This window comes from Gymnodraco acuticeps, unplaced genomic scaffold (assembly GCF_902827175.1).
Source record: "Gymnodraco acuticeps unplaced genomic scaffold, fGymAcu1.1, whole genome shotgun sequence".
NCBI lineage: Eukaryota > Metazoa > Chordata > Actinopteri > Perciformes > Bathydraconidae > Gymnodraco > Gymnodraco acuticeps.
This window is the reverse complement of record NW_022991169.1, coordinates 1-110540: the sequence shown is the minus strand read 5'-3', so window position 1 is coordinate 110540 and position 110540 is coordinate 1. Positions and strand designations below refer to the sequence as shown.

General features: G+C 41.0%; 3 protein-coding genes, 1 long non-coding RNA gene and 1 pseudogene across 6 annotated transcripts; all 5 read right to left on the bottom strand.

Moving 5' to 3' along the window:
* Positions 1-33190: 33190 nt before the first annotated feature.
* LOC117560703 (solute carrier family 22 member 5-like) lies at positions 33191-44984 on the bottom strand. The gene is made up of 11 exons (XM_034237644.1): positions 44762-44984; positions 43867-44049; positions 37592-37695; positions 37262-37416; positions 36974-37145; positions 36689-36821; positions 36360-36454; positions 35398-35612; positions 34490-34672; positions 34170-34305; positions 33191-33802 (listed from the first exon to the last, which is right to left on the bottom strand). The coding sequence occupies exons 1-11, from the start codon at positions 44966-44968 to the stop codon at positions 33733-33735; spliced, it is 1653 nt and encodes a 550-aa protein (XP_034093535.1). The 5' UTR covers positions 44969-44984; the 3' UTR covers positions 33191-33732.
* A 528-nt stretch (positions 44985-45512) lies between these two features.
* On the bottom strand, positions 45513-51948 carry LOC117560704 (solute carrier family 22 member 5-like). The gene is made up of 11 exons (XM_034237645.1): positions 51652-51948; positions 50832-51014; positions 49861-49964; positions 49334-49488; positions 49051-49222; positions 48668-48794; positions 48001-48101; positions 47479-47693; positions 46876-47058; positions 46596-46728; positions 45513-46218 (listed from the first exon to the last, which is right to left on the bottom strand). Exons 1-11 carry the CDS (start codon positions 51856-51858, stop codon positions 46155-46157), a joined length of 1644 nt encoding a protein of 547 aa, XP_034093536.1. The 5' UTR covers positions 51859-51948; the 3' UTR covers positions 45513-46154.
* A 12930-nt stretch (positions 51949-64878) lies between these two features.
* LOC117560706 lies at positions 64879-67588 on the bottom strand. 3 transcript variants are annotated; one of them, XR_004571224.1, is made up of 6 exons: positions 67548-67588; positions 67314-67447; positions 65992-66414; positions 65549-65690; positions 65356-65448; positions 64879-65149 (listed from the first exon to the last, which is right to left on the bottom strand). It is a non-coding gene; the product is annotated as an uncharacterized LOC117560706 (long non-coding RNA). The 3 variants fall into 3 exon arrangements; XR_004571225.1 differs by having other exon boundaries at positions 67308-67447; positions 67548-67574; XR_004571223.1 differs by lacking the exon at positions 67548-67588 and having other exon boundaries at positions 67314-67512.
* Positions 67589-76861: 9273 nt separating this feature from the next.
* Positions 76862-97269, bottom strand: LOC117560705 (cilia- and flagella-associated protein 58-like). Its single transcript, XM_034237647.1, is given in 19 exon segments — positions 76862-77258; positions 77406-77530; positions 78115-78234; positions 80823-80927; positions 81107-81215; positions 82635-82858; positions 82949-83089; positions 87503-87649; positions 88189-88350; positions 88448-88639; positions 88829-88911; positions 89180-89273; positions 89275-89340; positions 89560-89697; positions 94727-94921; positions 95212-95362; positions 95460-95608; positions 96192-96458; positions 97201-97269. Coding segments are annotated over 19 exon segments (2586 nt in total). The 5' UTR covers positions 97207-97269; the 3' UTR covers positions 76862-77146.
* A 7590-nt stretch (positions 97270-104859) lies between these two features.
* LOC117560708 lies at positions 104860-110529 on the bottom strand (annotated as a pseudogene).
* Between the last annotated feature and the right edge of the window lie 11 nt (positions 110530-110540).

Sequence of the window (110540 nt, the reverse complement as noted above, 5' to 3'; positions counted from 1 at the left end):
GTCACTGTGCCCCCCCAACGCAGGGTGGGCAAGCATTGCCACTTTGCCGTTTTTTGTTTGTTTGTTAATCATATAAGTGAAAACGTTTCCACTAAAGGTTTTTTGTGTGAAATACATCAGAAATAAAGAATACAAATATAAAACACGGCCTGAGGTGTGCTCACTGCTGCTCTCTGATTGGTGTGTTGCTTGACCAATGACCCCTGACCTTTGTTTTGTTATCATTACGTGGCTGTGTGTTTAGATGAAAGCCTGTTACACTGATTATACAGTAAAGCCATCGAAAATAATATGATATACAGTAGAAGTAGCCTACTTCTGGGTCTCTGTGTTTAATTCAGGCTCGGCTCTGTGTGTGTGTGTGGCACGATCGCATTTTGTGAGTGCACGAGCGGTAACGTTGAATGTTGTTTTTAGCATCTGGTTAGCTAGCTATGCTAACGGATATAAAGAGCTGTTTCTACACCAAGGTGGAGGAGAGTCCTCTCCTGTCAGACTGAGAGGATCGTATAACCTCAGCTCAGTGAGGTAAGGACTCTCTCAGTGTTTAGATTGTTCACTTTAGTGTAAGTTATCTCAGTGGGTCTCAAACGGTTTGGTCACCATTTATGTAAACAAGTATTTGCGAGGAACACATTTATATGATCATTATAGTTATTAAGAATAAGAGAATAAATGAAAAACGGGTATGAAATACTATAGGACAGTAACACAAGAATACAGTTTAAAGGGGAGTGATTAGTGAAATATCCATAAAGAAAAAGTAAATCTGTTTACAGTTCTGTTTCATATGGATGCTGAGAGATGTAGACTATCCATAGATCTCTTCATTTTGCTCTCAAAGTGCACCAGATTGATGCATTTAACTTCAATATTTAAAAAATAATCTTCCCGGGGGAGCATGCCCCCAGACCCTCCTAGAGGAGGTTAGGTCCACCCCCACCTATAACATGTCCCCACCTAAATACATTTGCACACTTTTATATGGTGGCCTATGTCCATATGTTTCTGTTTTGGTGGTCATGCCACAACCGTGCATGCATGCACAAGTCATAGGTGCGCTATAAAATAGCACTCACCCTGAAATGTGTGTGAAAGACAACAGACTTTACAGCATGTTTTTTGAAATTGAAGTTGCGTTGGTGTTTGTGTGTTGGTTGTTGACGGCAGTGTGTGCCCCCCCTTGGTAAATGATTGCCCCCCCATTCGATTTGTTCTAGAGCTGACCCTGCTTTCAACTACTGTTACCATTAGTAGAGTCCGCTGTGGAGGGTTTAGCTGAGGAGCTGCGTACAGTATGTGGCCTGATGATTTCAGTTTATTAACAGCAGACTGTGCGTAGTGAAAATGTTTAGATTTGTGTATTTTCAAAATAAATGGGTTCCTTCCTGAAAATTACATTGGTAATCCTTAGGGGTTGCACAATTCCGGGAATTTTCAAAGATGGAAACTTTCCATGCGAATTTATGGCATTCATAGCACACTGCTTACTGCATGGCAATTGAGACCACACCCCCTACAGGCACGGTGCATTCCTCCATCATGTGCATGTGCACAGATGAGTAATATTTAACTCAACATTCCTGTTTTCGTTCTTCAATGAAACAAATAATTGTTCAATAAAATAATTAACATTGTTCTACTTAAAAAACATTTAAAAAATTTAAATTAAAAGATCTATTGAAATGTCATGTTTTTTGTATAATTTTGCATCGAATATTTCCAAAATTCCCCAGCTTAACTTCCCATGGAAACTTTCCGGAAATTTACCGGAAATGTCCCGCCCCTTTGCAACCCTAGTAATCCTCCAGTGTCTCCTCTCCTGTCCCATCGGGGGTCCTGCCGTCACCAGCTCCTGTCAAAAGAAATGTCAGCCCATCTTGTTTTATAAATATGCACTCGATTCGGTTAGTAGATTCCACTTTTAAAAAAATACTTTTTTAACATAGAACATTTAGTTTTTTACCTTAAAGTGGACCTATCATGCTATATTTGAATAATATATTGTAGGGCCATGCCTATATAAAACATGTCTGTGAAGTTTTTTTTTCAAAATACCAAACAGATCATGCATTTTAGCCATGCCTCATTTAGTTCTATTTGCTCTATTCCAGCCCTGTTTTTGCAAGGGCTGATTCTGTGACTACAGCGCCACTTATGGCACATTTCCACTGCAGCGGGGTGGCCCCGTTTAAGCGTCCCTAAGCGTCCTCGCTCAGGCCTCGGGCTGCCTCGCTGGCCGTCCGAGGCCGTGGCGCATTTCCATTACAGTTTAGGACCTGGGGTAGCAACACAGTGTAGGCGGGGCGATCGGCTTTGTTGTTCTGTTGAGCTCCCGCTGGATTTGATCATCCCCAATGAGATGTAGGAACGTCGTCACCTCCTCGGTCGACCACGGTGTGCTTTTCTTTGACGTTGCCATTTTTGTAGCTCCTCTGTTTGCAAAAATGCTGTGTATAAAAATGCTGCAAGCTTGCTTCTAGATATATATGCGACGCTAGGGATGAACTCGCGCGCGATCTTGTGACGATTATCTCTGACCAATCAGCAGTCGAGAGTGTTGACGTCACTAGTTCAGCCCTGGCCCTGGCCTGATAGAACCACGATTTTATGGGGCCGTAAAAAGAGGGAAAAAGTACCCGCTAGCCGGTGCTACGCTATATGGAAAGGCCACCAAAAACTGGCCTGGCCGCTAGAGGACGATTAAGGACGCTTAAACGGGGCTACCCGCTGCAGTGGAAATGCGCCATTACAGGCCTGGCATATGTACTACAGCGTCTCCAGCGCTTTCGAGCGGTCTCGTGTGAACGGACACGTTCGTGGCCCAACCCCCCATTCCCCTGATAGGTGGAGAGTTGCCCATATAGGCGGAGCTCCTCGTTTCTGACGTCAGAGATATTTCAAATCTGTATCAGTCTGTATCAGATCCGTTGCAGCCCCGTTTTTAGAGATTTGGGTATGGAGGAAAAGAGAGAGGGTTGTGTTTTCTGACACTTGGTGAGTTCCCTGACACACCGGGGACACATATTCATGTATAAAAGACGTACAAAGGTGCATTTTGCATGATAGGTCCCCTTTAACTTATTTTAATTAGTTTACAACTCATTTTAATAAGTCGATCAAACTGAAAAAGAACAAAACAAATGTTACTTACAAATGTAATGATTTTGAAAAAAAAAATCTGCGTTCACTCAACTATAGGGATATATTAAGTTAGAGTAACTCATATCTATTGAGTTTCAACGGTATAGTTTCAAACTGAACACACGCCTGGACTCTGCTAGACCGCATGTGGAGTTGGAGCAATCTCCATTCATCCTGAGAGTGGAACACTTGGTAGCAGTGGAACAACAGGATTTTAACCTAATAATCTATCAAGTTACCTGGTGTAGCCATTTTTGTTCAGCTTAATTTACAACAGATGCTTACTACATCATCATGTTATACAGTGTAACACAAGCTGTAAGGTAGTCATGAGCTACTTGTTTGAAGCTACTGTAGCATGCATAGTATATTTCACAGTTGCAGTTAAAGTTCATTATTTGTAATACAGTATGTATATATTTATTTATATATATTCTTGTTAGAATTAACGTTACATTTGATAAAAACTGATTTAAAATAAATATGAACAGCGACTGACAATGCTCGGCATGTTCAGTTTTTGCAAACAAGCCTTTGTTTTTCTTTCTCAACATTAAAATGTTCTCCTTTTTAAGGATGATTCGGTGGAAAGAATAAAAGAGGTTGATATCCGGTGTTTGGTGGTGTGCCTTCGTGAAAAGGAGGATCTCTTCAAGGAAAAGACCACAAAAGACGATAAATCATACTGTAACTTGTGTTAACCTGAAACATAATGCAATGTTTTCAAATCTTATTGCACCAAAAACACTGAAATGTATTTTCTAATCTACGTATTCCAGGATGGTGAAGTGGAAGTTAGCAATGAGGTGCTGAAGATTATCTTGACCAGGGGTGCGATGCAAGAATAGTGATTGAAGGAACAGAAGTCACGGACTGATACGGAAGTTGCAGTACCGCCGTTAGGTCACAACGAATGTTGGGCACAATGAATGTTGGGAACAGAGTCCGGCGCACTTCCTGGGGGCTTGTGGCAACCATGCTCGGGGTCTTCTTCACTGCTTTTGGTGTATTTTGTGGCGGAAGTACAGCGCCACTTACAGGCCCGGCATATGTACTACAGTGTCAGTGCTTTCGAGCGGTCTCGTGTGAACGTAAGACTTTTTTGAAATCGTATTCGGTTCGTTTGCGTTTCGTTTGCGTTCCCGTGTAAATGGGGTTTAAAAGAGATGTTAAAAATGTTGGAAGCAGGTTCATGCCTTTATTTTAATTTTTGTATTTACTTATATTTCATATTTGAGAACATCTGTTATAAAAAGTTCATTGTGTAAAGAACATTTTAAAATAAACTGTTAAAAAGTGGAACTTAAATGTGTATATTATTTTTGACTCAAATAAATGAGTTTCTAATACTCAAACAAATTAAGGTAACAATTTGTATGGACATTTGAGAGTAGTATGGACTTAAATAAATAAATTACAATAGCTCAAATGTCTCTATCCTGGACTTGCACTTTTTGTCCCTTTTTTTATTTTCTATTTTTTATTCTACAATACAAACATTCATAAATGTAATGATAAATACTTTGTTCTTGTAAATTACAAAAAGTACAGGAATATTCAATATCAAGTCTAAATCTTTGCAGTGTCTTTTTGCAGAGTATATTGTGTGTGCACCATTTAAAAAAGAAACCTCCTTAACTTGAGCAAAAAGGTGTTTCCAATTCACCAAATGTGTAGGAAGTTGAACCGGTTACACATGTCACGTGACTTCTTCTATAGTTTTACCTAGACTGTACATATAGGTAAAAGCTATCATATACAGTTGCAAGAAAAAGTATGTGAACCCTTTGGAATTACCTGGATTTCTGCACAAATTGGTCATAAAATGTGTTCTGATCTTCATCTAAGTCACAACAATAGACAAACACAGTCTGCTTAAACTAATACCACACAAACAATTATATGTTTTCATGTTTTTATTGAACACACCATGTAAACATTCACAGTGCAGGGTGGTGTGAACCCCTAGGCTAAAGACTTCTTCAAGAGCTAATTGGAGTCAGGAGTCAGCCAACCTGGAGTCCAATCAATGAGACGAGATTGGAGGTGTTGGTTAAAGCTGCCCTGCCCTATAAAAAATACACACCAGTTTTGAATTTGCTATTCTTAAGAAGCATTGCCAGATGTGAACCATGCCTCGCACAAAAGAGCTCTCAGAAGACCTACGATTAAGAATTGTTGACTTGCATAAAGCTGGAAAGGGTTACAAAAGTATCTCTGAAAGCCTTGATGTTCATCATTCCTAGGGAGAGTAGCAACAGTGCTGAACTTTCTCCATTTATAGACAACTTGTCTTACCGGTAAAACAAGTTAGTTAAATGGAGAAAGTTCAGCACTGTTGCTACTCTCCCTAGGAGTGGCCGTCCTGTAAAGATGACTGCAAGAGCACAGCGCAGAATGCTCAATGAGGTGAAGAAGAATCCTAGAGTGTCAGCTAGAGACTTAAAGAAATCTCTGGCACATGCTAACATCTCTGTTGACGAATCTACGATACGTAAAACACTGAACAAGAATGGAGTTCATGGGAGGACACCACGGAGGAAGCCACTGCTGTCCAGAAAAAACATTGCTGCACGTTTAAAGTTTGCAAAAGAGCACCTGGATGTTCCACAGCACTACTGGCAACATATTCTGTGGACAGATGAAACCAAAGTTGAGTTGTTTGGAAGGAACACACAACGCTATGTGTGGAGAATCCAAAGGGTTCACATACTTTTTCTCTCAACTGTAGGTAATAGGAAGAAGAATTCAGAAGTTTTACTTTTAAATATTATGTAAAAGTAGTTCAAAAATACAAAAGTATTGACATCAAAATATAATTGAGGTACCAAATGTAAAAGTATCTGTTATGAGTAATGGCCCATTTCAGAATTGTATATTTTCAATTAACGGATTGTGATTATTTATTTTCATTTAATCGTTTATTTGAATAGGGACAATGCACATTAATGAACACTGTAGACAAATAATGCTTCAAGTGTAAATATGCCGGATTTTAGCTTTGAGCTAATTTCCATTTCTATTGAGAGTGGGACAATCCCGTATCTCAGTTGGGAGGCTATTCCACAATGAGCTGCCTTTAATGGAGAGGACATTTTGTCCAAAAGTGGTCCGTCTACGGTGGACCTCACAGTCTCCTCTGGTTTCTGACCTAGTGCAGCGTCCAGTGTCTTTTTTGTGGATGAATTCCCCTTAGGGAATGTAAACATTTATAAAAAAAACACATACTTGTAAAAGACTTAAAATTGTCAAAGCTCAAGAAATTATGTTTCTCAAGGATGGTACAGTGTTGGTATGAATGTGGCTTTCTGTCAAACACCTTGATAGCTCTCTTGTACAGCTGTTCTATTGGTTTCAGGTTTGTGGCACAAGCAAACGACCCGTTTGTAAAACAGTATTCAATATTGGATAGAATCATACAGTGGAGGTGTGACTTTGCAGCATTGACAGTTAAGAAAGCTCTAAATGTTGCAAGTTGAATTTAATGGTATTGGATACTTTCTTGATATGTTTCTTAAAAGTGAAGTTCCAGTCCATTATGACTCCAAGATACTTGAAGTGGGAGACTAGTTCTATTTCTGCTCCGTTTAAAAACACATTGGGTCCTTCAATTTTGACTGGTCGTTTACTGAACATCATGCATACTGGTTTTTTTGCATTTAACTCTAAGTAAATGTTGTTCAGCCAGTGTTGAACCTTGTCCAAAGCATTTGAGAGACAGGATGAGATCATTTCAGTGTTTTTCCCATGTATAAAGATGACCGCATCATCGGCATACATTTGCACATTCAACTCAGGACATACATTAGGCAAGTCATTAATGTACAGAGAAAACAGTAATGGTCCAAGAATGGAACCTTGTGGAACCCCAACAGGGTTCACAAGGTAGGGGGATTTGGCTCCGTTGACCAAAACACTCTGTTTTCGGTTTGATAAATAAGACTTAACCCACTGCATTGAATCTGCCGAAAAATTGAAATAAGTCAGCTTTGTAAGGAGCACTTGGTGGTCAACAGTGTCAAAAGCCTTACTGAGATCAAGGAAGACAGCTCGTGTCCAACATACATTTAACCGATGCTAGTGTGTTTGTCAGCTAATGTTAAGTGCTTTACAGTATATAAAGCTGCTTGATATTAAAGATTGACCTAGGGTCCCGGAAGTGAAAATTACAGTCACAGTCAGTTACACAACAGCTTTAGACCCACCCCCACACACACACAAGATTATTCCTGCCACTGATCTTGAATTGATCTCAGAAAACAACAACTTGCCATGAGTGTGTGTTTCAGTGTCGAGCAGGCCTTACGGCCCGTACACACAGCAGCTTTTGGCGATTTGTCCACTGCTTCCAGCGCGTCTCTGCCCATTGACTTTGAATGGGGATGACGTCACTTTCCCTCGCTTGTCGCCGAACTGCATTGTGGGGGGGCGAGGCGAAGATTTCCAGGATTTCCAGGATGTTCAGGATTCCAAAGTTGAACAATGTTCAACTTTTGAGGCTGAGCTGGAAGCGACAGCCAATCAGATCCGTTTATGCAAATCTGACAGTTCAAGCGCTAGCCAATCAAACCGCGTGCAAGCTGGGAGAACCAGACCCGCAGTTCATTTCTATATTCCACAAAAATGGAGGAGAACTTAGTTATTGCGGTAGAAAATCACCCAGTTCTTTATGACCAGTCCCTATTTACTTACCGGGATACAAACCGGAGGAACCAGGCATGGAGGGAGGTGGCAGAGACAGTGGGTGAAACTGGTAGGTTTTCGCTTGTTTGGGGATTTTATATCCAGTTTACTTCGTTGCTAGTTTACTTCGTTGCTGGCAAGCATATCATTAGCCAGCATGGAATGTAGCATAAAATAGCACCATAGACATTCATCTCATAAATGTTCAAAATGTTAAAAGAAATAGTGGAGAAGAACCGGGGTTTTTTGCTTTGTATGTCGGGGGCGGGAGATTCATGTGATTGGTTGTTGGTCACGAAATCCCCAAGCTTTCAGACACGCCCAGCTCCAAGATTTTCAAGATTTTTGAAAAGCTGCTGTGTGGACGTACCTTTAGAGCAGATTTGAAAACTGCATACCTTCCTATATGTGCTAATCAAAGTTAATTCAGAGTTTTTGTTTTGCATCGATTATCTATTGTTGTTGGTTATGCTCCTTTAGGGTGGGAGCAATGGTTAAAAAAATGTTGAAAAATGTCTATTTTGTTTCAGTTAAATTGTTATTGTACAGTATTAGAATTGCACTTGTTGTTGTTGGATACATACGTACTAATTTAAGCTATAATGAAATAATAATATTCCTCTACTCTAGTAAATAAAATCATTATAACAAGTGTGTTGTTCAAATGCAGTCTTATAGCAATGTGAAAAGGGGAAAACTACGTGGTTACTAACGTGTGTGGTTAATTAAAGGTTGTTTCTTCATGCAAAATAGATTTTGGATTGAAAATTCAATTAAGCTGCTTTATTTTAACAGGTTTAGTAGAGGCGGGGCATTTTGAACCCTTAGGACAAGGGTACAGGATGTTAAGACCGCACAAGGATTAAACTAAATATAAAAGTCTAGCAACTGAGAAGAAGAGTGCATTTTGTGTTTTACACACGGGATACATCAGATGTTAAATGCTGCAGAACACAGAGCTGCACTGTGAGTTTTACCTGTGTTCATTTTTAGAAAAGTGTGCAACGACCACACTGCTGTATCATGTTCATGTGACTATAATGTGATTTACATCCTTTTTTTAGCCCTGTGTGGCCCTCAATGTCAGTGCTCCCCACACACTGCCCTTTATTTTATAAGAATATAAAACATTTCCTTTAGTGAAGGTAAATAAAGAGTGTTAGAGATGTAGGCTGTTTCGTTATTTGAAACATTCTCCTTGTCCTCTGCTATTATAGAAGACACCTTTCTCTATAACACAAATACACTGTTGGTGCCCAGACTAGTCAAACACACTCAGCTAAACACCGCCATCTAGCGGGCAAGATAAATCATTACATCTTCAGAAAGAGGGACATATTCTCCCGGAGTTTAATCATACTTGCCAACCCTCCCGATTTTCGCGGGAGACTCCCGATTTCACTGCCCTCTCCCGGTTTCCTCCCGGGGTCATATTTCTCCTGCATTTCTCCCAATTTCTGACAAAATCAGATTTACTCAGGACTGTTTCCACTCGGACTTTAATACAGCTACACCATTGTTTGGTTTCCATGGTAGCGCGTCTCTTTAGCAGCGCGCGCAACTGAAAGTCTGAGAGGGTCAGTGGCGTTTTCTCCCGGAGGCCAAGGGAAGCCAGGCTTCCTCTGTTTTTTCGGATTGTAGTTATAATTTAAATAAATAAATAAAAACACTTTGTTTTGTTTCGATAATTCTCCTTTACTGTGTGTTGCTGCCGGCCCGTCTCTCCCCCATTCTCATTGAGTATTTTACAAAGAGTGAAACAAACAGCGCCCCTCTAGATGTTATGGTGAAACAGTAGATTGCACTCACTGTTGCGAGAGGAGGCCAGCCGAATCTGGCTTCCTTTGGTGAAAAAAAATGGAGGGATTGACCAATCAGATGAGGCCCACGTGATGCCCCTGCCAACCTGTGATTGGTCAGGGCCATGCCAAGGGAAGCCAGCCGCCTCTAGCTTCCCTTCAGGGGCGGCTGGCGGCTGGCGATTTGATTGGACACTGCCATCCAATCAAATCACATCAACATCAGTTTTAATACTGTAACTGTCATCACCGCCGTTAGAAATTATCAAGCAAATGAAGCATTATGGAGGGTGGAGATTTGGCGTACTTAATCAAACATAACTTTACTAAACTTCCGCTACAGCAGCAACTAAAAATTAAATCAGATGACAGGCCAATGCCCGCACTCGAGCTGTGTGTACACAGAGGGAAAAGGGAGATAATCGGACGTTCAATGAGGACAATTATGTCCGCACGGAGTGGCTAACTGGAAGCGCTAAACTTCAGCGTCTATTTGGCTGGCCATGTCTTCTTTTTGACAAGGATTCGTGCTCCCTGAACAATACTTGGGCAACTTCAGGATTCATCGACCTTGCCAACCTGCCACGGGCAATTGAGAGGCACGGTAAATCCAAAAATCACAGATTGTGTGATTGTTTGCATACATTAATAAGTAAAATGCTTAAATTAATAAGAAGAGAGTTTCAGCTGGAGAGTGCGTGCGGACCTGTCGGTTAGATAACAGGCGTGTGCAAGTCCTGCATCTGTGTGATACAAATGTGTGTAAAATGATACCGGGCGCTGTAATCACTCATCTGGTTACGTTATTGACCGCCCCCCGACCCAAAAAATGGGCTTCCCCTACATTTTCCCCCACGCCACGCTACTGGAGAGGGTGGGGAAAATAGTCACAGAAAACAGAACAATAATTGACAACTCTGCTCACTCCTGTCCTTCACATATGCTCCATAAAGGATGGTGCTACAGGCCGCAAGGCAGTGCCCTTACAACTACAATAAGCATGTTAATGTTAATCCAGCTCCGGCGATCCACTAGCACCCCTCCCCCCCCTCCCCCGTGGTGGTTTTGAAATGCTCCCGATTTCTGAGGTCTCAAGGTTGGCAAGTATGAGTTTAATGCATTTTGAATGGCAGCAGTTTTTAACTCTATTCCAGTAAATACTCATTTATTTATTGTTTGAAAAGCAGAACCATTAAAGTCTTTAAAACTACCACTATTGTGGATTAACATTTTAGTCCAGAACAATTTCTAATCGAATTATGAGGTGAGATTATTGACTACTGTTTCTAAAATCAAGAATGAACTTTGAACCCACACTTTTAAACTAACACAGACGAAGTGTTCTAAATATAGAAATAATGAGAATTAAAAAGAAGTTAGAATATCCTTACTCCTCAGTCCTCTCTGTGCAGGTGTTATTGGAACTATTCTACTTTCTGCTGAGGAAATTCCTCCTCACTGATCCTATTTTGACCTGGCCCTGGACGTCAACCCCGCCTAGCCAGCCACAATGACGATGCGTGCATTATACGTGCACGGTTATGGCTGGTTTAAAATGTAATGTTTTTTTGTAAACATTTTGTAATGTAAATGGAATGGTTTTTTTTCTCCATCCTCTGCTTTTACTGGATACATCCAATGCTTAATAGGGTTGGAATTCAGTCTTTGACTATACCGTGAAATAAGAGAATGGGTCATAGGGAGATGATAAGAACACACCTTCATAGCAGCATATACTGCAACCGTGAGCAGTGCCCAGATTTGTCTAACAGTTAGATCGTCATACAAATCCTTGTATTGGTTGTCTCGTGCTGAAAATGCATGTTATACAAAATGCTGTAATTAAAAGATTTGAAATAACAAGTCCATATTTTCTTCCATTTATTTAAAAAATGGTCTGTTTCAGAGATGGAACTTGTTTTTCTTGTCTAATCACTCTTTATTTTGCTGACATCTGGTGGTGATTACAGGGACATCATGTAAATAATGATTTGTATAGTGTAAGTAAAGTATTTTTGCAATGACTTTTTATGAAAGAATACAAGTGACGGATAAATAGTTTACGTTTTAGAAATGTTTATTTGTTTCTTGAATGCTGAGAAAAATCTGATGTAATCCTACTTTTTCTAAAACATTTTAAGGCAGCGTGCAAATATACTCATTGCTTTCATAATGACCAAAAACAATGCTCAACATTATCAATTGAGTCAGAAAACTGCAGTTATTTTTGCTTTCTAGATATCCAAGTTTGAAGTGTTGGCTACAAGTTTAGACATAAAGCCACAAAACATCCAGAGTATGCATAATATCATCTCCAGACAATACACTAAAGTAAAACATCTCTGATTAGCACATCCCAGGATATTTGATGAACCAGGCAATGTGACAGTGTTTATCAAGAGGCGCTTTCACACAGGAGTACTTTTCCCCGTACTTTTCGATTTTTGCGTTCACGCCAAAAAGAGAACTTAGTTCATGAGAACTTTTTCCCTCTTTTCAGTCCCTGCTAGAGAGCAGGTACTTTCCTGGGGAGAAACAAGTTCCAATTTCTGATTGGCTGGGCGAATTGCAAACCACGCCCCGTAAAACTCTGAAAGGTTTTGTGAAGCCGCCATTGTATTGGCTGGCATTACATTATTAGCATTAGCATTAGCCCAGGGCACTGGCACCAACGGAGAGAGACTAATTTATGGCAACACAAAAAAACATGGGAGCGGTGGAGATGAGGAGGTGTCGGCGTTCTGGCGATTTACTCGGAAGGCTTCAGTAGAAGCTGCTGGGAGTCCCAGCAGCTTCTACTGAAGCCAGTCCCCAACTCCGGGGACTTCCGGCCAGGGACTTCGGGTGGCAGTATACGCCGTGAAGTTGTTTGCGGCCTGCCAGTAAACCCAAAGCAGAAGAAGAAGAAGTGACGTCAGCGGCTTCATTTGCGTAATCTTCCCTGAGGCACTTATTCCGGTGTCAGTACCAGATATGTTCGGGCTACCAGATATGTTCGGGTGTATTTCCGTCGCATCCGTCATCCGTCATATTCGTCATATTTTACGGCAACTCAAGATGACGCTACAATGGGGATAAATCCCCGTCACAAATCTGGGTAGCCCCGGTTCAGCCCCATCAGGTGTCATTTGGAATATACAGTGGTCAAAAAGTTACATACTGTGTAGGCTAATGCAACAGCTATCAATGTGTCTTTTAAACTCCCTGAACAAATAAAAGAAAAAAAGAAGAAAAAAAGTACCATCTATGTTGTTTCCACATTGCCTACCTCTCAAAAGTTAATGAAAATTATAGTCGGAACCAGGCACAGCGCCAGGATTTTTTTTCTCCTGGTGCTAAGGTGGGGCTAGACCATGGGCTAGACCAGGCCTATTCAAATGGCGGCCTGCGGTCCATATGCGGCCCAGAACCAACTCCCGAGTGGCCCAGCCTCCCGTGGCCAAATTCCTACACTAGTACAGACCTTGAACGCAACACTCCGCATTGCATAGAAATCACCAAACCACAACGCAACACGTTTTTTGAAAGTGCATCTAGTGGTGCTAGTAACGGTGGTCCTATGATAGCAACTCTAAAACATGTCTCTCTCAACTCTGAAGCGTAAACAGAGACAAAACGGTCATTGATCTTGTGGAGCAGATGCGCTCAAGTCAAAAATGTCACTTCTCCCATTGAGAAAGTCAGCGATGACAAATCACAAATGAGGTGATAGTAAGCACCTAGTTTACTATAGTCAGGGCTGCACATAACTCGTGCGCAGGTGCGCATGCGCACCTCCGCTAAAAAAAGAGCACCGGGTCATTTGAAAAAAGGCGCATTTGCGCACCAACATTGAGAGAGAGAGGGAGAGGGAGAGGGGAAAGGGGGGTCGAGAGAAGGGAGGAGAGAGAAGAGAGAAATATATTTGCGAGTTGCATATGAACTCAGGGCCGGCCCGTAGCACTGGCGTAATAGATGTGCGCCTAGGGCGCCAGATCTGTGGAGGCGCTGCGCTGGCAGTTTTGGGAGGGGAAAACAATTTTTTGACCGTTGGTGCTCATCCTAATTTTCGGCCTTGATGTAACGATATTCACAATTAAGTAAATGTACACCCTTTTCACCCCGGTTACACGTTTCATTTGCCCTGTACGATGGGCGATGTAAGTGATGAAAATGGGGGATGTTGGCTTATCTGGCAACCGCAGCTCACAGCCAAAATGCGAGTGAGGGAGGGAGTGAGGGAGGGTGCACCGGTACCGGCGCTGTTATTAGAATCTGGTGCTAGCTGCTCTAACGGATATAAGAAGAAGATGTTTCTAGAATAATGTGGAGAGAGAGTCCTCCCAGTCAGACTGAGAGGCTGATAATACAGCTCAGTGAGGTAAAGTAATCTTGAGTGTTTAGATAGTTAACTTTAGTCTAAGTTCAAACGATTTGGTCACAATTTATGTAAACACATATTTCCAAGGCACTCCTTTATAATTATTGGGATAAACAGGTTTGAAATCATTCCAATGTATACTATAGGACAGTAACCAAAAATATCCTTTAAAACTGGAGAGATACATTTTTTTTTTTTTAAGGTAAAATAAGATATGAATGAACAACACAAATAAAATAAGTTACATTCATTTGTTATTGGCTATGGTAGGTTATTGGTTATTTGATTACATCATTACATCCACTTTTCTAAGATGACAACAGAGACTTTCAACCCAAACCCAGCTGTTGACTTGTGGATGCAAGCATCTAATCGCAGACTCAACCAGAGATAAATTAGTAGGCCTACATCATCAGCTACCATGTCTGACAGAGAGGAAGACAGTGAGGAGAACAGTCAGGAGGGTAGTGATGACAGCTTGTAGGATTACTGGTCGTGCTAATGTTGTCTTGTGTTCACCTCTGCATGTGTGTTCTGTGTTCACCTCTGCATGTGTGTTCAGTGCCGTGTGTCTGGCAAATAAAGACCCCCTCAAAAGTTACGGTTTATTTCATTTTAAGGATGAGCACCAAGCAACATCTCCAGGTGCTCCTTTGAGAACCAGGACAAAAAAGTTATGTGCACCCCTGACTATAGTAGACGTGTAGTGTAGTATTCATTCATATGTTAGTTACCCTTATCCCTTGTTATGGGTTTGTGCACTGAAAGGTTTGACAGTTCTTTTTGTATTCATTTAAATGCACTTTGTAATGTGTCTGGTCAAATGTGATCAAAACGTATGATTTTTTTGTTATTACTTGAAAAGTGAAAAAATAGTAGGCCTATTGCTAGAGTACTACCTCTTTTTGTTACATTGGAGCTCTTTAACTGTTTGTTAATGCACTTTTTGATGTGCATGTATGTATCCAATTTTATTTTGTATGTGAGGACATTTATTAAGACTTCTATTATTGTATTCAGTTAAATGCACTTTGTGATGTGCCTGGTTCAAAAAAACATAACCTGAATATTTGACTTCTAAAGCAAACAAATGTAATGCTACAACTGTGCACTTTTTTTTTCTAATGCACTTTGAGATGCCTCAGATTCTGTTAAATTAATGCAAATTTGTTGTGTTTTTATGCACTTTTTGACGTACCTTTGTTAGATGAACAATGAATACAATTGGCATGTTTTTCATCGCAGTAATATGTGTTGGTTTAAAATGTGTCATTACCCGCTTTTTACAGGCCGCTGAATGTCTGGCCCAGCTGAATTTTGTAGTTATAAAATCTGGCCCAACTGAATGTGTAATTGAATAGCCCTGGGCTAGACCAATAAGTGGGGGTACTAAGAAAATAGTCGAGTTTCAGGACTTCGGTTTCTATATAAGGAAGTTCTTGTTGTTTTCCATAGAATCCGATCTAGTGTAACATAGTAGTACCTATTATGTATAGTCTATATCTATAGTATAGTGCAGGGGTTCCCAAACTTTGCCATGCCAAGGACCCCCATATTGCATTATCCTCTGGCGGGGACCCCCCTGTTGCCATTTTTTTTTTAAATGATGAGTACATTATGATGGAAAATATGACAAATTAATCATACAGCTTAATACATTTTCTTAATATATATTTGTATTAATAATTAATAATCAGTTATTCTTCTAAACATTTTTTGTATTTATCTTTTGTTTGTCATTCATTACATTCATTGTGTCTTCTGTTATAAACATTCTTAACACAATATTAAACAGTAATATCAACAGTAAACATATTTTTAAAGCATTTTTAAAGTGATTTCTGTCTTAATAATATTATATATAATATTCAACAGTAATATTAACAATAACCATATTTATATTCATATATATAAACAACAGTCCTTGTCATTTCACTATGTGTGTGTCTCTTTGTGTATACCTGTTCCCTGAGGGGTGGGCTTGGTGGCTCCTACACAGTTTATCAATCCTAGGTTTTAGGTTTGTCATTGTCCACTGTCCAACCTGATCTCACCAGAATGCGTGACTCCACCACGACTCCTTAACACTGCATTGCGTGGTGGACTCACAAACTTTGTTACATTTACGTGTCTGCACCAGGCAAACAACCCCAATGTAAAGTGAATGAGGCTCTTTTGTCGTGGTGCACACACGCATTTCTACAACGTCCTGCAGTGAGCTTTTATTCTATAAAACGTTTTTAAAATCTACTTTATAGCTTGTAGTAACTCACGGGAGCCAGATACATTTTTCTAGATAGATAGCAGGAAGATGAGTTAAGGGATAGAGGAGAAAAGGTTATGGTATAATTACAGAGCCAATTTATACATGGAGGAAATCAATGTTAGTCTGTTAACCAAAGTGCAGCCATCTAATAATGTACTATCTGTTATTAAAGATCAGAGGAAAATAACAGAATGAGAGGGGTAAATCCGGAATACAAATAAAGAAGCAAAGAGATTGTAGAGCAGTGAGAAGGAAAAAAGCTTGGTGTGTCAATTCATTACTTTGCCAGTTTTTTTCGTTGTTGTGAGAGAAAAAAAATCGCCCCCTCGGATTTTTTAACAGCCCCCTCAGTCATTTCATCCTGGAGCCGGGCCTGGAGATCAGTATCACTTTGTGTTGCAAGCCAAATTCATGTAGGGGTTCTACTTGAGCCCAATTTAAATACCATAAAGAGAGTATTGAACCCAGCTCAAGCTGAAAGTAAAATGTATTTCATTCATGTACAAGTGTTTTGATTTATTTTAAATTCTCCAGTCGAGCTTCCTTCGAGTTCAGTCTAAGCAACAAATTGTTTCTCATAACAAGCGCGTCACATTCTCACTGCTGTCCCAAATGTTTTAACCTTGGGCAGACAAGTTGTTCACACACACACACACACACACACACACACACACACACACACACACACACACACACACACACACAAACGCACGCACGCACGCACGCACACACACACACACACACACACACACACACACACACACACACACACACACACACACACACACACACACACACACACTTTGGATAAGTATTCACCTTATCAACATTGTAAATTGTTGTCTTCTTTAAAGTTATTAATAATTTAAGATTATCTTTTAAATTAAATGGGGGACATAAGATAAAATGAATAAAGTAACTTTGACTTGATAATTGTGTTCACAACATTAGACCTTGTCCTCTAATCTCTACTAGAATAAGATACGTGTGCATGTTTGGGTGTTGTAACGCTCCCGTAATGTACCTAATCTTGTTGTCCTTTTCATTACGGAGCTGGGAAGATGGTGTATTGATTAGATTCTGATATGTGGTGCAAGTCCAATTTTGACCGACTTTAGTTCTAATGTTAATGTTAATTTGACTTCAACCCATAAGTAATTATTTAAATCAACTCTAAATGTCACCTGATGATGGATTAGTGTTCCACATTTTTTCCACTAATTTGTTTTACAATTAGGCCAAAGGTAAAGAGAGACATTGATGACCTTGTGTCCCTTTTGTTGGTACGTGGTTCCATTTTGTCTATGGCCTTGGACGGCTTCACTAAAAGTCACCCAGTTATACCCTGCTACAGTCCGGCTGAGTGCAGTCACAGAGATGCTATGGCTGCTCTACATGACATGAATGGTCTGATCCGAGAATGGACACCATTTCCTGCTCCCAGAGAGAATGACACTTCTCAAACTGAACATTACAGCCGTTGATACTGTCTCACGTGGGTCTGCTCCCCCCACTGAGCCATGAACTGAGAGCTTGACCTCTGCTTTGAACACTTGGAAGCCTCCCTGTCACACCAGCACCAACCCTTGGGTCAGTCAGATGAGACTAACGGCTTCACTTACGGCCCGTCCACACTACAGCGTCGACAGCGTCGACAGCTTCAATCTGCCCATTCACTTTGAATGGGGTGACGTCACGTTGCCTCGCCTTTTCGCCGAACTGAATTGTGGGTATCATAGCGGTCCGTCTCTGCCGTCTCCGCCGTCAGAAGTTGATGCCGGAAACGCCGGAGTAGCCAGCACCAGCCAATCAAATCCCGTTTCGGAAAATCTCACAGCTCAAGCCGTAGCCAATCAAACCGCGTCTAAGCTGGGAGAGATATCCCGCCGTTCATTTCTATATTTCAAAAAAAGATGGAGGAGAAACTAATTATCGCTGTAGCAAATCACCCGGTTTTGTATGACCAGACCCTCTTCACCTACCGGGATACAAACCGGAGGAACCAGGCATGGAGGGAGGTGGCAGAGACAGTGGGTGAAAGTGGTAGGTTTTCGCCTGTTTGGGGAGTTTATATATATATATTGCTCCCATAAAATCCCCGGGGGTTTTTGCTTTGTATGTCGGGGGCGGGAGATTCATGTGATTGGTTGTTGGTCGCGTTGCTTGAATAAAATCCCCAAGCTTCAGACACGCCCAGCTCCAAGCTTTTTTTGAAGCTGTAGTGTGGACGCTCCGTTAGGGCATTTGGGTCAGAAATATGACTCTCGTTACCACAGAGTGGGTTTTTTTTTTAAGGATATTCATACTGCTATGCAGAGGATGCCTGTAAGTTGGCAAGCTGTTAAAAGCCCCTACTATTTTTAGTATAGGCCTAATGTCAGGGGCCTCTTACTGTCTAGTTCTACATGTATTCACATTATATGGACGATGTTTCCACCTGGTAAAACTAGAGGTTGCACGAAACTCAGGCTACAATACGACCATTCTATTCTGCTCTAACGATTCAATTGATAGATTCTACATCAAAACAATTAGCTTTTATTGTTTCCAATGATAACGTTGCCTTAAGTGGAGGAATGCAAACCTGTTTTCAGATGTAAGGTTTTGATTTTGTTTGACATTTCTCAGTAATGACACCCTCAGACATCCACTATCATTCATGCTATGCCTTCAGTAATAACTCAGATGTTAAGGGGATGAAGCTTTTCCTCCAAAATCAGATATCTTTGTTCTTCAACAAATGTATACATTTCCTGCATAATAGGTTTCTCACAATTGTTTTTTGAAAGCTGCACACAGTTGATACTGAGTCTTCTCGATTCATAGATTATAAACTATACCATGTGTTACAACCCGGCTCCTGGGCTGCAACATAAAACTGGGAGGCGAGATGAGGGGTATGAATATAAGAATAGTTTATTCATAATAAACAAGCAAGTAATGGAACCAGCAACAGGTCCCCAAGGCTGGCACGGAGAGAGTGCCCCAACGGAGTGAGAGAGCGACGTATCCGGCTTGGCTCCTCTTGAATGCTTCCGGCAGGTTTAGCTCATCAGGCAGATGCAGCTGGAACCTGCAATCACACACAAAACACACACGAACAGACGGCACCCCACGTGGTGTGTAGGGGTCGTCACACTCCCCCCCATAAAGAAAGGAGTTCCACTAAGAACACCGTCAACTACCCAACAGGACCCTCTTCTCACCAAAACAATACAGCTACATTAGCCTTCAAAACTCCAGACTGACGTCTATACTCCTTTTTGTACCAGCCAACAAACCTTCCCCTGCCCACTCAGCAACTCCAGCGCCTGAAGAAGCGATTTAAGAGGGACAGAGTAGATCTAAAAGACCAGACAGCACTGTAATGTCAGGCAAACCCAAACAAACTAGGAGCTCTCCTTCTATGCTTTGGTGTGGACAGGAAACAATTGTGGTCAGTCCCTTGAGTCAACACATGGAAAGCCCCGGAATGTTTTTCTAGAAACGGCAAACTAGCCCTTGGCAACAAAACCAGGAGCTGACCCCCAGGACTAAACGAGCAGTGCCGAATTGGCTTACCTTTCATTTGACACGTGTGACATGATTTAATATGCCGAGACACATCTCTCTTTAACCTGTTTAGCCCTGAGCCTGTTTTTCAGGTCTCAGGCTCAAAACATGACATTACTAGAACAAATGACCATAACTACACTTCTATAAGGGTTAAATTAATAATATGTTTTCTCAAAGTAATGATAAACCTGTGAGTTGGATATAGAAAAGTCAGAATCAATATAGATGTTTTTTATTTTAAAGAAAATTCAGATTGAACATGGTAAAAAACTGTAAATTATAGTGTCCGTCCAAAACATATTTTGTACTTATAGTGAAAACTAACCTTGAATGATGGGATGGTAGACTAAAAGCTTTAGGAATCCAAAGTACAACATATAATAAGTACCCTGTATCAAGATTGATGCAAAACAAGTGAAATCTGACCTTTTTAGAGAGATTTAGCAAAAGAAACCCACTTCTGGGGCCATTTGGGTGGATTTTCCATATCTCTGGCCCCCCTTTGTCGATTTTGCTGATTGACATCTCTTTTTGACAGTTAGAGCCAATAGAATCGAAGGGGGATTTTCCCACACACACAGTAAAACAAAAAGGTAGGGACTTCACTCTCACAGTTTTGCACTAGAGTGAAGCTGTCTCTAGCTCTGACATCTGTAAATGGAAAAGCAGGTTTATTGCTTATGGATTATCAGAAATCATTTTAAAGGGACACAGACACATTGGATTAACCTATGGATTAACTTCAGCAGCGTTTTTATTGTTTTAACCTGTTAAGCCCTGAGCCTGTATTTCAGGTCTCAGGCTCGAAAATGACATTCCCAGAACAAATGACCATATCTTCCCTTCTAAAAGGGTTACATTAATAATATTGTATCTCAAAGTAATGATAAACCTGTGAGTTGGATGTAGAAAAGTCAGAATCAATATAGATGTTTTTTTATTTTAAAGAAATTCAGATTGAACATAGTAAAAAACTGTAAATTATAGTGTCCGTCCAAAAATTATTTTTTACTTACAGTGAAAACTACCCTTGGACAGGGGCGGACTGGGACTAAAATTCAGCCCTGGAAACTGACCCATCCGGCCACATGAAATGTCAAATGTTAGAAATACGCTGTTTATTATTTTAAGTTTTACGTCCGATTCGCTCCTTTTTTCCTTTCTGTACACAGCTCCAGTTTGGGCATTGGCCTGTCATCAGATTTCATTTTTAGTTGCTGCTGTAGCGGAAGTTTAGCACAATTATTTTTGATGAAATACTCCAAATCTCCACCCTCCATAGTTGCGTGCTACTTTTTGAGGGTGGTGATGACAGTTACAGTACGAACTGAAGTTGATGCAATTTGATTGGATTGTGAGGCATGACGTGAGCCTCATCTGATTGGTCAATCCCTCAATTTGTTTTCACCAAGGGAAGCCAATTTCGGCTGGCCTCCTCTCGCAACAGAGAGTGCAATCTACTGTTTCACCATAACATCTAGAGGGGCGCTGTTTCACTCTTTGTAAAATACTCAATGAGAATGGGGGAGAGATGGGCCGGCAGAATAATTACCGAAACTAAACAAAGTGTTTTTATTTATTTATTAAAATTAGAACTATAATCCAAAAAAACAGGGGAAGCCTGGCTTCCCTTGGCCTCCAGGAGAAAACACCACTGAGTTCAAGGGATAATTCTCACCCACCTCTTGCTCTTGCCCTGCACTTGTATACGTGCCAGTTGAGCTGGTTCTTCCACCAGCTCAACTCTGTCCCTCATCATGAACGGCTGTATATCTGAACTCGCACCCTCATCATTCTCTTCAATCAATCAATGTTTATTTATATAGCCCAATATCACAAATGTTACATTTGTCTCAGTGGACTTCACAATTTGTACAAAAATATCAGTATGACAATACGACACCCTCTGTCCTTAGACCCTCACATCGTACAAGGAAAAACTTCAGTAGAAAACCCACAGTTTTAAAGGGGAAAATGGGAGAAACCTCAGGGAGAGCAACAGAGGAGGGATCCCTCTCCCAGGACGGCAATAGATGCCGTGTGTAAATTGAAAAGATAATACATTTGCAACATAGGTAGTCCAAATGTTTGGAAATGCTTGTGTGTATAATAGGAAGATGAATCCACAAGGATATCCATCCAGGACCTATGATCCAGGACCACAGCCACGACTCAAGATCCAGGGCTCGCGATGCAGGACACAGGACCGCAGGATCATCCATGACTCCGGATCCCAGCGTATATAGACACCAAAAAGAAAGAAATGTGGGGAAGCTGGGTTAATCGGAACATGAGAGTACACAGGTATAGACAGAGAGAAGGAAGAAGTAAGATGTCCCCCGACAAACTAAGCCTATATCAGCAAAACTAGGGGCTGAATCTAATCAGCCCTAACTATAAGCTTTATCAAAAAGGAAGGTCTTAAGCGCACTCTTAAAAACGGATAGGGTGTCTGCCGCCCGAACACAAACTGGAAGCTGATTCCACAAATGTGGAGCTTGATAAGAAAAGGCTCTGGCTCCCATTGTACTTTTAGAGACTCTAGGAACCACCAACAACCCTGCATCTCTTCATCATCTTGCACTTGTTCTAAGCTGCTGCTGATAGTGCTTGTAGCAGCGCTGCTGCCAAAAAGGTCTGTCAATTTGCAACATTTATATGCTTCACCTGCGAGTGACTTCACCTTTTGTTCTCTTGCCTTCTCGGCCCCACCTTTTTCTTTTCGTTTTCTTTGATTTGTATCCATGTTTTTTCATTCTCCCTGTCTGCCGCGGCGTTTAATCCCTTCTCTTCGTGTGGCCGGTCTTTTTTCTTCTTCGCGTGTGATTATTTGACAGATAAGAACCACACAACTGCATTAGCGGCCGCTGTCGCCCTCTGTCGGCCGTCAGCGCAACTTAAATTATGACGTTAAACTATGTATTTTAAAAAGGGCCGGCCGGCCGTCAACGGCCCTTGACGACCGGCCGTCAACGGCCCTTGATGACCGGCCGTTCTGTGGTTCTCCAGATTCTCCAGATGGCCAGTCCGCCCCTGCCCTTGGATGATGGTAAGGTAGACTAAAAGCTTTAGGAATCCAAAGTACAACATATAATAAGTACCCTGTATCAAGATTGATGCAAAACAAGTGACATTTGACCTTTTCAGAGAGGTTTAGCAAAATAAACTCCACCTCTGAGGTGATTTGGGTGGAAATCGGGGTTTTACCGTTTCGCTGGAACCCATTGGTCGATTTTGGTGATTGACATCTCTTTCTGACCATTAGAGCCAATAGAATCAAAGGGGAATCTCCCCACAGACTCACATGGTAAAACAAAAAGGTGGGGGCTTCGCGTACCCAGTTTTGCTCCAGAGTGAAGCTGTCTTTAGCTCTGACTTCTCAAAACCGAAAAGCAGATTTATTGCTCATGGATGATCAGAAATCATTTCAAAGGGACACAGACACATTAGATTAACCTATGGATTAACTTCAGCATCGTTTTTATCTTTGTAATGCCATTGAAGACCACTTTTGACCAGACTACCACACAGGTGAGCCATGTTGCCGTTTTTAGCTACCTAGCTCAATATGTTTTGATGTCTGTTCTTGTTATTATCTCAGAGAGTTCGTATAATTGAGTGATAATGAGGGTACCCCTCGATTCTGTGTCTCCTCACGATGTGAAACGATGGGTTGAGATGTGCAGCAAAGATAAATAATAAAGTTTTGTGAGTGAATTTCGGTGCAGTCATCTGTTAGCATTTTTCGCTCGTTGCTAATTCAGAGGCTCAGCGTTAGCATTGTGGGTTTTTTAAAAAAAAAAAATTTTAAATGGTCAGTTAGATGAGTTTCTTCCGTTACATGGATATAAAACATTCATAGTTTATTAAATGAACTTGCCCTCAGACACTGTTTCCTGCAAGATGTTGCAGGAGGCCCCCGGAACCGGGGTCTCTCTGGCTTAACAGGTTAAATGACTAACACAAACCTTCAATTTATGCATTCACACTTGTGAAAAGGCCAGTTTGTAAAAGGTCCAAGTGTTTGTTTTGTTTAAGGTCAAAAAGCAACAGCATGATGGGATGCACTAGTAGAGAGAACCAAATATGTAAAGCACTTTTTTTTTAATTTATGATTTGCTGCATATGAGGAATAAAACAAAAATCCTCTGTCGTACCATATTGAAGTATCATTATTTTGCATCGTGTTGAATCGCATCATATCGCCCCGTATCGCATAATGTTGAATCAAATCGTATCGAACTGTATCGCAACAGGGGTGAATCGTATCGCATCGCCTGGTGTTTCAAAGGTATCGTTAATGTATCGTATCGTTGGCAACGTATCGAGATGCACATCGCATCGGCCTCAGTGATGGATATGCACATCCCTACTTTACACACCAGACACTCGGTGTCATAAAGGGAGGAGACTGACGGACATGTTCTTCCAGCTCTTGTACAAAGATGAACTTTGAATTGAATGACCAAGGCCCAAGAGTTCAAAGCTTTTAATCTCAATCAGATCCGATCAGATTTTGAAATCCCATTTTTTGTGATCCAGGATCAGACAAGTCGGCCAAATTTTGTCCCTGGAGTTCAAAGCAATTCAGGATAGGATCAGTCTGATCCAGATTACGATTTTTCAAGATGACTAGATCCTGAATATCAGTGCTTTAATCCTACAGATCGCCATCTAGTGGATATGAAAAATAATACAAGGAAGACAAGAGACCACATTGCAGAGACATCTATAATGTTTAACTATATTTTTAAATACATAAAGGACATCAAATCATAATGAAATTGTAATTAAAAAAAATACTCCCACTAGGCTAACAACAATAAAGCATTAATTCAAAGGCAGCTGGATCATCCAGGCGTGCTTTGAGGAGCTGAATTCTCAGTGAGGTTTCAGTTTGCTGAAGCCGGCACAGCTGTATTTGTTCTTCGGCCAGACGGATCTGCATCTCTGCCCTCTCCGTTTCACGGCTCAGCAGAGTCTCGTAGGCATCATCCCTCTGCTCTGGTTTTCTGGTGCGCTTGCATTTTCTCTTTAGAGGTGGCTTTTGCAGTGTGTCATCAGGCCTGGCTGAAGGTCCAGCTTCTGGATCCACATGGGTCAGGAGGACCTCATCTTCAATGGTGTGTGTCACATCATGGGCATTGACGACCTGAAATGAAAGTTTATCAATATACTTTATACCCCTTAATAAGATGATCACAAGCATGCAACCTGGAAAATTGTAGTACTAGGATGCTATGTAAGACATATAGCCATTATAGTACTATGAAAATAACAATTATACAAGATAATAATTGTAGTTCTATAGGAACAAGGATAACATCACACATACTTGCGACTCACCATCCAGTACAACGTTTGGTATTCCATGTAAAGATTGTGACTGCTGACCACCAATGATATCAAGTACCGTATTGTCCCCTTTTATGTGGTTTGTTACCCGTCTGTGGGTTTTTAGCCTGGCTGTGGTCTTTGATAGCTTGCTGCTTCAAATTCTTCCACCTCAACCTCACTTGGTCCACCGTCCTCTTGTGTCCAGATCCTGTGGCATTCACATTGTCTGTAACTTCCATCCATATTCCGCTCTTTACTTTAGTCGCTCCACCCTCTCTGTTAAAGCTACCAACTATGGAGTCATAATTGTTCCTTACACCCAGCAGCAGTGCATGGGTCTCAGCAGATGTAAAATTAGGCCCCTTTTTGTCCATCTTTCCAACTCAATGGTTTGGTCAGGTCAGCAATTAGTTTTATCTGGCCTTGCTATTAATTACATAATTAACCACAGGCCTTAACCAATCTGGACATTCATTCCAGGTGTGTATTTGCAATTAGTTGTTATTCAGAGACTGATGTAGGCCTACTGACTGAAACAACAGTCAGAACACAGTCATGGCAGGGATTGTTCACATCTTCCATGCTGGAAGGAGAGGTTACCGCCAAAGGGTCCACACCGAGCGCCCCAAACCTCTCCAACAGTACACAACAGAAGAACTGTACAATCGTTTTCGATTTGGACTTGATGACATCAACTACATTGCTGATCTGGTCAGGCCACAACTGCAGTGCAGAACCTTGCGGAGTCATGCTCTGACTGTAGAGGAACAGGTCCTCATTGCCCTGCGCTTTTACGCATGTGGAACATTCTATGAGGTCATAGCTGACAGCATGGTTGTCCACAGGACAACAGTGGGTGAAGTGGTGACAGCTGTGTCTGATGCACTGGCTCGCCTGCTGGATCACTTTGTGACTTTTCCCACTGATGGCCAGATTGCCAAAGTGAAGCAGAAGTTTTTTCTTCTGGGAGACATGCCCACCACCATTGGGGTGATCGACTGCACCCATGTACATATTCAAGCACCTCGTCAGAGGGAGTGGGAATATGTCAACAGGAAAGGGAGGCATCAATGTGCAACTTGTGGGAGATGCTGACCTTGCCATCTGTGTTGTGAGATGGCCTGGCTCAGTCCACGATGCACATATCTTCACAGAGAGCCGGTTGTTCACTGAATTCCAAACCAACAGGCCGGATGGAGTTATATTAGCCGACAGTGCCTACCCACTCCTACCATGGGTGATGACACCTTTTCCCACGGCCAACACTCCTTCACAGATGCGCTACAACAATGCCCATGGAAGAACAAGGTGTGCCATTGAGCGCTTGAATGGAGTACTGAAGAGGTGTTTTGCATGCCTCAACTATCTGAGAGTGGAACCCCAAGGAGCATGCCAAATAACACTGGCTTGTATTGTGCTACACAATATCGCTGTCCATCGCAGAGTCCCCCTCTCTGACATCGATGATCCTCCAGAGCCCCTCGCACCTGCTGATGATCTAGGCCCACCTATGGATTTCCCTCTAAATGAGAGACTGAGTGGTGGTGCAAGGCGAGATGCTATTGTCTGCAATTACTTTTGAAAGGTGATGACAGATGATGGACTTTTTTTTGTTGAAGATATTTTTAATTGAATCTAAATTACATTTGTGATTGACAATCTTTGCTGTGATACTTTTATGAGCATAAACATTTATGTCATCAACATTTGGTTGAAAACAAAATAGGCCACCACAAACGTGAGCAAAAATGGAAAAATATAATGTATTTCCCATGAAGGCTAAAAATGGTGTATTATTTCAGTTAACAAACTTTGCCATCTAATTTAAATTGAAACATAAAAAATAAATGGTACAGTACATGTTGCTCTGGTAATCCACTGGAAATCCACCCCTCTGGTGGGATCAGGATAATCCAGTTTTTTGGGATCAAATTGATCCCAATCCTGTGTTGTCGGTTTGAACTACCCATTTAGAAGATTTGATCCAGATTAAAGCTTGGATTGGATTTCCTGATCTGATATCAAAGTGATCCTAATCCTGTTTTTTTGGTTTTGAACTCCCCAAAAGATAAATCTGATCAGATAGGGATTAAACGTTTTGAACTCTTGGGCCCAGGGCCCAGGAGTTCAAAACTTTTAATCTCAATCAGATCCGATCAGATTTTGAAATCCCATTTTTTGTGATCCAGGATCAGACAAGTCGGCCACATTTTGTCCCTGGAGTTCAAAGCAAATCAGTATAGGATCAGCCTGATCCAGATTACGACTTTTCAAGATGACTAGATCCTGAATATCAGTGCTTTAATCCTACCGAGCGCCATAGTGGACATGAAAAATAATACAAGGAAGACAAGAGACCACATTGCAGACATCTATAATGTCTAATTAACCCGGGACGGGTGGCGCAGTGGTCTGTGCATCCGATCATCAGATCAAGGAGGAGTGCTGGGGAACTCCAGTTCGAAACCCGCTCCTGCCGCCACTGCGTCAGGCCGTTGTGTCCTTGGGCAAGACACTTCACCCGGATTTGCTCCTGTGGGTAATGTCCACAGTACATGTATAATACCAATGTGTACTTGTAAAAGCGCCTCGATGACCTCGAGGCGTGAAGATGGACGGTGTGGCTTAGTGCGCTGTTCAATGATCATCAGATCAAGGGGTGAAACCCGCCGCTGCTGTAAAGCCGGTGTGTCACACTTCACACAAGACACTTCACCTGAACTTGCTCCTGTGGGTATTGTCCACAGTATCTGACATGTGTAATGTGTGTATATTAGGGATGCACCGAATATTCGGCCACCGAAAATGGTTAAAAAGGCCCTTTCGGCTTTCGGCCGAAAGGGTTTTAGCACCGAAAAAATATCACCGAATGTCAGAACAGGCTTACGTTGGTAATCTAACGTGTTGTTGTGATGAGGTAATAAAGACGCGGCGGCTGGCTCACAGGGGGGGGAACATTGACCTTTGTCATCGAGATTGCCCTGAGCCTTTAACAAATCGTATTAAATAATCTGATGACAGACTGTAAACAGAATAGCTGACATTTTAACAAACTAAATAACTCAGTTTCCTCTAATCATTAACCCATGTTTGTATCATGTAGTTAACTCCGTGTGTTGCTGCTAGCATACATAACACCTGACGTGGAAACGTTACTCGTGATGGAGCTACAGAGCTGCTAGAAAGACGGTCGAACCCGGTACATTCCTCCGTCTGCATGCGGTGCACTTTTGCTAAATGTTTAGACAAATTGCTCGTGCTTACATGCTAAACTCTTATTGCACTTATGGTAACAAGTATTCTCCACATCGAGACGGGTAAAGTTTAACCACACCTCGGAGCGCGTTCTCTCCGCCATCTCCGCAGTGTGCTCCGCTGCATGTAGCAGCTGCGTGTGTGTAAACTGCCCCGCCCCCTCGCACACAGACGGGGAGAGAGATCTCGTCTGATCGAAAATACATCATAGACGCATTTGTTGTCTTTGCATATTAGAAACGAGTTGGCGACACTAAGACTGCGATATAATGTTTTTTAGCAATAATACATGACATATATAAATGTACTGTATGCATTCAAAAGTGCTGAATAAATGTTTTATGGACCCATAGGCCTAATAGTGATTATTATTTAAGTTAAGTTTTGCCATAATCATGTCTATTTCCATAATCAGGTAGCTGAACAACATTGGTAAAAAATGTATACATTATATATATATATTTCTATTAATCATTTTCGGCCTTTCGGCATTCGGTTTTCGGCCAACTGTTTCCTATTTTCGGTATCGGTTTCGGCCAAGAATTTCCCATTCGGTGCACCCCTAGTGTATATGTAAAGCGCTTTGAGTCATTGAAAAAGCGCTATAATAAATGTAAGGAATTATTAATTATAATTTTTTATTTGAAAGGTGATGACAGATGATGGACTTTTTTTTTGTTGAAGATATTTTTACTTTAATCTAAATTACATTTGTGATTGACAATCTTTGCTGTGATACTTTTAAGAGCATAAACATTTATGTCATCAACATTTGGTTGAAAACAAAATAGGCCACCACAAAGGTGAGCAAAAAATGGAAAAAATACAATGTATTTCCCATGAAGGCTAAAAATTGTGTATTATTTCAGTTAACAAACTTTGCCATCTAATTTAAATTGAAACATATTTTAAAAATAAATGGTACAGTACATGTTGCTCTGGTAATCCACTGGAAACCCACCCCTCTGGTGGGATCAGGATAATCCAGTTTTTTGGGATCAAACTGATCCCAATCCTGTGTTGTCGGTCTGAACTACCCGTTTTGAAGATTTGATCCAGATTAAAGCTTGGATTGAATTTCCTGATCTGATCGGATATCAAAGTGATCCTAATCCTGTTTTTTGGTTTTGAACTCCCCAAAATCCAAATCTGATCTGATCAATAATAATAATAATAATTTCAATTTATATAGCGCCTTTCACGAAACCCAAGGACGCTTTACAATGGGAAGTAACAAAACAAAAAGTAATAATAAAGAGACATAGGCTGAAGAAAACAAAAACAGGAACAGGTTGCTGAGTACTGTATATTAGTTGAGGCCAAAGGCCTGAGTAAACAGATGGTGTTTGAGGTGTTTTTTGAAGGTGTCCAGAGTGTCTGCATTCCTGATTGCACAGGGGAGAGAATTCCAGAGGGTGGGGGCTGCGACACTGAAGGCTCTGTTGCCAAATGTTTTCAGCTTGGAGCGCTGGATGGAGAGCAGCCCTTTGTCAGAGGACCGCAGGTGACGAGAGGGGGTGTAGGGCTGAAGGAGGTCAGAGATGTATGGAGGGGCTAGGGAGTGGAGAGATTTGTAAGTTAGCAGGAGGAGTTTGTACTGGATGCGTGACTTGACCGGGAGCCAGTGAAGGTGGATGAGGGTAGGGGTGATGTGTTGCCAGGGCTTAGTGTGGGTGAGGAGCCTGGCTGCAGAGTTCTGGACATACTGGAGCCTGTCCAGGGCTTTGCTGGTGACCCCGAACAGAACTCCATTGCAGTAGTCCAGACAAGAAGAGATGAAGGTATGAATTAATGTTTCTCAGATAGGGATTAAACGTTTTGAACTCCTGGGCCCAATGGTTTAACATGCTTAAATATACTCCTAAATTATTATTTCATATGTGACATATGTAAGAAAAGGGAGGGAAGAGTCAATTATATTGAGTAATTGATTTTATATTGGGTAATTTATTTCTCAAACCTGTTTTATGGAAAAGAAAATGTATTTCTGTTAAACTAATATTTTATCAAAAGGTAAATGGTGAATTAATATAACATTTAGAATCATTGAGAAGGGGTGATATCCACAGGGACTAGCTCACCTTACAATAACATTTCTCTGCTTTGGACTGATGAGTATATGATTCTTGCATGTTAAATGACTAACACAAACCTTACATTTATGCATGTGCATGTGTCAGGAAGGCTCCCAAATAATTCTGAGGGGCCTATCCTATTTTTGTAATTAAATGATAATGTGCTAATCCATTACTTTGAGTTGTCTTCACTCAGGAAAACATCCCTATCAAGTGTTAACCCAATAACTAGGACAGCTCTGAAGGCCAAGGGTCAGAGAGAAAGGGTCACACTCTCCGGCTGCAGAGAGCACCCCCAGCCACGTGCAAGGAAGCACGAGGTCGTTCGAGATGAGAGGATTCTAATCTTCAACTTTCTGCTAAGATGGGGTTCTTCTCTTCACCTTTCTGCTCGGTGGGCTCTAGCAGACAACCCTGCAGGACGAGCGAGGGCTTCAGAGGCTTCTATAAACTCTAAAAAGTGATGCCACCATCATCATATCCTCTCAAGAGTCAAGTAGATGATGAGGATAAGGAGGGGTTGGTTTTGGTGGCTATATTAAAGAATGATATGAGATGTTTTGTTGCAGTTTTTGTTGCCATTATCTTGTCTGAACATCCAGTATCAGGAAGTTCTGTGGTTGTTTGGGTACAATACCTTGTTGTTCTTTTCAGCTACGTGTTACCCCATAAGCTACCCACCTTTCTCTTTTTTGCATCTGTTGAATAGTTTGAGGTTGTCCAAAACTCTCTGCCAGGAAAATAACAGAAAAGGCAGAAACAACAGCCAGAGTCCCCAGTGTGATATAAGGCAGGTACTCAAAATATTCACCTGTACAAGGAGAAGGGGAAAATAAAAGTGTGTACAGAGCACCCAAACAACAAATAGGTGCTGATTATCCACAGAAATGTGTCTATGTGCTTACACAAATTCAGGTTAAACTAGATAGTACCTGATCTCACTGCAGCTTTCGACACCGTCGATCACGGCATCCTCCTCCATCGTCTGCACTCCACCATCGGACTCTCTGACTCTCCCCTTGACTGGTTCAGATCATACCTCACCGGGAGAACGTAGTACGTCTCCTTGGGTGAGGCAGAGTCGGGTAGCCACAACGTCACCTGTGGTGTCCCTCAAGGATCAGTTCTCGGCCCCACCCTCTTCACACTCTACATGCTCCCCCTTGGCTCTATCATCAGCCGACATGGAGTATCATTCCATTGCTATGCTGATGACACCCAACTGTACCTCAGGATCAACCCTACCTCCTCTGCAGCCCTGCCTTCACCCACACTCACTGCCTGCCTGGAGGAGATACAGCCGTGGATGAAGCAGAACGTCCTGAAACTCAACAGCTCCAAGACCGAAGCCATTATAGTTGGCACCCCACACCAGGTTCGGTCATCCACTATCACCACCATCACCTTCTCCGGCCAGGACATTACCCTCTCCTCAATAGTCACCAACCTGGGTGTTAAAATGGACGCCCATCTGACCTTTGAGGCCCACATTAAACAGCTGTGCAAGAACTCCTTTTATCACCTCAGGAACATCGCCAAACTCCGCCCCACACTCACTCTGTCTGACGCCGAAAAGCTGGTCCATGCCTTTGTCTCCTCCAGGCTGGACTACTGCAATGCACTCCTCATCGGGATCCCTAACAAAAGCTCAGAAGCTCCAATACATTCAGAACAGCGCTGCTAGGATCCTGATGAGGGTGCACAAATATGATCACATCACCCCCATCCTTAAAGCACTACACTGGCTACCCGTGGAACTGAGGATCGAATTCAAGGTCTCGTCCTCACCCACCAGTGTGTCCATGGAACTGCCCCTCCCTACCTCAAGGAACTCCTCACCCCCCATACCTCCTTGCGGACCACCTGCTCCAGCAACTCCAACTTCCTCAAACCCCCCAGGACTAAGCTCCGTACTATGGGAGACCGGGCCTTCTGCTCGGCTGCTCCCAGTCTGTAGAATGCTCTCCCCGACCAAATGAGAGCACCACAGACCGTGGAGGCTTTTAAAAAAGGCCTCAAAACCCATCTCTTCAAAAGAGCCTTTGCCGAGACCTTTTTATCACCCTTTTATTTTATTTATTTTTTTATTGCTTTTTATTAATTCTACTGTGTTGTGTAATGTTTATTTATACTGTTCATGCTCACTACTTGTAGCACTTCGGGATTTGAAATCAAATATGAAGTGCTTTATAAATGGAACCCATTATTATTATATTGAAGACGAGTTGACTCACTCAGCTGTAACAAAAAAGGAACAAGGCAGCTTCCTATTCTGGAAACAGTAATGCAAACGCCTTCCGCTGTATTCCTGAGCACTGTTGGGTAAAGCTCTGCAGTGTAGGCGTACATCAGGGTTACCATCATTTATTTATTGTTTTGTTTTTTTACCTGTGCTAGTTAACTTATCTGTTTTACTGATACTTATTTGGTTGTTGAGTCATTGGTTTTTATTTGACGTGTTTTAGCCTCTTATATTTAATGTTGCCCACTTATTTATTTTCTTGCCTTCCATGCACCATCCCTTTGCTGTTGTAACAACATATTTCCTGCTGAGGAACAAACAATGTTCAATACCCAGACATAGCTGTCAGGGAAACAATCATAACTATAAACAAGATACCCTTATAGTACTTGTAATGAAAAGATCGCAATGTAGATCAAGTCAAGAAGTTCTCCCAGCAACATTGTTATTATTTTTTTAGTTTTTTATTGCATTTACAGGTTATATATTCCAAAGGTTAAACAAAGATATTGATAACAGATCCAATAGCTTTTTGACAAAGCAGTATGGTGTCACAACAAACATGCCAACTGTGCAACATTTGTCTAGTGAAAATGTTGTGCTTTTCAATGTTGTTCAAAAAGACAATAGTGCAGTGTTTTAATATTAAAGCTCTGTTTTGATATTTGTAATTTTACTTAGCTTTCAACGAGCGCAGCACAATTGACTTTGTTCCAAAATGATTAAGGCCATATTTGTAACATAGTGCTCCTTAATGCTAATTATCATTGACCAGCCATATGAAGTATTATGATACTTGACCTTATACATCATGATAAAAGGCTTCATAGCCTTCTATGATTTTGTGATAAAGCAATCTGAATATTTGTGAGCGCTTGTAAATGTGATAAAAGCCTTCAAACTTTTAAAACGATGTTCGTAAGGCATTATCGACATACAGTAAGTGTAAACAACAGTGTTATCAGAACCGTATACAGCAGTATAATATTTATGAATAACTCATTCATGTTTGACAATCAGAGTCTACTTTCCAAATGCACCACAGGTTTCAAATGTTCTTTTCTTGTGATGCATGGGCACTTCATGCTGTAGTGATGAAAGAAAACACAAATAAAACAATAATTAGATTTTCAAAAGGAAAAAATAAATAAAAATAGACTGATGACACCATCATAACATCCTCTCAGATTGACATGGATAATGACAATGAGAGACGCTGCGTTTTGGTGGTTATAGTAAAGGTATCATGAGATCTTTTGTTGAAGTTTTCTTTGTTATAATTCATTGCTATAAGTGAATACATATATTCAAACACTGCTTTCTTGGTATGAATGTGTCAACAAGGACAGTTTAAGTATTGAGAGTGTTTTGCACGTTTCTTTAAATCTAATACTCAGTGTAATTTCTGTGTTTTATAATGTTGATGAAGAAATAGTTAATGCTAGATACCCACCGTTCTCTCTTTTGCATTTGCTGAATAGTTTGAGGTAGAGGTTTTCCAAAACTTTCCGGCAGGAAAAGAGCTGCAAAGGCAGAAACAACAGCCAGAGTCCCCAGTATGATATAAGGCAGGTACTCAAAAGATTCCCCTGAATAAGGAGAAGGCAAAATCAGGAAGAGGAAGATCCGGGGTCCTATACATGTGCACTATAAACATGTACAGGATGTGAAATCAGAGCATCCAAACTATTAAAATGCCAGCTTATCTTCACAAATTCAATATGTTAAGATAGGATCAAACAAATATCTACTATTGAAGATGAGTTGACTCACTCAGCTGTAACAAAAAAGGAACAAGGCAGCTTCCTATTCTGGAAACAGTAATGCAAACGCCTTCCGCTGTGTTCCTGAGCACTGTTGGGTAAAGCTCTGCAGTGTAGGCGTACATCAGGGATGTACCGTTGGTGATAACAAGTTTACCCAGCATCTCCAGAGCGACAGCCAGCTCTGATAAAGCTGAAACGCAAGAAATGAATTAACAACAGTGTTTTTTTATCAAATGTTCTCCTTTGCTTGAGTGACTCCAAAGCTTTATTCAAGTCCTCCTCTTTCTCTTAGCAATTATTCCACTTACAAAGCCTTCTTAAAAAGGAACTCTCTCTCTCACTCTATATATATATCAAATTAACACCAAACCAAAATGTGCACATGTGCTCGTAATATCAAGAATTATGGTTTTCAATTGTAAGTGATGGCACGAGAAGTAAGTGGGAGGGAAGTGACCCCTAAGTCCCTTTCTTAATTCGGCAGCATTTCTGGTTTGATCCCAAGAAAATCTCTCAATGAGGAAAAAGAAGGACAGCCGGGTCCAGATGTATGTCTCCCCTCTCATCATGTAATGTAAAATCGACAAGCTAACAGCGTTAGCCTGGAGTCAGATGGAATATTTGGAGTGCAGTTTACTTTGATAATGAGAACATGGCTGTACCAGGATATATCTAATGACAACATTTCCATCGAGCTTCACCACGTCTTCACCATGAGCCTGAGTGATCAGAGGGTCTCTGTGCTTAAGACGCCGCGTCCCAGTGGCTACTCTCATTGCACATTTTTACTCTTACTTCCTATGTTTGTATAAATAGTTATTGACTTTAGTCCAATATGGTGCACATGTAATAAAACATAATTTCCCCCCGGAATAAATGAAGCATTCATTTCGATTGATTGATTGAACTGCTTACTTTCAGGCACCAGTTGAATGAGAAACAGTGACACTCCACCAAGGAGTAAGATAAAGATGACAGAGAGTCGACGTGGGAAGTATTTCAGTGCCAGCCAGCAGGAAATGTAGGCTGGTACCTCTGCAGCTGCTGAGAGGAAGCAGCTGATGTAGGGGTTAGCATGAAGCCGGGATGTGTTCAGGGACAGGCCATAGTACCCAATACTCAACGAGAACCTGGACATACACAGACCAAAGAGATGTTTGTTATTAGTTTATGAATATATTGAAAATGTATGATCCAATATGGTTATAGAGAGCTTTGTCAAATGGGGCAACTTCAATCATTAAAGCTCAATATGATCAAAACCAATGAGCAGGTTGTGGAAAAAGAAAAACCATTGTAGGAAGTTGTAGCCATGACAGTAGACATTGCTACAAATATAGATGTTGCAGCTAATGGTACGAGTTTATGTTGTGATTTTTTAGTCTACCAACCACTAAAAAGGACTTAACCCCACATAGCATCATTCTTCCATTTGCACACACAATAAAACACAAACACTAATGGCAAGAGCTGAAATGCCAGATGCCAACCTACTCATCAGGACCGTTTAAGGGCCAAGTGCTTTGGAGGAGCCGAGGAGTTGTACCTGCATTCCAACTGTGGGTATGAATTTAGATCTCATTATCTTTCTTAATCAGACATAAATCTGTAAGAATCATCTGCTAAACTACTTTAATAGGTATGCCGGTGTGATCTAAAATTCAATATGATGGCTGGGGAGTTGTAATAAAGAACACTACTCATCACAGTAATGTGATAACTTCTTCTGCTAATGCATTACCTATTGAGTACATTCTGCTGTCTTTCCCCAACTGCTTCTCTTTACCAAGGAGCTTCACTTGGACGTTTGGGACCAACTACTAGGAGTTACAAGTTCAGCAAAAAGGACATGAACCCTGTTCAGAGTGGATACTCACCACACCAGGCAGAGAATGACAGTCGTGCTTCTGACGCTTTGTGTCTTCACCAGGCTGATAACATTGAGGTGTTCCTGAGGGTGCATGTCATCATCCTGCAAGATAATACACAAATATAATAATGTCAGTTTTACCAGCAGCTAGTTATGTTTTAGCTAGTCTGTAACCTACCACTTTGGTGAAGAAGTAAAAATGTTGAACTGTAGGAAAAATAGCTATGAAATTTGAAAAAGGACTGCTCTTTACAGAATAAATAGTACTATTAAAGTTGGCCTTAAGCATATCAATTGCCTCCTGTGTCTTCACAATCCTATTCAAGTCAGACTCACATTTGCAATGTAATCTTTAAAGATGACCGTTGGAGCCTCAACTCTGTTTGTCTTAGCCGCCTTTCTCACTATGGCCTCGGCCTCCTCCACTCTTCCCTGAGAGAGCAGCCAGCGAGGAGACTCCGGGATGAACCTTCCTCAGCATTAAAGACAGAAATAAATGTTAACCAGTGGGTTTAACATATAAAACAAAAAAGAAGATGAATGCAAGTTAGAATATTTTAGGGAAATAGCCAAATTGTTGTTACCCTCTCCTGACATTTTGCTGTTATAAGTACAACTTACCACCAGAGAGGGATGTAGAGCACGCCAGGTAGAGAGATAGCTAACAAGAGAGATTTCCAGTCCCTTAAAAAAAAAGCTATGAGAGGCAGAATCATGTAGCCAATGGCAAAGCCCAGACACACACCCATAGATGAGAATATGACCCGAACATCGCCAGTCAAGATCTCAGTGCCTGTAGATAAAGAGAAATGTATGATAGAAGCAAGATGTACACGGCAAATATATGCATATCATTCAGAATCAGACATGTCTTTAAATAGTACTTTTCTTTGTTACAAGAGCATTTACCCAAAACAAAACCAGATACATAGTTGGATATCTGTCCCAAACCATTGAAGAAAATGAGGATGGTGAAAACCGTCCAAGAAGGTGAAAAAGCTTGACAGAAGGAAAAAGTTGTCTGAACTGCCATGGTGGCGAAGAAAACAGGCTTTCTTCCAAACCTAGAGTGAGAAATCCAGGAAATACAGATGATAGAATACAAATTATACAAAATAACATACTAAATATAAACAAGAAATGTTTCATCAACTGTATGCATTATGTGCCAACATAAAACTTTACAATAAGTGACGTAATACTGAGGAAAACGCCTGTTGGATTTGTAGATTTCTGTACCTGTCTGAGAGCTGTCCTGAGATGAAGGATCCAACAAGATATCCCAGGAAGCAAGCTGTGGAGGTGAACGGTTGCTTCCACTGATCACTGCACACCAGGTCAAACTGGAATATCCATACATGAAAAATGTATCAATGAATACAATGACCAAAGGAATCCATATCAAAAACAACCTGATGAATATAAGTACAATATTCAGTAGCTGACTAGGATGCTATACTTAACAGCTCCGTGATAGAATGGTTATCTGTTTGAATGTATAACCATTTTGTCAAAAGCTGCAAATGGTAGTATGTGAATGTGCATGGTGTGGGGGAAACTGCTGTGTAGCAATGCAGGAGGAGTCACCGACTCAAAAGGAGACACGGGGAGAGCTGGAGCTTTGATGTCAAACACTGATGGGTTTATTTAGGAGCTTCGGCCGGAGAATTCACAAAACAAGTCCAAGAGCCAGAGGTTCTGACTTCACGGTAGAGTTGCCACGTCAATTCTGAAGAACTCACCAGAACTACTCCAGACCCATGTGTTTAGCTAGTTCAGAGAGAATAATCAACATAGAATCATATCACCTCTATCAGCTGACGTTAACAGGCAGGAACACGGAGACAGAACCCTGAGAGCACAGCAGCCAAGGTTATAGGTGAGTGTGCTCAGTCAGGACAGTATGAACTGATAAACTGGGTCAAAGTTATGGGCCTTGGAAAATATTTCCCCAACAGTTATTTCCCCAACACATGGTATTTGTAGAATTGTATCCTTTTATCAAAGGAATTCTCTATCATAGCATAGGAAATGAAGAAAAACAACAGCTCAAACATCCTTTAAACAGGGTTAACTGGGAAAATGTTATTCTTATCACCCATTAATCAGTTTAAACTAGGGATGCACAATAATTATCGGTCCGATATTAGGAATTATGACGTCATCCCGATAAACCCGATACCAGTATTAATAGCCCCGATAATATACAATATATTTCTTGGGTAAAAAAAAAGAAAAAAATACTGCGGTGTGGGTGGATTGGGATGAGGGGCGCTTGTTTTTCACTCGGCTCCTCCCGTTTTGCCAGTACAGTGGTTTAGGAAGAGGGGAGTTCTTCACAAATCCAGCGCTCCCTAACTCATGCCTGGCTGTGAAGCCAGGACAGTAAACAAACATGTCGTCGGTGGTATGGGCGTTGGAGCTATGTGCAACTCAAGGCATATGCTCGAACCGGAGCTGCCTGGACGCTGCAATCATGTTGCGCACTATCCGTGCTGAGTGTGCTGACTTCTCGTACAATGTCCCACTGTCTGGCTTCCTGCATAAAGTCAAGTGCTCGGCGCAGTTGTGGCGAAATGTCGCTCCTCTGTTTTCATTTAAACAGCTCCTTATATCCGTTAGCGCAGCTAGCTAGCACCAGATGCTAACAACAACAATGCACGTAAGGTCTCTCTCTCGCTCGCTCGGGCCACACATACACACACCCTCCCGGTCCTCCAGATGGCCAGTCGGTGCCTGCCGGTGAGCGTGGAAGTGTGGTCTACCACAAGCGGGCGACAGGAGCGGGGCTGTCAGCATCAGCTTGTAGATGGTATTTTAAACTCGATGCGCTCTGAAACTACGGGGCGGCCGAGGAAAAATATACACATGCGTTAATCGCGTTAAAATAATTAGTGGCGTAAACATTTTTTTGTTATCGGTATCGGTCTTGAGAAGCAGGACGTTATCGGTATCGGTATCGGTTTCAAAAAACCAATATCAGTAGTTATACTCATGCCACTTTCGTCTCATTAGTATGCATAGAAAAGTGACAGGTCACACCTCTAAGCCCCACCCCCTCCAGCGGAAGTCCCGGTTTTCAAAATAAAATATAAAAATAATTTAAAAATGAGAAAAATAAAATGCTGCCCCTACCGGTTTACAAAATAAAATAATAATTTAAAAATGAATCACATTAGTATGCATAGGATCAATGTCCCGCCTCCTAACCACTTCCTGTGCCCCCTAATCCTGTATACAGTATTGACTGTAACTTACAAATACTTGCAAATAACATGAAATAAATCAAAGTAATGTCAGCCTCTCTAACCCCTCCTTGCTCTAAAGAGTTCCGTGAAAAGTTTTGTGAACAGTCTGGACATGTCTGAAGACAAGTCAGGACAAGTGTGAGAGAAATCATAAAACCCCCTGACATCCTCTACAGTCAAATGGCGGGCGAGGGGAGGGGTAACACACACACACACACACACACACACACACACACACACACACACACAACCAGATGTGTGGGGGGGGGGTTGAGATAGCCTGGGTGTAAATGTTAATTAAGATACTCTCTGTGAGAGAAATGAAGTTAGTTTTTAAAAAAGAAATAAACTCAAATTAAATAAAAACAGCCATTAATTTTCACACACCAAGACATCTAAAAACGTTATTGTCCTCTCTAGATTTGATTCAGGGTTTGTTTTAAATGGTGTGTGCTGGCTAAGGATGTTTCTTTTCAAGTTTTGGGAAACTGTTAAAGAAGTATCTGTTTTGCAAAGAGGTTATTTTCAAAAGATCTTATTTAGGTTTTAATAGTGATACCTAAGGGTATTCTCTTTTAGTATATGGATTTGTGAACTGATGTGTAATTACTTTTATTAACTATAATTGCACAGGATCATTCTAAGAAGAGTGAGTGAGAGGGCTAATGAGCCAGCACCATACCTCCTCTATGCATTTTCTTGACCTGTATCTGATCTTGAAAAACTTGACTCTTTTAAAAAAAGTTATCTTTCATCTATCATTTTCAACCATGCAGCAAGAGATCAAATTTAAGAATAAGTAATAGTTTGTCACGATTTTACGGGAAATAGTCAGTGCGCGATGTCACATCTTAAAGACAGCTTGAACTGGATAAATGGTTAGTCTTTTTTCAAACATACCGTACGTTCTGCATGTTAGTATATCTGGTCAATCGATTTAGACCCTACTGCCCTCAATAGGGAAGTCACGCTTTGGGAAGAGGTGTTTCATTTCACAGATCCACCTTGATTGTTGTGTGAGGGGTGAAGGAAGAGGGACGGGGGAGGAAAATTCAGAGGATGAAGAAGCAGAAAACATAACTTGTTTTGTAAAACGGACAGCACGTCAGTTTCAAGAAAGACGACAATAATTAGTAGTTAGACATTTTGGATATCGTTCGTTCTGGCAGTACTATTCCGGGTCATTGGGAAACTTTTTGGGACCCATTTAAAACCATTTAAAAGAGACATTTTCTCTGTCGTTCTTAATGCAAAAACAAATCATCTCTACTCCCTTTGGGTGAAGTCCAGGAATGTTCTCGGGGGGAGTGGACACTTGCTGTTACATGGCATAAAGCTTCTGCAGTGTGCCAATAAATGTATAGTTTCCCTAAAGCTCCATACATTTACACATATTGACTAATGACTCAGCACATGAGGGGTAAATACAAAACAAATCTAAATATCACCAATTATTCCAGAATGCGACTAGAATAGAGTCTAGAGAATGGACCCAGGCTTTGTCTTCAGCCACCAACTAAATAGGGGCGTGCTTTATTGAATCACCAGTATGTTACTCACCATTGAAGACAGTGTTGAGGGGGGCAAGCAAAGTGTACTCAGCGGCAGATTGCATGGAAGCAGAAAGGCCTAGCTCAGACACCATGTCTCCAAAGGTTGACTGGGAACTTCCAACCAGTTCCATCACCTGTTTAGCTTGAGGCACAAAGGGAATTTAAACACCATTAAAAATATGGATTACAGAAAAACAATATATGTATTAATGTAGTAAATCGGGTAATCATTAATAAGGGGAAAATGTGCAAGTCTAACCTGAGTCTGGCATGAGCACTTGATCAATAAGGTGGATGACACCATTGGTGGTGACAATGTCCTTCTTGAGCACCATATTGATGCCATTGACTGTTAAACTCTCGCCATCACAGCCTTGAAATCAAAGTAACGCTTCTAAAAAACATATATTTTAGAAAAGTAATGTTAGTCATGTCAAGTTATCAAGACTGCTGTGTTTCATCGAAACAGTGTTAAAATCACAAACATAAAGAAAACGAATTCCTTACAAATTAATGAATATTTTACCCGGTTAAAAAGGTTTGCATCCATTAAAGTGTAACTAAAAGTATCTTAGTAACACAAGAAAAGAGAATAAAGCATTGATGTCAACAAAACTGGATTGCTCCATTAAAATAGCGTTACAATCAAAAAGTGCCTCTAAAGAAAATGTATTCAGATAAAAGTATTTTATTTTCAGAAATGTTTAAGGTTTTGCATACATAAAAAGTGTATCTTACAGTTCCTTTTGTGAGAGAATTACACACAAATCTGCAGAGTGTCACTAAAAAGTTTTACACAGGGACTGACATTCTGTATGGGGGTTTCACACCTGAGCTGCTGCGGGGGGAGGGCGTTGAAAAGGGGGTGAGTATGTTTGGCTCTCGGGGGGATGGTGGGTTAAGAGTCACAGTCTTAAAGAAAATCTGGTCAGAAAAAGTATTTAACTTTCTACCAGTTGTAAGTTGTCATACATATAAAAAAAAGTAAGAGACTTACTGTTTCCTTTGTGAGAGAATTACACATAAATCTGCAGAGTGTCTGTAAAAAGTCTCAATCTCAAAAACTGCAGATGCCTCAAGGAGAGACTTGAAAAGATCCATGCAGAGTTGGGGGGGGGGGGGGAGAAGAAGAAGACTAATAACCAGCAGTTGACTGAAGCCAGGGACTTGTTCGATACATTGACTTTTTTCTTTAAAGTAAAATAAAAATGGAAACTACTATGCAAAACGCTCTGTATATATTGATCAGAATGTAGTCAATACCCTTTTAATAAGTGTGGTGATGAGGACGATTGAAAACAGAACGAGTAGTGACTCCTGTGTAAACAGAATGGCTGAAGTTTGTAAACTGGAAGACATTTTGGATATCGTTCGTTCTGGCAGTACTATTCCGGGTCATTGGGAAACGATTGTAAACGAAACATTTAAAGTGGTCCTGGAATCTTCATTTTCCGAAACATTCTGTAACATTACCGCAGAAATGAAACAAACATCAAAAGTGTATCATGTGCTCTCAGTGTATGCTCTGTTTGTAGATGTAATGCATCTCTGTGCAGAAAGCAGCATACACATGAAAATAACCTCTTTGCAAAACAGATACTTCTTTAACAGTTTCCCAAAACTTGAAAAGAAACATCCTTAGCCAGCACACACCATTTAAAACAAACCCTGAATCAAATCTAGAGAGGACAATAACGTTTTTAGATGTCTTGGTGTGTGAAAATTAATGGCTGTTTTTATTTAATTTGAGTTTATTTCTTTTTTAAAAACTAACTTCATTTCTCTCACAGAGAGTATCTTAATTAACATTTACACCCAGGCTATCTCAACCCCCCCCCCCCACATCTGGTTGTGTGTGTGTGTGTGTGTGTGTGTGTGTGTGTGTGTGTGTGTGTGTGTGTGTGTGTGTGTGTGTGTGTGTGTGTGTGTGTGTGTGTTACCCCTCCCCTCGCCCGCCATGTGACTGTAGAGGATGTCAGGGGGTTTTATGATTTCTCTCACACTTGTCCTGACTTGTCTTCAGACATGTCCAGACTGTTCACAAAACTTTTCACGGAACTCTTTAGAGCAAGGAGGGGTTAGAGAGGCTGACATTACTTTGATTTATTTCATGTTATTTGCAAGTATTTGTAAGTTACAGTCAATACTGTATACAGGATTAGGGGGCACAGGAAGTGGTTAGGAGGCGGGACATTGATCCTATGCATACTAATGTGATTCATTTTAAAATTATTATTTTATTTTGTAAACCTGTAGGGGCAGCATTTTATTTTTCTCATTTTTAAATTATTTGTATATTTTTATTTTGAAAACCGGAAGTGGGGGCGGGACATCCGCCGGAAAGGGGCGGGGTTTATGGGGACAGGACTCCCGCTGGAGGGGGCGGGGCTTATATTGGAAGTGGGTGGGGCGTATGGAGGCGGGACTTCCCGTGGAAGGGGGCGGGGCTTAGAGGTGTGACCTGTCACTTTTCTATGCATACTAATGAGACGAAAGTGGCATGAGTATAACTACTAATATCGTGCATCCCTAGTTTAAACAGGTTATTATTTGACATTTTGAATGGCCTTTTCAGCTTCCCTTGGTGAGTTCAGCCCATCTTTTTTTAAATTAGCAATTAGCAATAGTCACCTATTTAGTCCATAGATCTAACATTCTAGAAATGTTAAGAATAGAGTCTGCTCTCTACAGCTTAAACTATAGGGACACACACCTCAGAGACAAGAGTAGACTGGTAGATGTCTTTGCTGTAACTCCACCCGTCCACACAGCCCTCCTGCTCCAGGTCGGTGAGGTTGACGTCCCTGCCAGGAATGAAGCCCTGAGCAGAGAGGTTTCTGACCACATCCAGCCTGTACCTGCTGCATCTGCTCTGCTCCCGTTTCCCATTCACCACCTAACAGTCACATTAACGTTATTACTGTTATAAGCAAACATGTAATCAAAACGAACCCACCCATGTCAAGTGTGGTGCCATACCGTGTAATAAAAGAGTAGTATATTTTATACTTTTTACTCACTACATTTATTTTACAGACTTAGTTACTGGTCACTTTGCAGATTTAGTTTTAAATTAATATATGTTATTATAGGTTAAGTTAGCCAGTGTGTGTATAAGACAATTCAAATAAACCCCACCTTTACCAAGTCCAACATTGAAGTTATGCACATATTAATACATGAATAATGATAATACAATTATATAAACTATATGGTGCTTATTTGTGTCATTCTGTATGGAGGAGTACTTTTGCTTTTGGTACTAAGAGTATATTTTGATGCTAATACTTCTGTAGCTTCACTGAATGCAGCCCTGCAGAGTATTTGTATTTGTTTACTTCAGTAAATCATCCGATTAATTTTTCCACCCCTGGATACAACATTATGGCATTGACAACCGCATGACCTTTTCCACCACAGTCCAAAGTATAGAGACTAACTGATCACTTGATTCCTTTAACTTTTTACAGCAGACTCATAAAAAAAAACATGCTGCACATCTGAACAAAAGTATTGTGAAAACAAATTAACATTTTGTTTCTGGTTTGGCTAGTGTAAGAATTCATAATGAGGGAATAAAACTGCTACATTCTTCATTTTTGTATCACCTCTATCGGGATGATTGCATCGCGCCAATCTTGAGTCAGGTTTTCCTCAGGAATCAGGCAGTGGTGTCTGGGAATGTCTGTCAGGAAGACAACAGAGAAAGCGCCCAATCCATTGGGCACGATGCTGGCACAGAGCAGGAAGAAGACAACCTGCTGGAAACGTCCCCACTGACCCAGAAAAGCAGTGGACTCATCGTAATCCTTCATAGCCTGAGTATTAACTGTTTCCTCCACAGCTTGCAGAAAAATTCCTTTTCCAACTCAACAGAATGAAGACATACAGTTTGCAGTCTCTTGAACTGTGAGATAGCCACGCCCTTTACTAGATAACCATGCATGCCAACAAAGAAATAAAAAAAGGAAGAATTTTACAGCATTTCTCAAGCAATAATTTCCCCTTAGGTCTGCCGTTTAAAATCTATTTAATGTTGTTATAACTTGCTCAAGTTATTTTGCCTTTCATCTGAAACATTCCTTTGCTGCAACACTAATCATTTTCCTAGCCATAGCTGACAGGATCAAGCATGTATAAGCCACATTGCTACACATATTACAATTACTTGTATATAGACTCTTCTTGCAGTATTTATATTCTATTGTATTTGTATTTACTTGCACTATTGTATCTGTTTTATTGTGTTGCACTGTTGACCTAAGATGTTGACATATCTACACTATGTACAAATGACAAAAAAAGCCTTGAATCTGTTTTTTTATTATCCTTATCAGGTTATGTATTACAAAGGTCGAAAACGGTATTACGTAGTTTATGGATGCAATTTGTTGCTGACAAAGCAAAACGTGAACTGTGCAACTTTTGTCTAGTAAACATGTTCTTTCACGGCAAAACATGAATTCACATTTAACAGGTCACCCTTATAACAGTAATAACGGAAACCTGTCTCTGTCTAGAGACAAATGCCAGAAATGACTTTAGCCATAACCAGTCTGAAAGTTCACTAAGTCAAAAGGTCAGGTTATTTATTACCATGGCTAAAACAATGTTGGGAATGCAAAAGCTTGTTGACTGGTCACTTGCATTTCCACAATACACAGCGTTAAATGTGTGGGGGGGGGGTGGGGGTTTGCATTAAAAAAGGTAACAGACCGGTTGCATTCTATCATGAAATTAATGTATGAAATGAAAAAAAAGTTGCAAGTTATTTGACATTTTACAAAACTTGTGTTATTAAATATCATTGTAAGGATCTTTTCTGATTCCCTTTTAAGTTTTCATTCAACCATTTCAGTTACAAAATAGATGTTTGGGAACATGAAAGAGTGATGTTTTCAAATAGCTACAAATGTGTTAAACAATGAGAAATGTTAACAGTACTAACACAATTCAAAAGCAATATTCACATATAACTTTCATTGATGAAGTGCTTGATTGTCAAAGTGGAGTTTCAAGATGTTCCAATCGTATTGTTTCTTTTCCAGTGCATGGACACTTACACCTGTTATAAAGCCATAAAAAGGAAGAAAAACATTACTGGCTGCACGGTAAGGACTGTGATTTCAAGTCAGGACATTCATGCTGTGTGATAATAGTGCTCAAACTACAGTTCATGTATTAGGATCATTTCAATCCTACTGGAATCAAGAATTATTTGGCATTGTTGCATTAAAACGCTTTTTGTCAGTATATATGCCAAGTAAAAAGGAACATATTTAAGAGTGTAACAGAAAGTCAAATGAATAATGTTTTAAAATGTGAATTCTGTTTAATAAGTACCCCATAGTTATTAAATATGTTAACCAGCATTCATTACTTCATATCTAAAAATGAGCTTGGCATTAAAGAAGCTTCATAACTATTTCCTAAGGTACCCACCTTTCTCTCTTAGGCATCTGTGTCATAGTTTCAGGTAGAGGTTTTCCAAAACTCTCCGGCAGGAAATAAGCAGCGATGGCAGCCACAACAGCCAGAGTCGACAGGATCATATAAGGAAGATATATGTATGTATCTAACAATTGAAAAGGAAAGGTTTAGATTGGAGCAAAGTCCGGGGGCTTCAGGTGAAGTTATGTCAGAGTGTGTGTAAGGCTCTCAAACTTGCTGATGATATAACAAACTGGACATGCATTAATGCAGCAAATGCAAATGTACTCACTCAGCTTTATTACGAAAGGTGCTAAGCTTGATCCCACTCTGGAGATAGTCGTGCACGTCCCTGTTGCTGTGTTCCTTAGCACTGTTGGGTAAAGCTCTGTCATGTATGTAAACATCAGGGAGGAAGTAGTGGTAAAAGCATATTTACCGAACATCTCCAGTGCAATACAGAGATTGGGTAGACCTACAGAATAAAGAAATTGTGTGTCAACTGTTGTTTTGCATTAATGAGATACACAACTGGAGCACTTGATTTGACCCATGTTTGTACCATGAAGCCATTTTCTCCTACAATACAATAACAAAGGTTACAAACCTCATCATTTAAAGTAAAGCATAACTCATTCCTGACTCATGATGATTAAACGCACAAATCAATGCAAGAGCTCTTTCTCTTGCTCACCATTAAATACAAAACCCAGTAATTGAGTTTGTGAGTATCCTATTTAATTGTAGCAGTTCTTTAACCCAACAGAGGTACATATAAAGTATGTTTGGTGAATAGCTTGAATAAATAACAATTGTGAATTTTCTTAAAGATACAAAGCGTTCTCTATATTAACCCTTTGTTCTGAGAGTCCCCCCATATTTGTTTTGGGCTTACTTTGAGGCACCAGTAGTATGAGGTAAAGCGGCATTGCTCCAAGAAGCAAAGAGGACATGATAGACGGTCGGCGGGGAAGGTAGTGCAGAATCAGCCAGCTAGAAATGTAGGCTGGTACCTCTACAGCTGCTGAGATGAAGCAGCTGATGTAGGGGTTAGCATGAAGCTGAGCTGTGTTCAGGGACAGGCCATAGTATCCTGTTGTTGAACAGAAGCTGGGCAAGACAAAGACACCAACGGATCGGAGATGATTGAACAGAAAGGCCCTCGCTCTTATCAAAAAAAGAACTGTTAAGAAAATAGAATGAATGTATATCTGAGTGATTAGAGACAACTGATTTGTCCTGTGTTGAATATGTGTTGTTTAATAAGGGAAAATAATAATTATAATGTTTTTTTTATGTGAATGTGCATTTACATGTACATGAGTTTGAGTGGGATGAGCCCTCTCAGACATCATAGTAACTGTTAATGCAGAAAGATCTCATTGTAAGTAAATGCAATACAAATGTGTATACTTACAACACAAAGCAGAAGATAAGAGTTGTGGTTCTGATGCTGCTTTTCCTCAGCAGGTCGAGGGCATTGGCTTTTTCTTTAGGCTGTGCGGTTTCCTCATCACCCTGCAGGATTGAAAACCAAATGAAACCCTGTGTTGTGGTTTCTTTCCTCAGTGGCCTAATATCTATGAAAACAACAATAAACATGCATTTTTCTAATTTAAATACAAATGTGTCCATCCTGATGCTGACGAATCAGAAAATGACAAATGGATATATCATATGGCGCTTTGATGAGAAAACATGGTAATGTTTGTTTAAAATGAGATGATGTACTAGCGCTACCTACCAGTGGGTGTTATGATTTAAACCCCTTGCTCTGGGGTACATTTTGTGAATGGTCCTGCTAGCGTCTCTCCCTGCTCTGGGTTTTTGGCCCCTTCTCTTTTTTACGTGTGTGGTTGTGTACTGTATTTGTATTATTTAAAATTAGGACTAATTTCAAGGCTAATCGAGATGTTTTTGACCATTCATTTTTACAGACATATAACACTTATATGTTGCTTGTGAAATTACTAAATCACTTTAGATGTGTTAATACCCTGGCCTACAACATCCCTGACAATGATACACATAAGGAAAGTATTATAAAACGGAGTACCAACAACAGGAAGAGCAGATAAACTTACACTGAAATCTTGAAAGATGATATTCGGAACCTTAACTTTGTTCCACTTAGCAGCCTTTCTCACTATGGCCTCAGCCTCCTGCACTTTTCCCTGAGAGAGCAGCCAGCGAGGAGACTCTGGGATGAACCTGCGTTAGTGTTTCAGATAGACAGAAAGCAAGACTCGGGCTGGATCAGAGAGACTTTAAAGTATAAAACATTTTGTATTGATAGTACAGCTGAATATAGACAGGAAAGAGGGAGAGAGACAGGAGAATTACACAGACATGTATTCATCTTATACTTTAGTGTGACTATGGTCTATGGGAATGTCTCTATAGGGAACGTATGTAAAACAGGCACAGCCATTGATTTGCATGTATACTTTCATGTAATGCAACATACGTCCAGAGAGGGAGGTAAAGCAAGCCGGGTAAAGACGAAGCCAACATGAGAGATTTCCAATCCCTCAAAAAGTAAGCAGCAAGAGGTAGAATCATGTAACCAATGGCAAAGCCTAAACACGTGCCCAACGATGAGTAAAGGACTCGCACATTGCCAGTCAAGATCTCAGCGCCTGTGTGCAGAGATAAGAGAGAGAGGTTTTAACACATTCCTGCATTGTGTTTTATTTAATCTGTCAACAGTGTTAAACGACAGAGGCACTATTATAGACTGTGACATGTACCCAGCACTAAAGCAGCCACAAAGTTGGACATCTGTCCCAAACCATTGAAGAAGAGGAGGATAGTAAACATAGTCCACGAAGTAGAGAAGACCTGAATGAAGGAAAATAACGTCTGAACTGCCATGGTTGCAAAGAGCACAGGTTTTCTTCCAAACCTATGAGACACAAGTGAACATAAGAAAAACAAATGCATAACCTAGTATGTACAAATATATGAACATAATAGTTTTTCTGTCGAAGATTTGAGTGTAGATGTGCTCCACACAAACATGTGTGTTTACAGTTTTTGTGACATAAAAGAAAAAAAAACACAATGTTATACAGTATACTATATCACGGCATTATTGAGCATCATGTAATCTGATGCTGGAAAAGCTTTTTATAATCTGTAAGGCACAATAACACAAAATCCAACATAATGGGTTTTAGTAGCTGTGTATAAAATCATGCTCCAAGTGTCTTATGTGTCTTATGCCACAGCAATGGTAGTAATGTATACATCACATGGTTCTGGTGTTTTATAGTACCGGTCTGACAGCTGTCCTGAGAAAAAGGATCCAAAAAGAACTCCAATGAAGTAAACTGTGGCGGTGAACGGCTGCTTCCACTCATCACTGCACACCAGGTCGAACTGGAATATCCAAACAATAGCATGTTTAACAATGACATGCATTGTTCGGGGTATTTCCCCGGTAATGTTATGATCTCTCTGCAGCTGGTTCTTTATGACACTTGTTCGATGTCTGATTATATTTCGATGATGCTAAGTCTGTGTGGTCAAATGTGCCCCTGTAAATAACTACTGTAGCGGAAAGTGACACAGGGGACTTTTTTAGTACTTTTAGTAATTATGTGACAAGGATGCAGTGATCTTGCAGAGATACAGTCACAAAACTTGACAGATATGTATTTTCAATGTTTTTACATTTAACGAAGACACTTTATAATCACAACAAGCATCTATCTGAAAGAGAGAGAATATTCTAATCTGGAGACAAACATGCTGAACTTGCCAGTCTTCACTAGCAGGCAGAAAAACAAGACAATTTGCACAGCAGTTTAACAAAGGGCACGTCTCGTGAAGAGAGTAGATCCCTATCTACTGTAGCACATTGGATTTGAGATCTTTATGTCAATTCATAATACATGTAATACTCAGTACCTATAGCCCAAGTTAGGTAAACAATATTATATTAAAGTAAAAAATAGAAGAAAACTGTTGACAGCTGAGGCTCATTGAGGCCAGGCAGGTGATTAACAGGGAGCGGAAATACACAGGTGAGGGAGTGAGGCGATCAGCCAGGGCCAGGATGTGACACAGAGGTTTTAGACACATCCAAATGATATAAATATAACTAAGCTGATTTAGTACACATTAAGAGAAAATGAAAAAAGCTTGCACTGAAGCACGTATAGTATCAACTAGGGGATAACAAATGCTAGACATAAAACAAACAGACTGCGAAGATCGAGTAAAAGGTTTGGCACGCACACACACCTCAGAGACCAGAGTAGACTGGTAGATGTCTTTGCTGTAGCTCCACCCGTCCACACAGCCCTCCTGCTCCAGGTCGGTGAGGTTGACGTCCCTGCCAGGAATGAAGCCCTGAGCAGAGAGGTTTCTGACCACATCCAGCCTGTACCTGCTGCATCTGCTCTGCTCCTGTTTCCCATTCACCACCTAACAGTCACAGTGATACAAAATGTGATATCAGAAAGGTTTCTTTTTCAGTGAAAGTATGCTTTTACTGTGTAATGTGTTATAGTGTGTAACACATTACACAGTGAAAGCCCCCCCCCCCCCCCCCCCCCCCCCCAGCGACACAGAGGGCCTCATCACATAACTTTGCGTGGGCAGGGGCAGCCCTGCGTGTAAGGACATGTGGGAAACAAACTTTGGGCAATATAGCTGTGCACTAACAATACTCGTGATTGTCTACCGTGTACTATCACATAAGCATAGATTGTAGCCACATTTAGTATTTAAAAATAAATAATACATAATACATAGATATTTATATCCCTTGTCTTTTGACAAGAAAACCATCCCAGTAGATGCACCATCCCGTGCTTAAACTATTAAGGTTAACCTTTTGCTGGTTGCAAATGATGTGCAAATAGGCTATCATTGAAAATACAAATAGGTTACGTAGGACACAGTGGTACATTTTCTCTAAGAACATGCATTCAATGACAGAACTGTATATGTTTCATTCTGGATATAGGTTTCTGATGCTTTACATTTCATAAAGATATAATCCAAAAGTTTGTGTACAAAAAATAAAATGATGTTTCCAGCAAAGCTTTAGCAGATTCACCTTTATAGGTATGAAGGTTGTATTCCAGTCTTCGGTAAGGTTGAAACCAGGAACAACACAGTGATGTCTTGGCACATCCGTCAGGAAAATGAGAATGAAAGTACCAAATCCATTCGGCACGAGGCTCACACAAAGCAGGAAGAAGACAACCTGCTGGAAACGTCCCCACTGACCAAGAAAAGAGATGGAGTCAGCAAAGTCCTTCATAGTGTAAGCATATCTAGGATGACGGTGAAATGTAATATAGGTAGTTGTAGAGGAAACTTCTGTGTAGCTATGCAGTGGGAGTCACCGACTCAGGAAGGAGACACGGGAAGAGCAGTAGCTTTGATGTCAAACACATGATGGTTTATTTGGAGTTAACGGCCGGAGGATTCACATCACAAGTCCAAGAGTCAGAGGTTCTGACTTCACGGTAGAGTTGCCACGTCAATTCTGAAGAACTCTACCCCAGACCCATGTATTTAGCTAGTTCAGAGAGCATCATCAACATGCTGCATAACAAGATAGAATGATAACACCTCTATCAGCTGACGCCAACAGGCAGGAACAGGGAGACAGAACACTGAGAGCACAGCAGCCAAGGTTACGAGGTGCGTGTGCTCAGTCAGGACAGTTTGAACTGATAAACTGGGTCAAAGTTATGGGCCTTGGAAAATATTTCCACAACAGTTTCTTCCTTTTTATCAATTTTGATAATCTAAAACCCTTAGTCTAATAATATTTAGTTCAATACTTAAATCAATGGGAATCTTCAGATTTGAGTGTGGACTTACACAACATCAATTACATCAATAACAATCATAATAAGATTGAAACATTCAATCACAATGATTGATACAGCCAATCATAATAGGAAAAATCATCTCTCATCAGTGTTTGATCATCCTTTGTCAAAAGCATAATAATGAACACACATAAAACACAGATGCATAAATAGCTAAATATTTGTTTTTAAACTAATATCTTTTATCATTTACCATTAGTTAATTTCACTCATCAAACTATAAAATCAAAACCAGCTTGCCGCTTTAAAGATTTACTTCAAGGCAATCACTAGTCAAAAGCATTTTAAAACTCAGGATCGTAAGAGATCCAGCTAAAAATTCACAGTTAGAGTATAAAATTCACACTGGTGATTTGATCAATCTGTAATCTGCAAAAGTGCAGTGTCCTCAATTTTAGGATTACTTTTACGTTTACTTAAATACGCTTTAGTCAAGAGTAAGGCACTTAGTGAAATCAATACATTCATTTTAGTCAAGTACATTGTTAAAAATCTGAAAAGGAAAAGTTAGGCAAATATTCAAAGACTTTTGTAAAAACCTGGAAAGGAAGGATTAAACATTTTTAAACCTTGAATTATTACATTTGTAAATGCTACCACTGATCTGTACCAAATTTAAGTCTATCAATTATTCCTATTAGCCATACTTACCTGAGCTACTTATGGTACTTGGAAAGGATTCTTCTGTGTTTATCTAATGTTGAGAATATCAATTTCTTTAAATTATACTTCTCTAATTTGAGGATCAAATATGCTACATAATTGTTATATGAAATATTATAAATATTTGTTTTGGGCCAAAACTGAAATGAATCCAGTACTTGAAACATCATTGTAGGTCTTTCTATGCATGGATAATACATTAAAGAGTAGTGTTGTTAAGCCTGATTGCTGGATTCAAATCCACTAGAGTGCATGTACCTATCCAGAGGGGAGCCAGAACTTGATAGAGCTTGTCGCCGCACAACCAAACGTAATCTTGTGGCGAGCTAAACCCCACATCACTGGGCCAGGCCAGTATATATATGTATTGCTCACGGTTGCGTTGTCGTTTTCCCAGGCGAGCCGTCATCACGAGGTGGGAATGCTCCATGGGGTGTGTGTGTGTATTCCTTCGGTCGATTTTGTGACACGGACAGTCAGACTCCGCACACCGGTAACACAAACGAGGAACCAGAGAGCATATGGAACCGCTCAGCTGGCACTCGCTCGTGATACCTTGTGTGTAGTGTGTTTTGGTGTATGTAGTGCAAGTGTGGTGCAAGTTGGTGATCAGGACACATCACTTGTTGTCATCTACTTTTGTTGGTGATTAGGACACATCACTTGTTGTCATCTACTTTTGTTGGTGATTAGGACCTTGCAGTGGCTGGCGTGGACCCACGTAGCTCTCTCTCTGACCCTTGGCCTTCAGAGCTGTCCTACTGTAGTTATTGGGTTAACACTTGATAGGGATGTTTTCCTGAGTGCAGACAACTCAAGGTAATGGATTAGCACATCATCATTTAAATACAAAAATAGGATAGGCCCCTCAGAATTATTTGGGAGCCTTCCTGAGACATGCACATGCATAAATGTAAGGTTTGTGTTAGTCATTTAACATGCAAGAATCATAAACTCATCAGTCCAAAGTAGAGAAATGTTATTGTAATTTAAAGGTAAGCTAGTCCCTGTGGATATCACCCCTTCTCAATGATTCTAAATGTTATATTAATTCACCATTTACCGTTTGATAAAATATTAGTTTATCAGAAATATTTTCCTCTTCCATAAAACAGGTTTGAGAAATAAATGTTCCAATATAAAATCAATTACTCAATATAATTGACTCTTCCCTCCCTTTTCTTACATATGTCACATATGAAATAATAACTTAGCAGTCTATTTAAGCATGGTGTAATCTATTAATCGAGAAGACTCAGTATCACCTGTGTGCAGCTTACAAAAAAACAAACAATTGTGAGAAACATATATTATGCAGGAACTGTATACCTTTGTTGAAAAAACAAAGCATATCTGATTTGGGAGGAAAAGCTTCATCCCCCTTAACATCTGAGTCATTACTGAAAGCATAGCATAAATGATAGTGGGTGTCTGAGGGTGTTATTACTGAGAAATGTCAAACACATTCAAAACCTTACATTTGAAAACTGGTTTGCATTCCTCCACTTAAAATGACGTTATCATTGGAAACAATAAAAGCTAATTGTTTTGATGTAGAATCTATCAATTGAATCGTTAGAGCAGAACAGAATGGTCGTATTGTAGCCTGAGTACCGTGCAGCCTTCTAGTTTCACCAGGTGGAAACATTGTCCATATAATGTGAATACATGTAGAACTAGACATTAAGAGGCCCCTGACATTTAGGCCTATTTTTAAAATAGTAGGGGCTTTTAACAGCTTGCCAACCTACAGGCATCCTCTGCATAGCAGTATGAATAGCCTTAAAAAAACAACCCACTCTGCGGTAACGAGAGTCATATTTCTGAACCAAATGCCCTAAGTTAAGCCGTTAGTCCCATCTGACTGACCCAAGGGTTGGTGCTGGTGTGACCGGGAAGCTTCCAGGTGTTCTTTCAGTTCATGGCTTGGTGGGGGGAGTGGCCCACGTGAGACAGTATTGTTCAGTTTGAGGAGCGGCATTGTCTCTGGAAGCAGGTAATAGTGTCCATTCTCAGACCAGACCATTAATGTCATTTCATGTAGAGCAGCCATAGCATCTCTGTGACTGCACTCAGAACTGTGTCAGAACTGGGTGATTCTTAGTGAAGCCGTCCAAGGCCATAGACAGAATGGAACCACGTACCAACAAAAGGGACACAAGGTCATCAATGTCTCTCTTTACCATTGGCCTAATTGCACAACAAATTAGTGGGAAAAATGTGGAGCACTAATCCATCATGTGAAATGTTGAGTTAATCTAAATAATTCCTTATGGGTTGAAATCAAATTAACATTAGAACTAAAGTCAATCAAAATTGGACTTTGCACGGGTCAGAATCTAATCAATACACCATTTTCCCAGCTCTGTAATGAAAAGGATAAGAAGATTAGGTACATTACAGGAGTGTTCCACACCCAAACATGCACACTTATCTTATTCTAGTAGAGATTAGAGGACAAGGTCTAATGTTGTGAACAAATTGATCAAATCAAAGTTATTTTGTTTATTGTTATGTACCTAATTTAATTTAATTATTAATCTTGAATTACTAATAACTTTAAAGAAGGCAACAATTTACAATTTGGATGAAGTGATTACTCATCCAAAGTGTGTGTGTGTGTGTGTGTGTGTGTGTGTTTATCTGCCCAAGGTTTAAAACATTTGGGACAGCACAGCAGTGAGAATGTTATGAGAACCAATCTGTTGTTTACACTAAACTCGAAGGAAGCTAGACTGGAACATTTTAAATAAATCAAAACACTTGCACATTAATTAAATACATTTGACATTTAGCTCGAGCTGGGTTCAATACTTTTCTTTATGGTATTTAAAATTGGGCTCCAGTAGAACCCCTGGATTTGGCTTGCAACACAAAGTGATACTGATCTCTGTAGGACTTGGAAGTGTCATGATTCAAAGTGTCTGTGGAAAAGAGGCCCTTGGAAAACAACACCTATTTTTTAACTGTAATTACTTATTTTAAAGAGATTGCATCATTATACTTTTAAAGAATTGCTCAATTAATTTAACATTTATTATGCACACAATAAAAACTCCAACAAATATATTGATCCTGGCTTAACCAGCGACCTTTACTCTGTTGTTCATAAGCTCGGTTTCAGAAAACTTGTCAGTAGTTTAACAACTATTTTAATTTTAGTATTGTCTATGGAGACCAATTGGTTGATACGAGAAATAATTTGAAGCAGTTTAATAAAGAATGTTAAACTATTTTTAAAACTGTAATTGAACTTCAACTTATATTAATTCTCTGATTCCAGTGGCCAGTTGGAACAGAATAAGAATAAGAATAAATGAAAACAAATAATACAACATTGACCTAAAAACAGATTTTGCAACCCTGATCTCCTCAGGCAGGTCTCTGAGGGTCTCGGGGCGCAGGACGGGCATAGGGTTTATACAAGGTCACAAAGATATCTTAACATTCCAGCAATACCATCTAAGAATGGATTCTTAAAGCAATATAATCTTATTTTCTTCTTACACCTAGCGCTCACCCTGAACAGTGTGCTTCTTGTTTACATGTTCCCCTGCACTCAGAGGCAGGACATAAAAACACTCTTTATTTTTCTCAAGTCATTTACTTTTGGTGAGATAATTAAAGTTTAGTTCATGTTACCCTGTCTATGGACTGATTCATTATTAGTTGTTACAAAACATACACAAGACGGCGGGACAAACCAATATAGACCCCCCATACAAACAATCAGACAAACAAAACATGAACTCTTAATAAACACCAGCGCGACAGCAAAGCTCTTCAGCTCAATTTAGTCCGGATTTTAGAGATCTTAGAGGGGGTGGGAATTCTCTCCAGTGGGCGTCTTCTCACGCCTCACCCTTGTATACAAGTGATTTATCGGTGCCTGAAAGCCGTCCAAGAACGATAACTAGCTTATCCTCTTGCGACAACCACTAGGCTATTTCTTTCTAGTGGCGCTGTGCCCCCCCGATCGGAGCCCACAGACTTTTCCCTGCCCTTTCTCTCCAAACAACAGCTCAGTTGACTGTAGTCCGTACGACCAGCCTATATCTACTCGCCATCGAGTTCACCTCAAGGTGAAACACAGTTTGCCTATGCTTGCTTGCCACTACACACCTCTGATCAATTAGCCTATAATTGTATGTATGCACTCCTGACCACCACCTGCTCCAGAGAGCCGTAGCGCATCGGGTGATGCACGCACTTCGCGCTGGCCCGTCTAACCATGAGAAAAGCGGTCCTAAACAACGAGTGCTTTTAGACCGTCCCGTTTGAAGGACGGCGGTGCCGTGAGTTAAAGCCTATAGGCAATAAGCTGTGACTTTCTCCCTCTCAGCCTGCACTGCTCCAGCCCCACACACACACGGTGAGGTTTATTTTACACACACACGCAAGGCTGCAGCTGGAGCCGTGTTTTTACAGAGAGGTGATAGCAGTAAATATCTCTGGCTGCTTATTTTCAACTGCTATGTTTGGCCGCTAAGACCCTCAAAATCCGGCGATTTGTCCAATACAAATCTTTTAGATTGCTTTCAATTCACACAGAAGCTCCACTTCACTGATGCCCTTTCTTTAAGGTATCTCTAAACATGAGCTGTGTATGCCTGTATGGCACTTCCGTCCCGAGCAGCATACACACAGAGGAAATAAGCCAGGACTGAGTCCCCAGACACTGATCCCCTGGGTTTATCATCCCCAAATGTTCATTAACCAAAAGGAAACGCAGCCGATCAGTTTCACAGGTAATTTTAGGATACCGTCAATCACAGATTCTGGTAAGGCAATGTCCAAATGTAGATTTGAAAATCACACTTACCAGCTCTGTAGATTTATTGGCATCCTGCCGACAACGCCAATTTGTAGAGGAAACTTCTGTGTCGCTATGCAGTGGGAGTCACCGACTCAGGAAGGAGACACGGGAAGAGCAGTAGCTTTGATGTCAAACACATGATGGTTTATTTGGAGTTAACGGCCGGAGGATTCACATCACAAGTCCAAGAGTCAGAGGTTCTGACTTCACGGTAGAGTTGCCACGTCAATTCTGAAGAACTCTACCCCAGACCCCTGTATTTAGCTAGTTCAGAGAGCATCATCAACATGCTGCATAACAAGATAGAATGATAACACCTCTATCAGCTGACGCCAACAGGCAGGAACAGGGAGACAAAACACTGAGAGCACAGCAGCCAAGGTTACGAGGTGCGTGTGCTCAGTCAGGACAGTTTGAACTGATACACTGGGTCAAAGTTATGGGCCTTGGAAAATATTCCACAACAGTAGTGATAGTGGCATAAAAGAGGATGGGACATTCCTATTCAGCCACAACCTTGTCTCGGCATGACAGACAGTAAGCCATGCAACACATTAACTTGATCCTCAACTGAACTGTCAGTGCACAGCCTCAGGTGCCTGTCAACCATCGTTTGCATGATTCACTCTTTTTTAAAACTGTATTTATGCAAAGCAGGTTCACTGAGTGATATGCTCCTCCTTCTAGGAACGCCCTGATTACAGATGCATACAGAAAACACTTTTCAAGTGACTACGATCACCTTTGTAAAATGACATTCAAGATAATGAATTAAAACCCCTGTATTATGATACATATCGCATTACCAGAGGTTTGTCAGTAAAGTAAACAACTGTTTCAACCTTTAGAAGCAATAGTTGTCAAAGTCAAAAAACGATGGATAAATACAGTTATTTTGATAAAGATCTTCACTGAAAATATTTGAAATTACACAATGCTCAGTGCTGTAATAATTCATTTTTAAGTCATTCTAAACTTGTTTATAGCAATAATACTACAGTCTGAGACAGTTTTTATTATTTTATAGAGACTATAAAAAAAACGTAATCATACATATACTGTATATATATATAAAATATATGCTTTGTAACTTTTCAAATACGTTTTTGTTTTTATTATGAACCCAATCAACACATATATGTGTTGTTCACTCTAGTTGTTTTGTTTCCTGTCTGCGCTTCACCACAAAACCATCAGATCAAAAATGCAGACTAGTTTCCACAGAACTGGTGAAAGAAAGTGAGGAGATATCTTTAAAAGTCAAATTGAATTTGTATCCGGTCAAGTCATCTAACAGTTCTGGTCAATGCTCTCTTAGAATACCATATTGTTGTGACTTTAAACACATTTGAAATAAAGTCTGAAACAAATAAGACATGACACAACATGGAATGAACAAGAGAGATAAAGAAGCAAACTAAAAGATGCGTGTCAACAATTCAACTCCTGAGCAACAGTGCAGAGAGCATGTTGTAAATACCAGAGAGCCATATGAACACTAGGTGGAGTACTGCATTAAGTGAAGTACTTTACTGCTTCAGAGGTACTTTCACTTTACTGAACTAACATTTCATTTCATACCACTTCAAACTGCAGTATACATTTCGGAGAGAAATACAGTTTGTTTTAATGCAAACCGTTTTATGAAAACTACTGTCAAGTTATTTTGAAGATTGAGGATGAACTAGCAATTTATGTGCTTTGCATTTCATAATTGTGACCTGTTAAACCCCGAGCCTGTTTTTCAGGTCTCAGGCTCGAAAATGACATTCCCAGAACAAATGACCATATCTTCTCTTCTAAAAGGGTTACATTAATAATCTTTTTTCTCAAAGTAATAATAAACCTGTGAGTTGGATGTAGGAAAGTCAGAATCAATATAGATGTTTTTTATTTTAAAGAAAATTCAGATTGAACATGGTAAAAAACTGTAAATTATAGTGTCCGTCCAAATAATATTGTGTACTTATAGTGAAAACTAACCTTGGATGATGGGATGGTAGACTAAAAGCTTTAGGAATCCAAAGTACAACATATAATAAGTACCCTGTATCAAGATTGATGCAAAACAAGTGATATTTGACCCTTCTGGGGCCATTTGGGTGGATTTTCCATATCTATGCTGGATTTTGACATGTGACATCTCTTTCTGACCGTCAGAGCCAATGGAATCGAGGGGAACTCCCACATAGTCCTTATTTGGTAATGTGTGTGTGTTAGCCTGCCGCATAGCCTAGACCGGAAGCAGCAGCCACTAAAGCATAGTTACAGAGCCGCTCAAATAAAGCCAGTCACCAAAACCACATGCAATCGCTTAAATGACATACACTGTATGGTTGCTTGTATCTTTTCCTACTAACAAACAGTCATGTTAAAAACTGTTATATGTATACATAAACACACATGTATATTTATGTATTGGCCATAATGTGTTTTTTATAGTGTGTCCTCTGTATTTGGATACAGTACAAATGTACCACAAGCAAACGTTATTGGCCATAATGTGGGATTTCCTTTTACTCTTTCCCCTAGATAGGACGCTGAAGAAATGCACCAAAACCAAAGGTCATTTCCAAAATTGTTATTTCTACAAAAAGAAGGAAAAGCATTTAGTGTTTTTGGACATTTTAACAATTCAAACTGTGACATCTCACACAGCATATGATCATTTAGGAATGTTTAGATTAAGAGTACTCTTTGGGGATGGTTTCAAGTGTAAGAAACAACAGCTTTTGTCAGCAGTCTATATCTGGGTACTGTCAGTTATAGGCGATCACTGTTCACTGGCAAGATGTTGGTGAATGGACCAAAACCTCCGCCTTAATACTTCATGAAACACAAGACGACAAAAAGACGAGGAGCATACGCCAGCAGCATATTCAAAGGTCAAACAGCAAGGAAGCAAACATAGCATTGTCAGGGCGGTGAGTGACAATTTAGAATATACTGTCATATCTTGTTCTGAAATCATCTAAAGTGAGTAGAATCATTATATTACTGTTTTTTGTAGAAGGTATCATATTTGAGAGGGTATACATTCTTTTGCGTTTTTTTTGTTGCATTTTTTATGCGCTATTCATATTGTTGGAGCAAAATGTAATGATACAAAAATATATAAAACGTTGAAATGGTCTTGCATAATTCCCTTTCCAAACTGAGATGAAATGCCTGACAAAAACAAGACATTTCTACAGTATTTTTTCTCTTTCTTTTTAGGATCCATCGAGTGCAATTTATCCGAGCATCCTGAAGCGACAAAGAGACACTCTGGAGATTACCTGCTGGAAGAATTTGGATCTAATGGTTCTTTGCTGAAAATGTTGAAAGTGCATCTAGAAATACAAGGTAAAAAATAAGTTTAGAATGTTTTTTAGAAAGAGACAATTGTTAAATAACTTGGTAAATCTACACCAGTTATGGAATATATTTTTGATCTTGGCTAACATGGTTAACATTTGTATTTTGCACTTTATTCAATTATCTTGTGATTTACTAATATGTGTGGACCTGCTTATAAAAATCCTCAACTTCAGTTAGATATAACTTAGAGATATTTCTTCAACATGTAATTGTTGTGCCATTTTGCTTTTATTAGACATTGAACGTTTTACAGGCAACAACACATCTGCATTGACATACAAATACAATTAACTTAAGAAATGTAATGACTGAATTTTAGCCTACATTTGCTTATGCAAAAAGGGATTGTGAACAAGAGTTTCAAAAGATACAATTGTGTTGTCACCATCGGGTTTTAGGCAATTATGTTTACATTTTACATACAGCATTTTGAGATTGAAAAGAACATGTATTCTTTAAAAAAACATTACAATTAAACAATACAAATAGGAATTAGTACAGCTAATGACTTCACAGTTAAAATAGTTGGTATTGCACTTTACTTAGCAACTTGTGCTGTAAATAAATGTATACGTTACTCCATGTTTCTTTCAGCTCCAGTGTCAAAGCCAGTGGAGTGATGAGGCCCGAGCCTGAACTGAACTCTATGCTGCCTCTAATAAACATATCAAAGAGAAATACGTGAGTTGTCTGACTGAAATAAAGTTTACAAACACAAACAGTTTTTTCAACATCATAATACACAATGACATCCCCAAATAACAACTCATCAACTGTTGATGGTCTAGTAAAATGGAGTTGAGCAGACTATAGGTCTATAATGGTCACTCACAACTGAACATTGATTTAAAAGATTATTGTTGATGACAAACTAACAACATCGGTGAGGGACAGTGTCCTGATTCACAGTAGAACATTCGTAATGAGGCTTCGACGGGCGCACTATTCAAAATGGTCCAACCACTTAATTTCACATGAAATATTTATAATACATAAATGACTCATCAGTGTTGTTTTAAAAAACGACGATGCGTCTGTTGTTGTGGTTCAGTGCAAACTTTTCGCTGTATGCTGGCAATGGGCATAGATCCATATCTGACAACGGTGGTACGACATAATGTGACTAATGACACGTTCAAGTGTTTCTCGGAAAAATCCAATATTTGTGTATTACGCATTGAGGAGTTGTTCCGACTATAACTTTCATTCACTTTTGAGAGGTAGGCCAATGTGGAAACAACATAGATGGTACTTTCCCCCCTTTTTTTCTTTTATTTGTTCAGAGAGTTTAAAAGTCACATTGATAGCTGTTGCATTAGCCTACAGCAGTGTTTCTCAAACTTTTTCACACCAAGGACCACTTAACCAATAAAATAACACTCGCGGACCACCTAACTCCACAAATATCCAACATCGCATCGTTTTTCTAGAACAGATTACAAATCGCCTGAAAATGGTACAAACAAGTGGCAGCAAGTGTGATGAAGGTGTTGCCCTGGGCTTTATCATGCCATCGAAAGTGAAACTTAAACTCGCTCCATTGTGGAGATATTCCCGCGAGATTGCGGAAAACTTAAATGTATTTATTTATTTCAAATGTGAGATGTTACCAATATACTCGCGGACCACTAGGGGGCCCTCACGGACCACCAGTGGTCCGCGGACCACACTTTGAGAAGCACTGGCCTACAGCATGGGTCGGCAACAGGCGGCCCGCGGGCCATTGTTGGCCCGGCAGCAATAATATTTGGCCCGTAATTTTGAGAATCAAAAATAAATATTATTTAGATTTTTTACAACATAGGACCGACAGTCGCACATCAGGGTTTCCGTTAGCCGCCGATCGATCGGCCGCCGGTCATTATCGGCCGATATTCACTCTTAATAGTTTGATCGGTGCTCTCTATAAAGGCCGATCAGGAGAGCTGGATCTGATCGATATGGACATAAACGCGAGTGAAGTATAACCGGACGCGAGAGAGAGAGATCAGATCAGTATGGAACGCCTCAAGTGCCACTATTCGCCCGTTTAAAACGCGCGTTTTTTGTAAAAACCGCGCGTTTTTCGCGCGTAAAACGCGCGTTTATTTGATCAAATAAACGCGCGTTTTATACGCGTCAAAAACGCGCGTTTATTTGATCAAAAAAACGCGCGTTTTTTTAATATGATAATGAGCCCCACCTTGTTTTGCATATCCAGTACATTTAAAGTGTGTGCAACCAATCAGTGAAGAGTTAAGCCAGACTAAAGCAATCTGTTGATGAAAAGTTCCTGTAACCTACCCCATTGTGAGATTTAGATAGAAAATAATCACAATAATTAAATCTAAATTAAACATTTACAGTAAATAATATAAAGTATAAACATATCTACAGTCACAATTTCATTAATGTTATTCATACTTTCTGTTGTGTAGTTTATTAATGTTCCCGTGCTTTCAGTTTCCATCCAGTAATATAATCAGTAGAGGAAAAGTGTGTGTGTGTACAAGATAGATATTAACTTTACTCCACAATTTCCTACCGTATTATTAAATAAGTCTGCTGAGGGGACACCTGTAACTCAATTCATGTGATTTTTGGGTGATTTATTCAATAAAAACCTCTGTATTTTCAGAGTTAATCAAATGACAGCCACATTGTTATCTAAAGTGTCTCAAACACGTTTAAGGAGTGCAATGCAACTGAAAGGTACACTAATAAAAGTAAAACGTTGTACCAACAAAAAAATATTAGAGTAATCAATCACACGAAATATTTTACATTGACTCAATTTCTTCAGATCAATCTGTATATTTTAACACCAGAGCACATTTATTTGAATGAAAAACAAGTTGTTCACACAACCAGCTTTGGCCTCTGAGGCAGCCATTACCTGATCTTAGACATGTTAATAAGTACCACAGTTAAAATGCGGTAATATGTGGGCCGCTTCCAAACATCAAACTCTTAGAAAAAAGACATGTCCTTATTATCCACTGCACACTTTTTTAAAGCAACACTGACAACGTGCGCCTGTGAGACATGTAATCTCTGAAAATGATTAGACATGCATAACTTCTACAGTGAAAATCGGTCATACTGTAAGTGCAACTTCTGAACACAACACTTTTTCGCAAATGTTTTACAATGCATAATTATTATAAAACCTTGGTTTTAGAAACCTTACCATGTAACAATGGTAACTGTGAGTGAGTGCAAACAAAGTGTCTACCAGCTGGGTTCTCAGTCTATTCACTTTTGAGCTCATCTTTTTCCCCTCCATCAGGACTTTTTGCACAACTTCAAAAGTGGATTGCAGTTATTTCTGATATCTTAAGTTCAGTCAGACAACTCACGTGTTCCTTTAACATGTTTATTAGAAGCAGCATATAGTTGAGTTTGGCGACTAGGCTCGGGCATCATCACTCCATAGATATACATAGCACGATGAGTGATGATCAAATAACTAACCCCCGAGCCTACAGGTGGAAGCTGGGGTGGTGGTGGGGCAGCGAGCAGCAGCGACGTAGAGGTAGCTGCGGCAATAGCAGCAGCAAGCAATGCATGGAGAGAGATCTGGCAGGTTAAATAGAGCGGCATATTAAGGAGACTCTGTTTGGTTGGTTGTGGAGTGGCAAGGGGGCGTTATGTATGAATGCAGCATAAGTGCTCGAGTTGACTGCCTGAACTAGCTCGCAGGCTTCGCCCCATTTCAGTGCGTATATGAGCCCGAAGAGCATGGCAAAAGCTGTCGCAACCGAGGGCAAGCCGCTGAGGACCTCTGTTCCTTCGATGAGAACCTTGACGTCTTTGGGTCGATGAAGCTGATCCTCTTTCCCAGTGTCAAAGGCTTCCATTGTTGCCTGCTCCAGTTCTCCAGCCTCAGCGTCCTGCAGATCATGCAAAAAAAAGGGGAATGGATGAGGACCACAGAGCGTAGTTCAACAGGCCTGAGGCGTCAGTTCAGTCGGCCCAAGAAGAAAGCTCAGGAGGTCATCACAAATGACTATCTTTCTAACCAAGCAGTTATTTGCATGCAGTACAAATATGTTTTCTTTTATGAACAAACTTCTTGTGAGTGAGTGGGAGGTCTTACCTGGAATTCTTTGATGAGATGGTCAACAGGTTCACCCAGGTAGATCATTAGAGATTTGAGGATGCATTCTCTTCTGATGGCGATGTCCACAGTCTGAGTAAGAACAGAGATATATATATATATAATAAATCAAATGCAAATAAAGGAGGATTCAGCCACTGATCCCACAGATAAAAAACTCATTCATAGATACCTCATCCAAAACCTGCAAGATCCCGGTGGTCTTCTGTTTCACAACTCCTCCCCTGCTCCTGATGACCTGAGTGTTTGTCCAACTGCGCCAAGAACTTTGTCTCCAATGGAATTGTTGTTATGCGCATTAACTCAGCATTTACCTAGAAAATATAAGCAGCATAGAAAACAAAAAATACTGAGAATTTATAATACACATGTTTTTTATAAAGAGCCAATGGTTTGATTAAAAGTACTCCAAGTCAGCTTGTATGAATGTAACATTTAAATTAATTAATCCACATATTTATTGAAAACCACCACCAAATAAAGACACTAAGAGTAATAGATGTAAAGCTTATATTGTGATATATATTACTCGGCTGTCTATAGTTGTTAGTTAGTTGGGCCCTCAATTCTTCTCCACTACAGGCTTACAATCAAGGGTTTCATCAAAATAATTACCTCTTCCATGTGAAAAAGTGCAGGCCTCCGCTCCAAGAGGCCTTCAATGCTTGGCCTCCGATGCACTATTTCTTGTCTTCAGTATCCAAACGCCTTCGCCATATTTTCTTTTATTGATTGCCGGTTGTTTCTTTTCTGTTGTTCTGCCAAAAGGAAAATTGTCTCTTGCTCCATGCTTTCTGGAGTCTCACCGAGGCGGTGCTAGGCGAGACTTCTTTGCTGGCTGGGTTGATCGTGATGGCTGTGGTGGAGGCCTTTGTCCCGAGGTGTATCTTAATCTTGTGGCAGATGGAGATGGAGGCCACTGTAGTGATGATGGTCCTCTGGTCCTTTGCGGTGAAGGCCCTTGAGCCACGGTAGATCTTGACCTGGGGGCAGGGACAGATGGAGGTTCTTGCTGCTAGGCCCAGGCAGCTGTGAAATCTGAAAAAAAATATAGGACAATAATTACTACTAAGTTTGTTAAAATGAAGTTCAAGTGGAATGTTTCTCAAGCACAAATAACAATGCACAACTCAAAATAAAATTATCTCTCTCTCTCTGGAGGAGGAGGAGGAGGAGGAGGAGGAGGAGGAGGAGGAGGAGGAGGAGGAGGAGGAGGAGGAGGAGGAGGAGGAGGAGGAGGAGGAGGAGGAGGAGGAGGAGGAGGAGGAGGAGGGTGTGAGAGATAGAAAGAGAGACGTTGTTAGTATTTGGTGCTAGCTCGGAGCTCACGGAGATTAGAAGCCGTTTCAACAATAAGGAGAGGGAGAGCTCTCTCCTGTGGGACTGAGAGAGATAACGTCAGCTCAGGGAGGTTTGGTCATCATTTCCATCTATGTAATATTAGTTGTATATAAAATGAGTTAATAAATCATTCCACTGTGTGCAATAGGTCAGTACAAAATAAAAAACACAATTTGAAAGGGGAGTGATTAGTAAAATATGCATAAATAAAAAGAAAGAATGCAGACTAGGTAAGATAAAGATAGGAGAGAGGAGTTGATCAAATATGTGTTATTGCTTGTGAGCAAGCAGGATTTTTGATGATTGAAATATATACTAGTACCCCCCCTAGAGGATGTGAGGTCATCACAAATAAAACAGGTTCACATGGATAGGATACTAGATAAGTGTGCACACTCATTATATACACTACACATTTTTCTTGGATTTATTAACACTATAGTCCCTAATATATTTGTAGAAAGGCAGGAAATGGAATTAAATTGAGAAAATGTTTCATTGCCCCCTGTTTTGTGTCCCCCCCACTTCGCAAACCAAAGTTACACCCTTACACCCACACAATGCAAGTACACTATTACTGTAATATTTACATTTACCTATCTTCAAATGGATCCTTGTTGCTGTATTCTTCTTCTTCAGGAGAGTAGAAGCCTCCAGGTTCTGATGCTCCATCTCCACTGCTGCTAGTGTTACAAGTCCGCTGTGCAGAGCTGGTAATCAGATAATAAGCCTGTTGATCAGGAGAAAAGAATGAAGCAGAGGGAAAGTTGCTGCCGTTTGTGTGGTCGTTCTAGCCAGAATGTATTAAACAAATTAATAAATTCACTTACAAATTATATCTGTTTTCTCTATTTATCCTTCTTTGTGTAACCGGTCTGGATTGACGCCACATGTATCTCTGCGTTGTGTCCATGGGCGTCGCCTGGGGTAGGCATCCGGGGCTAAAGCCCCGGATGTTTTTTCTTTAGCCCCGGACAAATTCTCCCTCAATAATATAATACATTAACCGTACTTTACCTAGAGGACGGCAGGAATGTAATTTCCCGTGTTCAGTGAATGCAACAGAGGCAAGACACCACCAGACCAATCAGAGAGTTGCATGGAAATAAACTTGTTTTATTGGCTGACAGTGACAGGTACGTACCTCTCCTCTGTGACAGTGTTTAAACTTTCAGCCGCGGACGCCGAGTTTCTGAAGATGGACATTAGACATTTTTTTAATAAAAAAGACGGCAATTCTCAAATGGTGGCTCACACAACAACCCCAGAGCCACCACCTGAGCCAGGTGAACAAGGTATGTAGGCTACATGTCAGTAAACTTACAAGTTATGTCAACATGTAAGCAAAGCATAAATTATAGCCACGTTGACGTTACTTTGAATCGCGCGGGTAAGCTAAACCGTTAGCAAGTAGCTATAGCTAGCCAGATATATTAAATAAACACTTTGTCATACAATCTAAATGTTGTGTTTTTTAGCGTTACCTGGTGATTTCAAAGAAAGCTCTCTGGGAAATGTTGACTTACTGTCTGTGTTCGACATGAAGTTAGAAGCTACCTTACATTACACAGTTGATCCTGAGTCCTGTCAGTTAAAGTGTTTCATAGTTAGCTTAGCTAAGCATCAACCTAGCACTGAAATATATGGATATTATGTGACAGTATTTCTGAGAAAAAGTCAGCTGAAATGGTGGCATAGTTGCCACTGCTTTACGTCGACAGCATGTTTGAACGTATTTGCAGCAGTAAATGTGGCTGTTTGGCCACTGACGTTGCCATAACAACACCTGCATTTAAATGTACAACCTCTTTTGTGACAGATTTTTGCAAGAAATTATAATTCTTCTGATTGATATTTCCTATTGACAGCTAGTTTCTATGTGAACATTATGAGATGGACAGCCAGCTAACAAGCTTTTTATACAAATATTTCAGATCAAAGCTAATCCAGTGGGGCTTCTGAAAGGGGGAAGGGACACTATGCTCCCAAATATTAAGCCTTGACCCCCATCTTAAAATTGATATGATCCAAAAATATCTGCATTGTCGGAGGCCTTTTTTCCTCATGATCATGTCAAATTGTACAGCTTTCCTTAGTGTTGAATGCAGAAAGATGACTATATTAGAGTATTAAGTGAAAATGACTATATTAAAGTTTTAAGTAAATGTATTAAGTGAATTACTCAAACTGCATTTGTATAGGAATGATTCTGTCCTATTGGCAGATAACTACGCTTAACACTGATATCTAACAAGAGGTTTCCAATGTAAATTTAACTATTTTCAATTGGTTAGTATTACATTTTGTGACAGTGTGGTGACACTCATTTTAATGAAGACACATTTGTGTATCTTGAAATTCGTTTATTTGACAGAGCTGGAAACTGATTGACTTACATACTTGTTTGTGTTACCTACACAGTCATCACAGATGAGCCAAACAGAGTAGAGGATGAAGAAAGGAGAACAGGAGAAAGGGACACACAAGAAGGAGATACAACAGACAAGAACAACAATGGAGACAACAATGAACAGGAACACCAGAACAGACAAGAGGCAATGGGTAACTGGGGAACTGATTTAGGGACTGCAGATACAGGGCCAAGGCAAGTGAGACATCACTGCTTTCCATTTGGCCAGCAAAAGAGATAATTTCAACCGCAAACAGCAAGAGATGAGGGATTATTATTTCCTCCTTCCATCCCTTTGTTCTGTTTAATCTGATTACTAACAACTTCTAATAATTTGACATAGTTTATGATTTAATTGGAAAATGAAGTGTTTTTAAATAATAAACCCGTTTCTGATTCTGATTCTTTGATTTCTTTTTGACATATGGGTGTTGAGAGATGTATCCATATCTCTTAATGTTGCTCTCAAAGTGCACAAGATTGATGCTTTTAACTTCAGTATTTAAAAAAAAGTCTTCCTGGGGGGCCCCCCCAGAGGAGGTGAGTTCCCCCCAAAATAGCACTTTATCTCTGCTTGTGTAACTCCGGTGTAGTGTCCCCTCGTCAACAGATCACTCAGAGCTGATTACTTTCCTGCATTTCAATGGACAGCATATAAAAAGGACACGTGAGCTGCATTGCTTAAGAGATCCTCTCATGCTATCTCTTTTACAAAATAAGTGTCCAGTCAACAACAAAACATCAGTGATCGTATAGTGGTAGTATATTTTTCACAAGCAATGTGAAACATTAAACTTGTTCGCTGGGCATGTCAAAAACCTCCCTGCTTTGATCAAGACTTTAGGGAGCCTTCAGCCCCTCTAGCAAAGGGACTGGAAAGCAAGCTTTGAAAATTCAGTACCATCTACATGCTGTCATGTTCCAGACACTGCTCTCAACCACTCAGGGCCTGCTTGAATACCTGCAGAAAGAAACAATTGACTTGGTGCAGGCAGTAGATTACAAAACAGCAGTTGAGAACACACTGAAAAGTTACCGAAGTAACAAGAAAGCACATGAGGTCTATGACAAGACCAAGGCCCTGTGCAATGATCTTGATATTCCCGAAACTGTGACACAGAGGAAGAAGCGTAGAAACATGGAAGACTTTGTAGTCGAGGCATCATGTGGAGCAATGTGAAACATTAAACATAAATAAACTGGTGTACAAAACTCACATACCTGCATTTCAATGGACAGCATAAAAGGACACGTGAGCTGGGTTCTGTTGGAGAAATAGCACCATGCTGCTCACATGAGCTTATTAGCTCAGATTAGCTATTGATGATCATGTTGATAAATCATATAAAACAAATAGCCAATCACACAAAAAACATGTTGCTGTGACTGTGAGCATTACACAATTAACATTAAACTAAACAAACACAACAGTACGTTATTGTCCTTATAAAATAAAAACATACATTTTGTCCACCGAGATAATACAGGCACCTTACCCTCAAGTGATCCTCAGGTGCTATGAGAATCTCCCACAATGCATTGCCGTAACAAAGCTAATGCAGGCACACGTTTGTGACACCAGATGGCGCAATTGTGTATGTGAAATTGTAGAAATGTAGAAAATTCGACTGTAGCGCCGCCACTGTGGGCTAAGCCCCGAATGTTTCCAGGTCCAGGCGACGCCCCTGCATGGCTCCTTCTTAAAGATAAGAAGCTAGGATGTCGGATATGCAGAGATGTCAAATCTTTGGGAATACACACTGGACAAGGACTGAAACTGTCAACTGAATGGGGTGAGTGTGCAGTGTCTCATTTCGGTGTTGACAAGGGCAAACAACAAGCTAGCCTGAGAAAAAAAAATCAAAGAACATAAAGAATCACAAGCCCATGTAAAAGCTGCTGACATCCTTACATCTGCTTCACGTGAAACTATTCAACATCAAGTGCAGTCTATGCATAAATCTGAATTAGACCCCACTATCAGAGTTTTTCGAACGGCATATAAAATTGGCAAACATAGCCGGCCATTCACAGACATGCCAATTGATTTGAATGTACAGAAACTGAATGGGCTGAACGTGGGCAGGGTTTTGCACTCCAATAAAACCTGTGGCGAAATCATCGACCACATAGCTCATGAGCTGAAGAAAAAAATGGCAAAAGACATTACAGAAAACCAAAGAAAACTCTGTGTTTTGGTCGATGAATCTACCACTATTAGTGGTACGGTGCTTGTTGTGTGTCTACGCTCAGCATTAGCTGATGCTGAGCCCGAAACGTTTTTTTGGGAGCTGATCGAGTTGGATGGAACAACGGCTGATGACATCACAAAGGCGTTAATGGAGTGTCTTGGAAGAGATTTTAACGAGGACTTTTTAGGTCAGTGTTTCGTTTCTTTTGCATGTGACGGGGCTTCAGTCATGCTAGGGAAGAGAACAGGCGTTGCTACCCAGTTGTGTAGTAAATTCCCAAGCCTGTTTGTGTGGCACTGCTCCAATCATCGTCTAGAGCTGGCAGTTGGGGATGTGGTCAAGGAGGTCTCAGGGCTAAATCATTTCCAGATCTTTTTTGACAAACTCTATTCCTTGTTCCATGCCTCCCCCAAAAATCAGAGGCAGTTAGCGCAGTGTGCGCAAGCAGTCGGACAGCGTCTCCTGGTGATAGGGCGTGTTTTGTCCATCCGCTGGGTGGCTTCAAGTGAAAGGAGCGTAAGAGCAGTCTGGGAAAACTACCGAGTGCTTCATGATCACTTCACAAATGCTGCAAACGACACGAGCAGGGATTCCAGAGACAGAGCAAAGTACAAGGGCCTGGATGATGTGCTCACATCTGCAACGTTTGTCAGCAATCTGGGACTGATGTACGATGCGCTCACAGAGCTCAGCGACCTCTCTCGGCAACTCCAAAAAAGAGAGATGACACTGCCTACAGCAGATAGGCTCTTAACTCGAGAAATACGAGTTTTTGAATCCATGGTCACCATGCCTGGCCCACACATGACTACAGTTCATACAGCTCTAGCTGAGAAGTCCTTCAAGGGTGTTGCCCTGCGTGAGAATGGCAGGCTTGTACAGATTCATGCAGGTCAGTTTTTCCGCAGTATGGTAGAGAATCTGAGACACAGAATGACTTCCACAACCTCCTCTCATGTCAGCACAAGAGAAATCCCATTACATGGCCGGGAGGCCCGGGACAATCAGCTAATCCAGGACATGAAAGTTATCCATCCTGGAAGTTGGCCTGAAGAGGAGTTAGACGTACAGTATGGGGACGTAGAGGTGCTACGTTTGTGCGAAGTGCTGAAAGTGGACAGAAGAGAGACTGTTCAGGGCTTTCGCGAATACAAGGAAACCAGGGCATCCCGTACACCTGCTGCCATGGAGCCTCTACTGAAAGCAGTCCGAACCATCGCTGTCTCCACTAGTGAGTGTGAGCGGGCATTCAGCTGCATGAACGATATCCTTACTGCAAAAAGGAATGCTCTCTCTGTCAGCCGACTGTCCAGCCTGATTTTCATTAAATGTAATGGACCATCACTAGGACAGTTCAATCCGGAACAGTATGTGAGGTCCTGGCTGGCAAAGGGAAGGAGAAGTGCTGATGAAAGAGCCTGTCCAGCTCCAGCCCCTGATACTGATGTCCCCAAGGCCTTCTGGAGCCTTTTCTAACAATGTGAAGTATATTGCAAAGCAGCTCACCCAGTGAGAAGACTTTTGGCATAATGTGCCGATTTGTACAGATCCTGGAGATAGAAGGACTTCAGACCAACCAGGGAGTTATCTGATCAGCTTGGTGTTCAATGTAACTCTTTACCATGGCTCAGACTTTGTTACTTGCAGTTACAGTTTCTCATTTTAGATTGTGCAAATTTTGCATTTGTTTTTACATGTTCTTTGTTCATGCTCTTTATCATTTTTCTGAGTTGGAAAGTTAGATTGCATCATAGTTTACTTTATACATATTTGTATTCTTCAGTGGTGAAGCATATTGCAAAGCAGCTCAGCCATGTGAGAAGACTTTTGGCACTTTTTCGTTTTTCGTTTTCTGAGTTGGAAAGTTAGATTGCATTCAAAATGTACAGAAATACTTAATTTTGTTAAAGCTTTTTATAAAAAATGCTTCTGACCAGAGCTTTGTTTCCTTGTCATTAATGTTGAACACCACCAGAGGGGCTCTCACCTGAAAGGTCTCTGCTTCATGTGTCTTCAGCAGAAGATCTAGACTTTGATTGCTATATTTTCAGTTAATATTGACCTTACTGAGCTTTAGCCATATCCGCTGCCTATCATAAAAAATGTTAAGTACAGTGAACCTTTCTAAAATATACAGTAGTAAAGAGACAAACCCACCAGCATTATAGTAGCCAAGTTCTTGTTTGTGGGCTGTATATATAAAATTGACTTGAAAAAGTTGCTGATTTTAGAGTACTGGCACCTTTTTCATTCCAATTCAAGCACTGACTACAAGTAGTTTGTTTGAATGTAATAATTATGTTGTTTGTTGTTTGTGGAATCATTTATGGAAAAATGAATCTGAATTTTTCGATCTGTTACGATTATAACCTGAAGCAATATAAAAATGAGCCCCATTAATTGAGTTTTAAACATCAGCATATCCGGTCATAGTCCGGTGATTACCTGCTAACGGAAACTCTGCTACACAATTCTTATTATTATTATTGAAACATGACCGGTAAGTTTCAAATTTGTCAAAATAAATTCTGTCCCGAAATATCCGCTTACATTCATAATGTCAGCGGAGGGAGGGGAAGCGGCGCTGTGGAAGAGCAGAGTGGCGAGGGAGAGCTGTCATCTTCCCTTTACAAGCTTCAAACATGTATTTATCGTGTGATTTTGGAAATAAAAATGTATATGTAACATATTCTGAAAGCCAAGACTTTGTTTATTTAAAATCAAACAAAACACCCGATCCCCAAAAAACTATTTTTTTACGCAAATCCACGTTTATTTTGAAATGAGCCGTTGCGACTTTCGACTGATTTCGATAGAGCACATATGGCAAATGTGTGGTTGTGGGGAACCAGGTCAATTAAAGTACTTATTTAACTATTAAATACATTGAGTTTGAGTAAAATACTTGTTTACTGATTAATTTAGGTTATAATATATGAAATTGCAAAGCAAAACTGCTGTAATTGATTTATTTTGTCCTTTGGTATTTTTTAAAGGTTTTCAACCTGAAAGAATCCTAATGTGTCTTTGAAAAGTTGAAATAAAGAAAAGGAAAAAGGATTCCAAGCCTCTCAAATGGGCCAACACTCAAATAAATGCCAAAAACCCAGAGAACTTGACAATACTTATCAGAATAAAAGTATGTTAAATAACACTGCTACCTAGTTAATAACTCTACTTTACTCAGTGGAGGCTCGTCCATTGAGGAAAGGGAGGACCATCCTCCCTAATTTCAGAGAACAATTTACTTTGAAGAGAACAATAAATACACCTCAATTTAAAAGATAAGTCTGTTAAAATACAGATAATAGCCCTGGCTTTGGGACTGAAATGGGGCTAGAGAGGACGAGCTTCCCTTTGGGCGGGTCTAGCCAGAGGCTCTGGATTGGGCGCCTATATCATCAGTGAACCAATCAGCGGATCTGACTGCGCATCAGAGTGTTGATGGGGAGAGTTTTTTCTGAGCCGGGGAACAGGGGCGCTGCGCCCTCTTACCAAAATCAATTCCTTGAATTAAGCTTTGATTATGTTCTGGCCCGCCATCTTGCGGCTCAGCAAAAAATTGGCCCACGGCCAAACTTACTTGCCTACCCCTGGCCTACAGTATGTAACTTTTTTACCGCTGTATATTCCAAATGAACCGGGGCTACCCATATTTGTGATGGGGCTTTAGCCCCAGTTAGCCCCGGCGCCGTCCTTGGTCGGAACAACTCCTCAGAAAGAAATCATGGTTTACAGGATCCATATTTGTGTCACTCTCATTAAGTGTTCCTTATAAATACTGAGGATGAGAGAAAGACATGCATAACTAATCACAGAAAAACATTAGTCAAAAACATTGAACTCCAATTTAGATTATTTTTATGCAGGAAATAACAAGAACATAACAGGGAATTGATGAGCTTAGTTATATACAATATATGACCACAAATATCTCCTAGATTAGAACATGATTTTGTATAAAAAATCAGGGTTCGAGTTATGTGGGAGCTCCCATAAGGAGGATCTGAGCTCTAAGCAGTGAAATCATACATCTCGCTAATACATTACCAACAACCATTATCTTAATCACAAATAATGCATGTGTCAATGCAATGAGTATTATTTACGTTAACGAGGGAAATCGGCTAAAAGAAAAACATGTTTTCCAAAAGAACTACGCATCGTATTCTCTCTTGAATGACAATATGCCTGCACTTTACCTCCATGGTGCGCAATAAATTATTGTGCAATCTATGCCTGTGAGCTTGCTGCGCAAGCCAAGATGATGTGTTATGTGGTGTGTGCGTAGTTGAACCTTTTCATATTTAAAGTGGACCTATCATGCTATATTTGAACAATATATTGTAGGGCCATACCTATATAAAGTATATAAATATAGTTTTTTTTTTCAAAATACCAAACAGATCCTGCTTTTTAGCCATGCCTCATTTCGCTCTATTTGCTCTTTCCAGCCCTGTCTTTGCAGGGGCTGATTCTGTGACGTAGCTTTAATGCAAATGAGCTGCAGCTGACCACGCCCCCCTGCAGGAGAGGGGAGCATGCTTTGAGATCAGCTGCTGGGCTGTCAGAAGAGGGGGAGAAAAAGAGATCTCCGTCCTCCGTGTTTTATTCTTATATGATTATATAGAGTCTTTATTCATTTGTTTTAAAGCTCAATAAATAACAAAGAAGACCTTTGACCGGCACTTTTCTAATTTTGTCCGGAAGATTTCAACTTTAACGGACATGTTGACCAGCGAAAAAAAATCTAACTGAAACTCTGCCGCACAGTCCCCTCGTTCCTTGGAAGAGGCGGAGAGGTGGGTGTTTGTCATCTGCTGGTGGACTACCGGAGAGAATTACAGTGCTTGCCTCGACGGGGAGGGATTGCATTGAATTACAGGAGCAAACGCTTGCCTCGGGGAGGGAGAAAAAGAGCCACAGCGGAGAATAAACAGAAGGGCAACCATGGCAACCATGCGCGGGAAGTCTTCTTCGCTGCTTTTGTGGCAGACTACAGCGCCACTTACAGGCCTGGCATATGTATTACAGCGTCTCCAGCGTGGCCCAACCTCTCATTCCCCTGATAGGTTGAGAGTTGCCCATATAGGCGGAGCTCCTCGTTCCTGACGTCAGAGAAATTTAAATCTGTATCAGTCTGTATCAGATCCGTTGCAGCCTCGTTTTTAGAGATGTATGGAGGAAAAGAGAGGGTTGTGTTTTCTGACACTTGGTGAGTTCCCTGGAACACCGATGTATAAAAGACGTACAAAAGTGCATTTTGCATGATAGGTCCCCTTTAAGTTTGTAGCAAGTAGAGGGCTGCTGCTGTGTGTGCGCGTACTTGCATGTGCTCGCACGCGTTAGTTTTAAAGACCCCCATAAAGCTCAGATTATAACTCGAACCCTGATCAAAATCAAGGCAGAATTGAATTGTTTCTTATAAATGATCAGTATAACAGCATGATTAAAAATCTGCATTGTTGAAATAAATATTCAAAGCGTACAAATAATGGGAAAATACGGGTTGGTTTTGACAATGCTTGATTATGAGGTAATACAGTGGTACAGGAATGAGTCCTAAACCCGGAAAAGAGTTAGCATTTTAGCCCTTTGAGTTATCTTGTCTCAAATCATGTCAAATCAAACTTGTCTTTTTCAAAACATTTATCACAATGTGTGTTAGCCACAGATCTTATTTTGTGTATTTCTCCAAATCCAGTGAAATGCAATTGGCTTTTGTTAAGAGACCTGTTGTGATGCTAACTAACGTGTATCACTGCACCACTGTATAGATGTCTTTCTTTAAATGAAGTAAAATATGTCAGATGGCTCTTTAAGGTTCTTATCTTCTCACAGGGACGTCGATCCTGAAGCCTCCTCCTGTGAAGTGAGCCTTGGTACTGAGCTGGGGGAGGGGCTCCGGCTGCTCCACCTTAGAGCGGCCCCTCTGCTCACTGAGGACACACAGAGCTCCAGCACATCAGAGTCACAAACCATACATGTTCGTTGCATAAAATAAATCGTGAAAAAAAAAAAAATCAGAAAACTATAGTATGTCTGGCTTGGATTGCTAAAATGTAAAAGAAAAAAAGAAACCTCACCTGTGGAGCATTTTCTGACTGAGGTACTTCTTCTTGATGTTTGCCATCTCATTAGCTAATCTTTGATTCTCACTTTTGTACTCATTCATCTTCGAGTCGACCATCCTCAGCTCTGCTATCAACGCCTGTGGAATCACAGAATATTATTGTCACAGTTATAGAAAAGCAAACAAGAACCATGTTTCTCCTGAAATAAGGCGCTGTATCTTTTCTAATATACTGTATAAGAATGTTATTTACAAATACACATTTTTACATTAACATGGACGGTTAATTGAATTAATGGTCACGCATTCAGAGCACATAGCACACACAGTGAAATAGTGGCCTCTGCTTTTAACCCATCTTAGTACTAGGAGTCTAGCACTAGGAGCAGTGGAGTGAGTTTATAAAGAAATATTGTTTGACATGGGACAACAACATGATCATATTGAGGCTTACATTCTTAAGAAGGCCTTTGTTAAAGAAACTGTTGGAATGATTTTTGTTTGATACTGAACATATGAATTTGACAACATATTCAAGTTTCAATGACCAAATAAAATTATGAGGAACAAAGGAAGAGATTGTTCACTTGCAAAACCACACTGATGAAATCATATTAAAAAATAAGAAAGGCAGTGGATTACAACAACAAAACACATGAAATAAAAAATGAAATGAGAAGTGCTATATGTTTCACTTGCAAGAAAAGGAGGTTTGGGGTGACCTTTAGCTTCTTGGTTCTCTCTCTGAGGATCCACTGGCACTGCTGAAGCTGCTCTGCTGCCTCCGGGCCGGGCTGCCGGGCCAGGATGTGCTTCAGCTCCACATACAGCTTCTCCTTCTCCTTCACAGGGACACACAAGGAGGAAATCAGAGTGATTAGAGAGAGGGACAGTTCCTGAGTAAGTGAGTCTTTCTTGATACGACCCCCAAATCATGACCAAGTCAGATATGTTGATGTCCTACACATGGTCGCTCTAAAGGTCTCCTATTATACTATTTTTAGGCATATATTATAGGTCTCAGATATATAAAGATATTTAAAAAACATGTCTCTGAAGTGTTTTCCTCAAAATACCAAACAGATCACCCATTGTAGCCATGCCTCATATCCCTCTATTTCAGCCCTGCTACTAAAGTGCTGATTCTAGGTCTGTAGCTTTAAATGTAACCAAGCTGCTGCTGGCCACGCCACTTTTGGAGCATGCATGAGCTCTCCTCTGTGAACCCACATTCTCAGCTAAACACTGCTGTGATTAAATGCCATATCATGTTCCAAACCACATCAAGGATTATTTCTGAAACAGTATGGAGCTCAAACGCCTTCTCTCTCGTGGGTTTACCACAAGGTGATTTCCTTTTTATTTCCTGCTTTTTTACACATACTCTCTCCAGTACAGCTTAGCTCTGAGTGTTAGCGATGCTTGCTAATGTAAACACAGACCATATTACTTCCAAAACACGTTGCGCATTGTTTCTGATACAGAAACGTTTCGGATAGGGCGCAAAGCCAGCCCACATTTCAGTAATGTCGTCATGACCGCAGCAAATCTAGACCAGCTCCGTTTCCCCCCCGTTTTTAGAGATGTGGGTACGGAGGAAAAGAGAGAGGGTTTTATTTTCTAACACTTTGTCTCCTTACACACCAGGGACACATATTTATGTATAAAAGACATCAAAAAGTGCCTTTCACAATAGGTGACCTTTAAAAGACAGAATATAATACAGAGAAGCAATCAGTGTCCAAAGTTTTTCATTATAAGATCCAAGCAGCACATTTTTGATTTAATATATCTCACTTTCTTGACAGAATTAACCCTTGTGCCCTCCTCGGGCATTTTTGTACGTTTTTTCTGATTCGTTTGGTGATCATTTCAGCTGTTACAGCTTTTGGCATGGATTTTTGCAAGAAGTCTTCTTTTGAGTCAAATTTTTTAAATCCAATGTCGTTTACTCTTTTAACATATTTTGTATACTCTCGTGATGCATTTTGCACCCTCTGGACCCCTTCGTGGCAAAAATGTACACGCCCATAAAAACTGCTATTAAATCACCATACATCAATATATTTTTCTACTTTTTTTTTCATGAATCACTTAAACAACTTCTAACGTACTCAAAACTACCAAACATTCAATCCTTTTCAGGATTTTAACCCTTTAAACGCCTGTTTCATTATTTGAATTATTTCATTTCTCTCAATGTCAGCATTTCATTTAGAAGAAAAGTAGTGATATTTGATATTTCTACTCTATTCCAACAGATTACACCATTTTCCCATTCTTAAATTTTTGCCAGTTATATTATGGAGCCGCGTGACTACTTCTTCATTTGAGTTCCTTCTCTTTGCTCCAGGTCTTTCTCCTTCTCTGCTCACTAAAGAAATAAACCCTTGGTCAAACTGCATGTTTATCTTTGGCAGCCAGGTGCATAAACACACTTACAGTTGTTTTTTGTTTTTGAGTAATCAAGCAGCTCTTCAAAGACACATCAAACACATCCTTGAAAAGATGGCCTTCTTTTACCCATGAAATGATCTGTGTATGCTTACAGATTCTCACACAGACAGACACACGGAGAGGGAGGAGAGGTGTGTGCTGGTTGGACACAGGCCTAAAAAAGTGTTGTTCTATCAACTGAGAGAGCACCAGGTCACATGCTCCAGGACCTGCTGGTCTGCTGCTGGAAATGACACACACACACACACACACACACACACACACACACACACACACACACACACACACACACACACACACACACACACACACACACACACACACACACACACACACACACACACACCCACACACACACACACACACACACACACACACACACACACACACACACACACACACACACACACACACACACACACACACACCACTCCCCTGGTAGTCACACGGCTCCATAATATAACTGGCAAAAATGTAAGAATTCCATGCATCGGCCTACAGTGGGAAAATGGTGTAATCTGTTGGAATAGAGTAGAAATATCAAATATCACTACTTTTCTTCTAAATGAAATGCTGACATTAGAAAATGCATGGTTTTATACTGCAATGGCAGTGAGATCAAAAAATGTGGTCTGAATGGAAGTCAATGAGGCATTTTTGAGAGAAATGAAATAATTCAAATAATGAAAGTTTAAAGGGTTAAAATCCTGAAAAGGATTGAATGTTTGGTAGTTTTGAGCACGTTGTAAGTTCTTTAAGTGATTCATGAACAAAAAAAAGTAGAAAAAGATATTGATGTATGATGATTTAATAGCAGTTGTTTGGGGCGTGTACATTTTTGCCACGAAGGGGTCGAAAGGTTGAAAATGCGATTAAAGTCAAATCAGCGAAAACACACTGTTGCACTGGCTGATGATTATGTTAAAAGTCCTTGACAATTATACACGGTACACACACTGAGAAGACTGTTTACCTGTAGGAGGAGTTCATGTTCCTCCAGCTCTTGGGTCTTGGCGATCAGGCGTCTCTGTAAAGACTGAATCTTCTGGATGAGTTCATATCTGCCGGGGTCGCTGCCCTGCAGGGGGGGATATTTGCAGGATGTTAACGGCCTGATGATTGGCTCTTCGATCATTGATATTCATTCTGCCTAAAGTTTGTGCATGCTCTGTCAGATAAACTAATAACGTAAATGTTCCCGTCAAGTAGGGTCAGAGCTAAAGGGATCTAGGTTGAGGTTGGATAAGGAAAGTTCACCTCCAGCCGCCGCCATCGGTGAATGTTTATGGGTCTGAGCTGGTCCTCCAGGACGCTGTTCCTCGTCCTCTCTCTCAGCAGCTCCCTCTGCAGGTGGAACAGCTCTCGCCTGCAACACAACCGCCCACTGCTACTTCACACAGTTCTCCACATGCAAGACATACAGGAAGAGTTCACTGGAAAGGGCGAGTTGAAGTACCTACAGGTTGATTGACAGGACAAGCTGAACTTTTGCTAAACATTGATTTGAATCATTTGAAAAGAGCATACTATGGTTTTGGAAGCTAGAAGTACAAAAGAAGTCTTCCTACCTCTGACTCTGGGTCGTTCTCGTCTCATCTTTCTGATGCTTCTGCTCTAAACACTACGCTTTGTTGGTCACCTCGTCTTTCTTCATCCTGTCCTCCTAGAACAAAGCGTTCTCTCAGAGCAGCTAACTGCCATCCTCATCTCCTCCACTGCTCCTGCCTTCCTCTCTCTGTCCTCTCTCAGGTCCTCTCTCAGGTCCTCTCTCAGGTCCTCTCTCAGGTCCTCTCTCAGGTCTTCTCTCAGGTCCTCTCTCAGGTCCTCTCTGTGTTACCTCAGGTCCTCTCTCAGGTCCTCTCTCAGGTCCTCTCTCAGGTCCTCTCTGTGTTACCTCAGGTCCTCTCTCAGGTCCTATCTCAGGTCCTCTCTGTGTTACCTCAGGTCCTCTTTCAGGTCCTCTCTCAGGTCCTCTCTCAGGTCTTCTCTCAGGTCCTCTCTCAGGTCCTCTCTCTGTTACCTCAAGTCCTCTCTCAGGTCCTCTCTCAGGTCCTCTCTCAGGTCCTCTCTCAGGTCCTCTCTCAGATCCTCTCCGTGTTACCTCAGGTCCTCTCTGTGTTACCTCAGGTCCTCTCTCAGGTCCTCTCTCAGGTCCTCTCTGTGTTACCTCAGGTCCTCTCTGTTTTACCTCAGGTCCTCTCTCAGGTTCTCTCTGTGTTACCTCAGGTCCTCTCTCAGGTCCTCTCTGTTTTACCTCAGGTCCTCTCTCAGGTTCTCTCTGTGTTACCTCAGGTCCTCTCTGTTTTACCTCAGGTCCTCTCTCAGGTTCTCTCTGTGTTACCTCAGGTCCTCTCTGTTTTACCTCAGGTCCTCTCTGAGGTTCTCTCTGTGTTACCTCAGGTCCTCTCTCAGGTCCTCTCTGTGTTACCTCAGGTCCTCTCTGTTTTACCTCAGGTCCTCTCTCAGGTCCTCTCTGTGTTACCTCAGGTCCTCTCTGTTTTACCTCAGGTCCTCTCTCAGGTCCTCTCTGTGTTACCTCAGGTCCTCTCTGTTTTACCTCAGGTCCTCTCTCAGGTCCTCTCTGTGTTACCTCAGGTCCTCTCTGTGTTACCTCAGGTCCTCTCTGTTTTACCTCAGGTCCTCTCTCAGGTCCTCTCTGTGTTACCTCAGGTCCTCTCTGTTTTACCTCAGGTCCTCTCTCAGGTCCTCTCTGTTTTACCTCAGGTCCTCTCTCAGGTCCTCTCTATGTTACCTCAGGTCCTCTCTCAGGTCCTCTCTGTGTTACCTCAGGTCCTCTCTGTTGGGCAAAGTCTGGTCCAGGATACTCTTCTTGCGCCGGAGCCTTTTAATCTCCACCCTCAGCAGGCGTACGTCATCCATCCGCTGGTTGTAGTGGAAGTCTCCCTTGCTCAGGATGGATTGCTGGATCCTGATCTTCTCATACAGCAGTGCACGCTCATCGTTGCGGTGCAGCAGCTGTTTGACCAGGTTGTCTCGCTCTCGGATCACCTTGAGTGAAGTTTGGTCAACAAATAATCAGATATATGTATCTCTTTTATCATTCTGTACTTCCTCTTGTTCAACTTCATCTCTCTATACCTGTTCCAGTTGTTTCTTCTGCTGGATCTGCTCAGCATCAGCATCGGCTATAATCTTCTGGAGTTTGAGCTGCTCTGCTTTCTGACTGTCCACACGCTGCTTTGTTTCTTCGAGCTGGAGCTTCATGAGCTGCAGTTCCCCCTGCAGCAGGACACAGAGATATGCACACATAAATACAAATAATGACAATGTGAGTGTTTGTGTGTGTCTCAGCATTGATTCTCTTATTGTTTAGCAGTCTTTTGAAAGCTGTTTAGCCCTGCCGGACTCTGGTTAGGGACTGCTCTGTAGGCACACATCGAAATGCTCACAGCAGCGTGGACAAGCTAGCTGTGGGACGTCTCTGTCTGTTTTTGTTTACACAGCGCACCTGTCTGTGCCATTATATCACTTGTTATAAAAAAGAGGAGGGGCGGTAACCCTCGAACCTCCTGGTGGACACCGGTGGCCAGGGAAGCCGTCCGACTGAAGAAGGAGGCCTTCAGGGATTTGTTATCCCGGGGGACTCCCGAGGCAGGTGCAAGGTAGGGCAGCAGCCTCAGCCGTGGCCGAGGCAAAGCAGCGGGTGTGGGAGAAGTTCGGAGAAGGACTTTCGGGCGGCACCAAAGTTGTTCTGGAAAACTGTCCAACACCTCAGGAGGGGGAAGCAGGGAACCATCCAAGCTGTGTGTAAGGATGGGATGTTGTTGACCTCAACTGATGGAGTGTTAGGGCGTTGGAAGGAACACTTTGAGGAACTCCTGAACCCGACAACTCCGCCCTCTATGTTAGAGGCAGAGCTGGAGTATGACGGGGGATCAACACCAATCTCCCGGGGGGAGGTCACTGAGGTCGTCAAACAACTCCACAGTGGCAAAGCCCCGGGGGTGGATGAGATCCGCCCGGAAATGCTGAAGGCTCTGGGTGTTGAGGGACTGTCATGGTTGACACGTCTCATCAACGTTGCGTGGAAGTCGGAAACAGTACCGAAGGAGTGGCAGACCGGGGTGGTGGTGGTTCCCCTTTTCAAAAAGGGGGATCAGAGGGTGTGTGCCAATTACAGAGGCATCACACTATTCAGCCTCCCGGGGAAAGTTTACTCTAAGGCAGAGTCCTGCATCGGGTCGGGTACCCGCGGGCAAAAAAGGTGATTCGCGGGTGGTATTTTTTCAAACGCTTTTTTGCCGGGTTCGGTTCTGGGTAAAACAAAGATGATGCGGGTCGGGTCGCGGGTATTGCATAATAAATATATTAAAATAATAATAAATTAGTTTAATGTTTAAAATCCTCAGACCTCTCCCCCGCGGGACCGTGCATAATCATAACCTCTGCAGCGCATCAATCTGCTGCTGTGCGCGCCACATTCGAAATGGCTGAGGTGAAGCTCTCTAGCGGAGAATACAGCATTTTCAATAACACTTCCTCAAGAGCAAAATCCAACGTCTGGGAGGCTTTTGGTGTCATCCTAGATGGAGGAAATAACCAACATCCCCCGCTTTTTGAGACAAATATGCAACTGTGTGTGTTAATAATTGCACGTTTTCAGTGCTCATATATATGCGGGTTCGGGTCAGGTTGCGGATCTTGTGCCGACGGGTCGGGTCGGGTTGCGGAACTAATTGGCAATATGTGCCGGTAGCGGGGTGGGTTCGGTATTGCACGTCGCGGGTGCGGGGCGGGAGCGGGTCTTGAAAATCAGACCCGTGCAGGAGTCTGCTCTAAGGTACTCGAAAGGAGGGTCAGGCCGATTGTCGAACCTCAGATCGAGGAGGAACAATGCGGATTCCGTCCTGGTCGTGGAACGATGGATCAGCTTTTTACTCTCGCAAGGATCCTGGAGGGGGCTTGGAAGTACGCTTATCCGGTCTACATGTGTTTTGTAGACTTGGAGAAGGCGTATGGGGTGAGGGTGAATGATATACCGTGTCATGGCGATAACCGCGATATGCGCATGCGCGATATTCACACCGCAGGGACGTGCGGTTTTATTCATTTTTAAAAAAAATGCTAACGCACTTTAGCACAGAATTAAAAATAAAGATACCCTTATTACTTATCGAAACTGCACATACAATATATCCGATTAAAGCTGAGACTCCACAGATTATTTAAGTATAGTATCTAAGCGATCCGATCTCGCGACAGGGGAAGCAAACACAGACATCACAACACGTATTTTTTAAGGAGCTTTTACGGGAGATTGTCTCACCGTAGCTGTCAATCTGATCAAAAGACGTGTTCAATGGCATTAAAACGAGAAAAAACGCGGCTGACTCGGTTGATCCATAGGTTAATAATGTATCTGTGGCTTTGAAGCAATTGTTTATAATCCATAATTCCATTTTAATTTAAAAATCGGAGCACAAAAGTTAGCTGCTAATGGTAGCTACCAGAGTATATGCAGCTTCCGGTTTTGGCTACGTATCACTCTCACTCCTTATTTGGTAATGTGTGTATTAGACTGCCGCATTGCCAAGACCGGAAGCAGCAGCCACTCTGGTGGCTACCATTAGCAGCTAACTTTTGCTCTGCGATTTTTACATAAAAATGGAATTATGGATTATAAATGAAATAATTGTTTTATACAGAGACGTTAAAAACCTACGTTTGATCAGATTGACAGCTACGGTGAGACGATCTCCCCTAAAAGCTCGTACGTAAGGTACGTGTTGTGATGTCTGTGTTTGCTTCCCCTGTCGCGAGTTCGGATCACTCAGTGATGATACTATATACCTAAATAATCTGTGGAACCTCAGCTTTAATCGGATATCTTGTATGTGCAGCTACGATAAGTAATAAGGGTACTTTTATCTTGAGTTCTGTGCCAAAGTCCGTTAGCATTTTTCGCTCAGGGGTCATTTAGATGCTTCTTATGAGACTTGTGTTTTGTTTTGGTAAAAATGGTTTGTATCGTCAGTTAGCTGAGATTATTTCCGTTAATCTGGTATAACACATTAATAGGTTCTTAAATATTAAGATCCCCTGAGACACAGTGTCGTGAAAAAAAAAGTAAAGTACCCGCCGGGACCTTGGGGCTTAACAGGTTAAAAAAAACGCAATATATATCGCAGGGGAACAAAAAACCGCAATGTCAGGTTTTTTTCAATATCGTGCAGCCCTAACTCAGGGCCATCCAATCTCTGTACTTCCAAAGCGAGAGCTGTGTCCGGGTCCTCGGCAGTAAGTCGGACACATTTCCGGTGAGGGTTGGCCTCCGCCAGGGCTGCGCTTTGTCACCAATCCTGTTTGTAATATACATGGATCGGATTTCGAGGCGTTGTCGTGGGGGAGGGGGTCTGCAGTTCGGTGGACTAAGGATTGCACCACTGCTTTTTGCAGATGATGTGGTTCTAATGGCTTCATCGGTCTGCGACCTTCAGCACTCACTGAATCGGTTCGCAACCGAGTGTGAAGCGGCTGGGATGAGGATCAGCACCTCCAAATCTGAGGCCATGGTTCTCAGCAGGAAACCGATGGACTGTCCACTCCAAGTAGGGAATGAGTCCTTACCCCAAGTGAAGGAGTTCAAGTATCTCGGGGTCTTGTTCTCGAGTGAGGGAACAATGGAGCGTGAGATGGGCCAGAGAATGGGAGCAGCGGGAGCGGTACTGCAGTCGCTTTACCACACCGTTGTGACGAAAAGGGAGCTGAGCCAGAAGGCAAAGCTCTCTGTCTACCGGGCCATTTTCGTTCCTACCCTCACCTATGGTCATGAAGGATGGGTCATGACCGAAAGAACGAGATCGCGGATACAAGCGGCCGAGATGGGTTTTCTCCGCAGGGTGGCTGGCGTCTCCCTTAGGGATAAGGTGAGAAGTTCGGTCATCCGGGAGGGACTCGGAGTTGAACCGCTCCTCCTTCGCGTCGAAAGGAGCCAGTTGAGGTGGTTCGGGCACATAGTTAGGATGCCACCTGGGCGCCTCCCTAGAGAGGTGTTCCGGGCACGTCCAGCTGGGAAGAGACCAAGGGGTAGACCTAGGACCAGGTGGAGGGATTATATCTCTTCGCTGGCCTGGGAGCGCCTTGGGATCCCCCAGTCAGAGCTGGTTGATGTGGCCAGGGAAAGGAAAGTTTGGGGCTCTCTGCTGGAACTGCTACCCCTGCGACCCGACTACGGATAAGCTGGGAGAAGATGGATGGATGGATAAAAAAGAGGATGTGTGTGTTTGTGTGTTAAACTCTTTGAATGTTATGGTACAGCGGCTCAGAGCAGCGAATAAGAAGCCGCACTTTCAATGAAAACGCCTGTATATTTGTCAGCCAGTCTGCACTTTGAATTTGAACACAAGCACATCATGGACTGGCTCTGCATTGGTGAATATAAATGAAGCACACATTTTCCTGGCAATGTAGAGGGAAGGTAGCCCTAAAAAAGAGAAAACTATGACTTGGGTTAATGAGTAATTCAATAGTTCCTAGTGCTACTGGACAAGGCAACTCTCGTAACTTACATGCGGGGAAATGTAACATTCACATGTATGCATTTGGCAGAGGCTTTTGTCGATCACATTTGAAATGATGGTGAGGAACTCCAAAGCCCCCCTCACTATGAACCAATGAGGCAGGATGCAGTACCTTCAGGGTCTCGTTATCCTTCTCTAAGCGCTTGTGTTCCTGCTGATCCTTTGTGAGGGCGAGCTCCTTCCCAGTAATCTCGTCTCTCAGTCGGGTGACCTGGTTATCCATGGTCTTCATCTTCCTCTTCATCTCTGCTATCTCCTCCTGAGGCCAGACACAGTGAATTTTGAAGGAAGGAAACAAATAGTGATAATATATTATAAAAACATTTACTGTGGTGTAAAACTAGTTGTGAGGAGGTTTCACCATCTTTGCATACTAGAAAATACAGAATATAAACACGAGGAACGACAGATAGAGTAAAAACTGTACGTTTAATCCAAGTCTTTAGAGCAACTCATGAAAGAATCTCAAGGTTATGACTTCTTCCCTTTCCTAGTAACTAGTTGATGCACTGGCTACCTCACACTTTATATGAATAATAAAAAGAAACACTTGAAGGATAGTGAATGAACTGCTTTCTAAGTTTTAATATTGGCCTCTCATACACACACACACTCAGGCAGAGATGCAAGAGTTGGCCAGACCATCCGAGAACCTTGGGGTCAATGTCTTGGACACTTTGTGATTTGGACAGTAGGAGCCAGCGATGAAAGCCCCACATAGTGATCAGCAGACCCCCTGCTCTACATCTTGTGATCAGTGACCCCCTGCTCTACATCCAATCAGCAGTGTGTTAGTACCTGAGCCTCGATGAGGTTTTTGCTGTAGAGGTTCCGTTCAGACACCACAGACTCCAGCAGGTTCTCTTGCTGTTTCAGCTTGCACTCTGCCTCTGTGACCTTCTTCCTCCAATCAAATATCTCCATCTCTCTCACTTCCACGTCATCCACTTTTTGTTGCACCTGTGAAATGTAGAACAGTTGATGTCAGGCCTCAGAACAATACATATCTTTAAATCATTGTTTCATATAAAAAATGAATCCAAATAGTGAATGCAACCTTCTGCATGAGGCTGCTGGTCTCGTTGATGTTGCGGTCGCGCTCCTTCTCCAGCTGTTGGATGATCTTGCGCTGCTTCTGGGCCTCCAGGCGGAATCCACTAATCTCGTGTTCCAGCGTCTTCTTGTCCTGCTCCAGCAGCTTCACCAGGCTCTGCTGCTTCTCAGTGGAGAGTGCAGCTTTGATCATGTTCTATTGAATGCGATCACAGAGGAATACAGGACCATGAGGAAATTATGAGGGAAAATGTAGATTAATAAATAGCCTGTGAGTTACTTTTACACTAGTTGCTGCTGTTCTCTACTGACAAAGATCAATATTTAAAATTACATAACAGGCCAGCATATACAGCATCCTCTTCCTGTGAGGTTCTCTTCATACCTTATTTAAGATGTCTCTCTCTCGAACAAGCTCATCTATGGCTTTTCTGTCACTTTCCACCTGCTTCTGGTAGGATTCAAGATCTGTGGAAGGAGAAAGAAAGACTTGATGCCCCAAGTCAACAGTGTAGGACATTTTCATCATAACTAATTCTTTTTCATGAGCGTGGCGCTATCTTGAAACATGTTATGTAAATTAGCATGTCTCACGTCTTTGAGAAGTCTGAATAAAATATGGCAGGGCAAAAAGAAGACTTTAATGTCCGAATGAAATTGATTGATGTCCAGTTTATTGTACAGAACAGGAATTGTAAAGGAGAAACAATAAAGAATGTCCCGATCCATACTGTACCTTTCTCCAGAGCAGCAATCTGAGCCCTCAGCGTCTCCCTCTGCACCTCCACATCAGACTTCTGATCCTCCATCTGGTGGAACTTCTTCTGGATGGTTTTCTCTCATCTTTGTTTGTTTGGCCATCTCCTGACGCATCTGATTTACCTCGTCTTCTCTTATCTGACAGGTGGGGGGGGGAGTCATATGAAGCATTACACAGAGGTTGGGTGTTACCTGATTGATATGCATAGGTGGTATTCATGAATATATTCTCCACTACTGCAGATCTGAGAAACATTTATTTTATTTTAGGCCTACACAGTATAGCCCTACATCTACTCTGATTCTGTCACTCCATGCTTTGTGTGTGTCTGTGTGTGTCCGTGGAGCAACATGTACCTTGAGCTCGTTGGCGTTCTGTTGATTCTCCAGGGAGAGATGCTGTTTGGCTGCAGAGAGCTGCTCACTGTCCTGCAGCAGCTTGTTGTTCTTCAGCTGCATCTGCTCCAGATCCTTAGAGGAGCGCTCATTCAACATCTGTCACAGTCAGGGAGGGAGGGAGGCAGGTGAGGTACCACTGTGTGTTTACGTGAAATAATGTGTGTGTGAGGGTCTGTGTGGGTACATATATTTGTATGTATAACATTATTTTATATACCACACAATTACGTGCACTTTGGTTTTACATGGTTTTGGGGGCGGCAGTAGCTCAGTCTGTAGGGACTTGGGTAGAGGGTCCCCTGTTTTAATCCTTATAATGGACCAAGTATGGAGAGTGGACTGGTTCTTTGAGAGGTGTCAGCTCCTCCTGGGCACTGCCAATAAGTCCTTGAGCAAGGCACCAGATCCCACACTGCTCCAATAGTGCTGTACAAAAGCTGTCCACTCCTAATACTAGGATGGGTTGAATACAGAGACTGAACTTCACTGTGTATGTGGTGCAGCCAGGGCAGTTTCTAGCTTTTTGGGGGCCCTATGCAAGATGCTGTTTGGGGGCCCTAGTTTTTACAGTTTTTTAACTACAATGGGGGGGATTCCGAAGCCTTTAAGATGATCTGTGGAGATGCATCAATCTGTTACACTTTAATAGGAAAACAGGCTAATTTTACGAAAACCAAGCAATTGAAAATTACAAAAAATGATATTAAAAAGGTAAACAATAAGGCTCCTCTATGTCAATAAATGCAAGAGATGCAGCATTTTCTCAACAATGTTTAATTTACATTTCTCATCTTCCTCAGACGTCACTCATTGGCTGACAGCCCAACGATGATTTGGACTTTATTACCCCAAAAACACAAGCCACAGCTTTGCTATCATTGCAGTTTAGTCGTGTTTATATCCTACATTGGATTTTTAAGCATATAATGCTTCACCGAACACAGGAGGGGGCTTGGCTGTCTACAAATAAAGACGGCTCATTTTAATTATCCCCAAATATATTGAGGCTGAACCTGAACCTTGAATTCTCTGCTCCCATCATAATCTTGGCGATCTTGTTAAAATTGTGAATGCAGAATTAAAAATACTATGTAACTGGTTTGCAGTTAATAAATGATCCCCTGATGTGGCCAAAACAAATTACATGTTATTCAATACAAAGTCTGAGAGTAGAAATTACTGCATTATACGGATTTGCAATACCGAGATAGAAAAAGTTGGTGCGTGTACATTTTTAGGACTGCTTGTTGACGAAAAACTCAATTGGAAGCACCATATAAATTATGTACAGACTAAACTGTCAAAAACAATAGGTATTTTGTATCTCACTAAGAACATTCTTGAAGAAAAAATACTCTTTATAACAGTCTATTTCTCCCTTACCTTTACTACTGCTCCGAAATATGGGGAAACACGTACTCAACAAATCTACAAAAAAGAATAACATCCCAAAAAAAAGTATTACGAATAGTCTGTGGTGTTGGTAAATATGAACACACAACTCCCATATTTAAAAAAACTCAATCTATTAAAATGTGTTGAGATAGTACAGCTTAAAACAGTACTGGTTATGCACAACATTTTCCATAACAAAATGCCTAATAACATTCAAAAGCAGTTCCAAACCACAGCGTGAACATATGAATGTAAAAATACTTGTCACTTGAAAATAAGTGTTCACAATGTTTATATGCAATTATGCATATATTATTATTATTATTATTATTCATTTGCCAAGTACATGTGTACATATTAATTATGTAATATGTATTTTCATTTCCAAAAAAAGATAGTTGAAACTGCTATTGACATGTGCAGAAAACGACCCTATATCTAGTTTTCGTATATATATATATTAGGGCTGTCAAACGATTAAAATGTTTAATCAGATTAATCACAGCTTAAACATTTTTTAATCATGATTAATCACCATTCGAACTATGTCCAAAATATGCCATTTCTTTATGTATATTGTTGTGTGAATGGAAAGATAAATGAAAGAAGGCGGATATATCCATTTAACATACATAACGTATGTTTATTATAACATTGTTCTGTGTGTCAAAATGAAAGACAGCCCACACACCTATCAATCATATCTATCATTTCTATCAACACGTAATGTTGTATCGATGTATATAGAGATGTACTACAGCAAAAGTATTCTCCGTCGGGACTTCCTGCAACAACACCACGCCGTTATCTTGATTCTGATTGGCCAGAAGACATTATCCAAGATGTTCTATTGAGAAGACGATCACTACGTGACAAAAGTTTTCAAAACCGTTTCTAGTCTTCGGTATTTCCAGATAAGTGGCTACTGAAATCAATCTTACTAACTGCTGTCTGTGCAATTTACTCCGCGCGAGTTGGCGGACTTTATTTTGCTTACTTTAACATCATTTTTCATGGTGGGGCTAAGCCATTTCTTGGTATGGCTGGAGCCTACCCCAGCACTGCCACTGGTGGGATGTATGGGGCGGGCCATTCTGCACATGCGTTAAATGCGTTAAATATTTTAACGCAATTAATTCAAAAAATTAATTACCGCCGTTAATGCGATAATTTTGACAGCATTAATATATATATATATATATATATATATATATATACATATATACAGTATACATATATATAAATATGCATTTATTGTTTTCCTGCCATAACTTTTGTTTAATTTTTTTCTCCTGTTTTCTTTATTTCTTTGTACTCCTTCATTTGTATATGTTTTTGACGCAATAATGCCGATGTTGTATTAGGATGATGCACGGGAGGGCTACTTTCCATAAGCTATGCTTCAGCCCTCCCGTTTCTACTAATTGTGTTCACCTTTGTGTGTATGAATTATACTTTTTTTGTTTTTTGGATGAAAAACAAAACAAAATTACTTTCAGCTTGGGGGCCCCCTAGTGGCCGCGGGGGCCCTATGCATCTGCATAGTCTGCCTATAGAAAGAAACGGCCCTGGGTGCAGCTGTACATGTACCTGTGTGTGACGATTGAAGAGGAATTCATTCAAATCATCCTTTCCTTTTCCACAATGCTGTTGTTAACCATACAGAATGATAGCAGTTTCCTGGTGTGACCTTTGCTCTTGTTGAAGAGTACATTATTATATTGTGGGTTCGTATAACAGCTTACTCATCTGGGCTTTGGTTACCATGCTGTAAACTCTTTATGTATACACTTGTAGACAAATTAAGCTAGAACTCCAGGAAAGAGACCAGAGGTTTTTTTTTAATCAATAGTATGAATTCAACTGCAGACAACCAGTAGCGTGGCGTGGGGAAAAATGTAGGGGAAGCCCATTTTTTGGGTCGGGGGGCGGTCAATAACGTAACCAGATGAGTGATTACAGCGCCCGGTATCATTTTACACACATTTGTATCACACAGATGCAGGACTTGCACACGCCTGTTATCTAACCGACAGGTCCGCACGCACTCTCCAGCTGAAACTCTCTTCTTATTAATTTAAGCATTTTACTTATTAATGTATGCAGACAATCACACAATCTATGTGATTTTTGGATTTACCGTGCCTCTCAATTGCCCGTGACAGGTTGGCAAGGTCGATGAATCCTGAAGTTGACCAAGTATTGTTCAGGGAGCACGAATCCTTGTCAAAAAGAAGACATGGCCAGCCAAATAGACGCTGAAGTTTAGCGCTTCCAGTTAGCCACTCTGTGCGGACATAATTATCCTCATTGAACGTCCGATTATCTCCCTTTTTCCTCTGTGTACACACAGCTCGAGTGCGGGCATTGGCCTATCATCTGATTTAATTTTTAGTTGCTGCTGTAGCGGAAGTTTAGTAAAGTTATGTTTGATTAAGTACGCCAAATCTCCACCCTCCATAATGCTTCATTTGCTTGATAATTTCTAACGGCGGTGATGACAGTTACAGTATTAAAACTGATGTTGATGTGATTTGATTGGATGGCAGTGTCCAATCAAATCGCCAGCCGCCAACCGCCTCTGAAGGGAAGCAAGAGGCGGCTAGCTTCCCTTGGCATGGCCCTGACCAATCACAGGTTGGCAGGGGCATCACGTGGGCCTCATCTGATTGGTCAATCCCTCAATTTTTTTTCACCAAAGGAAGCCAGATTCGGCTGGCCTCCTCTCGCAACAGTGAGTGCAATCTACTGTTTCACCATAACATCTAGAGGGGCGCTGTTTGTTTCACTCTTTGTAAAATACTCAATGAGAATGGGGGAGAGCCGGGCCGGCAGCAACACACAGTAAAGGAGAATTATCGAAACAAAACAAAGTGTTTTTATTTATTTATTTAAATTATAACTACAATCCGAAAAAACAGAGGAAGCCTGGCTTCCCTTGGCCTCCGGGAGAAAACGCCACTGCAGACAACCCAGTCTCACGGCATTTCGTGTTAAAGTCACAAAATGGATCTATTGATTCGTGTTCACCAACACCATTTCCCCCTTTTTTTACGGGTCACACAGAACGATAAATAATAACAAATTAGAAGGAAAAAAAGGTTTAAAAATACAGATTTAAGTATTCTGAGGCTCTGAGCCTCATTTATTTTCCTCACGGACGGCAAGAAAAGTCAGACATTATACGATTTAAAATAAAAACAATAATCGTGGCTTGATATTGATTAAGAAAATGTTTTTATGAACCACACAGCTTCCGGTCTTCCAAGACCAGACCAGACAAAAAGACGTGGTACAGGCACGAAACATACTACCAATAGAAATACATTGCTTTTATCGTATCGTTTAATCGTTCTGTGCGACACGAAAAAAAGGGGAAAATCGTGTTGGTGAACACGAATCAATAGATTACATTTGTTTTGTGACTATAACATGCCGTGAGACTGGGTTGCTACAGAAGCCCTGAGGGGCAATGTGGACAAAAGTTTGGGGAAGAAATGTGATCCAGACCTTAAGCTTATCATACCATTTATTTATTATACTTTCTTACTGTTACAAGAGAAATATCTCAAATTACCGAGATATTAGTTATTAGCTCAATTAATATAGGTGTGAGTGTATTTTGGGCCTATGTCTGTAATAGAAAAAAATACCGGAGTGAAGAACTGAATTTCCCCTCGGGATTAAAAAAGGTGATCTTAATGTTAGTCATGGTCCCTCTCCTGCTCACCTTCAGCTCTCTGAGTTGCTGCTCCAGTCTCTGCTGCTCCTCTTTGGCTCTCTGGCCCTGAACGTTCAGAGCTTTAATCTCCCCCAGCTTGGCCTCCATATCCACCTGCAGCTGTTTCACCTCCTTATCCAGCTTTTCCTTCAGCCTCATCTCCCGGGAAATCTCATTCTGCTGTACCTGGAGCTCCTGCTGAAGCTGGATTTGAACACAAACAACAAGTTACAGCTATATTAAAGTTATTTAATTTGTAAGTACCCTGTGTTTTGCTCTTACAGTACATAAGGTCATCTACAGACTCATTGATGTAAAATGTCAGATTTAGCAGATAATCTAATTTCTCATTAACGTCTCTTCTTCTGTGCAAAATCTGTTTCCTCTTTAATAAGATCATTTACACCTTTGGTTGTCTCTTCATTGGTCTCTATTAAATCTAACATGAAGTACGTTAGAGGTCTGCCGTAGAGAGTAGTTTGCATCTTACTTACCTGAGAGATATTCTCTGAGGCTTGTTCTCGTCGCGCCTCCATCTCCTGCTCCACGGTGATGGCTTTGTTTAGTTTTCCTCTCAGAGCCTCCACAGTTGTCAGAAGTTCATCCCTCTCCACAGTCAACTCCTCGTTTATCTTTAGAAGATCACTGGAAAACACACATTACAGTTGGCGCCATGCATTTGACCTACAGTATGTCAACAGTAATCAGTTTAGACCGGGGGAAATTGGGTGAAATGGCTCACCTCTGCTCTTGGTCCAGAGAGATGTTAGTTTGTTGTTCAGCCGTTTGCATTAGGTTGGAAACGTCTTTTTTTAAAGTCCTGATGGTCTCTTTGTCCTTACTCTCTTTAGCATGAGCAGCATCGACCATTTTCCAAGCTTTGTCCAGCTCCTTCAGTGTAAGAAGGACAACTTCAGTAAATGATTGATTTAATTTGAGGAGAACAGATGTAACAAATGATAAAAGTTCACCCACATGATAAAAACAATAACAACGTCTATACCTATGGTCTATACACAGGCAGTTCTATGGGGGGGCAACAGTGGCCAGTGCCCCTGTAACAATGAGCTTTGACCCCCCCTGTGGCCCTGCTCCAAATACGAGTTTATAATGATAAGTCCATTTTAGGTAGTGTTTTGCTGTAACTAGCAGAAGTGAACTGGAATTCATTTTGTTTTACATAATGCCATTTAATAAAATTGTAACTACTGAAACTAATTATGTTTTTGAAAAAAAAATGTAATGTTTTTTGGATGGGTTATGAATCTATACAAAACTAAAAATGTTGAACACTGTCTTTGTCTCTTTTGTCCCACATTAAATGTGCCTCTCATATAATAACTGCCCCCCCCCCCCCCCAGTCAAATCGGTATAGAACCGCCACAGCTTCTTTACCAAACACAAAATCCTCCAAAGTCACATCAGTGGACTGCATAACTATACTGTAGCATCTGATGCTCTGGCAGCCCTTTACCCTCTTCAGGGAGGTGATGGTGGTCTCATCGTCCTGGGACAGCTTCAGAGCGGCTGCCACTTTAGTGGATGTGGACACAACTTCTGCATTCAGCTCCCTGCATTTGGACATCAGCCTCTTCTCATTCTCACGGGACTTCTTCAGAGCATGGATGAGCTTCTCGTACTCCCCCCGGACCTTGTCCATGCTCTCGTCGCCCACCAGCTCACTGAGGACTATGTGGAACTCCTCCAAGGACTTAAACATGTCCTCTGCTGCTCCTGACTCCTGGAAATGCAGAAAAGCCATAGACAGGGAGTTTAACAAGCTAGAACGTAACTAACAGTAATTGAGTAAATGTAACTAAGTACATCAAGTAATATACTTTTTGTTTAACTATTTCTACTCTACTTATATAGTATTTCTTCTCAACTGCATTTAAAAGGGAAATAATTAATTGTATTCTACTCATATCACAACTTTAGTCAGATTGAGATTTAGCATTAAAAACAATGTGATACACTTTTAACACATTGCATCTCTCAAGATTAAACAATTGTAATAACTGTTTAGGTACAACAAATGTAATTTATCCAATTTATTACAAAACCATTAGGAAAGAAAGACCTTAACATGAATAATGTGAATCAGAGCAGAAACATTCAATGTAGAATGCAGAGTACTTTTAGCTTACGTTTGATACTTTAATGCAATACTTGTAATAGAGTGAGAGAGTATTTTGACATTAATATATTGATAATTTTACATCCAGGGCTAAAGTTACTTTATCTTAAATAGTGGTAATACAGTTGGTATTGTTACTTGACTGTGTAACTAAGAAGCAGAATGTAATACAGACAGCATTAGTGCAATTAATGTTAGCAACCATGCTAAGTTCACTTTCCAAGCCGTGTATGACGTCAGGTTAGGTTAACTTTCTACTCTTAACCTTGTGCTAAATGTATTTTTGCGTCAATATTAAGTTGTCTTGTAAACATTCGTAAATGCAACCCTGTAGAAGAGTTCTTACCTCCATTACATCAAATGAAAAGTCAAAATATATGTGAATCCATACAGGGTGGCGTTATCACGAGAAGTGTTGACGGTTGCTCAGCGACCGTAGGTCTCGCGACAGGAGGAGCCGCTGGTCTGCGGGACTTTGTGAGATCACAACATGCACTGCGCGAGAGGTGGGCTTTAAAACGGAATGGAACTCGATTTCAAAAAAGTATTTCTACCGAGGACACGCGCCACGGAGAAAGAGTGACACAAGACCCACTTACTTAGTAATATGTAAAAGTTCACAAAATGTTACCGTAATAAAAGAAATATGTGATTGATTGATTGATTGAAAAGTTTATTAACAGCTTGTATATTGGGTACAGTACAGTACAGCTCAAAACATACAATTGTTAAGGGGATGCAGACCAGAGAAAGACTTTCGTCTTGTTTACATCAGGGTCCCCCATTTCCAATTCATCATGTCATTTAAGACATATAAGACATATTTGACATACAGATGGCTTATTTACAATTTACATACAGGTGTTTTTTTTTACATACAGATTGCTTGTTTACAATTTTCATTTTAGATTTCGTTCTAATACATCCTAACCGGACATTTAAGACATACCAAGTCTACAGATATACAGTTAGTAACAGAGTCTAAAATGCGAGTATATACATAGATGGGGGGGAAGCTGTCCATTGAACGACAGGTTGAGATTTGTACCATTACCGGGGCCAGTTTTGCAATGCTCTCCCCCGAAGGTGCTCTTTAAGAGACGTTTTGAAGGTAAGTATAGTTTTACTTTCCTTTACAGTTGTGGGAAGAGCGTTCCACCTTGATGTGGCATAATTGCGAAACGTGTATTCCCCCTTTTTTGTGCCAAATCTGGGTTTCACATGATTTGTGGAGCTCCCTCTGGTGTTATGATCATGGTATTCCTTGACCTTGGGAAGAATTTTGACATGTACATGGGTACCATAGAGGTGTAGTGGATCTTGTAGACCAGGCCCATTGCAAGTAGCTGTACTCTGTCGTCTACTCTAAGCCATCCTAGGTTGTCAAAGTGGGCAGAGGTGAGGTGGGTTCTAGATGAAAGGTCAAGCAGTAGTCTGACCAGTTTATTTTGCGATGTTTGAAGTTTTATTTTTAGAGCCTTGGAGGTGCTATGGTACCATGACGTGCAAGCATAGTCATAGTACCCTTGAATGAGTGCTCCTGCCAGAGTTTTCAGGGTGTTTTTGTTTACCAGAGAGGAGATCCGGTATAGGAATCTAGTTCTTTGATTGACTTTTTTTATTACATTGGATGCCATTTTGTCACAGGAGAGGTGTGCCTCAAGAATAGATCCTAGGTATGTAATTTCCTTCTTACTTGTGACAATAATGTCGCCCACTGCAACTGAGAAGTCGTCGGATTTGCTGAGATTATGTTTCGAACCGAAGAGAATGGACTCTGTTTTACCCAGGTGTAATGATAATTTATTATCGGCGAGCCAGGTGCAGATTCTGCCGAGCTCGGAGCTGAGGGTTTTTTTCAACCTGCAACCTGTTCCTGTCAGAGACCAGCAGGGCTGAGTCGTCCGCGAACAGGAACAAGTTGCAGTCACATACTGATGACATGTCATTTACATAAATTAGGAACAGTAACGGACCTAATATGCTTCCTTGTGGAACACCACAGCTCACTGGGAGGGGGGCGGACAGAGTACCGTTTACCTCCACCATCTGTTCTCTCCCCTCCAGGTAGGATTGCATCCAGCTCACCGATAGTTTATCAAAACCAATTGCTTTTAGCTTGTCAATCAGAATGGGGTGATTGACAGTGCCGAAAGCCTTTTGTAGGTCCAGCATCACCATGCTGCAGTACTTGCCCTCGTCCACCTCTTGTTTGATGTGGTCGCTCAAATAAAGAAGGCATGTGTCAGTGGAGTGGGATGTTCTAAAGCCAGATTGAAATTCATAGATTAGTTTCTTTTCCGCGAGGTACTTTTCGACCTGTTCATATACTATTTTTTCCATGACTTTCGAGATGGAGGTAAGTATAGAAACAGGGCGGTAGTTGCCTGGGTCCAATTTGCTGCCCTTTTTGTGCAGGGGGGTTACTCTTGCAATTTTGAAGTCTTTGGGTACTTTTCCCTGTTTTATGGAGAGGTTAATTATGTGAGCTATGACTGGTGAGATGGCGGTTGCTGTGTCTCTGAGGAATTTGGAGGGGATATTGTCGTGGCCAGTGGCCTTGTTAGGTTGGAGGGCGCTCAGTTTAATGAGTACCTCTGCTGTTGTTACCCTTGCTAGACTGAAATCATCTTTGCGTACCCCTAGGTTTGTGTAGTAGGTCATGATGTGATCTACTCCAAAAAGCCCTGAGTGGGAGGGTAATTTATTTACAAGAGTTGTGGCTATGTTTGTGAAAAAAATGTTCAAGTACTTGGCCACATCCAGTTTGTCTGTGATGAGCCTGTTATCTGTCTTTATGTTTAAGTTAGAAAATCTCGTTTTGAGTTTTTTACTGCAGCCAAGCTGGTTATTGAGTAATTTCCAAAGTTCACAGGGTTTATTTTTGTTTTCCTCAGTTTTGACATTGATGAAATTCTTTTTGGCAGTTTTGATCATGGAGCTTACGTCATTTCTTAGTCTGTTTCTTTCAATTTTGAGTTCAGTCACGTGGGCCTGGAGTTCACTGCTCATGCTTTTGGAAAGCATTGACTGACTTTTATGAATCTCAGAGCATTTTTTGTCTCTGGTTTTCATGGCGGTCAGTATGCCGGAGTGCATCCACGGCTCAGCGCGGTTTTTTACCCTGGTTGTTCTTAGGGGGGCCAAATCATTGAGTATTGCAGAGAATTTGTTTTTGAAACCAAGCCATGTTTCTTCAACTTGTGTACCACTGAGCTCATCTGACCAGTCCAGGCTCTCCAGTTCTAGGTTAAAGGCCTCGCTAGAGTAGTTTTTGAGGTCTCTAGATATGACTGTTTTGTGACAGCCGGCCCTTTGTTTTAGCTTTTTGTGGGTACAGAATATCATATAATGATCACTTAACCCGCATGCTATAACCCCTTTACTGGAGGGCCAAAGTTCTAACTAAATACAAATACATTAGAAAGATATCAGTTCATTGTATGCGCGTTCAACACAATTTCAGTTTGTCTGGTTTTGATTCATCAACTATCCTGTCAATTAATTGCCTCCCTCAAGGCTCGTGCGATCAGCTCATTCTCTCATTAGCCCACATAATATCAGTGGTCTAAGGTTAGAATATTGTAGCTAACATATTAGCCACACTACTCAAATTAACTTATCCTTTAAAAACATAATTAATAAGGAGGCAATACAAACTAACTGTAAATATTTAAAAAATATATATATTTGAAATAACACAGTTGTTTTTATTTTTTCTTTGTTCTACTTTTCTATGTAGCTGTGTACCACTGTTGTTAAATGGTTTGTATGCAGTGTAGGGACTAACGTTACTGTAACGCCGTTACTTTTGGCAGTAACTAGTACTCTAACATTACTTTTTTAATTCAGTAACGCAGTTACCGTTACTACATGGTGCGTTACTCCGTTAGTTTTTTTTATATAGTCAACAGCCAGGCGAACAGAGATGAGAACTGTACTTAAGTACAGTACTTGAGTAAATGTACTTATGGCGCGTTTCCACTGCAGGCCTCGCTCGGCCTCGCTCGGTTTGGTTAGGCCTTATTAGGCCCGGCTCACTTTAATGCTGCGTTTCCATTACAGTTTAGGAACTGGGGCAGTTACTATAGTAACGCAGTGTAGGCGGAGCCGTGACGTCATCTTCAATGAGAGCCCCAGAAAAACAACACAGCCGTTAGCTGTTAGCACTCGGAGCTCACAGCTCTTCATATCTGTTCAGAAACTTGACAAAAGTTAAACTAGTACAAACCACAGACTGCCTGTGTCATGGCGAATACAGTCGCTGGTTTATTTATGTATGTATAGGCCGTTGTTGTGAGTGTGGACGGTCGGAGCATATATAACGTTAGCTTAGCCAAGCTACATTTAGAAAACACGCATTTTAAAAGGGTTTTTCACCTGCCGTCTGTCTGCAGACTTGTCAAAGCATTAATTCATGGTTTTTACTAACCGGTATCAGTATGTTGTTACTTCGGCATCATTTTGAAACGTGTATTACAATTAATTCACGGTCAAATATGTTCATCTTGTTGTAGTTGTAGCTCCCTTGCCAGCGATTCTCTCTCTAGTTTAGCATACTCAGCCCGACTCAGCCTGGTTGTTCCTGGCCCTAGAACCACGATTTAGTCGGGCCAGAAAAAAGGTGAAAAAGTAGCCCCGGGCCAAAACTAGGCCAAGTGGAAACGCAACCAAAAACGGGCTCCGCACGGCTCGGCACGCTTAAAGCGAGCTACCCGCTGCAGTGGAAACGCGCCATTAGATACTTCCTGTGTCACATGCGGAGACGGGCTGTGGGCGTGTTTGTGTTGTTTACTAACAAGACTATCATGGCGGCGGCGGAGCTCAAGTCTAGTTTCTCCACCTGGAGATATTCTCACTATTTCACTTTTGTCGAGCACAAAGAAAAGAACGTTTTAGTTAAATGTAAGTTGTGTCTTGGCGGGTCAAAGATCCTATCTACTGCCCAAACCAGTCATTCAAATCTCTTAAAACATCTGCAAAAACAACATGCTGGGACGAAGCTAGTAGCTAAGACCACAGAGACTCAGCCGACGCCACTCCACCTCCACCTAAGCAACAGCGGCTGGATTTTAACCAAGGGACTGCTGGCCAGGGAAAAGTCGATAAAGCCATTGCACGGTATGTTGTAGAACACATGCAGGCTATTGCTACAGTGGAGTCACCCGCTTTCAGGGAGCTAGTTAGCATGATAGCATGTCCGGGCGGCACACGGCATATGGGACGGAAAACTTTTTCCAACTACCTGGAGAAAGAATATACAAAAATGGAAAGCCAGCTAATATCGATGCAATCCAGATTGCATATAATGCATGTCAAGTTGATCAACAGATTGTATTATTCTCCAATGCAATAACAGTACTGAAATGAAGGCTAAGGGCATTAATGGGAGCCCTTCTGTAAAGTAACGAAAACGTTACTGTTCACAGTAACAGCAAGCTCTTGTATCGCTCCTGTTGAAAGCTGGTGATCCCACTGAGTTGAATAACTATCGACCCAAATCTTTCTGTGTTATCAAAGATTCTTGAGTCCCTAGTTTCTGCTCAGCTAAAGCTTTTTTTAAATTCACACAACATCCTTAACCCTATGCAATCTGGATTCAGATCAAAGCACAGTATTGTGACTGCCAGTCTGAAAGTCTTAGACGATATTAAGGCTGCTTTGGATAAGAAATATTTTTGTGGTGCATTGTTTATTGACCTAGCCAAAGCATTTGACACTGTAGATCACCACATTGTCTAATGTTATGTTGGTGTCTCGTTTTTGTCATAATGCCTTTTGCTGGTTTCAGAGTTATCTAACCGACTGTACTCAATGCGTCAGGTTGGGTAGTACTGTCTCTGACCCAGTCACATTGGAGAATGGATTTCCACAGGGCTCTATTTTGGGGCCCTTGCTCTTTTATTATATGTAAACAATATTTGTAATCAGATGCAATTTTCTACCTATCGTATTTATGCTGATGACACTATTGTATACTCATGTGCTCCTTCTCTGGATATGACCGTTTCCAATTTAAAATCTGATGTTATCACGCGGCAGCATGCGCTTATTGTTTCTAAACGGCTATTGAATGGTAAGAAAACCGCAAGTCAGCGTCCTCTTGCCTTTCCATTCACACCCTTGATGGCGTCTCTGTTGAGTTTGTCGCTACTTACAAATATCTGGGCTTTGGTTAGACAGAAATCTGAACTTTAAACACCATATTAAAGTTCTAACTAAGAAATTGAAATTCACTCTTGGCTTCCTTTACAGACTTAAACGTTGTTTTTCGACTTCTTCCAGTAAGAGGTTGGTCTCTGGCTTATTCCTGTCCCAGCTTGACTACGGCGACACAATCTATAGATTTGCCTGTCCCACTGTTTTGGCCAAACTTGACCCACTCTACCATGCTGCACTGCGATATATATATCAAATGCACCCTATAGGACTCATCATTGCACACTGTACACTGTACTGGATGGTCCTCACTTAGTATGCGTAGGATGCAGCATTGGTTTTTATTCATGTATAAAGCCATTTTAGGAAAGCTTCCACTGTACATATGTGCCAGATCTGCTCCCGTTTGTGACTCTTACAACCTCAGACCCAGTGCCTGGATACGGGTCCAGGTTCCTGCTGTGCGGACTGAGGCTTTTTTACTATGGTCCTTGGTCTTGGAATGACCTTCAATCAAGCCTCAAACTGAGGGCACTTGTCTCAATAGCCTGTTTTAAATTGAAGTTGTCTGAAGTCCTTACCACCAGCTGCTCTTGCAGTAATAAGTACTTTCTTACTGTCCCAAATGTGCACAATGTAGTGACTGCTTTTCTTCTTTTTGTTAGTTGTGTTTTCTGTATTTCATATGTCTGTGTTATGTGGAAGAACGTAAGAACGTGTAACGTTGCTGCCTTCTTGGCCAGGTCAGCATTGTAAATGAGATTTTGTCTCAATGTTTAATAAAATAAATAAATCTCCTTAGATATTTAAATGTGCCATTCTGCATAACGAGCACTTTTACTTACTAACTTTTTACGTTTTCTATTTTAAGTGGATCAGAGTTCATCCGTCAGGCCAGCAGGGGGCAGTGGTGGAACGCTCTTAAATTGAGCGTTAATTTATTTTCCAATTGCTTACACACATTTTTGAAAACAGGGCTCATTTTCTCAAAACACTTATCACAATTCACAAGCTCACACACCCAAAGTGCAAACACCTCATACATGAAATAGAAAAATAGTATATCAAATATACACAATATAACAAATTCTGGACAATTAAAATGATTAGTTCTGTTCCAACAGAATATTTGACTTTCTGCACATATTTCTGGAGTACAGCATTCTACATTCTACATAGCACTAAGCCCATAACAGACGAGGGTGCTTCTGATTGAGCACAACAGTGTGTAGTTGGGTGGACAACACAATCTGATAATATGAATGCAGTGTGTGCCATTTTGTTTGGTTTTGATAAGTGTTTCTGTAGTTTTGAGTGCAGTTAGTCATTCTGCAGGATATGAGGTGTTTTGCAATTTTTTGTTTTGTGAATTGTGTCTAGTGTTTTGATCAAATGAGACCTGTTTTCAAAAATGTGTGTAAGCAATTGAAAAAAACTGTAAGCAGGGGATGAGCAAATGTTCAAACTATTCAGTATAAATACGTACAAAGAATATGTGCATGAGGGTAGATGTGCATTCATGTATCTCACTTTATACAGTTAATATCAATAAAAACATGATTTGAACCCATCATTAATATACTGAAGAATGGGCGTCTTCAGTATTACATATTTTGACAAAGACATTGAAATGTTCTGAGCTCTGCTTTTTCGCAATGAGGTATTTTTGACGAAGCGAATAATTTGCTGCTGTTCACTTTTAGTTGTATTTTTCTGTTTCCAATTTGTGTCAATCGCGCATGTGTAGACGTAGCGATTAAGTGGCACACTCTTTTATAATAAGTATATCTCATGCAGCCGCAGCAGCAGCAGCCGCCACCATCAGGAACATTTCACCATATCACAGTAAGTAGTAAAAAATAGTTTTATTGAAATATTTTACAAAAAATACAAACAGTCACTTAAGCACAACAACACAGCATGTGAAGGTCCTGAAACACACACAATAAATATTCATCACACAACACAAATGTAGCTTCGTTGAACTTTAGAAAAGAAACCTAGTCAGGCCTAACATCAGGAGGTGTAACAGCTCACATCTCCAGGAACACAAAGCCAGACAGCCTGGGCTTTGTGGTGAGCAGAAGCATAGGCATGTTCACACGGTATACAAAAAGACACAGCATTCATGTTTAAAAACACATCAAAACTGAAGATTGAAGGTTTTGCATTAAGGACCATTCATCTGAAAAAAGCTCAAGCACACTGAATCATTTAATTAAAAATAGTGCTAAAATCTTAAACCCTAAAAAGGGGTCAAATACATTGAATCTCTTACAAAAGAGAGAGCAGAAGAGATGGTGAAATGCTGAGTTTTTACAAACTTAACCGTTTATTTCCCAAGATGTGTTAACTCAGGTAGCTCTGAGACCTCTTCTGACGGAAACTCAGATGACTAATATTCTTTTAGATATTTATATTCAATAAGGCTTCAGATTTATTGGACTTTTCTTGCATAGGTGCCTGAATCATAACAAACCACATTGTTAATAAAGTCTCCTTTAGTTCAAAGACACAGTAGACCAAAGTATGTGTTTGTATTGCTGTGACATCAAGGCAGCCCTCACACATAGAGCTGAGAAAGCAATCAACGTTACCACTGCACATGAAAGAAACATTAAAAAATGAAAGAAATAAATCATAAAACATACGCCGTGTGTACTTTCATTATTACAAACACCGAAGCAAGAAGTCAATCAAACATATTTAAATCAGTTTGGTATTGCATCTTCCTCTGCTAATGGGAAACAGAACAAATACACACTTTGGTTTGGCAGCTAGATTTCTTTTTATAAGTTGAACCTCTCTTGTTGCAATAGCCCTCGTTCAGTGTATAGCCACACAAGCTGCTTGTGCTTCACAGCTAAATATCAAGGTCAATCTCAACAGCAATTCAAATACTATAAAAGCGAAAGCTGAATTAAAATCAAAATACCTTTCACTTTAAGCCACAGGTATAATAACTGAGCTATCAGCTGTTAATGTATTCAGTATTATTCACGGACACTCCCAAAGTAGTCGTTCTCCCTCAAATCACAGCCTGCAGAGCCAGCACAGCCTTTTACCGTTCACACTTTTTGATTTGGCTTTGCTGCAGAGGTGCTTTACCTATTTTTTTTCCTATTGCAATTGCCCATGCCCTTTAGCACATTGGACTTGATATTATTTCAATATCTTACTTTTTTATTTACTAGAAAATATATCTGATTACCACAGTTTTCATAAATGATCAAGTCAAATGAGGGCAGATCGAAGGCAAGTTTGAACATGTGTGTTATAGTGTCAGTGTGCCGCTGGAAGAAAAGGCTGAAACGTGGTCCATGCTTCACTTCAGAACCGTTACCAAGCAACACTGCTGGCAGCATCTGTGAATATGATACATATCATCCAGCTAATCTGCACCATGTTATCAAATACTGTAACTCATCACTTTCCCCACAGATCCATCTGATCATATGTAAGACTATGAGGCAAAGACCCATATTTAAATATCCATATCTGATATAATGAGAACAACTTTCAAATGTATCCACAGAGATGAGAACCAGACAAAAATGTTAACAGCAAGCTTAGCAAGATACAATTCAGTTGTGTACAATTAAAACGTTTTCAGTCTGTTTTAAGGGAAATCTTAAAAGATCGTTTTTTAAGGAGGATGTCCACCTCATCGTCTATCAGCGCCAGGAAGCTGATCCTGACCCCCCCCCTGGATTTACATGCATCCTTGCTACATGACATGTGCAATTCAATTCACAGACCAGACCATGTATTTGTTTGAACTGCACACCTTAACCCTCGCTCGTCACCGCAACCACACGGCCACAACGCTGTGTCGTTAAAGTCACTCGCTATACATAAAGGCGTTTCAGTGTTTGTCAGACCCCCCCCCTCCTCACTCCACAGGGTCGCTGCTGCTGCTGCTGCTGCTGGCCTTGAACCCCGCCCTGCTGATGTGCAGCCAGGGCAGCTTGGCACAGTTCTTAAAGAGCTGCTCGATGGCGATGTGACGCACATGCAGCTCTGACGCCAACGAGTCTTTCTCCTGCACGGCCTCCGTCAGCTCCTCAAACACCTCTGTGGGAAGGGAGAGGCCAGAACAAACTCAAATCATCATTTATTCACAAGATTTGTTTTATACAATCAATCAAGATATATTGGAGACATGTGAAATCCCAATAAGCTATAGGAAGTTTGAGAACAGGAGCCCAGACAATAAAACACAAGGTTTTATATTATACATCATGAATAAATATAGAATTGAGAGTTCATGTATTATTCAGAAACATTACAAGCCAAAAACCCTTTCAACTCAACTACTTTAACCCTAACTAATTCATGGTCTAAAGTATTTAATTCATCAGTCCAAATATATATTAAAAAGAAGTAAGATGATTAACAAAGACACGTTTGGATGGGAAATGTATGGTGCATTTCAGAGATGTAGAAGTCTACAGCCATTGTTGCTTTAAGTGCTTGTAACAGACAGACAAAGATAAAGACATATTGAAAGTGTTATCAATCTCATTCCACACTTCCTCTGCAGACCAATGTTTGCGAGGATAAATGAATTGAGATAAGCTCACACAGTCTGTCGTTTAGCATATTTACTATGGTACACAATAAACAGGCATTGTGAAAATATTCACACACGCATTCAGTGAACTGGAGCTGTGAAACAGAGGGTCAGTGTTCATGGACCAAGATACGGAGCGTATGACTTCCTTTTGTAACACATTCAGCTCATTCAGGTAACTAGGGAAGGTATTGCACCATGTGACATTGCAGACACATCAGACAAAGTCAATTTATACTCCAAACAAGTGAGATAAAGAAAATCCATAATATTGAATACTGAAGGAGCAGAGAGCAAAGACAACGTGATAGACAATGTTTTCGACTTCAGATAAATAACCCACAACACAAAAAACACATCCAACTAATAACTTCAGTATAGGGTGTTATGCAGCGGAGGAACACCAGTACAAACACGTTTATGGACATGAGAACTCACAGTGGATTATGCAAATCCTTTCTGAGAACAGTCATTCAAATCTGTGGAGCTGGACTTCCTTTCCTCAGAGTGATCTATGTTGATCATGTTATGTTCCTCTTGAAAGAGAGACACTATGGCTCCTTCAATCACTTTCAGCTAAAGATTGAAGATAGAAATATCAAATGATAATGAGGGTGTTAACTAAAAAAGGACTGAGCCAAAACCCTCCAAACGATGTGCTATGGAGTGTTGCAGGGATGCCGACCCGGAAGTTCACCTCGTAAGGGCTAAAGGCAAATGGGATTTTCCATTGGATTGTGGTGTATTAAAGAGACATCTCTGTGGCAAACGTATATGATACTAACATGCTTAGTTCAGCGGGATCATCTCCGTATATGAACACCACTTCAATGATTTCTGAAGCGTTTCATTGGTCGACTGTATACTATATCTGGAAAAACCACATGGTTGCAAAAATTGCACACGACAGAACTTATTTTGGGGATCTAACCAGAAAAAAAGGAAAATAATACACAGACGGAAGATCTGCAACTGGATGAGGTAAAATGCTAACGCATTTCGGAGCTTTAAGACTCATTCCTGCGTCACTATATTAGTTCAATGATGATTGGGTGTCAATTTAAAAGGTGGTGTGCAACAAATCTCACAATTGTGTTGTATGATGACCCACCTATTTCTGCATTCTGCAGGGTCTAGTCATTTACACCGGGATAACATGATTCAAACTTAGAAGTGCGTAGCTTAGCTTGTACTGATTGTGCCAACACTACGTCTAACTGACTGAGGTGTGAGGAATCTGTCACTTCAAAATAATGTTAGCTGAGGATGGCATCTGAGCATTACACATTAAAGACATACAAATGTTCAGTTTAAAGTATTGATTATGCAAAAGTCTGAACTTGATGTCAAAGGTTGGGATCAATAAGCGGAATAGAACAAGTTAACAACACTTACTTTGAATCTGCATCAGCAGCTGGCTGTTCAGCTGATGGAGTTGGTCCACACTCGTTAGTCATGAAAGAGAAAGGGTTTGCATTAGAGAGGGAGAGGCACAGAATGTCACAGCATGTGACTGAGCTCTGACTCAGACACTGAACCGGTGTTCTTCAGCAGATACATTTATAAAATAGTTGGAAAATGTCAATATATTAGTCTGCATTTAAACACAGTCTAGGTGATCGTGAGGGCAGGAGGACACTGAACAGACAGGTGGCCTCCTTCCCCTTTTCCATAGTTTTATCTCCATTTCTGTAACTACAAATAAAATGTTTTTGCTGTTTACGCAAATAGGATAGTCTGGAATAACTAAATAGCATAATTTTGAACAATCTACAGGCATTTCTGAAACACTCAAGTGAAATTGACACTTCAGAGACACAAACTACATTGGAAAAAATGGGTGTGGGGGAAAAAACATGCACCATTTAGAATCAAGCTGAAAATAAAAGGTGTCCGTGCCATAAACTGGGTGATGTGCCATAGTATACGTGCCAGAAACTAATGTCTGTATAGTTATTGACGACTAGCTCCTATGTATTCTCTCTTTTTCAAACTGTATACAGGAATACTGTAGCAATATCAGAAGGGATTTGTTACTTCTTTGAGGTTCTGCAGCACTGAGCTGTTTATGGCTAAGTGCAACTCGTACATTTAACCAGCTATTAACAAATCTAAAGAAAAACTGTAGTGTTCACACCCCAAAATAAATGTGTGTTAGTGTGTGAACGAGCAATAGAATACATGATGAGCAGTTTTTCACATTGCATTCCAGCCTTGCCATGACTGTGTTAATGAGTCAATGTTGGTGTGTCGTGTGTCCTTATGCAAACAGTGAGAAGCCCCTGTCATCTTTCATTTACGGGCACAGAATTGTAATCAGGGACCTATAGAAGGCTCCCTCACATTCCTGCAGGCTGTAGTCATAAGCAGCTTTTGCAGTGACGAGACACGAGACAGCCAAGGACACACCGCTTCGAGGGAAATAACGTTTCTATGAGGAGATGAAGGATGGACCAAGTGAGTGTCTTTTCTGTTGCCGTGTTACTGTTTTGTCAGCTGCCCTTGAACTAACAAGTGCTTGGAAGTTGAAGAGATGACACTTGCTGAAGTTAAAACACAGAGGCAGCAATGCATTTCTGTTGACATTTCAAAGAAAAATAATCAAACCTTCCCCTGCTGGCTATATTACAATCTCAAACTTAGAAAGGTAAAGTTAGTGGAGTGAAATGAGCTCACATTCATCGGTGCTGTGGCCCTGGTGCCTGCGCTGTGCCTGTCCTCCTCCTGATAATAGGTTCCGGCTGTGTAGACCTTTCCTGCTGTCACTGGACCAGACGTCAGAGTGAGCCTCCTGCAGAAGCCCCAGCTTCTCCACTGTGTGGCGCTCCAACACTCCCATGGTATAGTCCGGCCTGTCTGTAGCCCTGCCTGTGTCCCAGCAGGGCGTGTAGCGCGGCACCTGGGCTCCGACTGGGGCAACAGCTTGCGGTCACTCTGCTGTAACAGAGGAGCTT

Bases quoted from the DNA above. Each gene is read 5' to 3' on its own strand.
- LOC117560703 (XM_034237644.1), bottom strand. From the start codon at position 44,968: ATGAAGGATTACGATGAGTCCACTGCTTTTCTGGGTCAGTGGGGACGT. The intron at 44,050-44,761 runs GTGATACAAAAA...TGTGACTGTTAG, and splicing joins ATGCAATCATCCCGATAGAG to GTGGTGAATGGGAAACGGGA. The intron at 34,673-35,397 runs GTAAGCAGTTCA...CTTGCGTTTCAG, and splicing joins CATTCAACTGGTGCCTGAAA to CTTTATCAGAGCTGGCTGTC.
- LOC117560704 (XM_034237645.1), bottom strand. From the start codon at position 51,858: ATGAAGGACTTTGCTGACTCCATCTCTTTTCTTGGTCAGTGGGGACGT. The intron at 47,694-48,000 runs GTAAGTATACAC...TGTCTTGCCCAG, and splicing joins CTTATCTTCTGCTTTGTGTT to CTTCTGTTCAACAACAGGAT. The intron at 46,729-46,875 runs GTGAGTACATTT...TTCAATTGTTAG, and splicing joins ACCTTTCGTAATAAAGCTGA to ATACATACATATATCTTCCT.